Below are 107,687 nucleotides of genomic sequence, written 5' to 3'. Positions count from 1 at the left end.
ATACTGCTGTTACAAGGTCCATTGTGTTATTACTTTCGATCAGAAGCACACGAATGCGTCGACAAATCCCACTTGACCCTTCGGAGCTCGGAGTTTAGGACGAGCGCTTGAAGGCAGCATGGGAGATGGGCGTGTCTCCTGTCACAGGAGTAAGCTGATGACGCAAACCGCATACACGCCATGATACGTTCACGCACACACACGCAATCCAAATAAGGTAGGGGAAGTGAAATTTCGCTTTCCTTCCTCTCTGGCTGACACAGGGCTCCCCAGAACTTTCCAAGGAGAAGTCTATCCTCAAGTAGGCTATTTCCCCGCTTAAAGGGGAATTCCGCTTAATTCAACAACAGATAACGTGTTATTGCTGTTGTTTAGGGCCGTTAGTACAACTCTGTGAACATGAACAACTTTCTCTTAAAGCCACACACCTCAAATCAGACAACTGGACTCAAACCTGTGATGTTACAGAGATGTAATAATGTTCAAATTTTCTCAGTCGCACCAAACACAACGACTGATTTTGTGGACCTTCAACATGATTGTTTACTTTTTTATATAGGCTATGTCAAATAACCCCATTCATATTAAAGACCCCATAAAGTGTTTTTTTAATTGTGAAGTGTTATTTCCTAGCCATAAGATTCTCCAAGAAGATGATATATTTACATAATTCAAATTGTTCAAAACAAAAAAACCTTCATATTCATAGGGAGCCGAAGTCAACATCATCCCAGTAGCTAAACAAAGTGATTGTATGAGTGCTGATTTTTGGTTAAGGCATTAATATTTAACTGTGATAAAGTCACAGGTTTGTCTTTATTGGTTATTTTACAATGTATGTGGTTGTCCAGTACCATAAAAGTGACATAAATTCAGTTTCAGTTTTTGTTTTGTCAGTTTGATATTAAACTTGACAGACCAGGTACATTGGTACGCATCACTCTGATACTAGACTCAGGTCTGAGCATCAGATGAAAACCACATACTTACTTAAAACCTTACAGTCTTACTGCAGTGTACGTTTCCTCTGTTGCAAAGTGTCATTTGAAGCTGAGATAACAGCAACACTTCAACAACGTCGATTATGAGATGTAAACCACATCCTGGACTCATTTGAACCCTCTACATGTGTTCTTTCACCTCATGGTTTCCTCCATGACTCAAGAGACTGTAGGTGTGGTCAAATGTGTTGCGATATGAGAGAAGTAATTGGAGATAAACTTGTTTCTCTAAATGTAAAGGTGAGACATTAATAATCTGATGAGGATCCTGGTAGAATCAAAACCTTTTTTCTGTGAATTTCTGTCACAATAAATGGTTAACAGGAAGCTAGCAGTGCAGTTTTTGTTAACTTTTTGCAGATCTGCACCCGTCCAAGCACCTTGGGTTATGCAGGCGTAGCAGTGTTATGTCTTTTTAGGTAGAACATGATGTGAGAAGATGATAAAGTAAAAAAAAAAAAAAAAAAAGTTTGAGCACACGTTGAAGAAAGGCTTAGTCCATTGTGTTCTATGTTTTCACCTGGATTTTGAATCTTCATGTGGCCTGAGTGAAATAGAAAGCAATGTCAATAATAAATACCAGTTTCCCTCTTAGTGTGAAAATACTTAGATTTAGTATCTTTGGAATCTATGTGTGATAATCAGATGTTTTACCTTATCAAATAAGCGACACAATGGCATTTTCTGATTAAATTTTTAATTAAAATACGAATTTATCCACAGATTAAAAATGAAAGGCAGAAAAAGCAAAATGTAGCTACAATCAGGCACCAATGATACATGTTATTTCATATTTTTAACAATTGCGATAACGCAACAATAACATTATTTACTGATCATTATTTAATATTCATTTATTCAACTGAAGACAGGGGCGGGCCAAAAGTAGCCCGCCAAAGACATTCATGGATTCTCCATTTAGATAACTGAGTAAAGACCAAGGTTGCACCTATCCCCCCGCCCCACTTGATACTCCTCTCACTACCTCACAAGAACTGAAAATAAAAAAAAAGAAACAAAAAACAAAATGCAAATGTCCACAGGAAAAAACAACACTAATTCAGTCAGAAATCAAGAATAGAAGAAGTGGTATTTAATATTAGACAAGCTAGCTGTTTGGGTGGAAGTCGGGAGTGATTTACCACACAAAACTACTTTTTATATAACCATTAGCCCTGAAAAACAGACGACACAGCTGGTGCAAAGAAAATGAGATGAACGACGTGCTGGAGCGGCAGCATGGGCCACAGTGCAGAGTGGCCGACAGACACAGAGACACACAGATATGGTATGAAAACAAGTGTGACGAGAGTTAAGACATCCCACCGCGGCGATGGTGGACATGGCTTGGCGAGACATTCCGGCACTTGTGATTGGAGTTTTCTTGAAGTAAGGGTGTTCAGGGTGTGAGAGACTAAGGCAGGACGCTTCATTCACACCACGACTAGTAACGACCGATGCTTTTAACCCGCACCGCGTTTGAACACTGCACCCACAGCACCCACGAACAGCAGGAGACAGAATGGGAGGACGGGGGGGGGTCAGACAGTGAGGTACGATGGCCGAACCAGGTCAGGGAAGAGGTGAGTATCTTTGGGGCGTGTTGTTCTGTGTTGTTAAATACATCGAGGTGACTTGAGTAAAACAATGTCAATAAATTTCCCCCGTGTTAAAATTTATGGCAACTTCTCCACCAGCTTTTTAAGGTCTGGGTGATAAGAGAGTGGAGGCGAGAGAGACTCGTACCCTCTGGATCCCGAAAAAAGGGAAGAAACCCAGGAATCCAAGAGAGTGAGCGAGAGTAAGGTAAGAGAGAGAAAGAGAGAGAGAGAGAGAGAGAGAAAGAAAGAGAAAAACCCTGACACTGTACATGGGGACGGTGACATAAGACCCTGTTTAAGACTGCAGAGGACAGACATGACAGACTACAGCTCTACCAGCCTTCACATTCTACATTTTGAAGGAGAGATTGAGTCGTACGGATCACAATCATAGATTCACAATCATAACAATTACTGTCCTCGTGCTGTCAGTAGGATTCCATGATATTCATGCAGTATTAACATAGGAAAACAACAAAAAAAGAAAGACCTATAACAGACCAATATCATTTTTCTTCTAAACATAAATAAATTGAATTGCTAGAATAACTCGATGAGGATGGCATCTGGCAGTTGATGTACTTCTTTACATTGTACTGGGATGTAAACAGATTGATTTGTTAGCCTGATTGGCATGGCCCCAAACCCACGCTTCAGTTCCTTTTAAACCCACACCCAGGCCTCCACCCCTCCCTCCCCTCCCTCCCCTCCGCCCCTCAGTCTGTTCAGTAACTTCCTTGCCTCTATGGTGTGACGTGTGTTTAGCGGATGTAGACGTCCCTCCCCCAGTCGTCCTGGTTCTTGTTGCGGCCCATGTTGGCCCCTGTATCCGCGGGGTCCTGGCAGTACCGCTCCCTCAGCTTGGCACGTCCATGTGGCTGCGTCTGGCTCGGCATCGGCGGGTGGTTCAGGTTCTCCTGGTCCGGCTCGGCCCCCTCGTCTTCCCAGGACGCCTGGCGGCCGTGGTGCTGGGCCAGGTGGAGGCGGCTGCCCCCGCCCCCTCGGTAGGGCTCGGGCTCTTCGTACGGGTCGGTCTCAATGTCCATGCAGGAGTCGCCGGCCTCGGTGTAGGCCGAGTCCCGGCTGCCCTGCGTCTCGGAGTCGAAGGTGTCTTGCCGTGACAGGCCCCGCCCGCTGCCGCCCCGTAACTGGCCGCGAGAAGAGCGCAGGTACGTCTGCTGCTGCTGCTGAGGCTTCCCTCCCAGGTCCGTGGGATAGTCGTGGAGGCTGCCGCTCCCGCCGCACTCTGTCAGAGGCCCTTCCCGCTTCTGCTCCCCCAGGTACGGCCCCTGCAGCGAGCCGCAGCCATGCCACACAGCAACCATGCAGAGACACAAACAGTAGAGCAAAACCAGGCTGTGAGTGGTTAGTCACCAGGGTTAGGATGAGGCAGGACATACACACTAGGATTAGGTGCAACATTCACTTTGATATCAAACCACCACAATATCACAGACTGTGATGTTCCAGCTGAAAGGCCTTGCACTGAAAGCATTACCATTCATGAGTGACATCACTTTACATGCCACAATGCACACACATATTAACTCAAAAATTAAATGCACACAACATACATACACACACACACACACACACACACACACACACTCACACTCTCACTCCACTTCCATACAAATATATTAAGATTAGAAGTTCTGCTAATTCGATGCTCTAAAATCACTTCACCTAACTGCATTAGGAAGAAACACACCCAAGCAGTTATTCAGCAAGCAGACTAAACTCTATCCTATCTATTAAAGCCAACAGTGCCATCTACTGGCTCATTGACGGCATGGCAGAAAAAGTGCAGAAAGATCACTACTGTTACCAGTTATTAGTGTAATTAACTCAGCAGCTCTGATAAAATCCACACCACATGATGCTAAGCGTCTAGACTGACTCACAAAGCTGAATATATTTCCTTCTTTTTAATCAAGAAATGGCAATAGATGCAAATTTGAGGCATCTGTCCTTATGTAGATTATTTCTGTTGCCACCAAAATTAATATCTCAATGAAAAATGCTAAAAAGGAAATCAAAATGACATTTAAATATCTCACAATATGGCACTGATCATGATTGATCCTGGATATAACTGGTAGCCAATAGTAACTTGGAGTAGAGGCACAGATGGTTTAGCATTTTGCCGTTCAAATTCTTATAAAATGTGAATAGATTAAACTGGACAAACTGTTAGTAGCAGCCTCCACTAAACTAAGCCTTTCTGTTTGAAGAGGCGGACATGACTTGCTGCTTTCAGGGGCGGTACCATGGCAACACGGAGGAGGACAGCAAACTGGATTCTGCCTCCCAGAAAATAAAAAGTGCTGGAAAAAGGAGGCCATGGAGCACAAGGGGGCAGGGCGGGGGCAGAGGATGCCATTTTCACTGCTCCGGGGGCAGAGGTGCCTTATGGGTTATTCCATAAGTCCAAAGTGATTTGAGCTCTGCTATTCTCACAGTTCTCCCACTGCAGTGGAAGAAGTGCTGGCTTGAAGAAGTGGCTTGTCCATATAAACTCTGAATGGTTTTGTTTGTTTAGTATATGTTGCTTTAAGATACAGACTGTGCCATTTGTAGAGGGGTTGGTTTCTCAAACAGAGCTTTCTGCCCTTTATGTGTGGGTGTTTTATCAAACTGGCTTTTCATGTGTGGGAACTTAGATCTTATTTAGTTCATGCGCGTGTGCCAATGCCTGCATAGGTGTGTGCATGTGTGTGTTTGTGTGCGTGTGTGTGTTTGTGTGTGTGGGTGAATGTGCTCCTGGGATCCGTTTTGATAGACCCAGTATAAAGCCTCCCCCATATTCTAACCTCCCCACCTGCATGTGTGTTGTGTTTCTATATACAGCATGTCTGAATGAGGGAAACTTGATTTGAACGCTCTTCCTTCAAGGTAAGGGGGAGGGAGAGGGGCAGTGCGTATCTGGAGAGCGGGATTCTGGGTTTGGGTTGGGGTTTGGGTTTGGGTTGGGGTTGGGGTCCAGTTGCCGGACACGTCCCTCCCCCTCCGCTGGCCTTTAGAGAGCGTGCTCCTCCACTTTCCCCTCATTGGCGACAGGCCCGTCCAGGCCGGGCCACAGATCCAGATTTCGGCGCAGGGAGGTGAGCACCTGTACCTGCAGGTTGGAGACGGGCTCTGGGGAGGCGGCCAGGGCGGCGGTGGCCATGGTGCGGTTGAGCAGGGGGTTGGGCGGGTTGCTGCTCGGGGGGTGTGTGGCCTTCCAGTAGGCCTCCAGGTAGTCGGCGAGATGCTCACAGGCGTCCTCCAGCTGGTTCTCATCCAGGATGATGTCAAACAGCTCCTACACACACACACACAGGGCAGAATGAATGACTGTTTGTCCTTCAGCAGAAACTCTACGAACTCTGCAAGTGCTTTTATCGCAGACCCGAGGGTCACAAAGGGAAACTCACAGGAGGGCACTGAGCCAACTTGTCTGCTGCCACCATCTGCACATTCAGGTGTTTGGCCTGGGACTTCCCCCTGGACTTGATGAGCCTCTGGAGCACCTGGGGAGAGACAACAACACTGCATGTCTACTGAAACTTCCTTACAAATGTGCCGGTCCTGTTACACAGTTGCACGCTGTAGAAATGTGGTGAAATGAAGGAATCCAGAAATGTCCAGTCAGCTGTTGCCATACCTTAGGTGAGGCTATTTTGATGTAGACAATGATGGGGGCCAGGGAGGTCTTGGCCAGCTGGGAGGGGTGGTTGATGGTGTCTGCGTCCAGGGCAACCAGCTGCAGGGTGCGGGCCAGCTCAAAGATACGCTCAATCTCACTCTGCACCTCCGCTGAAGGCCCGGGACAGAGATAAAATACGTAAATACAGCAAGGCAGTGAGTGAAGCGATTATGTAATTTATTTTTTTGAGTGGAGGAGATTAGCATTTGTCAGTCATACTTCCTTCAGTTTGCCTACACAAGTGCACAGCTGGCATGTTAGTACTTGTGTCATGCATGTCGAATTTTATTAAAATAAAACGGTTCCAAGCGTATGAATCAGACCCCATCACAGTTGAAGTTCCATTTATGCAAAGCTAAATGGAGCAGCGTAGCATTCTCATTCTATTGCCACTTCCCAACATTTAGGATTTCCTGATATACTCGGGATGTCTGTTGCTCAAAGGAAGGAGGCACTTCAGAATGAGATGCCTGTGGCACTTGGAATAACTTAAGGACACAATTTCTCACCATGTAAACAAAAAAAAACAACAACAACTCCTCATCAAACGGATGAAGTGGAACATTAGTTTTTGTTAGAGCTACTGTACCAGGCATAGCAGTAATTATTCTATTAGGTGAACCACTCAAGTGGACTGCTTGGGCATTTTGTTTTCATTGTTCCTCAACAGCAGCCTATAAGAGCCTGTTATTTAGCATTTAGAGTACGATTCCCCCTTTTATCAGCCTGTTGACGTGTAAGGACAGAGATTAAAAAGCAAGAACCAGAATGCGCCTCGCCTGCCTGGTCAAACTTCAGCGCCTTCAAAATGTGTGCTGCCAACCCAGCAGCAGCGAGAGATAACAGGGGCAAGGCAATCTGCAGAGGGACCAGGGCTGCAGGCGTTTTGGCAGCCTCCAGAGGCCTGAAGGGAAGGGAATTAAACCTGGAGGCGAAACAGGGAAACACTCCGCAGAGTGATAAGAAACATGAACTTTAACTGACATAAAGAAATACCGAGGAAGGCTTCTATTAACCTCTCCAAAACTTCAACTTTTGCAAATTTGGATTTGCCAGAGGTGTATAAAAGCTGTACCAAAGGGAGTTTATGAGGCCAAGGCCCAGCTTCGAGCTCTTCGGTATGATCGCACACGTACAGTACAGGGAGGGGGATTCTGGGTCAAAGCATGTGGGGTGAGGGCAATGTGGAGAGTATCAGCTTCCCCTGTGTGCTCATCCCCGGTCACAGTTGTGCCCCCCAAGCACCCTATCGCATTTCTCTTCAACCACAGACGACAGACACAGAGCAGCTACCAGCCGCCCTGCTGCCCTCCCACGGTCGGCGTTCCTGTTCTGGTTTTTGTTTTTCTTTTTTTGTTAAAGGGCTACAGGCTGTCATACAAAAGTGTGAGGAACAGAGAAACTGACAGGCAAGCAGACAGGCAGACAAATGATGTATGAACAGATGATGAATGTAGCGAGAGAAAGGGGGGAAGGGAGGGTGGAGAGGGGCTTCATTGTTTTCCTGTAGGAAGGAGAGCATACGTACCCAGTACGTCTGAATCAAAAGAGAGTGGAGGAAGCGAGGGGGGGGGGGCGAGGAGGGATGGGCGGGTGAAGGGCAGAAAAGACAGGATGAAGAGAGAGAGAAGAGGCCAGATCAGACTCAGACAGTCAGGTAGAGCAGGTACATAAGGGAAAACACTTGACACCTTCAGTCCTGTGGATGAAGTACACAGCCTCCTACATGGTCTGTCCAACTCTATGGCCTTGAACAGGAACGTATGTCAGCTTGTAGGGAATCACAAAATTGTCATTTTGTGGCGCAGAAGCCGAGAAAATCCAAGTAGCCTTTGGATTCCTTTCATTCCAAAAGGAAACACTAAATACCACCGCTGTTACCATAAGGATCCAAAGCAATTCAAATAACAAAATATTGGTTTATCTGCTTTTCTATCATTTCCAAGGCTTCAGATCCTGAACCATCATGATGACACGTTTTACTCTTTCCAGTTCTTTGAGAGTTACTGTCCTTATACAAGAGAAACAAAACGCAGGTAACACAAACCACATTGACGTGAAACACAGATAGCGAAAGATAGTCAAATGGATGATAAGCAACAATTGATCTCTACCATTGTGTTGCACGGTGCCTCACTACACTGTACAGTTTCTTTACCATCCAACCAAATAACTAAACATAATGTCCTGATGGCAGAGTGGCCAGTTTGGCAGTGTGCTGTTGTCTGTTGTGGTTTATGGAGTATTAAAGTATCTGTATGTTGTCTTACCCAGGCTGGAGCGGGTGCTGGAGCGCTCGATGATGGTGTGTTTGCTGGGGTTGTTGAGGACTGAACGTTTGGCCAGGGAGATGTCCGCTGTCACCCGTGTGATGGATATCCTGAAACAGTGATGGCGCACCAGTCCGTACTGGGTTGGTATACATGTAGAAGTAGATACCTGTTGTAATAGTGTGTACGTTATACGGCTGTGGCCGGTAGCTCGCCTCATACTCACCTGCCCTCAAACTTGTGTTTCAGAAAGTCAAAGAGCGCCTTCTGCATCATGTCCGTCACCTAGAAGACAGAACATCGGACATTAGACAACTAACAGGCGAAATGAGCCATAAAACAAGTGATTTGACAAAGCCGTTTTGCTCATTTGACTTGCAAAACGCCTCACCTCGTAGCCTTTGAGTGAGGGCCCTACTAGAATGATGGGTCTCATGGAAGGAACCACGTCGTAGGGGGGGACATGCTCCATCTGCACCAGGGAGGACAGCACCAAGACTGGGGTGAGGCAAGTTGCTGTGCCGTGTCTGAGCACACACACGCACCCGCTACACACTCACACACACGCACGAAGCTCACACAGTCTCTGAAATATGATCTACAGTCACAGAAATACACTCATACATAAATCAACATTAACTCAACACAAAAGCCCTCTCTCCCTCGACCCCCCCTCCCCTCCTGTTCCTGTGAGCAATCAGAATGATATATGGTGAGTTTCAGACATTGGAGTCCATTTGTTTTATTGACTGCTTATGAATGTTCCCAAGCAGAGATCAATTTCTCACTGAAAGCGCTCGTTTCAATTTCTGAGTCTGCGGCCTGACATAATTAAACTGTCCATAATTAAACTAGATGCCAGAGCAGGAGACTTCTTGTGACTGTGCTGCTGGTCCAATATAACTTCACACTTAAAACCTGTTTCTTCTTGTTGTGCATTAGCACATGAGGGGAATTGTGAACTTGTTACTTGCAGGCCAGTAAGTGAATTGCTGAACAGTACAGGACTTTTAAAATGTTTATGCCTCAACCTTATATTCAAACAAAGACTTCTGTCATCCCCAATTTGCCCATTTATGTTAAAAATCAAAAATAAACAGCTCTTCTGATATGATCAATGCACTGATCGTCTCTGCCACAGCGGTGCGTAAGCCATTCACACTGAAAATGGAAAAATGTGCAACTGACATGGAGTCTTATGCAAAACGCCCACACACAATCAATCCACATTCTAGCACATAAACTTTAGACGTATATGAATAGCACATTGTGAATCATGAAAGGCATGATTCATCTATAAGGGCCCCATAAGCATCTGTCCTCTTTTGAAACAGTCTGTTTTGTAGTGAGAATAGGGTGAAAACAGTCACATGTCCTTTACTCTGACAACGGGGAAATGGGATGAGTTTTTTTTAGATCTGTATTCCAAGCACGCCCCCTCCTCTGTGTGCTGTGCAGCTCTTCAAGCAGGAGATAGGGCTGGAGAGCCCCGCTCCACTACATTACATTACATAAAGCCGGCCAAGGGAAGCTCATTTCGACTCATTTGTATTCACAGAATCTAAAAATACATATTTTAAAAGTTTCCAAATGGCCCTCGTCTCTGAAGGGGCAGCGCTGGAGCCGTGTACATAGCCATAGTGCTCACTCGTTTTGAATAACATTAGCACAGTGCACAGTTTAATGTGGTCAATAGCAGGGGCGATGGTGTACTCCAGAGATAACGCGTCTTTGCTCCGCAGCCTTATGCCTTGTTGTGTGATTCAAATTGTGCTGAAAAGCATAAAAAAGAGCTGATAGTAGGCTACTGTCGCTCAAATCAGCCGTCATAAATGGAAATGAAAGCATGTCAGTGTGCATTACTGTTGCACTGAGTGTAACAGGGTCTGGGACGGGTCCGCACCTGCACACTGACAGCTGTGTCATAAGCACTGGGGAGGTGACAGAGGCGTCATCCTTGATTTACAGTAGAAACTACAAATGATTCTGTGATTGTTTTGCGTCAAAACTAATGTTGTGGAGCACTTGGAAGCACGGATCTTTTACCCTTCCCTTTATAGTATGAGCACAAGTTACCACGAGAGAAGAAAAATGGAAGACAAAGCAACACAGGAGAGGAGGAGACAGAGTAAAAAGTTGAAAGGTTAGAGGTTAGTCTCGTTAGAGAACAAACCACACTCACCGACTTCTGTTTCTGTTTAGCTGGGCCACCTACAGTATCATTCCGCACACAAAAGCCCGACGAGAGAAAGAGCAAAACAGACAAAAAAGCACAAAACACAAGAGCACATTTTGTTATTGACAGGCTAGGATTAGGGGGGGGGAGGATTGGGAGAGGAGTTGTTTATTGATTAAAACAGAGACCATACTGTCTGAATCCACCGCAGCTTCATTTGGAAGATTCAGACTGATAAATACAGCAGCAGCCATTTCAGAGCGAATCAGTTAGCTCAACGCCTCTCCCAGTTGACAAGCACAGAAACAAACATCCAAACATATCTCAGCGTTACCATCGTGACCGGAGCCTGAGGGGCCAATCAGTGTTAGATTCAGGAACCAGCAGCGGGGACGGGTCAGTTGTGAGCGGTTAGTCGGAGACGGAGGGGTGGGGTGGGGGGGGAGAAGGGGTGAGTAGACGAAGGAAGTGGGGAGGGGGGGGGCGGAGGGGATGAGACCTGACCACATCTCAGAGGAGTAGAGGGAATAGATGGGGTTAGGGAGAGGGAGGCTGGCGAGGTTAAGCAGTGTCCTGGGCCCCTAGCGTTACCTTCTTAAAGAAGGGCAGTCGGTGGGCGTTGGCCTGAGGGGACGTTACGCTGCCTGACGTGCCCTTGGGGGAGCGAGGGTCACCCTGGGACTCAGGGGGCTCCTCAGCGTCCAGGTCGAGGGGGTCAACGTCAAAGGCCACTGTGGACATGTCCACGTGAGCTGAGGGGGGGGGAGGGGAGGGGCGGGGCGGTGCACGGAGAGAGGGACAAGAGGAGAGCAAAAAACACAGAGAAGGGAGAGAGAGAGGAAGAAAGAGGTGAAAGAGGATGAGAGGGAAAAAAAGAGGAAAGTAAAGGGGAAAGAGTAAATAGAGGAAGGCATGTGAGATGCATCCGGAAAAAGGCATGGGAGGAAATTGCAAGAGATGGCACAGAGAGAACAAGGCATACACTGAGATCTGAAAAAAGGTGATTTCAACTGGAAGTAACAGTGACGAGAGATTTGAAATAAAAGAATGCGTTTGATTATCATGAAGCAAGAAAACAGATGTAGGGGTTTATAACATGAACGGTGGAGGAGAGAGTGTGAATTCGGAGCGCCAGAGAGAGCGACATAGAAAGAGCGGCGACAAAACCAGAGGTGGGAGAGCCTGGCTGGGGCAGAGGAGAGGAGAGGAGAGGCGGGATGAAAGTGAGAAAGAGAAGAGGGGAAAGGTGTTGAGAGGGAGGGGTTGTGTAGCTGGGGAGGGAATCGAAGTGTGTGGCAAGGGTTGTTGTTGTTGGTGATGTGGGTAAAGTAGGCATGGGGGGGAGGGGGGCGGGGGGTAGCGGGTGTTCGCACTGTCTTGGTTTAAGTCAGATCAGCCACGCAGGATTTCGGTGGTTTAGACAGGCCAGTGTGGACTAGATACCGCAAGTATCTATTATATATGATCTGCTCCACATTCAGTTCAGTTCAGTGGCTACTATTTTAAGTAATGCCCTGTCAGGAAACCCTAAATATCAATCAGTCTTGATTATTTTCTTCTTTTTTTTCCCAGTTTGCACTTCCCTCCGTCCTGCTGTCTCTGCATATTGAGCTGCAGCACTGTGTCATCCCAGTGCTGCACACACAAGCCAGACATACTTATCAGGTTTAATGAGTGCAGTCCATTCTCACCTCTATTTCAGTCCTGTCCTGTTTGCTAATGACAGACTCCTAAGACCTCTCTCACTTCACAGCAACACCCACTGAGACGCGCCGTGATTCATCATCATGCCTGACTAACTAGCCAATTAAAATCTACATCTAAATATCAGGCACCCGGGCCTGTCTCATCTCTCTCTTTCTCTCTCTGTGTCGCTCACTCAAATATGCACACATACACACACACACACACGCACGCACGCAGTCACCAGCTGAAAAGGTGACCCCGTGACCTCACCTGTGCCAGGTGGGGTGGGCCTGCGGGTTCCCGTGGCAACGTCCAGACTGGAGCTTCCTCCAGATTTACTGTGAGGGGAAACACAGCCACATGTCACTGCTGAGTAGGAGAAAGACGATATGGCAGCTTCAAAATACCTTGTACACAGTATGTATTCTGCATGGTAGAATATGGGGACTCACTGCTGTTTTGTCTATTTATTTGCTGACATTTAACTTTGTCCCTGGTGATGAAGTGATGCTGATAGATTAAAAAATATATCAGCAGTATACTATACACTGGTCAAACCTGAATCACACTTGACCCACAGCAACACACCTGATGGAATGTTTTTCATTATCTTAAAGCCATTTTGAACAAATACAAATAGTGAAGTTGATGCCTAGAAATGAATTTCTTTCCAAAGCCTTTGTCTTTCCATCAAGGCAAAGGGCGGCTACTTTAAAGAATCTAAAATATAAGATAGTTTTGACTTAACGCTTTTCTGGTCACTGCATAATTCCATTTGTGTTATTTAATCATTTTGATGTATTCATTCTAAAATGTGGACAATAGTACAAATAAAGAAAAATGTGGTGTGTCCAAACGTTTGACTGGTAGTGTACATGAAATGAGGGTCCAGTACCATTTATGGACAGAAAGTCATGTTTCAGTTCCTGACAGACAATGTTCCCCACAGGCTGCATTCGCGGGCCGGCTGAACTAGGCTTGCCCAGTCTTGTTTTTGTAGTATACTGCTTGGTTGTAGTGTGCTGCTGATAGCTGCAAGGTCAGTCCCGTTACCTGGAGCTGAGTCGGTTCTGTCTCATCCTCTGCTCCTGCAGCAGACGGGTGTTCTCCAGTTTGACGGGGCTGGGGATGAAGCCCACCTCACAGCCCTCCTTCACCAGACGCCCAATCCACCAGTCATTATTGTACTTCTGCATACAGCAGCACAGGCACAGACAGCCAGGCATCAATAACCAATACACTGGCCTTTCCCTGCTCATACAGATCACTATCGCCCAGGCAACCAGTGCCTTTTTGTCTCATGGCCACATCAACCATACACAAATTAAATACTTTACACTATGGGATTTTATGTTATCACGGTGCCACAATATAATGCCTAACACTATTTGCAGACTGTGTTTATGGAAAAGAGCTCAATGGAAGTCCGAACCTCTTTGATGTGCAAGAAGTCTTTGGCTTCGAAGGATATGGCCATGCCCTGCACAGGGACGTCATCGTTGGGGCCGGAGTTGTAGCCCACATTTGTCCGCACAGCAAATGCCACAGGTTTGGTCTGGAGCAGTGATGGGCAAGACAGATGTTAGTATGCAGAGAACGGCTCTCCAAAAACTGACTGAGCTGCTGTCCTGACACTGGAGTCTTAGCTAAAAGGTGAAATGCTTTTTATGTTATGAAGAGAACCCAGAGTCCATATAATGCTGCTGCATAACACTGATGATATTTGATGAGTTTTAGCAATGTCAGAACACTAATGTGAAGATTATGCAACAATAATGACTCTTAAAGTGCTGCTGTGTATGAATATCAGGGACAGGGGTGCAGCAGTCGACCTCTGACCTTTGCTTTCTCGAGCGTGGCGAGGGCCTGTCTGTCGGCCTCCTTCCTCAGAGCCTCTGGATCCTCCTCCAGGGACACGTCTGAGTCCGACGGCCGGCTAGTGTAGGAGTCTGCAGAGCCCTGAGGTGCACAGAAACACTGAGTTTACACGCTGGTCAGGAGGAAGGAGCCCCAGCCTCCCCAAAACCTCAACCCTCCTCACCGGTGAGGGGTAAGAAAGACAGGAATAGTCCAAGTGAATTCACAGGTTTCATCTGATACACATTACACACACCGGCCCACTGTGGCACCGAGGTGAGGGGGAAAAAATGATTGGACTGCCAAGGTGTCTGTGTGTAATAACTCACTGAGAGTCTGTTGTCTAAACCCATTTTTTCCATCCCTCTCGTTTTTTGGTTTTTTTTTAGAAAAATTGTAGTGTGGCTCTGCCTTTACAATACAACAGTAACATCCTGTGGTAATAATGTCAAGAGTGGCCTGAGAAAAATAACCTCCATGAACACAAAAGGGGGATTGGCCGCCTCGCCCTGTGCAAGCTGACTCCTAAAAATGACACAGACAATCACACACCGATAGCAGGTCAATGTAATTTGAGTCGGAAGAGGATGCACAACAGCAGCCAGACGTTTCCACTAAGGTCGAGGTGTTTGATGTTTTTCGCATGCAGCGGCATAACAGGTTCAGTGTGTGGGTGCGTCAATGAGGGAAGGAGAGAAAGAAAGAGAGAGAGCGAGAGAGAGAGAGAGAGAGAGAGAAAAAAAATGGCTGGAGGACCGTTTATAATATTAGCGGGGATATAAATTTCTCATGAAGTGGCTACGGTTTCCAACGCTTCCACCACTCATGCTCGGTAACCTGACCCTCTTTGGCTGACCCTAGCCCAACCACCCATACCACACAATAAAAACCCTGGCCTCCAGCGAGCCTGCGGCGCCGGCCCACTGCGCTGTATGGCTGAACGCCGCAGTGAGGGAGGCGGCCTGAAGTTCTGAAGTGTTTGAGTGTTCAATTTATATAACAATCCCGCTTGTTCTCTTCTTGCTGGTTTTGAGGTGACAGGCTGCCTGGCGCTTTGTAGGAGGTGCTGACAAGAATGCGGACAGCTGAATGTGCCAGGCAGGAGAAGTGAGTCATTAGCTGTGGGTTTTTAAAATAGAGGTGAGAATGCGCAAAGATGACATACACCATATGTAATGACGATAAAAATTAAAAAAAAAAAAAACCCTGCTAGAAAGTAAGCAGCTTGTGAACACGTGCAGACAAACACAATACAGAGAACGCACACAAGCAAAAAATCTCCATGTAGTCGTTTCTGGCTTCTCACTCGTATTGTTTACATTGTAGGTTAATATCGCTTATTTTACAGAACCATGGGAAATCTAAGAAGCGATGAAAAGAAACTCCGAGAAAGTCTTTGGTTCCCCCATTCCTCAAACACAAACACCTAGCAGGGACCTGGGGTGAGAGAGTGTAGCTCATCTCTCATCTCTGCTCAAACAGAAAGAGACCAGACTGGACTTGAGGGGCTAAATATACCCAGACTCAAATACTGGTTGTGTGTGGAGGAGTGAGACATCTGTGCGGTGTGTTTGCGTGTGTTTGCGTGTATGTGTGTGTTTGCACGTGCATTTATGTGTGATTAATGATCCTCTACGCATTTGATTACTGACCATGTGTCTCTGTACGATCTAAAATGAAATGACAAACATAAATGTTGATTCTAGCTCAGCCACCTGTCGTATCAAGGCGCTCTGTGGCTTGGCAACAACAGACCAAACGCAGACACTCCCCGTTGCCACGGCAATGGTTAGACAGGGTCCTCGGGCATCTGCAAACCATCCCCACTTCCTGTTTCGTTTACAACTCAAACACTCACAGCGGTACGCCCGCATCTCACTAAAGTAGGAGCAATGATACTGTGAGTGGCATGCAGCGTTTAATGAGGATAATAACAGCCATCCCCCACTTACCAGCTCTGAGTCATCTTCTAAACCATACAGGTGCATCCCAACATGGAGCGCCGATTAAGAAAAGGTTAATAAACCTTGATGGGAAAGCCGCAGGAATCTTGTCTAAGAGAAAATCAGCTGAAATGATGTCTGAAATAACCTGGGACCAACTCCCTAGCTACAACAGGTCTGTGGTGCAGCAAAATGTAGAGCGAGTGAGAGGGGGAGGGATGGGCGATGACTCTGTGTGTGTCTGTGCGTGTGTGTGTGTGTGTGTGTGTTTGTGTGGACAAATGCTTGCGAGAGTGTCTCTGAGTCACTCACCCAGTCGGTTCACGTCAAGCAACACAACCACGGAAAAACAAAGAGGCAGCGAAAGAAGAGCCAGAGAAGGACAGAGACACACACACACACACAAAAATAAAACGTAAGTCAATACTTTATGAAAAAAATAGTACAGGTGGAAGAGGGTAGAGACAAAAGAGGAACTGATCAATAGTCCTTCCTAACTCTTCCTCCCCTGAAACACTTCAGCACAAGCGCATTGATAAAGAGTGAATGAGCAATCAGACAAATCCTTCCTCCACCTTTTCTTTTCTGAGACAGCGTGCCACTCTCCTTCATTCCCCCCTCTTCTTCTCCCTGTCAATAGGTTGTGTCTCTAATTTAGTTGCTTGCTTCACTTCACATACAGCTCCCGTTCAAAATAGCTACAGGCCACCTGATGGCAGAGCTGCTTTCCTATTGGCGGGGCAGGAGCAGAAACCCCCAGCAGTGTCATAGTAACCATCTCCGCAGCTTGTTACAGTGAACCAGAGAGAGAGAGAGAGTTACATCAGGAAGGCTCAAGGAGATAGACAGAAGATATACGAATCAATAGTAAATAAAACACTGTGTGCCCTGAAGGAAAATCGTCGCCAGGGAAATTTAATAACAGCTTTTCAACAGGTGATCAATGAACTATTTTCTCGCATTATGCTTATTGCCGCTCTGAGGCCACAGCCTGGTCAATAGGCAGGGAAAATAACATGACACTATGCTCAAAACTACATCAAAACAAGATATTATGGCTTGAGGGACTTTTCTTAGGAGGTAAATACCCATGCGTGCACTAACAAGACTACATAAACCGACCACTGAAGAGCTACAACTTTACATTTATTTGGCAAAATCCAAACTATTCTCGGCAGCCCAACAACAGAAAACAAAGAAATCGTAAAAACACAAGCAGAGGTGTGAGAGGTGAGACTCAATAATTATCACGAAAATGAGCAGACTGGGTTTCTCCTGCTCCCTCCATTTTCTACAAAGTGGCTGCCACCGTGATGAATTTACACCTCCTTAGCTTTGATATTGAATAGATTGGAAAAAAAGAGGGAAACAGAAAGAGAGAGAGAAAGAGAGGAAGCATGAAATAAGGATCGAGGGCGGGACGGCGAGAGACAAGTGCTTTGAATAATGAGGGTTGAAAAGAGTTGCCCTGCAGCAAGGAAATGCGTTAATGCTGTTTCTTCTGATGCAATGGCGCCCTTGCAAATGGTTTCACTGGAAAAGGAGGTTGGAAAAAAAAAAAAGGAGTAGTTGGACGCAGGAATGCAGATCCTCATTTGGAAAGAACATTTCCATCATCATGGGTAAGCGTACCACTGAAAGCTTATATTATGCGCATATCGAATGGGCCAACATTTGACTCGTTTCAATTCCGTTCCCCCTTTCTTATATTTTCATATGAAATACAAGAAGTCGTCGCCCCTTCGTCTTCCTGTCCTGACGATAGAGGGGAGGTTGAAGGATCTGATCCGCTACCTGCATGAACATCGCAGCAGGCAGTGTCAAACTTCACAATGTATGACTATGTGATTATTATCTGAGCGCTCACACTGCTAACTCCTGTCCTGATAATTATATACTGTAGGTAAAAATATCTAAACATGTCTCAGGCTCGGATGATGTCAATGCACCACTTTTGGGAAGTTAATCTAGACAACTAAATATCTATTATCAATTGCCTAATATCACACTGACTGTAATCAAGAGAAAAGCAGTGTACCTCCTCCCATTTGCTTTATCTCTGAGGCCCCAGTCATCAAACATCTCACAGCATCTCAGCATCTCAGACAGCTGAGAGCCAATCAGAATGCATTAGCACTCAGGTCTCAGTTCCACTGTGCATTCACATCACATCCAGCGCCGTAAGAGAGATTAGCTCAGCGAACGATCAAAAGGCAGGTAAGGAACAGGCAAAAGGGGAAGATAAGGAAAACTGTTTGCAGAAGAGATAAAAGGCAGATGTAAAGTGAGGAGCCGTAAAAGAAAGATTCCCTGCCTCATCGTCGTGGCCGGTGGCTGTAAATGGCCATATTGCTCGGCTCTGTCACAGCAGTGTCATGGCAACCAGCTGGACGGCCACAGTAACGCCGGGAAGCCGGTCTCAAAAGGCCCTGAAGTGCTGAGGGATAACTAGAAAGCATGAGTCATGGACAGAACTAACTGGAAATACCCAGATCCACAAACAAGCGGAGAAGGGACCCAAGTTTTAGCAATAGCAAGTCCTTGATTAATTATTTTCTGGGGAAAAATTTTACATACAATCCAGCAACACAAAAACATGGAAACTGCAAACAGAACGACCAAACAATCAACATCAGACACAAAACTGTGAAGCGGTGTAGTAATTGGAAACTCTTTGTTAACCAGTGTATTTATGCTGGATGCTCATATGAAATCCTTGAGTCCCACTGTGTCATTTAGAATAACAGGCCAAGTCTCGATCCGGCCCAGGCCCGTCTAGAACCAGGGGGCCCGCGGAGAAAGACAAGCCCCCTGAAATGGCCATGGTGCTGGGGCGGCCGGGCAGGCAGCTCACATAGCAGTAAGAGGCGACCAGTGGGACTGGAAGTCTAATTAAAAACACAGCGCCTTTCCAGCAGCTGTGGCCCAGCCCAAAATGGAATCGCTCAACGCAGTCAAAAGAGGGGGATCAAAGAAAGCCCAAGACGAGGAGATACGGCGCTGTCACAACACGGACGGCAAATTACGCTTTCCTGTCACATCTGAGTCAAAACTATCCACCCAACTTTCTATAGTCCATTCACCCACAGGCTCACAGATACACACACACACACACACACACACAGAAACTCCAACACACTCTTCTTCAAGTTCAGCCCTCTCTCTCTGGACAGACACGGCAAAACTGTAAAGCTGGTAGGTTTATCCAGATCCTTCTTACCATGACGGGCCTGTGAATCCTCTCGGTCATATCCATACCTCGTTTGCCACGCTCGCCACACCACGGCAAACCAGGGGGGCAAAGCCACAGTCCACACAGCCGGGGGTTATGTGTGTATGTATGACTGTATGTGCGTGAGAGAGAAAAGTGACGACTAGTGTGAGTATTTGTGCGTGTGCCTCTCTGTGTGCAAGTGTGACACAAGAATACGTGTGTATGTGTGTGTGTGTATGTGTATGTGATGTGTGTGTGTGTGACAAGAGAGAGAGCCAGAGAAGAGTACAAGTGTGTGAAAATAGGAGAGCGCTCTCCTAACCCCCAACCCCTTCACACACACACACACACACACAAACCCCCCACCCCTGAAGAACCTGAACCTTGTGTAGAGGAAGGGAGAGCGAGCGAGTGAGCGAGCGAGGGAGCTGGAGCTGGCCGGGGGTCGGGTTGCAGGACTTGTGCTACATTTGCAAACTGGGGAATTATATTTAGCCCTGGCCGGACAGAAACAGGGACGTGAACACAGCGAGACCCAGAAGGAGGCTCGGTATGCAGCCGTCAGCCATTCAATGCCCCGACTGACGTGGGAGAGGGGCTGGGGCAGTGCCCAGGGAAACCCCCCCTTTCCTTCATCCCTCCCACCCTCTGTCCTGCTCTCTCTCTCTCTCTCTCTCTGTCTGTCTGTCTCTCTCTCTCTCTCTCTAACCCCTTGTCCATCCGGAAAAGGGTATCAGACAAGGGGATAATATAGGAGGGGCAACAGAGAGAAGGCGCGGGCGTCAGTGGGTCAGTGCAACAGCAGTGACACAAGGACATGAAGCACAAAGATCTATAAGACCAAACACTTGGTGGCAATCAGCACTTAGGCCTCTGAAGTATCTCTGCTGAACAGTTACCTTTCAAAATCCATCGGGTGATTCATTCTGATACCAACTAGGTGTTAGATTTAGTCCAAGACAGTCAGCTACTAATAACTTAATCATGTTTTTATTTGAGTTCTTATATATCCCACCTCAGCAAAGCAATACCTCACGATATCTTGCTCATATCAGACAGGAGTTATTATATATAAATGTTTGTCGATCATGATGTCATTGGGACAAATAAAATTGAATCTTGAACTTGGTAAGTGTGAGCCACAGTGATTCACACTTATACCTATTCACTGTGACCTGCCAGCAGTGTTAAAATGGCACCAGGCTGAAGGTGGAGATCTGCAGGGAGAGAGGGGCGGCTGGAGGTCTGATCTGTCCACTAGAGGGCGACCTCTGACTCGGTGGCGGGAGCTTCTCCATGGCTACGGAGCTGGAGGCTCTTCCTCTCCTGTGTTGCTAGCTGATGATACACAGTCAGTTGGGGAGGGTGAAGAGAGCTGGTGACAAACCCACCAGTTGGCCTGAACAGCTCCTTGTGCAGCCAGCCACAGCAGCAACTGGTGTTTTACTGGGATTCAAATGCCAGGACTGACAGGAGGACTGATTATACCCCCTCACCACCCCGCTCTCCAAATGGAAACCCTTCACATATGGCAGCAGGATTTCTCTCTTTATTGCCAAATTGGCAAGAAATTATCATGGCTAAAGAGCCATGTGAAAGAAAATGGACTTGATGCCACTCAAAGAGAAGCAGCAAATTGGTGGATGGTTTTCTTCTAAGTTGGATGAGCGGGGCAGATTTCACGGTTTATTAAATGCAAGATGGATCTTGTCAGTGTAATAGCTGCCTAGGATTTCATTCATTTGGCATCAGAGTGATTATGGTCACTGACTGTCTGTTGGGGAACAGCGCATCCCTGCTCACTGTAGCAGTATGGCTACAGGGCATCAGTGATTGTTGGACTGATTGCAAAAACAGTTTTAATGGATCTGATGTTATGTGCTCCTCTTGCCCAACCCCCTCATGTGATGTTATATTATCATGGTGTGTGTGTGTGTGTCTGCTTGTGATCTATCCTGCTATGAAAACATGTAGTTATGGGCTGTTGATGACATAGCACACAACAGACTACTCATAAAATGGTTTCAATTTTCATTTCCAAAGAGATGGAACAGAAATTTGGAAATAAAAATCCCAGCTGCCATCAAATTGAGTTTTATTTAATGACAACCTCACCGCATGCTCCCGGAACAACAGAGGACATGTTGCCTATCTTACAAAACAGCAGTATGAGAGTCCTGCCTGTCTTTGCACACCTGAAGACGGACTGTGGTTCTGTTCAAGCCCTCACACAAATGAACACTGCACAAGCACGTAGGTTGCATCCATACACACACACACACACACACTCACACACACAGAGAGAAACACACACAGACACACGCACAAGCGCACAAACACAGACCCATCTCGTCTCTCCATCCCACTGTGCCTGCACACAGAGGGAGATTCAGTGGCCCGGTTGCCATGGAAACCAGGCTGAGTGTACCAACCAGCTCCACCGTTGGTTGATTGTGGTTCTTATGTATTTGTGTGTGCGTGTGTGTGTGTGTGTGAGAGCGTGTGCTTGCGTAGGTGTGTGTGAGACTATAAAGCCTATACAGGGCTGTTCTTTGAGTTGTACAAGGGGAGGCAAACATAAGCTACATGTACAATTACCTATGGAGTGCCAGCATATTTCTTTGATGTAAATAAAGCCTATGTTTGAGCATTAGGTAATTTAGCACTCAGGTTTTTCAGTCCTAATATGGGTGTGTTTGTAGTTACAGACTCATATATTAAATGGCAGAGTCACACAGTCCGTATGTGTGCGATGTAAAGCATTTAGACTGTTTAAAAACCCAACTTCTTCCAGCGGCAGCCCGGATGAGTGAAATGCGGTGCAGTAGCATGAGACATGGGAGCCTATTTATCTCAGGAAGTGTTAAATCATCCTTACTACGGGTAATGAGTTCCTCATACAGTGTGAGTGATTATGAATCCCTGTGCTACTGCTGCTGCCTAACCTGCAGGCCCGGTGCACGTGGTCCTTCACCATGCCAAGTGGAGCAGACACGGAGTTAATGAAGGATGAGGCGGTGGGGAGGGCAGTGTGTGTGCGGGCGAGGATGCAGCTAACCTTTCGAATCCACAGGAGAGCTCAGCTCCCTCTGTTCGCCGACAGCGAGGGGAGTGTTTTCTTTTTTAGAGCGACACCGGTACCGAGCAGGTAAATGTCATTCGGCGCGGGGCAAATCATTTCCTCTCACAAATGAAGAGGTCAGACGGAAAAGGTGGGGCCTCATTTAGCCGTGACACGGTGTGGCTTTGAAAAATGTCATGTCCAGACAAGGACTGCTGCTCGGGTCAGGAGCGTGCGGCGACTTAACCCGCCCCCATGAACTCCCCCCAGGAAGGAAATGTTCCTGTCTGGTAAAGAGAGACTTTTTTTGACCCATTCTCAGCAGGGAAATGAATCTCTCCTGCTGATAGGTCCCCATCAGCTCATCCTGACAAAGCTAGAAAGTCTGGGGGTCTAAGCCCAACACCAGGGGCAAGAAACCAGGAAGCTGATAATCACCATGTGAGCCCGGGGGGGAATCCCTGCTAGAGAGACGCTTCACCACTGTTTCTCCATCTAACTCAGCTCCAACTCTGCATGGAAACGTCCGCGATGTGACGTTGAAGCTATGTATAGGCGTAGGCATAGGGGGTTCACTGTTGTCACTGGTGATGCGTATCAAAGCCGCATCAGTGTGCGAGATACACTAAGTGGGCTGTGTGACACATGAAGGTGAAGAGAGAAAGACAAGGAGATGAAGAAGCTAGGTGGGTGTATTAAAAACACAGTGCATATTTGAAGACGGTATTGGTTTTCACAGTCACAGTGGATAAAACAGGCAAAGAACAGCGAGCGGTAATATATGAAAAATAACAAATAAACTAGGGGGAAAATTGACTGTGAAAATAAAAGTGCAAACATTGGGGCAACCGACACCCATTTAATTCTGCCCTCAGCTCAGTTTACCTTATGGGTGTCAGGGATTTTAAACCAAATTTGACAGTGGTTTTTTGTGCATGTATTATTAGGCCTTGTTAGAATAACAAACCTCATATCATTCATTTGAACATAGCTGTATTGGCTCTTGGAAGTGACCTTTCCCATGTGACCCTAATTTTGTGTATTCTTCCCTCAACCCTATATTTGTGTTGAGGATTTTACTCTGAATTCTAGTAATGATGCAGAAAAAAAGATCCAGCTGGGCTTTACTTCCAGGAACCAAACACTTCAGTATTAAGTGGATCATGTCATCACATGTTAGACTTGCTTTGGTGTTTGAATCCAGTGAAGATGAGTTCACTGATTTAAGGATGAAGAGCATATATATATATATATATACGCAAGGATTAACATATGATTTAGACCTACATACAGTAATATACACTCAAATATTATGAAGTAGCATTTTTCTGAAAAATGAGGAACTTTTTTGATTAGAACTATATAACTGCTAAAGTTTGGGCTGGTAAAAGTGAAGCATTATAACTGTACAGTGGGTCAGTGGTATGTGGATTGGCAAAATGTCTAATGTTCTGGGTGTAAATGTTCTGGGTTGTATTGTGTTGTATGTGACAGATACACTGCAATATGAAAAATGTTGTAAAACCCAGATTTAAGGGATGATTTGGTGCTGAATAGTGTCCATATAGTGAGTATCTATTATTCTTTTCCTAAACGAAACTAACTCTCCCCCTATCATTTACTCACTTTACTCAACATTTTGTTAGTTTCTAAGGCAGATAGGAGGATTTAGTTGCCTAGAAAATTCACTTTAAGGCCAGGTTCACCAAAAAATTGTGTTAGGTCTTATGCTTGTCAATAATCATTTGACAAACCATACAAGTAAACAATACATTTTTTTAAAGGTAAAGATAAATTCTTTAAAAATCTCAATCCAGGGGGAAACAATAAAAGCGATGGGGAAAAATTAAACAGAATCTGTGAGAAGATAAAACAGATCAGGAGCTACTGAATTCCCAGCATTTAAAGCTTTCGTTTAAACTCCCTTAAACTTTCATACGATTCTTCACAAAATAAAACAAGAAGAAAGTTGGGGGCCTTTAGTCTAGCACCCGGATTAGCTTTTCATCAGCAGCGGGTGCTCTGAGCGAAGGATTAAGGCTAAAATGTTACCTGTCGGACGAAGCTGTTGGAGGTGGTGTCAGAGGAGGTGCTTCCATCTGAGCGCTTAAATCGGCTCTTCCTCTTGGCATACTTTCCCTAAAAAAAGGAGGATTTGGGAGGGGAGGGGAGGGGAGGGGAGGTCAAGAGGATTTGGAAGAAAAGAGAAAAACATAAAAAAAGTTAGACGTATGATTGCTTTCACCTTAGAGATCCCCGAATACATCTTGATATGCTTCTTAGAAACCGTTGTTGTTAGTCTTTGGGAGCATGACAACCGTTAACATTTGGTTTACCATTTGTGAGAGCCTCTGAACATGATCAGACAGGCAGATAAGAGGGAACAGCCAGCGATGTAGCAGCCCGACTCCCAGATTGGAGAGGGAGTTAACCAGAGAAATCGTGTCCTGGTCTCATTCCAGTCTCGCCATGCACAGCCTTCATTACTGGTCATTATTCATGTCCTGATGTAAACTGGGACCCTGTAATCTGATTGGCAGACCCCTGGCAAATGGCCTATCCGGGTTGGGCAGAGGCCGCACATTGCATTACGGGCCCACCCTGTCCGCATCGCCATGGCTACACAATGCCGACTAATCGCATTTGTTGGCAATCAAGAGCCCCGGTGGCTTAGACTGCCTGTGTTCCTCCAGTGTGTAAAAAAAAAAAAACACAAGGAACTGCTTGGTCACGATAATGGTTACAAAACAAGGCACAGAAACATACAGTATGTAAATGTGACCAAACATATGTTAATGTGTTAATGTGACCTTGTTTTTAGAACTAATATTGCATTATATTAGTGCTGGTGGGATGTACAAGGCTACTTGACGTCCTGTGGAGGCTTCTCTCTTCTTATTATTTATTTATTCAATAGGAACAGTGCATATTAATTAACATTTAAAACCAAATATGCCAGGTTTAGCCCCACCAGGCTACTTTCCATCTGTTGTCCCTTAGCAGGTTGATGTCACAGTTAAAACACGTCACACACTCTTGAAAGTCTCGTCATATATGTCGACTGCTGTGTGGTTATTGTCGTGAATTTTTTACCATTGCTGCAAACAAAACAAAATTTCCCCTCGGGGAGAATAAAGAGTTGACTCGACTTGACACACCCAGCACACGTGTGACACTTCCCCGCATGTTACCTCACAGGGGGTATAGCTCAGTGGTAGAGCATTTGACTGCAGATCAAGAGGTCTCCGGTTCAAATCCGGATGCCCCCTGCTTTTCTGTCTACCGTGTTGTGCTGCACCAAACATGAGCATGCATGATCAGCTCTAACGCTTGAATCTTCATGCGTGTAATCTCTCCACTTGATCAAAAACACATCGGACAGCTTTCGCCCTCTGACCTGTTTTTTCTCTTTCGTACACGCTGTAAGAAACAAGAACATCCACCAATGTTCTCCCACACACCTGCTCCGAGCAAACCGACACCCCCGCCTCCCACACACACACACACTCACACACACATGTATGTACACCTGAGTCAACAGTGAACTTTATCAGTCAGCTGCACACTACTAGCCCACTTAAAACTTCAAACATGTCGACAGTGTCTGTGTATCTCATGGCTATGCTTTGATCAGCAGGAAAAATCCACTGCTAGTTAACTACCCAACAGCAGTGATCTCCCTCTACCTGTAGCTGTAAACAGTATTTCTTATCATGGTCATCGTCGTCTGAGACGGGACAGGACAAGGCCTTCAGATGTACGACCTCTCCAGCGTTTACGGAAACCCCCCCCACAATATCAGACACTCGTTCCCAAAGACTGTGTTCACGAATTCGTTTGAATTCATTTCGACGTCCTGCGGTTCAAAAGTAATGCCACTAGCCTTGTGTGTCATGCTTGATTTACTGCTGTTGATGGGGTGCATACAGGGCAGGAGGTCGCACAGCAAGCAAACTGTGATACACCCTACAAGTTAACAGTTGAATCACACTGTCACGGTCTTACAAACTCCTGCAAGTAGCTGAATTATCCTTCCTGTCTTAGATGTAAAAGTTGAACGAAAGGTGATGATAAATAAGAACATTTTTGTGGGTGGCAAATGGAAATGGGCAAACCTGGGAATTAGATGGGAATTTGCAAATGTGACAAGCCCAAGGTTTATTGTGGAGAGCATAGTGGGTTAAGGGAAAGTAACCCATAAGTATGGTGATAAAACATACTGATGGTCATCGCTGTTGGCAAAACTGTTCCATCTACGCTGCCTCAGACATGTTGCCCAAGCAGCATCGTGGCTGTTAATGATTACTGTGGCGTACTGTGATGTTTTGATCATTTTGTGTCTGTGAATTAAATAAAGATTCTGATGAAGATGAGCTAGTGAAGGGCGACGGAAGAATTACAGCATTGCATTTATTTTTCCATCAACAAACTTCGGCTCTGTGACAAGTTCACAATTGAGTTTGGGCGGGGGGGGGAAAGAGCGTGTGTGTGTATGTGTGACTGGGTGGGCGGGTGGATGTGTGTGTGTCTATGGGGTGGGGTGGGGGTCTCCTCAGCGGAGCCGTGATGGGGCGAGTTCCCGACAGCAAAGGGCAGGGAAATGCCAGAGGAAGTAGGGAGGGGAGGCTTCCTGTTGGTAAACAACCTCAGAGGTTAAGTGTATAATTAAAGAGGGTCTGGTGTGAGCGGGGTGGGGTGGGGTGGGGAGGGAGAGTGCGAGGGTGGGAAGTGAGGGTGCGGGGGGGAAGGGGAGGCGACAACATCACTGTAACGTAATGCAAACCACAGTCTACTCCAGCCAGAACCTTCCATGTAATATTCTACTCTCCCAGAGTTCAACACTGCTCCGCTGTCTCTGCCAGTCGACAAACACAATCTTTAATCTAAGCAAACGTCCCCTCCGTCCCTCTCTCCCTCCCCTTCCCCCCCTCCCCGCCCCGGCCCTGATTCGGATCAGTTCAGCATTCTCTGGCCACAATTCACTTATTCTGCTGTGTATTGGGATGGGGGTGGAGGGAGGCGGGGTGGTGGGGGGGGTTAGTAGATCCAGGACTCCAGGATATTAGAAATGCGGTTCCCTGCTTGTCTCCCCACAGCTGAGTTATAAATACATATGCCAGCGTGACCCGCTGCAGGTCTGCATGAACTTTATATCTAATTGATCAGAGGTGCCACACACAAACCCATTCCCTGCTGCCTGGCACAAGGAGGGGGTCCATCTGTTTCTCACCACCGCCACACAAACGGATAGAGATCTGATTGCTAAAAACAGACAGGAAGAGGTGAGATAGAGAGAGAAAAATAGACAGTGGGACATTCAAAGCAAAGTGGATACAAAGGCAGAGGGAATATGGTGGATTGAGGAGGGGAGGAAATAGATGAGAAGGGGATGGGAGGAGTGGGAGTAAAAAGGAGAGAGAGCAGGATGTATACTTGGCATGGGTTTAGGCTCTGGGTTGTTTTATGCTGCTGTCTGTGGTGGTGTGGTGATTTTTTTTCTCTGGAAAAAGACAATGATGGAGCTCAGTGTGGGCGTGTTTGTTCTGGACATTCTCATCATTTTGTATTCCTCCCATTTAAATTATTATGACTAATCTTGCCCACAAGTCCAGCCACATCATAGCACTTCCAAAAAGCTATTTGCATCTGTGAAAAAGTTACACTGTCCAAAGTTTTGGGCTAACATTTTGTGTAGGAAAGGAATAACATAACTATTCAATATAGGGTATTCAATACACCAAGTGGCATAGAAGTGTGTGTGGTTTTTGGAAATGTGTCTGGCTATATTTACTGTAACAAATTTCATGACAATTTTGGTGGATATAAGACTGGAAATATTAGATAAGCGTATTACTTTACAATTTCTGCTCATGCCAAGTATGAAAACTTAGAAACCATCCATTAAGCTATTTCACATTAGATTGGTTAGACTGTCCTCCAGCTGGGCAGATCAAAATTTAAAAAGATGAATATTCATCCGATTTGTTAATTACATATTAGTTACACCAAGGCGTGGTTTTCTCCTCGTTAAGCACCCGGTAGCAGACAGCATATAGACAACCCTTACATCACATCTCCACATAATGTGGTTACCTGCACGCTGGCGAATTATTAAAAGCAATCCAATTACGGGTTAGACGCAGGCCATGGATGAAATAACACATCCCAAACCACAGGAGGCAGAGACTACAACCTGTAAAACGCCAGACTTGAAGCGCGCTCTACCTACGAGACGAAATTATTCAATCAATTCCTGCTTCTTCCTCTCAGAATTAATTATCACATGGATGGGAATTCACGCTTAAATCAGTGCCGCGTACACTAGAGAAACAGCATTTTAGACTCCGCACGGTAAATCACTTTAATTGTGGAACAACCTGTTAAGCTTACGAAGTCAAACACGCTCGGTTATTGTCAAAATAGCCCGTTCCCGCAATTAGCGTCGGTCTGTACAGAGTGTTTCCGTTCTTCTGTCGATAATATTTGATTTTCCTCCATTTGTTTTACGCTGTCTTACCTGCGTGTGTGGATGATGGTCGAACATGTCCATTTGGATCTCCTGGGTTGAGGTCGAAGGCGTCCTGGACATACTACTTTTCTGTACCATTGATTTTACTTTTTTTTTTTAATTCTATGCTGTGTTTCGTGTGTTTATGATGGTATCGACATAGTCATTTTCAGCGAGAGTAACGGAGCTGTTTTTCCTCGGTTTATCTATCTAGGCTGGTCCTTAATATAATGGCAACAGCTGCCTCCCTCCAGCCTGGCGTTGCGCACTGGCGCACCAGGCTTTTTACACTAGCGTCAAGCCGACTGAATAACAAAGCGTTACTTCCTGTCAGTACCTTCAAAATAAAGCCCTTATTGTTATTTTTACGGAGGAATCTGTAGCCACTAAAATACATTTTTAATATATTTTTTCCTAAAATAACCTTAGTACAGCATATATTCCTACCTATTTAGGCCTATGCAAGAGGTGATATTTAGTCTATAGTACATAGGGTTGCCAAATACAGACAAGGACTCAATCACCATCGACTTTTGTCCATAGCAGTGTTACAGATATTGGCTGTAACATTGGATAATTATTCCTAAAGACTGTAAAATGGAAACTTCAGTACTTTATAATGTCAGCCAGAATAAGCCACCACCTAAATTCCTTGTAATTGCCATATGTGTATTTTTTGTATCTATTCAACAGTTTCACACTACGTTCAGCATAATGATGGCACTGAGTATTCTGATTGTTTTTGTTTTCCTGCACACCTCAGTACTTTCATTCATTCATTCATTGTCTTTACCCGCTTATTATTCAGGGTCAGGGTAGTTCTGCCTATTCCAGCATACATTGGGTGGAAGACAGGGAAACACCCCAGACAGCTTACCAGTCCATCACCGGGCCAACACAGATAGACACACTCGCACTCATACATACCTATGGATAATTTAGAGTCTCCAATCCACCTGACTGAAATGTACTTGGTAGGAAACTGGAGAAGCCCACACAAACTACACCCAGGAAGGATGTTACCACTGAGCTACTGTGTCACCCACCTATACACTTCATTGTTAGTAATTGTTTTATTCTACTACTGCCACTAGTACTACTGCTTCTACTACTACTAATTTTTAAATGTGACAAAATATATGCTTTTATTTTGAAGGCCAACTCGCATAACTACCGGTATCGTCCTGTCTTCCTCTGTCTGTCTTGACGCAGTTTCTTTCTCCCTTGGACAATACAGACCAGCGCGCTCGACAGACTCCAGCTGGGCGCCGAGGTCCACGCCCCGCTGAACAGACCCCACCCTCACTTATCGATTGATGAGAGAGCAACAGGGCCGGGGCCTCTTTTTGGCACAGTGATGGGGTTATTATGGACGGACAGTTAGGCGCATCCAGGGGTTCCCAAACTGGGGTCCATGGACCTCTAGGGGCCCTTGAGGGAGGTTGTGGGGGTGGGAATAGTTAAATGTAACTGTTATTTATTTGATTGGAGCAGCAGATTGGCCTAGTTGGTTAAATCTACAACCAGAGGACCTGGGTTCAAGTGCTCATGTCATCAAGCATCTGCCCTCCCGAAGTGCCCTTGAGCAAAACACTGAAGCCCTATCGGCTACGGGGATGCTGTTCTGTAGCTGATCGTTTGTTCTGACCTTCCCTACAGAGATCAATGAAGCATCACATCATCATCATTCAGAACAAGTTAGCACTGGGAAGAAATGGCCAGATGAAGAAATGATCAGAGGTTTCAGAGACAGGCGACAACAAACCGTCTCAAAATGGGGGTCCCTGGGACAAACCTGGATCATATGGGGCACTGCGATCTAAAGCATCTCTACATGGAGGTCTTTGATGTATGGGATAGTTTGGAAACCCATGAGCTCTGTCCCAGTCACAGTCGTATCTCAGGGTCATTTTACCACTCACTTTAAGTATTTGTCTATGATACTCATCTGGCCCTCAATCAAAATCCATAACAAAAGGAACAACTCTCAACTAGAAGTAAGAGAATCAAGCCTCTAATTTGTGTTTTCATTGAGATGTCTGGACTCAACTTAGTTTCATTTTATAGCTGTGACAACTGATCTGAATCACATGCATCCTAAATGATATACAGCACATAATCCTACATATAGGCTACATACCTCTACGACTCCAGCATCATGGCCGACATCTCCCACCACATTTCTTCTAAGCTCTCCCAACAATCAGAACCAAAACAACTAGGCACCAAAACAGTTTTTTTCTCCAAGCGGTGGTTCAGCCTCAGTGCAGCACAATGGACAGTAGCACTCTGCACTTACTGTCGTATAGCCACTTCTTATATACTCGACTGGCTGGATAGATAGATGTTTAGACCTATTTATACTCTGCTTATACCATTCCAACTCATGTGTACAGCTTTTCTTTCTTCTTTTGTGTTCAGTGTTCAAAACATTCAGTCCCCAGTGCAATATTCCCTCGATCTGTATATACTTCTGTTTATTCCTTTTTTCACTGACTTACACAGCTGCCTATCAGTGCAATCAATCAATTCCAACAGAGAAGCATGTGTATACTGTACAGAAAATAGATGCATTTACCACTTTAAAGTATAACTATTGTGTGTTTTTTACATAATACTTCTACTTTTTATAAACAACTTATACCTGTATACTTTCTTTTCTATACTACGTACTTCTAAAAGAGACTGATTCCCCAAAGTTATGTTTAATGTGACCCATCCACCAGGTCAAATTCCTTTTATTTGCAAACTTATTTGGAAAAAATAAGTTTGAAAAAGTTTGGGGCCAAAATGCAAGATTGTAGCATGAAAGCTCAATGAGCTAAATGTGAACATGATGTTGAATGATTTATTCCATTTTCATGGGCTTTATTACATTTTAGTGTGTTATCGTTGGAGTAAACAGTCACACTGTAAAATAAATAATGAAAGTGTGTTTTTTTTCCACTGTGTATCACTTCAGTATTTCTATATCCACTTTTTTAATTTTTGTTTATTATGAGGCTTTGTGATGCAATAAACAGCCATTCTAGAAGCTGGTCAAGATGTGTCTGAGGTTCACGATTCTCACATGAAGACAACTGTTGAAACCTGTTGGGGAAAAAGAAAACACCCAAAGAATAGAGTAAAGGATATCGTATTGATTGATATAGCAAAAAATGAACAAACAAGGAGAAGCTTCTATGACTTCCAACTCTCATCGACGCACGGAGAGGAGCATGAGCGCCACGACATGTTCAGTTATTAACAAACTCCGTCTGGAGGGAAAACTGTGTGACGTGGTGATCAGAGTCGATGGCGTTGAATTTAACGCCCACAAGATCGTCCTCTGTGGCTGCAGCTCATACTTCCGGTGAGTTGGTTATCTCAGCAGGGGTCTTTAAAGTTATACTTGTGAAAAAAACAGGAAAACAGAGGCGTACTTCCAAAATGAGAATAGTGAATCAACTTAATCTGAAAAACAACACTAAATAACCAAAGTCTTACCACATCATTTCTCACTGCATTACTTGTGTCTATGTCTGTAGATGTGAGGGGGCGTGTTTATGTGTTTTGCATGTGTGAGTATGTGTGTATATGTGAATGTGTGAGTGTGTTAGTGTGTGTGCGCACATGTACAACATGAGAGCGTTACATACTGTTTATTTTTCCATCCCCTGCCCTCCTCTCCCTCCTGACCCCGCAGAGTTTTCTTCACCAATGGCTGGACGACCTCAGAGCAGCGGCTCTACAACATCCCCGGCCTGTCGCCCAGTATGATGCGCCTCATCATCGAGTATGCCTACACCTGCTCTGTTCCGGTGACGGAGGAGAACGTGGTGGAGCTTTTGGCAGCTGCGGACCAGTTCTCGGTCATGGGCATCGTCCAAGCCTGCTGCGACTTCCTGGAGGAGCGGCTTTGCTTGGAGAACTGCGTCGGCATCTGGAGGCTGGTGGACATCTACAGCTGCCCTGATCTGCGGCGCAAGGCCTACCTGTTCATCCTGCACCACTTTGAGGAGATGCTTCATGTCTCTGAAGAGTACCTGGACCTCCCTCTGCAGCAGCTGGCTGACATCATCCAGAAGGACCAACTCAACGTGAAACAGGAGAGCACGGTGTTTGAGGTCGTCGTCCGCTGGATCGCCCACTTGCCTGAGAAACGCAGCGGTCACATCTCTGTGCTGTTGCCCATGGTAACTGAGAAACGGACAATAAGTCAACTGTGGCTACATTCAGTTTACATCTTTGGCATTTAGCTGCTCGTCCAGAGCGGCTTGCAATGAGTGCACCAGTAGAATAAACGTCAGTTCCTAGCTTCCCAATGTTAAGGTAGCCAATAGTAAGGAGTGCAAGTGTCAAAGCTTCGGCATCCGGATGACCGATGTAACAGATATTCCTGTGTACTTAGCATATTGCACAAGTACAGAATATAATCCCTGCCTCATCTCACAAGTCTATTTAGACTATATCTATCTAACTGCTGTCTTCTTGTCTCTGTCCAGGTCCGCCTGGCCTCTTTGACTGCTGACTACTTCCTGAACAGCGTGAAGAACAACGCTCTGGTGAAGGACAGCAGTAAATGCAGGCCCATCATCATCACCGCCCTGAGGGCCTTTTGCGATTTCAACATGAAGGGACCCTCCAAATATGATTACTGTAACCCCCTGACCCACCCACGCCTGCCCTATGCCTTGCTATTGGCCATCGGAGGCTTAAATGGCGGTCGTCTGACCAATGGCACTGAGGCGTACGACGCCCGCGCCGACCGCTGGGTCAAAGAGACCAATGATGCGGGGAGTGCTCGGGCTTACCACGGCGTTGCTGTCCTCAACGGCGTGGTCTACTGCATCGGTGGCTTTGACACTTTTGTCTGTTTCAACAGCGTGTGCATGTTCAACCCAGTCACCCGCACCTGGCAGCAGGTGGAGCCCATGAATTCACGCCGCTGCTACGTCAGCGTGGCTGTGCTGAACGGCTACATCTACGCCATTGGAGGCTTTGATGGACGCGTGCGACTGAGAACTGCCGAGCGCTATGACCCTGAGACCAACAAGTGGACCCAAATCACGTCCATGCTCCAGAAGAGGAGTGATGCCAGTGCCACAGCACTCCATGGCAAGGTGGGTGGAGCTGAGGAACAGGTAGAAATAACAGAAACAAAAGAGAAGCATAATGGAGACTGGAACATTGCCAGTTGACTCCCAAACTCTGAGTTGGGACAATGAATATGAAACTCTCTCTTCTCCTTTAATAACGATTATTGAGGTACACTTGAGCAAGGCACTGAGCCCAAATTGCTCCAGTTGAACTGCTCAGTGGTTGTACTGGGCAGTTAGCAGGTGTTAATGTGTTTAATAATGTAAGTGTGAAGCAGGGTGTCGCTGACAAAGAGTAAGGTGCTCAGTCCACCTTTCCTGGATTAATGGAAGTAAAAAAACATCCTGCTGCCATTGCAGTGTTCTGATCTTTTTCGCTGCACTGAAAGTTTACATGACAGTTTATACGGTGAGTGAATTTCATGACCTTTGGACCAATGAACTCTGTTAGATTCCCTTTTCTATAATCTATTTTCTTTAATCTATTTCAAAAACACATGGGCATCAGTGAGAAAATAATCCTCTCTATCTTCATTCCCAAAACACTTGTTTTTTGCAGATAGGTGTTTGTTCTCCAGCATCAGTGATGTCAACTAACTGACATTGTTGTATTAATTCTCCCTAGGTGTACATTTGCGGCGGTTATGATGGGTTTCTATACCTGCAGACAGCTGAATGCTACAACCCCGAGACCAACCAGTGGACCCGGATCGCCCGCATGAGCAGCAGGCGCAGCGGGGTGGGGGTCGTCGCCTATGGACAGCACATCTACGCAGTAAGGAGCACACAAATACTGCTGTCATTGACATAGAGCTCAGAGGACTTGAGAAACGGGACTGAAGTCTGACATTAGAGACCGAACGCTGGGAGAGGCTTGTTGGAGGCCTCTATTTTGTTTACTTATGACTAAAAATTACAGACCTGTTGGAAGACTTGAGACTTGCTCAGGGTGTCCAAAACCATCTCAAAATCCATCCCCACTGAAACATTGGACCCATACTCCTTTCCTCTCCTAGGTGGGCGGCATCAATGGCATCAACTGCCTGAGCAGCGCCGAGGCCTACGACCCGCTGACCAACACCTGGCGCCCCGTGGCCTCCATGTTCAGCGCCCGCAGGAACTTTGGCATCGCGGTGGCGAACGACCAGCTGTTTGTGGTCGGAGGCTTCAGCGGCCTCACCTCCACCTTTGCCGTGGAGCGCTATGACGAGAAGACCGACGAGTGGTACGACGCCCACCACATGGAGACCGCCCGCAGCGGCTTGAGCTGCTGCGTGGTGCACGGAGTGCCCGAGGTGGACGAGGACGTCCCGTCTGACATCTGAACAGACCCGCAGCCCGGTCCTGCCACATATGCCTGTCCATCTCGGCATGACTACCGACTGGCATGTTTAACATACAATACACTAAAAATGCTTTTGAATTAGGCTACATAAGAGCGGTCCTGTTATTATTCTAATGCTTTTTTAAAGAATTTTCAGTTTGCATGACACCTCCTGTAGTGGTATGAGCTCAACTCGGTATTTAAAGTGAAGCAGCCTAAGTTCGTAGCCCTGCAGGGTCCCGGTCTTATATTTTGCACGCATATAGAAACACTAAGTCTTTATAAAAGGTTAATTTACTGACAGAGCTAATTCAAACATAAATAGCTACAGAGCACACTTTCTATAAATATAAAATATATGGCATGCTGTATTAGCTGGAGTAACAAATCAATGAATTAAACAAAAGATAACATAATGGGCAGACATGGAATGACTCATTTGGAGAGCTTCAGCATGAAAGTCACACTATTACAGTGAAGCCTTAATTAATGGACGTTGGCGCGATTCTTTTAATGGCAGAATTATGAAGGATACAGCTGTGGATTCAGCAGTAAATAGAGAAAAAGTCTGGAAATAATTTGCAAGACAGCGAGGGCTGATAGAGTAAGATGACAGGACTAAAGGATATATACAGTATGGGAACAAGATGAGCTGCTATACTCCTACCAACCACATGCTTAGATCTACTCTGCACAAATACAGTGGGTTAACAGAAAGCATAGAAAGAGTGTCACTTGGAGGCAGGGGTGTAGCCAGGACTCTGGACCCCGTTCCACTTTCATCTCATCGCCACACCACCATTATTCCATCTATGACAAACATCCACAACTCAAACACACCTCTACACATTCATTTAGGCTACTGATCAATTAACACATCCCTAATTTAATGATAACGCTAATTGGCTGTCATAACCATAATTTCACTAGTAGTCCCCCTGGCCGAAATCTGTCTAGACAGGACGGTTTTGTTTTCGTCTGCACAGGAAAACCCTATAGGGCCAAATTGTATTCCTGCTTGTTCCAGTTTGTCTCAGATAACACAGCAGCTGCCGCATCACATTTTGAGAAAGATTTAAGGGTTTGCAGTTTTGTAGATTTGAACCCTGTTACCGAACCAGAGCAGTGTGAAATATATTTAGAAATATACGCTCGAGGGCAACAAAAGGCATTTTAGTCCAGAAACACTAGGGGCTGCTAACCCAAACTAACCTCTAAGTTACTTGGAGTGGAGATGGTGATTCCAGTCGGTATTGTAACCTGGTATTTTGGGTTAGTCGAGGTGAAGAAGTCAAGCAAGTTTGCCTGAAGATCTACCACCGTGAGCGTGGAGCGTTGCCATGGCGACGGGCTGCTGCAGAGTCCAGAGAGAGACACAGTAGGTGGCAGGCTGTTTATCATTTATTCCTTTGAAAGCACTAGTGACTGAAAATTTGCTACTAGTAGGCTGCTTCTTTTTTAGTCACGTGTCTGTTCTTAGTCGCTATTTTACTAGTTGCCAGTTCTGATTTAATAGGTAGCTAGTGACTAATTAGTTTTTTCCTAGTCACTTTTCTGTATTGACTAGCAGCAATTTAATAACCCAAATACGAGTGTTTATTTTATAGTCACTAGTAACTAATTAAATTTTTGTTTGTCACCTTCGTTTTGCATTTTAGGAAACACGTAATTGACAAAATAGTCTGCCATAAGACAGTCAACTCTCTGAGGCACAGAGTCTTAGTAGCAGGTTTGTCTTGGAGCTGAACTTGTAGAGGAGAGGCTTTGGTTTGTAGAGCAGACAACCCTGATCAGGGCTTGATGGCTTTGAAAAGTCCCTGAACAAAAGCAGCAGTGACAGTCGATCTGAACCACATGTATCCTGTCCACAGAAAACCAGAATTGCAGTTCTGAACATGATTGGTTTTGTATCATGGATTTGGACCCAAGCTCCTCTCTCTTGCCTCTGGGCATCAGGGACAGCAGTGTATGTTTAATAATAAAGGCAACCAGCAGTAGACTAACTACTTTTTATGTGTTTTAAAGGTCAAAGGTCAGGTCTGTTAAATGATATAGAGTCCATTTCTGTACCAGCAATACTTCTGGCATGACAGGAGATATTTCTCAGTCTACTCAGGCTCTTACTGCTCTTTGGTTATGTAGGGCAGAATAGGTAGGTTATACAAACAATAATGTTCTAGGACGCTGGGAAAATAACAACCATATTTGGCCAGGCTGCTGAAACTGACTGGTATTTCCTGATAAATTAAACCTGTTAAACTCAAAGAAATATTCACTTTCCCTTCAAAAAGATAAAGAGTCTTCAGCCCAAAAGGTTGCAGCTAGCTTACAGCCCTAACAAACATCGCTATAATGTTCCAGCTATATTCAATAGTAAGTTTGTAGTGACCCTTTTGTACTTTATGTTTTTTTTTTTTATCTTCTAAGGTATCGCTACAACATTCCTATAATATTCCTATGGGGGAAATAGTGTGTATGTGGTACTCAATGGTGACCTTATTGTACTTTGTGGTATTTTTAATCTGCTATTGTACTATAATATTCCAATAGGGTATTAGATAGTTATTGTTTTCTGTGATATTTGTATAGCAGCCATCTAAAACTGATTAGAGCTCTTTTTTTTAGTAAGGGAGGTTGAAGTTGAAGAGGCAAATTAAAGGGTTCTTGCTGGCTTCAAGTCAATTATACATGTAAAATGATGATGATGAGCTGAAACTCCATATAATTATGGCTTAAAAAAAAGTCTATGTTAATTATGTTGTGGATGGTTTAGCAGGTTGTGGATCTGTCTGGGTCTGGATCAAGTGGTGTTTCTGATCTCAACACTGCCTCCATGTGGCACAACAGTAGACTGCAGTTATCTCCATCCCACCCATAATGCATTGCAAAAACACTGGTCAGTACCATTATATTTTTCGAGAGGGGGATTATGATTTAAGGCTTTAAAGTTAATTTTAGTTAACTTTTATCAGTATCACTTCTTGGCCAGTCGTGTCATTCATTAATCATAAGTATTATAATGTGAAATACTCAAGTCACCCATTAATTCAATCCAACTCGGAGCTAATATCGTTTCATGCTCGGTGATGGACTCTCCTCTATAATGGTAGCTCCCAGTCCGTCTCTCAAGCCTTCCTTTTCCTATTGAAGTAGCAGCCATGAGGTAGGACCGCTGTCGATGGCACATTAAAAGTTATAATTTAACTGATAAAATAAACATCTCCTCACCTCAAATTACTCTATTAAGGCCTTTAAAGTCTCTACTATATTGATACTCAAAGCCCGTACCTCCACTCAAAAGCAAAATCCCTTATTTTTACGTGGCACTGTGTAACACGATGTAGCAAACGGAGAGGCCATGTTGTCAGCCGGGATAATGTTAGCTAGCTTTAGCTGTGTGGCTAACCGTTACATAGCTACTGATACAGCGTTAATAAACTATAAGTCAGCTTTAAAACCTGTCTGAATTGTGACTTGCAGTTAGATAATGCCTTGAAAGTAGAAGTGGTAACATACGGCAGGTTTATATCGACTGACATGGCTAACGGCTCTGTGCTCTCTGTCGCCCAGCATGCTCAGGCTCCAGAAGAGGCTTGCCTCCAGCGTCCTGCGCTGCGGCAAGAAGAAGGTATGGCTGGACCCCAACGAGACCAACGAGATCGCCAACGCCAACTCCCGTAAGTTGAGCAAGAGAGCGTCTTGTTAGTTTATTATGGGCACCAGAGCTTCATCGTTTTGCTGTGATGCGGTGAGGCTATCCTGGCTTTGGTACTAACTGCTCCAAAGTGTGGTCTCCTCGGCGCTGCCACATTCACAAACCAAACGTGCTTTGGCAAGTTACAAACAGTGATGTTAAAGGTCCAGTACAGCGAGAATTGCATTTTTCAATGTAGAAAGAACCCATATTATCATGACTGTCAGCATTGTGGAAATTGGTCTAACCACCTGTGAAAAACTTTCCCCCTGATTGTCAACAGAATCAAACAGATTTAGAATTCAAATCTGGTGTAAAAGATGTCACCTACACCCAGATTTTCATTAATTCTCTGATTGGTCGACAGTATGTATAGTGAAAGGTAAGGCATCCCATAGTCTGTCAGACAATAGCCAGCCAGCTACTTGTCAAACTAGCCAAAATCTCTGTGCCTCCATTGTTGCTGTGTGCCGAAGTTTCAACTCTGGGTATTTGTTCCCCAAAGATAGAAATATTGTCATGCAGTGGACACACACTCATAGGGAAGGTTAGGCTCTCGCTCAGTTGTACAAGCTTTATATCATCTATCCATTTAAAAAATGAAAAAAATAAAAGTGATGCTCATTGTTAGAAATCAGCATCAGATGTTTCTCGACTGAGTTGAAATCATTGCACTGGATCTTTAAGAAACAAATCCACACTACTTATTCTTATTTGTCTTATTCTCATTAAAGGTCATCATTAATGTTTCATCCAACCATCTAATTAGTGTTAGAGAAAACTGTGTATTCTACACTTGGAAAAAAGGATGTCGCACATCTGTGTGTCTTCATTGGGACAACACACATTTGTGTCACTTTCCAACACAACATAAGTTCATGACAATACATTTCAATGCAACATGTTATTAACATATCGTATGTTGAGAAGTAACACAAATGTATGCTGTCCCAAAGAAGACACAGATGTGTTAAAATGACACATCCTTTCTAAGAGTGTACCACAGATCCATATGCCCGCTCTGTCCTAGCTAACTGTTGTCTTGTCTTCAGGCCAGCAGATCCGCAAGCTGGTGAAGGATGGTCTTATCATTCGCAAGCCCGTCACGGTGCACTCCCGCGCCCGCTGCCGCAAGAACACGCTGGCACGCCGCAAGGGAAGGCACATGGGAGTCGGTACGTTGTTACTGGTCATATCTGTCTTCCAAGTGGAATACAATTGACTTGAAACTTTTTGTGTTAGTTCTAAGATTGATCACATTTCAAATAGAGTCTGTTTAACGATGACTGGCTATCAAGATGAAGAAACTTGACATGTCCACTCGCTCTCCCTAGGTAAGAGAAAGGGTACAGCCAACGCCCGTATGCCCGAGAAGTTGTCTTGGATGCGTCGCATGAGGATCCTGCGTCGTCTGCTGCGTCGCTACAGGGAGTCCAAGAAGATCGACAGGCACATGTGAGTTCATGACCTCCTCACTCACTGTTGCTCCTTTATTGTTGTATATATATTATTGTATTGATTCAGTCTCTTGGCGTACTTGGTTACGCACCCATACGCATACCGTATTCAAACCTAATACAATGAAACATACTGTACTGAAATAGTGAAGTGCAATCTAAGCAAATGTTAAGGAACAGTAGCTGTTGCATCATGCACAGCTAATGGGGATCCCAGTAATAAACAACATAAACAAATAAACATTGGATTCTATTTCCAAGGTGCAGGTCCTGAAAAAACGTCTAAACTTAAGGCCTTAAAGGTTCTCGAATACGGTTGGTTTTCTGGTGGTAATGAGCCCAGTCACACATTCTGATCGGTCTACAGATTTTATTTTCACATTGATTTTCAATTGTGGGACTGGTCTTATATTTTACTCTAACTGGAGTTAAAAAGGTATTTAAAAAACTTAAATTTAGCCTGATGAAGCTTGCAGACCTGTTGATTTCATACATGTGCAGACTTACACAATCTGGTGCCTTTGAACGGTCAGCGGTTTGTATCATTTTGGTAATTTCCTAATGCTTTGTTTCTCCCCTGTCGCCCCTTAGGTACCACAGCCTCTACCTGAGGGCCAAGGGTAACGTGTTCAAGAACAAGCGTATCCTCATGGAACACATTCACAAGCTGAAGGCAGACAAGGCTCGCAAGAAGCTCCTGGCGTAAGTCTCAACCTAAACCTCATCTTTTTATTTCAGGGGGTTCGCGGGACTGTTTCCATGACGTCCCCCAAATAGGCAGATAGAGCTGTTTTCACCCTGTCAGAAAGTGTTGAAGGTGGACGCCCTCATCTGGGGCAACAAAGCTTATATTTGATGATGCACATTTTGGGGAACTAGGCTGTTATACATAAGAGGTGGGAAAGTTACAAAGGAGAAGGTTAAAAAAAAAAAGTAGCCTGTGATGAGAATACCTTAAAAAAAACAATGCGTTCTCCTTTTGCTCTCCATTAAAGTGAGTAATGGTTTAATTCAAGCTCTTTCTGGTGGATCCACTAAGTCCAGGCCTTTGTACACTTTATCGAGAACTAGTCGAATTTTAAATTGCTGTTAATGTTGTGTGGTGCAGTTTTTAAAGTGGCCCACATGGAAAGTTGCAGTTGCTGAAGTACAACAGTGATATGAACGGTGGATATGACCGGCTCTCTCTCTCCCTCCACCTGTCCTACAGTGATCAGGCCGAGGCTCGTCGCTCCAAGACGAAGGAGGCCCGCAAGCGCAGAGAGGAGCGTCTCCAGGCCAAGAAGGAGGAGTTCATCAAGACCCTGGCCAAGGAGGAGGAGGCCAAGAAGTAATGAGGCTCCACCTGTCCTGCCTGACTGAACGATGACAATAAAAGTGTACATAAAGACACACAATGGTCTCCCGTGCTTTCTCTTCCCGCATGATACTTTGAAGCACTGTTTTACGGGGGAAATCAGTAGTGCAGTGTTGAATTAAAGACTGGTTAAACTAGTTTGTGATTATAAGGCAAACAACCACCAATATGAACAAAAATAGAATTTCAAAGAACATGAACTCTTTTTCACTGTAAAGAGCATACCTTTATATATTTCCCATAAGTTCTATGCTATCCAATTTGATGTATACTACGGTTTTGTCAGCCTAAAAAGGTCAAACTATTTTGCAAATAACCTGTGTAAGTTAACTTTAGATGGGTTTTCCTTCAACTGCATCCCAATGAATAATGTCCTTATTTCCAGACATGGAAGCGCTGATAGACAAATATATTTGTTAGGGTGGGAAAGAAGTTTGTCTATTGTTTATTCTAGTATGAATGCTACATGCATTCCATGTAATTTGTAATGTTACATTCAGATTTAATTGTGTTTTTGTATGCTGACCCACACAACCTCTTGCAATGTGCGTAGCCTCATTTTTGACCCAGAGCAGTCGTTCATCTGACCAGACAAAATAGTCCTTGGACCCCTGATTTCAGGCCAGTTATGGTTTATTTCCTGCCTTCTAAGGAATGATAATCCTATTTACTTTCTGTATACCCACTTTTGTGACCGTAGTCAAATCCAGAGTGCAGATGTTTTAGCTGATGAAAGATTAACATAAATCCAATGTTCGTTTTTTTTCTTCTTTTTTTGCTAGTTGAAATATCAACTATGTAAGTAATTTCACTGAGATAAGAGTTCACAAGGGATCAGACTTAATTGTTAGTATCACAGGTTTGTTGCCACCTAGTGGTTTAAGGCGTTTTGAACAATCCAAACATTTGATTTGGGTTATCAACCAAAGACATCCTGTGTAATAGTGTCAGTTCTGTGTCTTGAGGTTATTTCATACATTTCACAGCACTGGTCTTATCCAGCTGTCTGCGACCAAAGTTCTGCATGGTGACTGAACAAATCGGTCATTATGCACTGTGAGTGTTAGTTATTGATTGATTTCCAGGCCACATAAGGTGAGTTGTCCAATGAAAAGTGTGGAAAAATTACGTCTTTGTGGAAAAATATGTAGGTGAGGCTCTTGTAATAATAATAACAATAGTAATCTTTATTTGGATATCACATTTCAAAACCAAGGCGCGGGGCATTAGGGCCCTGCCTGAGGACCTCCGACTCTGAGGGGGATCAGAGTCTCGAGTTTCACTGTATTAAGGTCAGTGGTATTTTTGCTGTTGATTTCCCCAAGTAATCTTCAACAAGCCTGACGGCCCTGTCTGCCAGAGTTAATAAGTTCATAAGTTCTCTGTTCATCTGTCTACTGGGTTTGACACCTATAGACAGATGCAAAACAGTGTGTGAACTGGGCTTCAGTCTCAACCATGCCGCAGTTTTTCAGAGGAGAAATCTCTTGAGATGAAACAGGAAATTAGCTTTGTGAAATCCTGGAAGAATACATTTTAACTACAAACATTTTGGCAAAATGCAAAGATTTTGAAGCGCTATGATGTACTGATTCACAGGAAAAGCAGCCATAAAAATAGACGTATTATTTTCTGCTGTGCTGCACAAAAATATATAATACACATGATAAACTGAGATCTGTTGCATTCAGCTATTATGAACTGGGGTTGATTTGTTATACTTTGGGATGGTGTGTCTCTTGTGTCCATTGTTGCTATGGCAGGATGCATAAATTATGCATGTGCCCGACTAAGTGATTGTGTGTGTTTGTGTGTGTGTGTGTCTTGGTGTTGGCCTGCTTCACTGTTTTGTGCCCAGTGTGTGTGTTTGTGCGGCGCTCATCATACATGAGTAAAGTGTTTTGGTTGTGTTGAGTGCTCATGGGACAGACGGGGCAGTAATAGTTCAGTCAGGCACCAGGGCACCAGGCTCCATGCTAAGCGCCCCTGGAATGCACCGGGGTCAGCTGCTCCAGAGCCACATGACCCCGGTGCTGCCCCCCTCAGGCCCAAATCTTCCACTACACCTCGCTGTGAAGAGCTGTCTTGTCTGGCCCGCTATCAGATCTCTGTGGACCACAGGCTTCAGTCTAGCCAAGGGCTTCACTTCGCACATTATCAGATGGGAAAATGCAGAAAAAAGAAACAAAAACACTCAAAGCATTAATGGAAGCTGTCATCTTATGATCATCTACTCCCAGATCTTGAGTGTTATCTGTATGAACCCCCCCTAACCCGCCCCCAACCTACTTGTTGAGCTCTTTCAGTCTGTGTTTTCACTACTCCTTTACTGACACAGACAGACAGCCACACACATGCTGAGAGAGAGTGCGGGAGAGAGAGATGAAGCGCAAACAAATGATGTTTCCTAAACAATGAGCTGGACCGTGCTGACTTGGCTGACTCACGGCGTCTGACAGCGCGGTGGGTAAAAGGTCTGTCTCACTTGAGTTCAGCGTGGTCCGCCGGTGACGGGTCAGGTTAGTTCAGCTCAACACTCGGGCCGGTGTGGTGTGTGTCAGGTCACACAACCTGCAGTACACTCTGCTATCCAGTGTTGAAGGCACCGGATCTAGGTCACATAGCATTTGAAAACAATTCTTGGTGTGTGTTTTAACCAGTAGTCGATTTGTACACACATTTCAAGGGGGATGGTGGGGTCTTATGGAGGCAATTTGATAGGGGCGAGGACAGCGTGGAGGGCAGGGGACCAGCTGTTTACCCCTTTGTTTATATTGTAACAGCACAAAGGTAATTCTATATTCAAAAGACATGATATTAGGTATCAGATAGGCTACTCCTGCCAATGCCCTTAACCAAGGCACTGTTCTCAGAAGTGGAGTTGTTCCCCGGGCGCTGCACTGTGGCTGCCCACTGCTTTTAAGTAGCTAGGATGGGTCAAATACAGAGGACAAATTTCCCCACGGAGATCAATAAAGTGTAACTTAACATAACTTAATACTCATGGCACTTTTATCTTTTCCAAACTTTAAATGTATAGTTATCAAACCTCTACTCATGCTCACTTTGTCATCCTCTCCTGCTTGCTTTGCCTCTGCTGCATCATCTCTTAAAACATCCTCCTGAACCTGGCTATCATCTAGGGAGAAAATATAGACTAGTCAATAGCTTTTCAATGATGCCCAAATAGTCTACTTCGTACAAAGGTACCCCTCCTGTGTGTGTGTGTGTGTGTGTGTGTGTGTGTGTGTGTGTGTGCATGCGTGCGTGCGTGCGCATGTGTTTACATTTGTTTCAGCCTTAGCAGTTATTTGTTTCCTTTACCAGCATAGATTACCCCCCAAAGCAGTAATCAAATTATGAGCCACTGCACAAAATTCAGCACATACTAGACTAGTAAACGCCTTTGTGCTCTAGGTCCCGTGATCCTTCGTCACATTTTATTTGGGCTTACGTGAGAACGACACACAAAGGGCTTTCTCCCTTTGACGGTGATTACCTGCAACAAAATTCAAACAAGGTCAATCTTGACTTCCCGTTTATTTTGTTGCCACCAATCTATATGAGAGTGAGCCTATCAGCCTGGTTCAAACTGTGGATCGTTAACCCAGATAGCCCATTGTCCTGATGCGGTAAACACCACCCATCTCAACTATTTCTGATTCATCCAAACCTGATAGGCATCATGCTGTTAGGTCCGTGACCGCCTGGAACTCCCTACGCCCATATCCTGTTTGTAGACTTTGCATCTGCTTTTAATTTCTGTCCTGTTGGGGACATTGTGCAGTGTCCCCCCCCAGAACTGTACTCGTCCAGGATGAGGAAGAGGACAGGGAAAATCATGGCAGACCCCTCACACCCCGGACACTCTCTCTTCCAGCGCTTCCCTTCTCAGCGGAGAGCGAGACTCAGATCTCTTAAGACTCGTACTAACCGTCACCTGCACAGCTTCTTCCCCCAGGCCATCATCAGTGTTCATGAGAGTGAGTCTATCAGCCTGGTTCAACCTGTGGATCGTACATGTTAACCCAGATAACCCATTGTCCTGATGCAGTAAACACCACCCATCTCAACTATTTCTGTTTCATCCAAACCTGATAGGCAGCATGCTGTTAGACGATGCTGATTATCTACGGTAGATAATGCCATCAGCTTGGCTCTTCACCACACACTGCAGCACCTGGAATGCCCTACGCCCATATCCTGTTTGTAGACTTTAGCTCTGCTTTTAACACCACCATCCCTGACCTACTCCTGGATAAACTGAGGCAGCTCAATGTCCCCCCGCCCTTGTCTGTCACTGGATCCACGACCTCCTCACCAACAGGAGTCAGTATGTCAGGGTGGGGGACCACATCTCAGACCCCCTCTTCCTCAGCACTGGCGCTCCACAGGGCTGTGTGCTCTCTCCCTTGCTCTACTCACTTTACACCAATGACTGCACTTCCAACAGCAAATCCGTTAAACTTCTCAAGTTTGTGGGTGACACCACCCTGATTGGTCTCATCTCAGATGGTGACGAGTCCACATACAGGGAGGAAACAAGTCGACTGGTGTCATGATGTGGAGTCAACAACCTGGAGCTGAACACACAGAAAACTGTGGAGATGGTCATTGACTTCAGAAGGAAGCCCACTTCACTCCCTCCCTTGGAAATACATGGCACTACAGTCAGCAGAGCGGAGTCTTACAAATACCTGGGGACCATCATCCAACAGGACCTCAAGTGGGACAGGAACATCAGCACAATAACCAAGAAGGCCCAACAGCACATGTACTCAAGCGCTGCTGGTCCAGTTCTACACAGCCATAATAGAATCAGTGTTCACATCCTCCATTTCTGTCCTGTTGGGCTCTGCATCATCGCACTCTAAGCAAAAACTACAGCGCATTGTGCGGTGTGCAGAGAAAATCACTGGCTGCCCCCCCTCACAGAACTGTACTCGTCCAGGATGAGGAAGAGGACAGGGAAAATCATGGCAGACCCCTCACACCCCGGACACTCTCTCTTCCAGCGCTTCCCTTCTCAGCGGAGAGCGAGACTCAGATCACTTAAGACTCGGACTAACCGTCACCTGCACAGCTTCTTCCCCCAGGCCATCATCCTGACAAATCAGGACCCCTCCTTCATCCCCCCTCTGTCCAGTTGCACACTTGCACTGTAACTGTTCTATCACTGTTCATATAATGATAATGTAGCCTACTTAACATTGCACATTGCTCATTGCACATATCTGTACATAACCCATTGCACATATCTTTTTTTATTTGTATTGTATTGTATATACTTTTTACATTTTACATTATCTTGTACATTTTCTATTTTTTACATTTCTCTATTTTAATACATTTTTCTTATATTTCTTACATTTTTCTTATTATTATTATTATGTTGTTATGTTGACACCTGCACCAAGAGAAATTCCTTGTACATTGTACTTGGCGAATAAAAGTTTCTGATTCTGATTCTGACTAATTCAGGAGGGGGGGGGGGCACTAATGTTTATGAGAATGAGTCTATCAGCCTGGTTCAAACTGTGGATCGTACATGTTAACCCAGATAACCCATTGTCCTGATGCAGTAAACACCGCCCATCTCAACTATTTCTGTTTAATCCAAACCTGATAGGCAGCATGCTGTTAGACGATGCGGATTATCTACGGTAGATAATGCCATCAGCTTGGCTCTTCACCACACACTGCAGCACCTGGAATGCCCTATGCCCATATCCTGTTTGTAGACTTTAGCTCTGCTTTTAACACCACCATCCCTGACCTACTCCTGGATAAACTGAGGCAGCTCAATGTCCCCACGCCCTTGTCTGTCACTGGATCCACGACCTCCTCACCAACAGGAGTCAGTATGTCAGGGTGGGGGACCACATCTCAGACCCACTCTTCCTCCGCACTGGCGCTCCACAGGGCTGTGTGCTCTCTCCCTTGCTCTACTCACTTTACACCAATGACTGCACTTCCAACAGCGAATCCGTTAAACTTCTCAAGTTTGCGGATGACACCACCCTGATTGGTCTCATCTCAGATGGTGACGAGTCCACATACAGGGAGGAAACAAGTCGACTGGTGTCATGATGTGGAGTCAACAACCTGGAGCTGAACACACAGAAAACTGTGGAGATGGTCATTGACTTCAGAAGGAAGCCCACTTCACTCCCTCCCTTGGAAATACATGGCACTACAGTCAGCAGAGCGGAGTCTTACAAATACCTGGGGACCATCATCCAACAGGACCTCAAGTGGGACAGGAACATCAGCACAATAACCAAGAAGGCCCAACAGCGCATGTACTCAAGCGCTGCTGGTCCAGTTCTACACAGCCATAATAGAATCAATGTTCACATCCTCCATTTCTGTCCTGTTGGGCTCTGCATCATCGCACTCTAAGCAAAAACTACAGCGCATTGTGCGGTGTGCAGAGAAAATCACTGGCTGCCCGCAACCCTAACTTAAAGAGCAACTTCAGTATTTTTCAACCTGGACCCTATTTTCCCAGCTTTTTGTGTCTAAGCAACTAATGGGGACAATTTTTGAAATTGTATTGAGCGAGATCGCATCAGCCGGCAGCCGTGAAACGGGTTGCAATGTAATCCGACGGGGCAATTGTGAACCGTCAATGTATGTCCACTAAAAGTGCTTGTTTTTGCCACTGACAGGCTCAGATTGTTATTATAAGTGTCTGACAACATTATGGAAAGGACCCTACAGAGAAATTAAACGTTTTTCTTTACCTTTCGCTTGATCCGGTCTGTTTGTTATTGTGTACAATTCAATCTCCTATTATAATCTATATATAATGATATATTTATTTATTTTATATTTATTATTTTTATATTTATTATACTTATTTATTTAGACAATCTGTATGACTTCCACCTACTCGGCCCATTACTGTCCTCTCCGGTGCTGCTGGATAAAGCCGCGTCCTCCTCATCCTCCTTCCCCGCCTTGAGAGGCTCAATACTGGACCAATTTCAAAAATTGTTGTCCCCTTTAGTCACTTAGACACAAAAAGTTGGGAAAATAGGGTCCAGGTTGAAAAATACCGAAGTTACCCTTTAACTTTTATTTGCATTGTATACTTTTTACATTTTACATTAACTTGTACATTTTCTATTTTTAACATTTCTCTATTTTTTTTTTTTTTACATTTTACTTATATTTCTTACACTTTTCTTCTTATAGTTATGTTGTTATGTTGACACCTGCACCAAAAGAAATTCCTTGTACACTGTACTTCTGATACTGATTCTGACTAATTCAGGAGGGGGGGTTACATGTTAACCCTGATAACCCAATGCCAATGCCCCGGTTCAAGAAGAGGTCAAGCAGGTTCGTCAGGCTGAAGGAGGTGGAGAAGAGGAGAATTGATTTGTTGGGGTGTTTTTTTGGGCGACAATGAGTCCTTTTGTTTCCATCTGTCTGCCCCCTGTGTCCAGAGGCTGCCCAGCCCTGCCTTGTGATGATGTCACATGGGCTCTTAGAGGAAGTGGCCCCCCACCCACCACCCCCACCCCCTTGTGCCACACACCCCTCCACCCTGACCCCACCGTCCCTCCTCCTCCTCCTCCTCCTTTATTGCCTCCCGCCCCGAGGCTAAGCTCCGTCGCACGCTGCGTTCAGGCTCCCTGTCAAGAGCAGCTGGGCTGGGTCAGCCAGGAAACACACGCGCCGACACTCGCCAACACCTATGCAAACATGTTTAGCAACCCTCAGTCACACCTATGCAAATACGCAAACCAAAACACTCGTGCCCCTTTACACACACATCTCCCCTTGACCACTTATTGGGGGACAAACAGGCCCTTATTCACAAACACTGGCGAAATAAACATGCGCATGCGACCACACATGCGCACGCACAAAGTGTCAACTTTGCGCTGACTCTTCTTCCTCTGCTGAATAATGGATTAATCACACAGAGTTGAATTAATTAGATCATCATCAATCATTTACATGACAATTCTGGCATGATCCAGTAAAACACACTAGCGGTTTGCTTAGGGCACACAAGGCGTGGCGCTGCATAATGCTGAGAAATCTCATTGTGTTGCAAGATTATGAATGTGTACTTGAAAAATGACTTATTTGGCTCTAATGTGGTTAAATAGCTTATGGACTCCTTGGGACATGGCATCTTTTGTCTGTAACAAACGAACGACTTACTGTTGTGTGTGTGTGTGTGTGTGTGAGGGGGTTACAGGACGGCCTGTAATGAGGGGAAATGAGATGAGAGGTCTGGCTATTTGATTTAGCAGACCATCCGAGAGGCAAGATGTTTCTGCTCATATCTCTCTGCTGATACACTCCTAATGTTCTGGGTCACTGACTCCCTTTCCCGCCCACAGCCTTGCTATTATCATCGCTATGAAGTTTCCAAGCTGGCGGAAGTCTTCACTCCTGCATTTCTCTCCACATTCCTGCTAGTATCTCATGATACGTGCAGGTCATGCCTGTCTCTGTTTCCCCCTACAGGCCCAGCGCTCAGGGGGTGAGCTCTTTATCTGTCTTCTTACCAAGACTCACCCAGAAACCGTCTGTGGAGAAGAGCGATTTTTTTCTCTGCTCCCACTCCAGCTATTAAAGAGCTTTTATCACGTCTAGAGAAGAGCGTGTCCAAGTATAGAGAGAGGGAAAATGTGAGCAACTCTGACACTGTGCATGGGGAAATGAGAGAGAGAAAGAGAGAGACAGAGAGAAATAGAGACTGCATTTGACTACCCATACACATTCACCTATCACTGGATCAATCATCTTTCACATGGTAGGTATCACTTGTCCAAGTATGCAAAAACCAGATGGTACAGCAAGCAGCGGAGCACATCACAAACACATAGCACGCATTCCCCATGAGAGGCCCAGCTGCTCACTGAAGTCATTGGATCCGTGGGTAAAGGGACACTGCTCATCAGTCAGGAAACCATTACCTGACTGTGCGTTCAGCTAAAGGGTTTGAGGTAAAAAGCGGTGTCAGTATAGTTCTTCATTTCCTTAACGAGCTCTGTCCCCAGCAGTGCTATTAGCCTGCTGTTATTAGTCGCATGGCCGTCATTATTGTTCATTACCCCCTCTTTAGTCTGGTCACAGCTAAGCAGCCTCCTACAAACCAACAGGAAATTGCCAAAGTTCATTGCAAACCCTGAAATCTGCTGAAAAAAGAAGGAAAAAAAAAACTTTCCAAGGGCTCTATTGTTTTGGGGGGACGGGGTGTGTGTGGGGGGGTGCTGTGGCTTAAAGAGGAACAATTCAGCTTACTCAGCATGCCTCAGACAAGAGTTACTTGGCATGATCGCTTTAGTACACAGAGCTGCATTCATGCCAATGTGGAGTTTTCCACTGAAAACAGGACACATCATAACATGGCTCAAGTCCACCGGGGAGACAACTGTCTGTTGGATCGGGTGTGGCATCGATTAGCGAGAGTTCATTGTCAAATGCACGCCACGCATTCAGCGTATTTCCCAGAATTCTCCTTGAACAGTGCCATCCTGAAACTGTTTGTGAGCTGTACCTCCAAGCCTTTATTCTCCTTCCATCGCGCAGCTGGTAACGCAGAGCTACCAAATAAAAGCCAAACGACAGATGAGTTACGGCTCCTCTGGGCATCAACTCCCCACCTCTGTCTGCTCTCTCTGTCTCTTTGTCTGCCTCTCTCGCACTTTCTGTTTCTCTCATTTCCGCCGGCCGTTGCGTTAGTTTCCCTGGTGATCGGGCCGGCAGCGCTGCCATGTTATAAACAGGTTCCCATCTCAGCTGAGTGGAGACTTCCCTTGCTAAGCCCCAAACCCCCTCCCACCTCTCCAGCTGAGAGAAACCCACTTTTAGGGTCAGTTGATATGAGCTGATACTGCTGGCAAAGTTTAACTCGAGAGCCTCACTTGAAGGAACCCTGTGAAGCTATGTGTGTGTGTGTGTGTGTGTGTGTGTGTGTGTGTGTGTGTGTGTGTGTAGGAGTGTAGGCGAGAGGGTTGGGGAGGCATTAAGAGTCAGGGTAGATATCTGATTTGGTGGGTGGCCTCTACCCCTCGCCTACTCTCACTCTCATTGGCTTTGAACAAGTTCCCTGACACACACTCACACACACTCACACACACACACACACACACACACTAGTCAAGAGACAAACCATGGGCTAATTCAGTACTGGGCACTCATGTTACTGCCTCCTTTTTGTGCAGAGGGGAGAGGGGCTTAGGGGTGTGGGCGGAGGATGGCTGGGGGAGGGTGGGGTGAGCGGAGGGAAGGCTGGGGCTCCAGGGGAAGGGGGAGGAGAATAGAAGGAGCAACAGCTTTAGCTTTGGGACTACAGTGGAAAGTAGTAGGACTGTAGTACTGTCTGCATGAACAACTGAGAGAGAGAGAGAGAGAGAGAGAGAGAGAGAGAGAGAGAGAGAGAGAGACAGCAAGGAAGATGGGTGGACTAGAGTCACAACACAAGGATTAAAGAAGGATGTGAAGCAGCAAAAGACCGGTCCCGACTCGAACTGACCTGGATGGTCAAAAGACACAGAGAAAGAAAAGGGGAAAAATAGAAGTGCACAGAAGACAGGGGACTTGCTTGTTCAAGAGAAAGAAAGATAGGAGAGCCTGATAACTGAGGAGGCGTGTTCCTGTTCCCTCAAGGAGAGAGGGAGGGAGAGAGAGAGAGAGAGAGAGAGAGAGAGAGAGAGAGAGAGAGGAGAGAGAAACCAGACAGGCAGACAGACCGGGAGCAAAAAAAGGGAAAGGAAAGGCAAAAGATTAACACTCTGAGAGAGAGAGAGAGAGAGAGAGTGTGAGGTACAGCTGGGGAGAAAGAGCTGAGGAGGAGGGGAAATCTGAAAACGGAGGGAAACGGGGAGAGGGAGGAGGGCAACGGCAACTAAGATAACACATAGCTGCTGAGCCGAGCGAGGTGTAGAGCAGGAAAGGACAGAGAGCGGGCGAGGGGAGGTAAGCGCAGGAAGTCAGCAGGAGGGGAGGCATGAGGGCGCTGCTCCTGAAGCTGCTCTTCTCCTTGATGCTCACCCTCATCATCTTGGGGACCGTGCTGACCGCTCTCTTCTGGTACGTGTTCAACGAAAGGTAAGTTGGACTTTCAGGTAACGCAGGTTTCTACTACTGAGCACTACCTCAAACTAACTTGGTGAATTAATTACTAGAGTTAAGGGGCTATAATGGTGCTGTAGAAAGTGCAAAGTGCATAGCAGGGTGCAAGAGGTTGAGAGCTGACATGGGAGTGAAATAGGAGCTGTTTCAGAGGTTTTTTTTTCCCACTCTTTCTGTAGGCTTTGGCACTTTCTTCACCCTTTGGCACTTTCTTCACCCTTCTTCACCCTGCACCCTTCCTTTCACTGTCATCATCTTTGCCAAACTGTGGCTTTGCAAGGCATTTTGCTGTGGGTTTATATCTGTGAAACCACTGACAACACCATGGATTTTCTGGTTCAGAAAGAGGGTGTGGTTATGCTTTTTTTTGTTTGGGGGGGGGGGGGGGGGGCAGGTAAATGTGAATTCATTTCACGTTGAACACTGATGTCTCTGTGCTTTGATATAATGATTCATTTCATGATTCACTCCACTCCAGTGAGTGCTTTAAGAGTGCTTAGAGATGCAAGCAGAGACATGTGTTGTGTCAGAGGAAAAAATAAAAATTCAAACCACAAGGATTTGGAAAATGACACTTCTCTGAGACTAAATAACTGGCATTTTGTATATTATTCTGCTCTTTAATCTGTGTGAAATGCTCATGGTGTTAACATGGTATTGATTTGGCTTCAATATGACACAAAAGTCAAAAGTCAAAAGTTTGTATGTGAGGAAAAACAAGGAAAAGAATGTTTTTTACAAGCACAATATCTCATGCTGCATGGATGCAGTGTTTGTTTATTTTGGTATAGTGTGTGTATGACGGTGAAACATGAGAGGCTGTTTCCAGTCATCTGGAACAACCTGACTGAAAGGTCTCTGGTCCGGAGTTTAGACTCTGGTTGTACATACTCAATCAAACTGGCACATTTTCCACTATTCTGTCTTCTGCCCATGAGAGATGCCTCTATATATGCATAGCTCTGTATGTAATCATTGCTCTAAGGCCTAATCTATTCATATACAGTATAGTTGATTGTTGTCATCATTGCTACAAATGAAAACATGGCCTGGCAGGAGTCATATCATTGCTCAACACCTCTGAGGCATCAGTGACAATCTCTATGAACTATTGGATTAATTTACATCCTTTTATATGATGCGGGCGATTGAGGATGAGCATAGGGTTAAACAATAGTTGTAGAGCAGGTTTTCCTCCTCTATCTATCCTGGGCTCAGAGCCAGTTAGATTAACTCTTTTATCTTGTTCTCTGGCTTTTGCATTTTACTCATCTGACCAGCTCTGTTTTCTCCCTGTTCCTCTCCTTAGAAATGTGGAACCTCGAGCCGCTTTCCGCCAAGCCCAGAAGAAAACTGCCTTTAAGCCCTCTGAACCATGCAAAAGCTGCGGGTGAGACCAAACGCCATCACTGGTTCTCTGTTAAATTACCTCTTTTGTTGTCCCTTCATTACATGTTATCAAGTGCTACAGGTTTTGTGCACCTGACTGTGTGTTTGGGTGTGTGTGTCACAGGGACAGCATCATTGACAAATTAGTGGAGCATTACTCTCACAGCTGGAAGAAGCAGGAGGACAATTCCCAAAAGTTCAGGTAAAAAAAATCATGTGAAAGGTTTCTCAAAGGTTTGCTAAAAGTCAGTAAATACCAAGTCCCTCTGGGACTCGTTTCCCCTCTTATATAAATAGAAAGAGGAAGAACTGTAGACATGGAAGCAGAAGTAGATATGAAAATATGCATCAAAGTAGAGGAACCCATGACTTCAGTTGAGTGTTGACCTCATGCTCTTCATGGCAGATACCTTACAGTTGTGTCATGTGACTCAGTAGGGCTTTACCCCCTGCCCCAACACTATATTCGCAATCTATATTAATGATTTGGTTGAAATAATTAAAGATTTGAAATGTGGAGGGAGATTTGGCGAAGAGAAGGTTAGTGCCCTTTTGCATGCAGATGATATTGATGTTTTATTTGCCGAAACAGAAGAGGATTTACCAAAAATGTTGTCCAGTGCCTATGACTGGTGCAGGAAATGGAGACTCCCCATAAATGATAAGAAAACGGAAATAAAGCATTTTAGAAATCCAGTAGACGATATTAGTAATTTTCAATTCCATTTCGGTGGGAAGAAATTGAATTATACAACATGCTATAAATGTCTTGGATCCTATCTTGATGAGCATATGAATTTTATAAAGGGCACTGATGTTCTTTCTGAGTCAGCTAGTAGAGCTTTAGGAGGAGCGATTGGTAAAACTAAAGAGCTGAGAGATATTGGGTTTTCCACCTATACCAAACTGTATCAAGCATGTGTGTGTCCAGTGTTGGACTATGCTTCTGGGGTTTGGGGACATAAGAATCATCCTAAATGTGAAGGGGTCGATAACAGAGCAATGAGATACTTTCTTGGAGTAGACAAATTTGCACCAACCCAGGTGTGATCCGGTTATGGAACAGACTGTTAATTAAACATGGAGGAGAGCAGGTTAGCCAGGAGAATATTTGAGGGGAGGAAGAGGAATTCATAACTTATTCTTTAATGTAGGAAGTAGAAGGAAGTTTATGTTTCAAAAGTAAAAGTAGATATTAATTTAATTAAAGAACTGTTTTTTTGTCAACTGAAAGAGAAATGGGCTGTAGAGATATGGAATAAACCCAAACATAGAACATATTGTGTGATTAAAAGTGATTATGTCACTGAAAAATATGTAAAGTATAATTTAACCAAAAAGAAAAGATCATTGTGTGCTCAAATTAGATCGGGTATATTAACTCTTCATGTTGAAACTGGGCGCTTTGTTGGTACGGTCGAAGAAAATAGACTCTGTCATATGTGTGATTTAAATGTTACTGAGGATGAAATCCATTTAATGTTGTATTGTCCAGAGCAAGGCTCTGTTCAGTAAGATAAAAGGGGACATTGATTTTTTGGCTATGGAAGATCCTGAAAAATTTAGTTGGCTTTTTGAAAATGAAACATTTTTAGTGGCTGATTATATAGAGAAGACATGGGAAATGCGGAAAAAGGCATTGCATAAATGAAATGAGTAATTTATTTTGTATTGCCTTCTTCTGTGTATAATCATATGCTTTATCCACATAAAACAGTATTATGGAACCCAGGGCTCCCTCTCCATCTGAGCCTTGCCCTATATGGCAATTTCTTTTTTGTTTGCAAAACACTGTGTCATGTAATCTCATGTGGGATGGGTCATTAATTTTGCATGACAGGAAAATAAAATTTCATGCTACTCCTGTCTTTATTCAGCTCTCTATGGAATTAAATCCTGAAGCTTCATAATTTATAACTTGAGAGGAAAAACTATCTGTCAATTCTGATAGCCGTTATTTATTGAAATTGGCCACCTTTCTGTTCATAACACTAACACTAACCCTAACCCATTGTCTTTACACACCTAAACTGACCAATCAACCTACATCTCTCACCTATTATCTTAAGTCTTTCCTCTAAGTTTGTTCTTTAATCGAGAACTTGCTGTTCTCCAGAGATCTGCTGAGCAGCGATTGCCATGGCCTCACCAAGGCCATCGTCACACAGACCAACACTCCGCTGGGATCAAAGGTCATGTACGATGGTGAGAAGAGAAAGCCCCTCCAGGTGACGCCCGAGATCTTCAGCACCTTTATAAAGGTGAGTTGTTTTTCACTTGCCATTATTACTGCAGCTCTGGACGCTTTTTGGAGGAGAGGTACCTTTTCAGAGTATCTGGTTTGTACGTTTCACTCTTAACACAGTGATGACTTCACAGCTTCCAGTAGCTACTTTGCTCCTGCATGTTCCACCATGAGTCGCATGTTGGCTCTTTGATACACAATTATACACTTTTTCTTTATCAGTGTGAAGGTGCTGCCAAACTTCAACTAGGGACTTCTTGAACTGGAGTCACACACTCTACCACTAAGCTATACCTCCTCTCCACTTAGGGCCTAAGCAGTAACTTTTTCACTTAATTTGTGGCCAATGCTCTGCCACTACAATTACACATAAACACCCATCTTTTGGCTTATATAGTTCTATACAACTGAGAGGAATCACTAATAGATGTTTTTACAGGGGGCACGCAGATTTGAACTGGGGACCTCTTGATCTGCAGTCAAATGCTCTACCACTGAGCTATACCCCCTAGCTGATTAAGTTTAATGACTTTTAATATAGACTATGACGTACAAAAAGACAATCATATTGGTGCGAACAGTGTATGAAAGTTAGCCATCTTTTTATTTGGACGTGTCTTTAAACCTTACAGGGGGCACCCAGAGTTGAACTGGGGACCTCTTGATCTGCAGTCAAATGCTCTGCCACTGAGCTATACCCCCTATCTCACAGTTTTGTTTGCAACTCATCCCACTTTAACCTTAACATACACCCCAATGTGAAATGGAAAACAAGAGCTGTACTATAACAAATTGAATTTAGGGGGCACCCAGAGTTGAACTGGGGACCTCTTGATCTGCAGTCAAACGCTCTACCACTGACCTATACCCCCCTACATCCTGTTTAGGGGTGTTATCTTAGTTCTGTTTTGTCCTGAATGAATGGCTGCCACGATAACTCCACCACCGGTTACACAGTGCCACAATGGAGTGGCAATAAAAGACTTATGCGCTCACACGTTACACAAACACAATTTTACCAGCTATACCTCAATTCACAACAAAAGTTAGCATTTGTATTGGTGTGAAAAAAACACAGGGGGCACCCAGAGTTGAACTGGGGACCTCTTGATCTGCAGTCAAATGCTCTGCCACTGAGCTATACCCCCTAACACCAACATCTCAATGTACTGTAGATGTTATCTCTGTTCTGTTTTGTCCTTCATGGCTGTCATGGGGCGTAAACTTTGAGTCAAATACACTTCATTCCCTCACCATGGCTCCTGGTCCATCACACACAGTCTATCATGAACAGTCTTTGTTTGTTTTGTATGTGAGTGTGTGTAGCCTATGTGTGTGTTTATGAATACGATAATAAAATGTCTGTTGGTGTTGATTCCAGGAGCAACCCTTTGGAAATAAATCATGGGACACGTGTGCTGTTGTGGGGAACGGAGGGATCCTGGTCAACAGCAGCTGTGGAGAGAAGATAGATTCTGCCCAGTTTGTTATCAGGTGGGAAATCTGTCCATTACATGCAATCTAATAATGGAGTGTGAAATGCTGATGACAATTAAACAATAATAGGCTATTACACCCACCCCTGTTCAAACTCCATGTAGTGATTTTCCTTAGCCCCTTTCACCCTTGTTCAGGTGCAACCTACCTCCTTTGCAAAATGACTATAAGAAAGATGTGGGCAGCAAGACTGACCTTGTGACAGCAAACCCGAGCATCCTCGTAGAGAAGTGAGTGTGTGGATGTGGAGACTGGATAAATCTCATCGTCACCTTACCATCTACAGTTACCTTTAATGTCTCTTGTGTCTCCCCGCTTCACATCCTCTGTGTTTTCTTTCAGGTACAGGTCTCTGTCGGAGCGCCGCCGTCCCTTTGTGGAGAGCCTGCGTACCTACGGCGACTCCCTGCTGCTGCTGCCTGCCTTCTCCTACAGCCACAACACGGGCGTGTCCCTGCGGGCCCTGTACTCCGTCCAGGACTTTGAAAGCCCCACCCGGCCCGTCTTCTTCAACCCGGAGTACCTGCAGAGTCTGGCCCGCTTCTGGCGCTCCCGGGGCCTCAAGACAGTGCGGCTCAGCACCGGCTTCATGGTGGCTAGCCTGGCGCTGGAGCTCTGCGCCAACGTGCACATGTACGGCTTCTGGCCCTTCAACCAGCACCCAATCAGAAACCAGTTTCTCACCAACCACTACTATGATGACAGGCAGAGCAAAAAGACAGTCCACGCCATGCCTGCTGAGTTTGAGCACTTGTTGAGGCTGCACAGTCAGGGCGTGCTCAGGCTTCACCTGGGAGATTGTCTGCCAGCCAGCAGGTAGGCGCTGCACCCAGACAGCACAGTGCCTTCTCTCTAGCCTCAGCCTCAGGTCTTACTCAATCACTCACTAAGCCTTATGTGTTAGACTGAACGGATGAATCTGTGGCACAGGTGTGGATCACGGATGATGGTTGCTTGGAGGTGAAGTTAATGCTGAGCAGGCCCATCAGCAGCCAAGACATTTGCACTGAAGTCAAAATGCAAAAATCATAAGACTGTAAATTTTATATTCAATAATCTTATTATGTATCTATGACTGTATTTATTATCAGGATTGTTCCAGCTGGAATCTGGTGGTACGGTTATTTTGCTCAAACTGGAAAGCCATTTCTTAAGTAAAAACAGTGAGGGTTTTTTCTGAGGGTCTGCACTTTAGTGCCTTATGCAAATCATACTAATGACAGTTAAACAAGCTCAAACAGAATGTATTTTGAAGAGAATCAAATACCTCCTTGACTGGAAGACACTAAGCATGGATGATACGCATTAACATATTACACTAGAACCGGAACGTTGAATGTATTTCATCTTAACATTTGTCAAACAGTGTGTCACACATTTTTTGGCACTATGAATGTATTCACCACAAATCACCACTTCCACTTTGAAAAATATGTGAGATAATCCTGCGTTTATAAGTTGCCTAAGGTATGTATAAACACATGAATATTACATAAACCCATTGCTGGTTGTGAGGGATCATTTCCGCTCTCTCTTTCTCACTCCTTTTTATTTGACAGTGCTGGATGTAGCACAGAGATGAGCTGGGCCTCAGCCTCAGGTCTCAGTGTTCCTGCCGGGGTCGTGTCCTCCTCCACTCTGCACAACAGATCCTCCCAGGAGCCTCTGGCTCAGCTGGACACCAGAGTGCCTGGTCTGTCTGGGCTGTGGGCTGCACAGGACCCTAAGAAAGGCTCAGAGCCAAGGACTAAACAGAGAAGCCACAGAAAGAAACAGAAATAATGGCACTAGTAAACACTTCCAGGAGGTCCCTCCTCACAAAGGTTGCTATGGTGAGCAGTTCACAGAGAGTCACAGCCCCTGTGTAACAACATGCTACCTCACCGTCTCCACGGTGACCAGACAGGAGTCGGTGCTCTGACAGAGTGGCAACATCACCATACCGGTAAAACTGGAAGAAGTTGTGCAAAACCAACATGTAGGATATCCATCCATTTGTTACAGTTACAGTTTCTTTTTAAGTGGATGTAGATGCTAAACTAATGTAGATTTGACTGTAAGTCAGATGTAAAGTGATATGATGATTGTGAATTGCGCACTATGGGTCAAAACCTTTCTTGACAACATTGCCTTTTGGATGAGCTTAGCAATGTTTGCATCAGGATTTCCATGGATTTTCAGGATGAAGGTGGAGGTTGAGTGGATCTCATGCAACTGGCATTATTGCCTTTAACTGTCATACTTTAAATGTCTTACTGTGATTTTGTCATGCAGATAAATAATGTAGGTGTAGATGACCAGCTTGAGAACTTTTGGTGAGCCAACTTTGAAATCATGTGAATGTTTGTTAATTTGATTTCTGTGAACAAGAAGTGGTGAGGGGAATGAAAATGTCAGTGAATAAATATTTATCAGAAAGATTCACTCTCAGTGATTGACTGTTCATATTTTGTTGCTCAAACAAGAGTGGGATTCAGTGTCTAACTGGTTGATAGTAGGTGATGTTTTCTCAGCAATTTGCCTGATTTAGTGTCTTTGAGCTAAGTGCCCAACATCTGCCAGTATCTGCCACTAGAATGCAGTGTTTCGACTTATAAACAGCAGATTCTGGCTGGTTATGGGACACATTTTGTGTTTACTGTTCCTTTCATGGCTTTGTTTTAAATTGGAACACCATATGATCCATTGATTTATGATTTTGCATGATATCATTATTTTTACCCACCCCTCTTCTTTTATTGACCCTCCTCCCCCTCCTCCTTCTCAGCCTCATCCTCTTCCTCTTCCACCTCCCCTTCATCCTCCTCCACTTCTCCTCTCTCTCCTCTTTACCACTGAGAAACGTTAATGACATTTTCTCCTGCTTTGTAGGGTACATGCCAGCATGCTTAATCTTATCACTTAAGTTATCATATTTGTGAATGTATTCATCCGTTATAATATCCGCAGATGCCATATGGCTTCGTGTTTTTCCATATTCTATACAGCTGTGCTATCAGTGACCTATACGTTACTGCACCTTCCACTTCACTGAGTTTCTCCTGCGTGTCCTGCTGCGGGGCGTCCCACAATTACCGGGTGGACCAGACACGCAAACATCTGGATGCTGCTGTCACAGGCTCAGGGCAGAAACTGACCAGGACAGCCTTGGAAAGCACTGGGGCACTTTTTTTTTTGTCCTACTACTCCTCTTTCCCTGTCCCCAAAGTCATAATGGTAGCATGTAGACACCATCTCTAAAATGACATCTGTGCAGGGTCAGTGCAGCCAGCCAATTAGGCCATTAATGGGATGAAATGTTTGTTTCTTTTTGGAGAAAATAGCCCGCTGCCACAAGTTGCTATCCCAGAGAGCGCTCATGGGATTCCACTCATATCGGCAGTGACCTCGTTGTACATCCAGCTGCAGCACTCTACTCGCTCCCAGTGGCCATTCTCTCCAGGGAACTTTTTTATTTCAGAGAATCACAAAAGCACACTGAATCTTTCCTTTTCCATTTTTACTCTCTATTCTCCAGGCACTTCGGCTGTTAACTCACTAATGAAGACGGACACTAAGTGGAAAACTCACTGGCAAAGCGGGAAGTGAGGACACAGAGTCCTTTGCGTTTTTTTCATACTTTCAATTTCTTATAATCTTTGGATGATTTCTGAAAAATCCTGACTCTTCAATTCAGACTGAAGCAGTAATTAATTTTGTTGTACCAAAGACAATGCAATTTCTCACCATTGTGAGTGGGTAATTGGCAGCGAGGCATAGCCTACGAGCCCTGGGCCGTTAATGTATTGACGCAATTTCAAGCCTCACAGACTCAAATGTTCTCTCATCACAGTCTGAAGTTCAGCTGTCACCAAATGAACTGCCAAAGTGACAAACAAAATGACATGGTTGACGTGAGCTGGAGTGACACATCTCTCCAGTCTGCTGTGTTGTTCCTGCTACTGACACAACATCAGCTTGTGTGACTGTAATTCTCCTGATAGGACTGCGGAGACCCCTGCTCTCCACCAATCAAAATCAAACACAAGCGTCGTACTGACAAGACGAGGACATTAACACAACATTTCAAGAGTCAGAAGTCTTATTTTTCCGCTCACTTTTCTTGACATGGACCCCCACACAAAAGACATGAGGAAGACGTTTTTTTTTAATATGCATTTCTGATTTATTTTTGTAGGAAAATAGGTCTTTTAACATGCAACTCAAATGTATTCATCAAGCCTGAAAAAAGAAACATGTTTCCAAAAATGGAATAAACAGTTCTACTTGGCTGGGGGGATACCAGAATGGCACTCAAAGAAACATATATTACATACAAAAGGCATAGAAAAACACACAAAACACACAAATACATGTATGAGTTTGTACTGGTAATACCACTGGTTTTATTATCACATCCCAGATAGGTGACTGTGAGAAACGTGTAGGGCAAACGACAAAAGCCTTAACATTACCAGAGAGTCTCTCATACAGTCTTTTACATGGACAGACAGACGCTGAGGGCGGACAGTGTGGGATCCCTGATGAGCAGACCCACACTACAAGACTTCACCTGACACAGTCTGTTTTCACTCTCTGACTGATATCAACACACTGTATAGAGATGGTTCGTTAAAGAAAATACACTGTTATCCTAACAAATGCAGATAAGACAAATCTATTTCCATTAGGTTTCCTGCTGTAATGAAAGCTACCTGGGAAGATTTTTACTGAATAACCTATACGTCTATTCCCCAATCATCCCCTCAGCTGCCAACTCACTATATAAATGAATGACTCTCTACTCCAAATATGCATATATACACTTATGCAGAGAAGAAAAGAACTTCTAATCAAGTTAATTGATCCAATAAGTTAGTTCAGGCCATTTCTGTCCAACAAGCCATGCTCTCTCTCTCTCTCTCTCTCTCTCTCTAGTGAGAGGGGTGGGAAGGGGGTGGGGGTGGGGGGGTAGACAAATGCGTTGCTGTGCCACAGAGGGACTATGTTGACCTGGATAAGTGCCAAAGCCTCCCCTACCTTCCCCCAAAAACACATGAACCCAACCTAGAAAGCAGTTGGAGATGTAAGGTGCCGCAGTCCATACTGCCAGGCACTCAGATGTTTAACAGATGGGGTCCCCCTCCCCTCCCCTCCCCTCCACCCCCCCTTCCACCTCCCCAAAATGCCCCTTCAACCCGGAGGTGGTCCCTCTGAGCCACTGCTCAGTAGAAACAGCTGCCCTCTAGTGGCCCCAGCTGGCTGTAACAGCAGGCCCCCACCAGTCGTTGCCTGCTATCCATTTATACTGTAGTCCTTTTCATCTCTTAAAATGGCAATAGTAAACACTCAAGATAAGAAACATTGTTTATTATGGAAGAATTTAATGAGGGCTGTTTGGCTTAGAGGGAATGAGACTGACTTTAGGATGGTTTCGGTAAATCGGTAAAAAAAATTCCATCTCCACAACAGCCAAAAAATTCGGTAAATGTGGCTTTTCGGGATCAGAGCGGCAACAGTGGAGCCAATGTCAATCACTGCTTGGGGAGAGGCTGGCCGCAGTACTTTTGGTGATTTATGTCTGTCTGCTGTTGGCTGCCTTGTTGCACCGACACCTGTTGCCGGCTGGGTGGAAAAACCCTGAGAAAGACTCTTTCTGAGCGAGCACAGTGCTGCACTGTACACCATGTACATCTGAGGGAAACCATGCCACAATGTACAGCTTTATTGCTTCACATGGGCGATGGTTTGCTCAATTAGATCAACTAGTTGGTGGGATTGATGCTTAGAAAGAGGCAGATCTTTCAAATGGGATTTACTGAATCAAGAACAGAATGTACAGGCTTTTCTGATCCGCTTCCTCCCCGGTCTATCGTCATAAAATGAGTAATCAATCGGATTTGTCGCTTGTTTGGAAAGCTACTGGGAAGGGTTTGAATAATGTGGTACTTTGTCTCCTTTCCCCAAGTTATTCCATAAGCCAGTTATTCTCCACACACAGCTGTTCAGCAGATCTCAGAACAATGTTGGAAAAGGAATCACACTGTTTATTAAAACACAGCCCACATACATTAAATACTGATACCGTAACATACAGGGAAAAGTCTGGCTATATTTGTGTCATTAATTCAATGTAGCCTACATATTATAAAAATATACTATGTCATATTTCACATATATTTTTTTTTACAATTGGAAGGCAATTAAAAAACACAATATCCATAAATATCCATACAACTAATTAATTTTTAAAACAATTTGTTTTCATTTTCTTTATTTTACAAAAAACGTTATTGAAAAAAACAGTGTTTTCATATAAAACACTGGTTTGAACGTAAAAATGGACCCCATTTCAGAGTCTGCTATTTTAAATCCCATTCCAAAAAGCAAAAACACATAATACAAAAAACAAGTGACTGTTACAAAAAGGATTGGTCTCACATAGGCAATTTTTTTTTCACAATTGGAGTAGCATGGCCACAGTATTCCAAAGCTACAAACAACCAGGCTTCATAGTAGCCTAGCACAAAATCTTGGCACTGACACTTGTATCACACAAACAGTGTTTGGTCTCACTATACTATAGTAATGGCTTTAAGACTTTTCCATTACAACATTTGACACATTTTGATATTGCAGCCTTGTGCAACTAACACTGAACTTGTACCAATAGGAAGACTGTTAAAGACACAAGGCTTGTCAATAGAAAAGGAATACTATAGCTGGTTCGGGTGTTGCTGGATGCAGGTAGCATTGGCAACTGGTAACTACTACCAATAGAGGACGCCCCTTAAAGATACCACCAGGGGGCAGTCAAATACAAGGCAGATGGAGGACCAGTTCAGCACTGGGATGCCTTGTATAATAGCTATGAAGAGCCAGAGAGAAAAACTGAGAAGTAGTTCAGGTTTAAAAAGTGTGAAGGTATAAAGACTGGATTGCTTATGCACCTTGTTAATTCAAGGAGAGAATGAATGCTTCTTCCAGGAAATCTCAATAACTGAAAGATGTAGACTGGATAAGAAACCACCGGCTGTACTCACCAGTTCCTGAGTGGCAGCTGGTATAGCACTATATTATCAGAACACACACTAGACATTCACAAACTCACAATCAAACGCAAAGTCACAGCAACATAAAAACGTCATTGACCTTGGAGAGATAGCAGACACAGAACATGGTGACTGACAGGACACAGCTGATAGGAGCCTTCGGGAAGGTGACAGAAGTTGTCATTGCATTAGAAAGTCATTGCTTTAGGCGCTGCCATTGCATTATGTTGTTGTTGCATTTTATTGCCTTTGCATTAATATGACGTTCCATTATCAAGTCATTGCTTTAGCCTGTCAGGGCATACTGATGATAGCATTGTATTGCCTTTGCATTATGGTGATACTTCATTAGGATGCCATTGCATTTTGATGTCCAAGAATTATGATGCCAATGTATTATGAAGTCAGTATCTTTGCAGAGGACCAGCCAGAAAATTAGCTAAGCCCAATCTGGGATCAATCTGAATTGCAACAGAACTCATTATCATTCAGTAATTTTCCTCAGCTCAAAATCCCTAAGAATGGATGAACAGGAAGACAACAGAGGTCAAGAGTCTGCTTCAGGACTTGAGGAAGACAAGACATGTAAACGACAGACTGTTGCCTAATATAGTTTGCGTTGGTGTGATGTTTCAAGTTAGACAGTGATAGCCCAGACAAAACAAATTGTCAGCTGCAACATCACAAAGGTTCTTTACACACCTTAGTACACAAACACACATCTTCTCCAGCTTGCAGGATTCTTTAAGGCACCACGGTGTTTAAATATCCAAGAGAGATTGCAACAGCTCTTCATCCCATCCCTAATATTTACATGGTTTTAATATGCATCAGTTTCGGGGTGTAAAGGATTGTTAAATCCATACAGAGGGCTTGCCCTCTCCTGATTTGCTGCTGCTGCTGTTGCTGCTGCTGCCTCCTCCACTGCTGCCTCCTTTGCCATGCTTGAATCTATGTTTGCGCTCCTTTTGTGGCTGAGGCTGTGGCTGAGGCTGGGCCTGGATGATGTTACTTTGGGGCTTGTCATCCTGGTTGTCCCCGAGCTGCTCCTCCACCCGGTGCTGCTGACTGTAGGCCTGGATGGCCGCCTCCAGTTGCTCGTGAGCTTGTTGGATCATGTCTTTGTTCAGGGCCACGCGGGCCTCCCCTCCAGTGGGGAAATTATCCTCATTGCTACCAAACTGCTGCTGCTCCTCCTGGGCAATGTTTGCCCGGTTCTGCTTGCATGCCATCTTGGCATTGCTAAGGTCCGTGTAGGGGATCTGCTCTGGCTTCACCACAATGTTGTAGCCCGGTGGAGCCGACGGGGTGTTCCAGGAGAATGGGTAGCCGACGTAATCAGCACCCCCATCTCCAACCACCCCTCCCCCAGAACCCGTCTCGGGCCCCGGCGTCCCTACAGATCCCTCCACACCCCCATTGGTGCCCAGTAAGCCCAACTGGTACTCGTCCTCCTGAGGCGGGCAGCGCCTACGGCGCAGGATGTCACAGATGGAACCGATGCCCAAGTGGAGCATCTCCCAAACGTTGAGTGTGAGGCAGAGGACAGTGACACCATACATGATGCGCAGGAAGATGGTCTTCTCTGTAGGCCGCGACACAAAGCAGTCGACGCTGTGGGGGCAAGGCTTCCCCGAACACACAAACACAGGCGCCACGCGGAACCCATACAGCAAGTACTGGCCTGCAAGGAAGCCTGCCTCTAGTACTGTACGAGTTACTAGTTGCAAAACGTAGATACGCATTAGCCCCTCATCTTGGATACGCTTGCGTCCATCATGGCGGACCTTGGGTCTGGGTGTGGGTTGCAGTGGATCCCGTGGCCTTTTTGGAGGCTCAATCTCTGGCACCTCATAGATCATGGGGTCGTCCTCCTGGTCCTCCTCTGTCTCCTCGATGCCTCGGTGCTGCCGCGCTCCAAAGCAGATCTTCCTGGGCTTCCTGTGTGTGTAGCCCCCTCCTCCTGTTCTGACTGTAGGGGTGCTGCCTCCTCCTTTGGCTTCCTCCAATCGAGCAATCTTGTTGACAGCATAGCCCATGTACATGAGAGAAGGCATGGCCACCAAGATGATCTGGAAGACCCAGAAGCGGACATGAGATAGAGGGGCGAAGGCATCGTAGCAGACATTCTCGCAGCCCGGCTGTCCTGAGTTGCAGACGAACTTGCTCTGCTCATCATAGTAGATGGACTCTCCCCCGACGGCAGTGAGAACGATGCGGAAGACGATGAGCACGGTGAGCCACAGCTTCCCCACGAAGGTGGAGTGGTTGTGGATCTCCTCCAGCAGCCGCGTGAGGAAGCTCCAGCTCATGGTGTCGCTGGACAGTGGGGCAGACAGGGTCCCTCTCTCGCCTGTTCACAGACTCTGCAGAGGCAGAAAGCAAGATGGAGGAGGATGGACAGTGAAGAAGAAAGAGAGAGAAAGTACAAAGAGAGAGAAGGGGGAAGACGAGAGGGAAAGACAAGATATGAGTTCACAATAAATACTTCCTACTAAAATCTCTCAGAAATTTCGAAGCGTGATCAAAGCAACTAGCCTGCATTTTTAGAGAGAAAATACTGATCAGGAAGAGACTTTTACCCCAGAAGGTGGAAACAGTATATTTATAAGACCAAATAGTATTACTTCTGACGGTTCAGTGGCAAATCATTTGAAATCAAAAGTGGAGATATATTAATTGGCTAAATTAAACTAAGTGGTCTCTCTGAACTGAGGCAAGCAATATATTCCTCATTTGATCTGCCGGTTTTTACTCTACCTGACAGTGTGTGGCACAAATACACATACACACAACTCAGAGCGCAGCGCCACAGCTGCTTTCAAGTTTGAGCTTTTTAGGGCATTAGAAGACCAAACAGAGTGGAAAGAGGATATTAGTGTTAGAAAATACCATCAAGCGGCATTGAGAAGGGGGCGAAATAATCCAAATAGGGAATTTGCTATCACCAAATACACACACATTTTTATTTAACACCCTATCTCTTTTTCAAGAAATAAATCCTCTTAGTGAGCCTTCTTCTGTGTGAGGTGCAGTTTTCAGGATTGTATTAACTTGACTGGTTTGTTCTGGTTGGAAGGTGAATGGCATTGTGCTGCGCTGCGCTGTTGTGTGTGTATGTGCATGCGTGCATGTGTGTGTATGTGTGTGCGCATTTGAGCAGGCTTTAGGAGAGGGACATGTTGCCTATGTAGGTTAGCTCTGGGCTCCAGGCGGTCCAACTAAACCAGCAGAATCAGCAGGTGGCCGGGCACAAACCAATGGAGCAGGGAGTCAGACAGCAGACCCACATTAGCCCAGGCAGTGGAGCAGAACCCAAACACTGCTGTCCCTCAGGGCGGCTTTTAGGGGATGAATATGACACCTCCACAGAACTTTCCCCCTTACATAGCAGCAATGGCGCATGGCTTATTGTCAGCTGGACTGAGAGGAAAATCCAACCATGAATACTGGCTTAGGCTGGGGTTTATAGGGCTTCCAGGGACGGCGTCCTTACCAAGCAGGTTGAGAGCTTAGTCAGAGTGAGCTGGAGGAGGGAAACTTTGTCTGGGCGAGAGGAGCACGAGCCGAGGGCCCCCAGCCCCCTGCTTTGTGTCTCCAGTAGTGGGAGAGCAGGAAGAGAGGGCGGGAATGTTTGGAACTGGGCTTGCTATAAAACATGTGGAGTATTGATCACTCTGACCATATAAGGACATGCCTGGGACGGAGGAGGTAGATGTCAGGAATCCTATGTGTGTATGTGTGTGTGTGTGTCTCTGTACGCATACATACACTACTCTTGGATACAACAGTATGCGTCTTGCCGGCATATGAGAGCGCGAATGCCTAAACTGTGTACAGTACTGGAGTCAGACGAAGCGGTGAAGTCCTTGTGAGAACTGTGTGTGTCTGTGCCCGACATGTATGAGTAAGCAGCACATGGCGGGAGAACGAAGCGAGAGGCTGCCACAAGCACACGGAGTCATACTAGTGTCCTTCCATGGTCGAGCTCTGTCTGACTTTTCGCCACATTACATCATTACACTGTCTTTACGTAACTCTTACTGTGCTCCGCAATTGTCCTTTAGCTATTAATACCCATATTCACTCACAGACGTACATGCATGGACAGTCACTTGCCAAGGGTAAACTGCATTGATTTAATATAAAGGTAAGACTATTCACATTAAAGGCAAAATTGCTTTTTTTAAATCTAAATGTCAGTGTGATGTAACAGGAAGTCCTTGAGTCAAACCTGCCAGTGGGTTGAGTCCATATATTTGGGTGTGCATGACGTAGGGAGCCTTTGATAGCTCAGCTGGCGAGGACTGTAGTTTGAGAGTAGCAGCTATCCTTAGGGTGCTGGCTCAAAGGAGTTGCTTTTTTGCGAGCGGCAGGGTGTCCTAGGTCCCAGGTCCATTCTCCACAACAGCCAGTGTTGTGTCCTGTCAAAGTGTCCTTTAGCAAAACACTTAACCCCTGCCTGCTCCCTCTTTATACGATGCTCTGGATTAGATCATCAGCTAAATGCTTAAATTGTAATTGTAACTAAAGACTCAGCTAATAAGAGTCCTTGCACGTTAGCATGCTGTCTTACCATAGTTGGAAAATAGTGTGGATCTGAGTGTGTGAATGTGGGAGTGTGAGTAAAGATCAGTGAGTAATTTGTGTTAATGAGGGCAGCATTATGCAAACTGAGGTGTTTGAGGAGAGAAATGTAACAGTGATTAAAGACAGAGATATTGGGATACTTCCAGCCTGTCCAGTGCTTTGCAAATGGGGCTAGCCTTGGTCTGTATCTGTCGTAGCCTTCCTAGGGAGCGTACGTCACACTACCTCCTGACCAGGAGAGAAGCTCCAGCCCAGGCACATGGCTGCAGCTATCCCTCCTGCTACCTCAGCCACATATAACCTGGCATTTTGCTTTCTCATCCAATTTATGTCTGTGGGAGCTAGTGGGGCAGTTAGGGGTAAGAAGCTGACTCTGTGCATTAAGTTACCGGGGTGAGTCAGCCTCGCGAATAGCACCACACAGACACAGTGCGCAGAGTTACTCTGATATAAACAATGAGCATCAAATTGGTGGAAATCATGTCACACGTGAAAGCATCAAAAAGGCATCAGACTTTGGGCCCAAAGTCAGACCCAGAAAAGGAAACAAATGCTAAGCAACGCCCCTCTAGTTGGGTCCCACAGTGACTTTATATAATAGGACACAGCAGCTTTGAATTGGAGTCACTTTCAGGATCAATGCTTCTATAGCCATAAGCCCAAAAGGTCACGACTGTGTAATCGTGTGTCGTCACACTACCAGCCCCTCTGACACATCCGGCCCACAACGCAGCTCATAGTCCGACCAGAGCAGTGGAAGGCCCATGGACAAGGTCAAAGGTCAGCAGGGCCAGGTCCCAGGGGGCTAACTCCCCACATCACGACCACACGCACCCACGCAAACAGACAGTTATAATTACATTCAGCGTCACTGGAGGGATCCCCTCAGTCACTGGCTTTCATCCCTCTGGATCTCACATAGACACACACCCAGATAAACATACACAGACAGACTCACAGACAGATACACACACACACACACACACTCCAAAAACTTACAGTGCAAAGCCACACGAAAACAGTAACACCATGCATTGGGGTCAGCTGAGGTGTTCCTCATTCACTGTAATGAGTCATGGTGTGGACACAGCGCTGCAGCTGGAGGGCCGAGCGCTGGGGAGGGACACCGGGGAGATCAGCCCACCGTGGGACAGCCCCGGACCCTGGGAGAGGACAGCGCCGGGTGGGCCGAGTGTTAGAATTGTGTAATAATGAGATGTGTTGCAACTGCATGCATCATCTAGGGCAGTGGTTCTCAACCTGGGGGGTCGGGACACCCCAGGGGGTCGCGAGTTAAGTTGGGGGGGTTGTGAGATGATTTATGGGATAGAAAAACACATATTTCTGCTATACAAGTTTATAATATAACATTTTTTCTGGTTTTTCTTAAATTTTTGCTATTTTCTTGTGAAATACAGAATAGTTTTCAGTCTCTAGGTTTCCTCTGGTAGTCAAATCAAATAAAATCAAATGACACAACCTGATTTGTTGTTCACCATTCTGCATATGCACACCTGTGATGGGGGGTCATGAGTAGGCATTGCTTCATTGTAAGGGGTCAAAAGCCAAAAAGGCTGAGAACCACTGATCTAGGGGAGCTCCACAGAGCAACAGGTCAAGGTGCATCCCAGCTACTCATGATGGAGTGATTTTCATGCCAGTTCGTGGTCTCTCTGTATGTCAAACGTCAACACCACTCTCTCTGATCCTTTGTGTAGCATAAATGATAAAACTATGCATCATCTCTTTCTCTCTCATTTCCTCTTTTCCCATGGCAACCGGCTTTTGTCTCCCTGTTATCTGTCCCTCAAGCAATGTAGTGCAGTCTTTATGTCTCTCTCTCTCTCTCTCTCTCTCTCTCTCTGTTGCATTTTCCTCTCTCTCTCTCTCAAGGTTGAAATGACACTCATCCCCAAAGGGACCAAAATACTTTAAAACTGTTTTGTCTACATATTCCTGCTAGGCTCGGATATACACATTAACACGCACACACACACACACACACACACACACACACACACACAAACACACATTCATTCTCAGAGACACAGGCCAACGGCAGTTTAGATAATGAACGTACTGTAAATGGTAGAAAAAAGCTCTAATGAGTGTGCGTGAGGGTAACAGATTTATTACACTCTGGTTGAACTTTAACCAAGTGAAGCGTTTTAAACGAGTATATTTATAGACAAACAGATTACGGTTTAGTGATCCTTTAACTATAACTGTGCATAATTTAAATGAGTAATGAATAGATTTTTAATGAATAATCTGAAGGTATTGGGTGGTCACTATTCAGTAAGAATCAACAGAGGCATCAGATAGCGTTCACTGACTGTGATCATGTTATTCTTGTATTTGTCTCCGCTTCTTTCTCTCACACACACACTCATTCAAATATGCACACACACACACACACACACACACACAAACACACACATATGCAGATGGGGGTGCTGCTGTCCATCCATCAACTCATAGCAGAGGCGTATTTCTCGCCTGCAGTGTATAAATGTCAATACATGCGTGGGGTTAACATTCCCTCAGTCTCCTTCATCATCAGCCTCATTATCAATTAGATCTCTCTCTAAAATGATGAGAAAGGATCTTGAGGCAGATCCAAAAAAAGGAGCTGTCTGTGTTTTGTTTAGCCAAGATCGATTTGGCCTCTAGTTGATCCTGCTGGTCTGTCTGCTGCTGGACTGCTGCCTGTTGAGCACTCCTAATTTTGACTTTCCACTTAACTTATGTGTGATTATGATTACATCTTTGCTTATGTACATTGCTGAATGTTGTCTACAGCGTTTATGATTGTCATGATGCATGCTGTCCTCTCGCCATCATTGTCATGATTACCCAAACCTTCCCCTTACCCAACTGTAATTAGAGCCCAGAGAGGCAGCGCTCCACTCCGAGGCAAACAGATGCAAGTGTGTACACAAAAATGTGAAATCAAAGCTTTCCCAGACTTCCTCGCCAGCTTGCCACCGAATCTCATTCCAAAACTCAAGCCAGATCTCCCTCAGGTACATTTTTGGTTCCAAACAACTAACTTCTTTTGGGACTTTGGGTTGTTGACACCACAAACCCATGTATTGATGATTACACACCACAGTCAGAAGCTCGTGTTCCTTAATGGAATACACCCAGTTTTTCTGAGACTTAATCGTTAATTGATGAGAACTCAGACACCAAAATCATCCATGTGTCCCCAGTAGATGCTCCATGCTAACACTTTAGCATACTCTATGTTGAGTGATAGTAGGTGACTAGCATTATCTAAAGAAGACTAACCTTTTAGTAATAAAAATGTTGTCAGTGTTTTTTTATTATATGGCCTTTCATAAGTTTTAAAAATGAATTATCATTAACTCAGTATAGCTGCTGTACCTCATTCAAAACTGTACGCTATTTTTGTATCATATTTTGTGTAAATTTTACCAAATCTCCTACACAAAACTGCCAGACTTAGCTGCATATCATTTAGGATTACTTACCATTAAGCTTTAGACCTGCTACAAGTTCTCATTTCTCACTTTTGAGAGAAAGCTAAGCTGCCTACCATCACTCAACATAGTGTATCGTCACTGTGGAGAACCTCTTATCTCCAAAACGTCAACTTTTGCGGAGGTAAGAAAAGCAGCCTTGTTTTAGTTTGACGGCCATGCATTTTTGAGTTTATCCAATGGGGTTTGAAAGGGTTTTTAAAGCCCAAAGATGGTAGAATTCCGTAGAAATCCAGAAATCCGTAGGAAACCATGTAATCCTTCAACTGAACTGAATGCATGAAAATCACCAGAATTACAGTTAACCAAAAAGTTTTCACATGACAGCAGCGTTATGATAAAGAGTTCGTGTGGAGCAGTGGAGGAAACTATCCACCAGGAATTGTTGTTGACATGGCGATATAAAGATATCGTTCAGCATGATGTTGAGAGGCCACGAAAAAACTTCACTCTGCCAAGATAAACATGTAATTTGTGCCAAATGTATCAAAATTTACAGATGCCAGTCACATAATCATGCACACAAAATCATGCACATATTTCTTCTGGTGGTAAGATGGCAAATCTTATTCAAAGAATAATGTAATTGCACATATTTGGCATTTCTTTGGGTTCAAGCCAAGTTGGCCGGGTCAAGATTTATGGTGTGAACGCCTCGGCTGAACTGTACAGGACAGTTTTCACTGGACTTGTGTGCCGAAGGGGCATTTTGTAGCCTAAGTAATTTATTGAGGGAGAGACAGACAGCAAGGCAAAATATGAGTGTGTGAGAGTGAAACTGTGAGAAAGAAGGGGGGAGGGAGAGAGAGAGAGAGAGAGAGGGGTGTTTATTAGGCTGCTTGCTTCAGAAACATGGCTTTGTCTGTTCGAGGAAGCTCCATTCTTACATTTTATATTAACAACAATCAAGAAACAAGAATTCTAAATCGTCAAGGGAATTTCCTCCGGGGATGGATCCAGTCCCAATCCAGCAGAGTTTGTGAAGCTGCCCTCCCCATCAACAACAGGCGAAGCGCAGTAATGTGAGCTGAGGCATGTCTCACATAAACTGTGTAATAGCTCAATAAAAACAACACCTTTATTTCCTAACATGCAGAGTGTAGCTACTAATTAACTGAGTTGAGATGAAAAATAAGGCATAAAGGAAGGAACTCGAATTTAGCGCATAATAGAGGCCTATTGTGTAAAGGGGCACATGTAGTTTTACTTAAAATGAACTTTCAATGTTTGTAACTTAATTAGTGTAACCTCCGTGAGGTTTTGGGCTTTTTACGTCACCTGCACATGTACATTTCTTTCCCTTTCTTTCTTTGGTAATTGACTTAATGTATTTTTTTTGCTTGTTTGTTTGTTTTTTAATATGTGCAAATAAACTAAACTAAACTAAACTAAACTAAATGGAATCGTATATGAGCTTCTTTTCAACTAATATAGCAAAAAATAATATCTTTCGCCATCGTTATCGCCATCAAAGGAATATCATTACAGTAATAGATCATTTTAATATCGCCCAAGTCAACCGGAGATGAGTTGAATATCGAGCCAATCTCCCAAAAACTTGGAGTACTCCTTTAACCACACAAAACTGACAATAACACAAAGCATCAGAGAGCTGAGAGAGGAATGACTGTGACCTGTCAGTACTGGAGCGTGGTCCGTTACAGGCAATGTCCAGAGGAATGTCCTTGTTTTGGGGTCAATGCTAACCTGCCCTCTCCCTCTGTTACGCCAGTGGCATCCCCAGGCTTCATTGATGCCCATCTAAGTTAAGCCACTATACCTTGCATGCAATACCACACAGGCTGCACAGATCAGACTAATCTGCTTGCTTCATGGCAGGCCAAACATCTGTCCATGATGCCCCCCTGAATCGTCATATTTGGGTTAAATCGTGGAGGTTTTTTACCCCATATAAAACTGCATTTACGGAGAAGGGGCAGGAAAAGGCCACCCACATCTGTCTGTGATTTCATGATGTAGTAGAGATACCCACTATAACAGCACTGTGGGGGACCAAATGCAGAGAGAGCGGCCCGACCGCCAGCAAATGCTCTCTTCAATTCGGTTCGGGAGGGAAAGAATGGCTTGAAAAGCACAGGGGGTTTTCTCATAGTGTGGTTCCCCTATCCCTGCTCCGAGGGGGCTGGATAAGCTCCTTTGTTGAGCACTCAGAGATATTCAAATCACCAAAAACCCAGCATAGCTAAAAATGGAATTCTTATCAAGGCTTTTTGGTTGCCTGTTATATTTTCTGAGCAGCAACTTTGTTGAAAAATGAGTCCCTGGAGTGATTAAAAAACAATCTTCAAGTGTGTATGCCAAGAGTGACTTTGCGCTAAGTTGAGTTCACCCGCAGAAGGTTATCAGAGCTGTTAATCGCATCCATTTCATACACTAATCTCTGCCAGATTGTATGGTGATGGCGTTTCGACATACACACCCCCCTCACACACACACACACTCGCACACATGCACACAAACACAGAGACTTACTTGGAGAGTGATCAATGCACGCAGCCCCTCAAACACAAATAAACTGTAAATTCCACAGAGTTGAGGAGACAGTGGACCCCGATTTGGGCCTCTGCCTCATAAAAAAGTCTAGCGGAAGACATAAAGCAATTTAAGACACCGAAAATAATACAATCTCCCTATTTGTGGCGAGGGATAAAAATAGACGCGGAGTGCTGGACAATAGATGAACATTTCATTGAGCAGCCAAGTCTCCCTCCGGTCCGGTCAGATATGGACCTCGGCCCGTGAGAGAATCTCAAAGATGAGGAAGTCTTTGGTGAGATGGATGACATTAAGCGGGAGGGAGGAGAGAGCTCATAAGGACCATATTCCTCCCTGTATTCGTGGGAAACTAAAAATTCTCTCATTAACAGTGTCCGAAGGGAAGAAACGCAACCGTAAAACAGTTCCATATGTTACAGGAAGAATCTCCCGGGCAGCAGCACCCTGTCCGTGTGGCAAACCAAGACATCTGTGCTTTTCCTTCAACTTCACACAGGGAAAAATGCATGCATGTAAATTTACTTTTTTAGCTTTACCCATCTAAGTTCTGCAGAAGTCGATGATAGAGCGCGCGAAGACATTGCACCCAGGTAGCAGTGTCACCAGAGCTTGCAAGTCTAAATATCTGTCACTGGGATTCAGGTTTGGCTTACTGGCAGACCTGAGCGCTTGCAGATAAAGGATTATTGTCTTTGTCATACCTTGAAGTCAGGTTCAAATAAATAAATACAAGAAATAAGCACCACATTCAGGCGAATAGACAGACGCGCACAGTAAAGTGTAAAGATGAAGCGGCATACTCACACTACTCCTTCTCTCCCAGACGCCAGGTACTGAGTCCTTTGTCTCTGAACCTGAGCCCCCTCATCTCTGTCTCTCTGTCTCACTTAGCCTCCTTTACATACTCCTTAACCTCGTCTGACATCAAATAGCCCTGACCTAAAACCAACAGCAGCATCTCAAACAAACAAAAACACAAAACAAAACACATGGCTCCAGCTCCGTTCTCCTACGAAGAGCCTCAGTGTGTATGCTTAACCAAGTGTGAGCTCTTCCTGAAAGGGAGAGGGATGAGGGAGGGAGAGCATCTTGCCTCTCTCCCTGTGGTACTCACAATGGTCCTCACTTACCCCTCATCCCCTCCAAACTGGGTCACGGTTGGGGGTTGGGATGGGTGTGTGTTTGTGTGTGTCGAGAGGAGGAAGAGGGGGGGGGGGGCTTAATACCCCCCGGAGGGGCAGAGGGAGGGGAGGGAGTCTGGGCAGACAGACAGTGATAGGGTAGGAGGGGAAGGATCCATGGCTTTTGGAGGTAAATGATATACAACTCATTGACTTTCTGAGACCTCTGGCCACTGGAGAGGAGCAAGACAGCACAGTGTTTTCAGGAATATAAATGTTAAGCTGAAGGTTAGCGCTGGGCTGCGGGAGCCAGACCACTAATTAGGAATCTGGCCTTTGAGTTTCCTTTACACTGCTATAGTGCATCTCAGATGGAGAATTTAAAGGTGCTACGTGTAGCATTTTTACATCAATAAATTATTAGCACATTAATTTTGAGACATTAGTATGATTACCGTAAATAAGCAGAAACGTTGGTGAGAAGATTGTCAGCCTCTACCGGCCTCAAATTTTATTTCTGTGTTCCTCTGCGGGAAATCTGATGGATTATTTTACAGCACAAAACAGGAAGAGGGCGCTGTTTCTCCAGAGGAGAAGCAGAGCCAAAGATTTCTGAATTTCTCGCAATGGCAGATGGAAAAATCACTTTCACAACATCCTCTTCAATAAAGCCGAAGAGAAAACGTTTGACCAAAGAAACAAAATCCTCGTTGAGACAGGAAGCAACAGGGTTTATGGGAAATGTGGTCTTAATTTTGCGAAACACTAGTACCAACATTACCACTGGCACGAGATAGAGGCTACCAATCACCTCAACCATGGTCTCATTTGTTTACAGTAATTATATCAAGGTAATTTAGGCAAATTAATTTGACAATCATATTTTGATGTCCAAATTGCTACACGTTGCACCTTTAACACTAGAAAGGCCGGTGGATTTTGAGGTCTAAGAAAAGGCCAACAAGCTGTCAACTGAAAGAGATAAATATAATTATAACTACTATTTCTTTGCATGGTTTTCTAACAACAAATCTAACAACGCTGGTTTGCACAGAAAGTAGGTCTCAGAAAAGTCATGGCAGGACATTTTGAATGCTGAGATTTCCGCTCTAAAATAAAAAAAAAACAGCAGTCAGTTGATGTTGGCCTGGCCTTTCTAGTGTTAAAGGCTTTATGTCAACTCTATGAGTATATGTTTCTCCTCACAAAAATATGGACATTAAGTCATAATCCTCCCCATCACTTCCACCCTCTTCATCCCCTCCTCTCTCAATCACTCTCTTCCCCTCCTCATACCCTCTAATAGAGTTATAACCATGCAAAGCTATGAAGAATAAAAGATATCCGTTTGATATTGTCCAAATCCACTCACTAGCGGTTGTGGCTGAAATTAGGACTAAACGCTATCTCAGCCTCTTTTCTTATCTCTCTTATGAGCGGACTGATTGCTATCATCAAATTTCACAGGATCTTGCACTGAGAAATAAGCGGATATAAATCCTCTTTAAATTCATATCACGTCACTCAAAGTCCACAACCTCTATTAAATATGTACAAATGTGCCACTATTGCACTTTTGACATTTTTACATAAATGTGAAGTGGAATTCTTGTCTGTGAAGCCAAAGGCAACTTTCCACATGTGGACAATAACTAAGTTTCTATTCTATTCCATTCTATTCTATTCTATTCTATTCTATTCTATTCTTGTTGTCTGAGTGTGCCCCCTTGGTAGTAACCTTGGTTTATTTGTGTATTTCTATACTTGGAATAGCTTGGACTAATTTTCTTTTGATATGATCTAGTAGTACACACACTCACACACACACAGGTTGTTAAATATCAGTAATAGAGTAGGAGTTTGGAGCATTGGCCTGGAAATTATATCTTTGACTATGTTTATTCAGACATGGACATTCAAGAGAGGGCTATTAAAGGTGCATAAACAGCCTATCTTGAATACGACCTTAAACAGGATACAGGAAATACTAAATATCTGGAATACTCTGCACATGTAAACATGGCCGATGTAGCTTTGCATTGAGGGATCATGGGAGCCATTCACAACAATACAGACCAAAGATAATACTTTCCCAGCTGGGGGTATAGCTCAGTGGCAGAGCATTTGACTGCAGATCAAGAGGTCCCCAGTTCAACTCTGGGTGCCCCCTGTGTTTACACAGTGATAATGTGTTTTGTTCCTGTCAATACAAAACCAAAAGTGCGAGTGGTCACAGCAGACTCAGTCAGAAAAGTAGTACAGTTTATGTTATAGTACATGCTTTACTTCATGCTAATATTAAGTGGTACAAGTCACTATAACTGTCACTGTCAGTGTCTCAGGCACAGGGGGTATAGCTCAGTGGTAGAGCATTTGACTGCAGATCAAGAGGTCCCCAGTTCATCTCTGGGTGCCCCCTGTGCTTACATATGTGCTTATAACATTATCTATGGAACTGTATGCTGAGGCCAAAATTAGAGTAGAAACAAACATGTAACACATCAGCAGTTAGTTTGGTCCCACATTTGCTTTAGAACAGCGTGAATTCCTTGAGGTATGGACTGAAAAAGGTGCGAGAAATATTACCACTGGGATCTTTGTTTATGCTGAGTCTATAGCGTCATGCCACTGGAGTAAATGAAGTCCATTTGACAAAGGGTAGACTGTGGCCATGGAGGGATGCACCTGGTAAGCAACAATGTTAAGCAAAGCTGTGGCATTCAAACGATGCTCAGTTGGCACCAAGGGAACTAATGTGCCAAGAAAACATTACCCACACCATTACACCAGCAGCAGCAGCAGCCCGAAACACTGACACCAGACAGGATGGATCCAGGGATTCATGCTGTTTACGCCCAATTCTGACCCTTCCGTCAACATGCTGCAACAGAAACTGGGATTTTTCAAACCAGGGAAGGTTTTTCCACTCTTCGATTGTCAACCGCTTGGTGTTCTGCGTCTGTAGCCCACCTGCTTCAAGGTTTGATGAGCTGTGCGTTCTGAGATGCCCTTCTGCACCTCACTTGTTGTACTGAGCTGTTATTTGCACACTTGTGACCTGCCCCTTCGCTTCGAACGAGCCTTTGTTTTCTCCTCTGACCTCTCTCATCAACAAGGTGTTTTTGCCCACAGGAGGGGGCTTCTGGGATGGAACCACGTTCATTGTCCCTTAAATCATACATGTTGCCCATTCTAATGTTTAGTCAAACACTAACTGAACCTCTCGACCCTGTCTGCATGCTTTCTATACTGAGTCACAGCCTGGATGAGTGAGCTGTTTGTGTAAACGGCGAGGTGTATTTATTAAAGCGGGCGTACATAAAATACAGTGACGTAAAAATGCAATGTTAAATAGACAGCAAAGAGGGTGGAGCCTTGTGATATCTACAGTATTTAGCTCTGGGTGACAATTCAGGACAAAACAAAACAGAGATAACACCTCCAGTTGCTCTACTTGTGTGTAGCTCAGTGGCAAAGCATTTGACAGCAGGTCAGATGGTTCCCACTTCATCTCTGGCTGGCCCCTCTGTTTACATAGTGATAATAATGATGTTATGTTTTGCTCTAGTGTGCACAAAAGCCAAACTGCGAGCGCTCAAAGCAGACTCGGTGAGAAAGGGAGTACATGTCAGTTACCATGTGTTGTTGTGCCAAAAAGGGTGAACTCACTGTACACTCTAGTGCCAATAGTCACTATAGTGCTACGTTAATAAGGGGGTATAGCTCAGTGGTAGAGCGTTTGACTGCAGATCAACAGATCCCCAGTTCAACTCTGGGTGCCCCCTGTGTGTTCTTTATTTTAACCAGTAGAATAGAAAGGTTGTCATTTAACTGCAGAGAGAAGTCCATCATTTGAATGTCTGCTCCCTTACTTTCACACAAATGTAATATAGATTATTCTCTGATATGCATTATGTTGTCTTTTCTCATCTCATTGTTTTGTCTGTAATTGTAAGTTTGTGCATTTGTATTTTTTGACTGACTAACATCCTTTGAATTTGATTTGATTCACTCACCAACGCAAAACAAGTGAATACATGTTTTTGGAGACTGAATGTCTGAGTTCGTAAGGTTGTAAGGTTCCTACATCTCCACTGAGTGCAGTAATCTTTAGCCACACTTCATTTGATGCTTAGCTTCAAAAAGCCTCTAACAATAATCAGCCTTTCAAGACAATTAGCATGGAGGAAATGAGTTAACCTGAGGAGAAGAACAGCATCTACTGTATGTCAGCTCTGTGAAATCTACTAAAAACTGCATGTCAGGACATATGTGCACAGAGACACACACACACACACACACACACACACGTCGAATACGCTCTGTCCGTGCCTCAAGACACAACAAGCTGTCACGGCAAACTCGGCCAGCGAGGGAGTACAAATCAGTTACTGTGTTCCAGCAGCGTCTTGTTGTGTGCTATTGTTTATGCTGAACTGAAGTGGTAGGAGTCACTACACTCATCTATATTAGGAATAGTCACTACTGCTCAGTGCCAGAGCATTTGACTGCAAATCAACAAACAGTCAATACACATCAATATAGATGTCTTCTTCTGTGAATTCTATTGAGTGCTGAAGCCAAAACTAGAGAGGTGTATGTCCGTTTCCTGAATGGGTGTATAGCTCAGTGGCCGAGCATTTGACTGCCGATCAAGAGGTCCCCCGTTCAACTCTGGGTGTCCCCTTTGCTTTCACACCAATACAGATGTTAACCTCTGTTGTGAATAGAGGTGTAGCTGGTAAAATTGACTTTGTGACATGTGAGTGCATAAGTCTGCACGATTCCTCTATTGCCACTACATTGTGGCCTCCTGAGAATTGTGGCACTGTGTAACTGGTGGTGTAGTTAGCGTGGCAGCCAAACAGAACAAAGATAACACCTCTTAATGTGGTATAGGGGGTATAGCTCAGTGGTAGAGCATTTGACTGCAGATCAAGAGGTCCCCAGTTCAACTCTGGGTGCCCCCTGTGTTTATACATTTACACTTTAGATGTTATTTCATGTTCTGTTACGTATGGTAGTGTACGTTGAGGTACAAATGTAGAGTTTAAAGTGCTGATGTGTTCTGTGTTTGTTTCTACTCTAAATTTACCTCAATAGAAAACATGTTATAATGAAGCATCCACAGGGGGCACCCAGAGTTGAACTGGGGACCTCTTGATCTGCAGTCAAATGCTCTGCCACTGAGCTATACCCCCTGCACAGTAACAGTTGTGGAGGGAGTGTCTTTGTTCTGTTTTGGCTGCCATGATCCTTCAGCCCTGAGTTGACAATGACGATGACTGGCTGTCCCTAAAACACAATGAGCATTTGGAGGCAGGACAGATGTTGTCTCTACCAGTGAATGTAGGCCAAACTTTACCAAACATTACCTGGCAAGCCCGGGTGAAACCTTGACTGCACTGCTGGTGGGTCACAAGCAACACGTAAGTCCACTACAAACTCTATTTATGTTTCTATTTAGCTACATTTTGACAGCACAAATAACTTCCATGTTTGCTGTTATCCTGATATCTTCAATTTACAAATTTGATCATTAATACAGGTGGGAAATTACTGGCTTACTATGTGCAATATTCTGGTAATGAATAGTGGTGATGTTCAGTTAATATGCTGGATCTCTCCGCAGTGGGAGAGGGTCAAAGTAGATCTTGCTCAAAAAGGTTTCCTGCCCCAGCTGTGAGCCCTGTAACGATTTCCCTCTGTTTACATGTGTAGGCCCTTCAGTTTTAGTTTATGCATGTCTCCCAGGGTTCGGTGCAGTTCACTTTAAATTCAATCAATTCAAGAAGTGGATTTCCTTCTGAGTTTCTTAGATCCATTCTTTTAAAAAATAGACACTGATGTATCATTAGTAGTTGGCAATCTCAGCACTATCCTGCTGTCTACAATATGCTAAGCTGACACTATTGAGTCAGCATGGACCAAAGTCTCTGTGGAACATTAGGTGAGGTGATGAGACAAGGTGGGTGCACCCTTGTGATATCTGTGTCACTCTGGGCTGAGGTATGATGGCAGCCAATAAACAGAACTAAGGTTACATCTCCCCAGAGATTTTGTAGTAGGGGGTATAGCTCAGTGGCAGAGCATTTGACTGCAGATCAAGAGGTCCCCAATTCAACTCTGGGTGCCCCCTTAATCTTTAAAGATAATATCTAAATCATTTTATCTCATATGGTTAAGCCAATATAGGAGTGGACACAGTTTCCTCTATCAGCAAGTGTATTTCTGTGGCAGAGCTTCTGACAAATAATTAATACTACGTAATAGATATAGAGAAATCTTAAATCTCGTCTCTCTTCTTTTATGGTTAATTTGTATATTTTCATTTCACTGACCAAAGGCACAACAAAACAGATTGGAAAATATTGTACTTTCATACAGATCTAATATAGATATAATTTTCTAATATGCATTATATTGTAATTTCCCATCTTACTCTTTCCCCTTTGTATTCCTAGATTGACTAACCTCTTTTGACTTAGATTTGATGAACCAATGGACAAAACAAAAAAATAGTTTTTCAAGTTTGTAATGTGTGAGTTCATATAGTTGTAAGGTCGGTGTCTCCATCTCATGTAAAACAGTCTTTAGACAAACATTTCATTCTTGGCTGTTTAAAAGCCCTCAAGAACGTTCAGCGATGGTAGATTCTTGTCAGTAATTAGCATATAAGAAATTAGTTAATTTGAGGTGATCGGAAGCTATGGCATCTACATTATCATACAGAAACATACATGCTAAGACGCACGCAGGCGTGCGAGTACACACACATACAGGTTGTTAAATATCTGCGACAGAGGGGGAGGGTGGCGCCTCGTCCCAGGAATGATGTGTATGTCCTGTAGCTCTGGGTTGAGGCCCTGCTGTAATGATTCAGGACAGAACTAAGATGACAGGTTCACAGCAGGCTCACAGCAGGGGGGTATAGCTCGGGGGTATAGCTCAGTGGCAGAGCGTTTGACTGCAGATCAACAGGTCCCCAGTTCAACTCTGGGTGCCCCCTGTGTTTACATAGCTAAAATAATTACTTTTTTGTGTTGTAGCACAGCTGATATCTGTTGCCATGACAACTGTTAACAACTGCTGCTGGAGAAACACATTGTAAATAGGATAAAGATACTTTGTAATCAGTTTATAACACATTATTATATTTATATCCATTCAAGCTGTAAAAGAGAGTGAATTAGTTTAATGTCTTATACTTTCCTTTTTTTATATATTCTAATCATTCTACTTATGTTCTTTGAGTTCAATTCCTGTGTTATATAGCCTACTGTTACTCATTTGTAATTAGTTGGCAGTTGATAACATCTTGTGAGCCACTAAGGTCCAACCACTGACAATAATTTTGTGAATAAACTTTGCAGAATAAACCCCTTTTCAGCCCCACAACAGCAGGGGCTCTATGGCTCGCAATGCCGGTCACTCGATCGCTCTGTTCCCCACATTTAGTCTTGTTTTTAATATGTCACTATGACCCTTAATTCATAAGTGCAACATTATTCTCTGTTGTAAACTGTAGTGCATACTGAAGCCAAAAGTAGAGTTGCTCCCGTGCGCTCTGTTGTCAGGGGGTCATGACTCAGTGACGGAGCATTTAACTGCAGCTAAACAGGTCCAGACCCAGTCCGACTCCGGGTGCCCGCTCTGTTTACAAAGACCTAATGTGTTTAATAATGTGTTCGTCTGTGCTTTATGGTGTATGCTGAAGCCAAAGCGGGACAGCTCACTCTGTGCTGACAGTTTATTAAAATAAGCGCTGCTTGGATGATGGTATGCGTGCCGAACTTACCAGTGGACCCTAACAAACCAAATGTGCTACAAGATATGTTTGTTGTTGGTTAATAAGCAAGGCAACATGAAACCGGAGTATTTTCAGCATGAAATTACATGTGACCTTCAATCCCATAAACAGAGAGAAAGATACAAGAATGTCAGGCCCTCCTTAATGCACAAATACAGTTCCCATGTCATGGTGTACTGTGTTATAGTGTAAATGGGAGTGGTTAGCATGCAAGATAATGCTCTCCCAGCTGGGGGTATAGCTCAGTGGCAGAGCATTTGACTGCAGATCAAGAGGTCCCCAGTTCAACTCTGGGTGCCCCCTGTGTTTACACAGTGATAATATGGCTTTTGTTCCGGTCTATACAAAATCCAAAGTGCGAGTCACAGCAGACTCAGTCAGCAAAGGAGTACAGTTCATTCACTATGCTATAATACGTGCTGTTTTATGCTAAAATTAGGCGAGACAAGTCACTATCACTGTCTCTGCTTATCATGTACAGAAGGGGGTATAGCTCAGTGGCAGAGCATTTGACTGCAGATCAAGAGGTCCCCAGTTCAACTCTGGGTGCCCCCTGCAAATTGGAGTTAATGTCAATAATATTTTCTATTGGGCCTATTGTCTATTGTGTCATTCCATCGCATTGTTTTCACTCGGTCATGGTTAGTTTGTGCGTTTTTATTCCTTGTCTAACCTGTCTTTTTTAGTTACATTTGATTCACTGAAATGCCAACCAGATGAATATTTTCCCTGAGCCTGTGAGGTGTGAGCTCACGTCGTTGAAAGACTCTTGTATCTCCTCGTCCTGTACTGCCGTCTTTAGCCACACTTCGTTTCACGCTTTGCTGTAAAACGTCTTCAACGATATTCAGCCTTTTTAGATTCTCATCTGTAATTAGCATGGAGGAAACGACTTAACCTGGGGTGAACAGCGGCTACGGCACCGCTGAGAGCATGTGTACGTTATCATACATCAGCATACATGCCACACACACGCGCACACACACACACACACACACACACACACAGAAGTACACGTCCAAACACTATACCATCTCCTCAGGCTTCGGCTCACCTGCTCAAAGATTCATTATACGTAACGAGGAGAGAAGGGGAAGGAAGAGGAGGAGGAGGGAGGAAGGAGCTGAGGGGGGGGGGGGTCGACAGAGGAGGGGTCTGGTCTGAAGGTCTGTGTGTGTGTGTGTTATCCATCACTGTCTGCACTGGCAATGTAAACGCACTCACACTGATGCACATACACACGTTTCAGAACGATACAGTAGCTAGTGCATGCTGCTCCCTCTCTGACACCATTTCATCAATATTTTGTATGGCAGACAGGCTCATGAAGGCAGCATGGGTCATAGATATCCTTGGGAAATGTTTTAGAAAATGAGTGTGTGTGTGTGTGTGTGTGTGTGTGTGTGTGTGTGTGTATGTGTGTGATGTATTGGCTTGGCAACAGTATACTGTATATGATGAGGGAGAGATAAAAGCTCTTCTTGTCCCAGTAACCACAAGCAAAAGGCCATGGGTAAAACAATGTGCTACTGAGGGAAAAAGCTGCTTTGTGGTTATCTGTATGTGTGTGTGTGTGTGTGTGTGTGTGTGTGTGTGTGTGTGTGAGTCAGGTTGAGAGTGACTCAGGATTAGATGTTTCTTGTTATGTCTTCAGGCACGGATAGAGTGTATTCGACGTGTGGATGTGTGTGTGTGTGTGTGTGTGTGTGTGTGTGTGTGTGCGTGCATGTGTGTATGTGCGTGCCTGTCTGTGCACCCACATTCACATGCTCATGTGCAGAGCACCTTTGCCTTTGGTGACAGGTTTAGAGGGTAGACGAAATGTGTGTGTATATGTGTCTGTGCATGTGTGTGTGCACCTTTGAATGTGTGTGTGTGTATGTGAGTGTGTGTGCATGAGCGTACTACTGTACATGTGTGTTATTCTTATTCATATTATTCACATTCTCCAGGGAAGTGGCCAGTCTTTCATTACAGTGTGTGTTCACTTGTCTGACAGCTTGGGTCCTGAGGCGACCGCTGCTGCTAAATATCACACACCTGGATGCACAGCGTGTGCCGCTCGCTCTCATTTCGTGTCTTCTAAGACCCTATTACCATTCTAATAATATCGAACAAATCATACAGCGGTTTCACGTTGACGAGCCGACATCAGAGGGGCCGTGCTGGCACATACAGGATTAGGGATGACTTCATTTACCGCAGAATACCTTTAATACCGCCGGAGCTCCAAAAGCCGGGCAGAGGGAAGAACGGTTTCTTTAAATAACGCTCCAAATATATGGAAATACCACGGCTGGTTCGGAAATTACTGTCAACTGTCTGTCTGTGCTGTGGAATGCCTTGGGACTTTGATACAGTGTGTCCTCGCTAACACTTTGCCTTTGGGGATGTGTGTATGGTCGTGTGTGTGTGTGTGCGTGTGTATGTGAGTGTGAAGGGGGCGGGGCACGTTGGTAGGGGATGGGGGGTGGGGTCTTGTGTCATTACAGTTTTATGGCCTCATATCACACAAAATTTAATAATAATAGAACAATTGGTAGTGGTTAATATATTATGATATTACTAATCCATACATATGATCCATATATTTAAAAAAAATTGCTTCCTGATGGCAATATCATTGTTATTCATTACAATACATCTTTAATAAAGGTTGCGTGAGATATTAAACGTTCAGAAGAATGTACTGAAATTGAAATTCTGCAAATGAAAATGGATGCACACACATTTTGAAATATTCTGTAAAGTATAATTTGCAGTTTAATTGATTTTAGTAGTGTGCAATAACATGGAAATTCCAGCATTTCATGCACAGTTGATGCAATTCATCATTACATTGCTGCATTTTTTGCACAATATTCACATTTGGTAAATGTGTTGGTTTGACATTTGTATAAATGAGGTTTAGCTAGCTGTATAGGCCTTCTGTATTCAGTGTCCTCTCCTATGTTTCAGTAAAGGACTTTGCTAACCCACTTATGCAGCTGGATTTGCATTGGGTGAATTGAAGCGAAAGATTTAAATGGCATCAGTCTTGCTATTAAGGCAAAGCAAAACATCAGACAAACAGGGAGGAGCAGTGCTGTGTGTATGTGTGTGCATGTGTGTGTGTGTGCGTCTGTGTGTGTGTGGTGTGTGGTTGTGTGTGCGTGCGCAGAGGAGCAGGGGGAGTGATGTCCCTTGCCTCTGCTCAGCGTGTGCAGCAGCTGCAGCTTTCAGCCCCAGTCTGTACTGTAGGGGCCATTCTGTTGTCTGAAAGACTGATAGATACAAAGAGCAGAATGGTGATGAGAGATGACTCAGAGGATAGCGTTGACGGTGCGTTTCAAACACACTCATTCCTGCACGCTGCAATTCAACATTTGTATGCACTGAAAACAAAACCCACGGTTCCGGGTCAAGGATTTGAAGCGTGCTCTAAAATAAGGGTCACACCGTGAGGAGCTGTTTTTGGGAGAGGCGATCGCCGGCGTAATGCGGTCATCAAAGCGTGTGTCGATTTCACAGCGGCCTGAGGGGGGGAGTGGACTGAATCTTGACAGAATTTGGAGAGAACAGTCCACCGCCTCCCTCCTTCCCTATCTGTGGTCCTGCTCTTCTCCGCCCTTTTACAATGCTGCTCTCTGCCACACACAGAAGCGCCACAGATGCCGACTTATTGGTGCACACGTATGTTAAGAAAGAAAAACCCTGCAAGCGAAGCAATCAATTCTCATGCATGTAAACTCTAGACAGCCAGAAACATGTAATGTACACAAGCACGCACACACACACACACACATGCACACACAAAAGCAGCCCAGCACGCATGGCGCCCACAGTCTCATACGACAGAATCAGAGAGAGAGAGAGCATGAATGGAGCGCCCTGTTTCAGCCCATGGCACCATGCACTAAGCAGAGACAATGCCCTCATGCAACATCCCATTCATACTGTGGCACTGAGGGGAGAAAACGGAGCTCAGAGGGCTCCCTCAGAGCACAGAGGCATTATAATATCTGCTACAGGGAAATCGACTCGCTCGTATCCCCCTCTCCCTCACCATCCCCCACCTTCCTCTCTGGGCCCTCGCTCCCCGCCCCCACGAATCCCAGCGCCCCCTCAGCCTTCCTCTAACCTCCCTCCTGCTTTCTGCCACTGCTGCTCCTGCCTCTCCAGTCCCATCCCCCTCTCCAAAACCTCCTCATCATCATCAACCACCAAGGACCCTAAGGACATACGCTCAGTCCTTACACATGACATACACAGCAGCCCACTGGATGTGAATAAAGGTTCATTCCATGTAAAGTTGTGGGCCTTACACTGTATATAGGCTATATAGTTTTAGTCTGGGCCTATATATAGTCTTTGTGCCAATCACTGTCTATACAAACCAACCGTCGCTGTCTGTACGCAGGCTGAGGTTGCATTCACTCAGGGAAAGAAAATCTGTTTTTTTTTAAGCTTTTGTGACACTTTTTGTGGAAAATCCTTGTGGGTTCTTCCTATTTAGACAGCCTGCAAAAGATATACACAAATGTAATACAAATGTCACGTTCTACCATGAAATATGAAGTCAAATGAGAAGTTGATGCAAACAAGTAATGGAACGGGGGTATAGCTCAGTGGCAGAGCATTTGACTGCAGATCAAGAGGTCCCCAGTTCAACTCTGGGTGCCCCCTGCTCCAGTACAACTGTGACAATGGTCTTTTGTTCTGTGTTTGGTTTTGTTGTGCACGCTAAAGCCAAATTTCAAAGAGCCAGTGCATGTACGACTCTGTAGGGGGTATAGCTCAGTGGTAGAGCATTTGACTGCAGATCAAGAGGTCCCCAGTTCAAATCTGGGTGCCCCCGGGACTATTACACGTTTTACACAGGCCTGGAAATGATGTTTATGTACGTAGCTCTGTTCAGAGTGTCCATGGCAGCCCTTCAGAAGCAAACAGAACAAAGATAACACCTCTAGTTGTCAGGTTGATGGGGGTACAGCTCAGTGGCAGAGCATCTGACTGCAGATCTAAAGGTCCCCACTTCAACTCTGGGTGCCTCCTGCCCTTTTGTGGACATGATGCATTATGTCTATTGTGGATTACAGTGTGTTTTAAAGCCAAAGTGAGAGCGGTCAGAATGCATCCTGTTCATTGGGGAGTGTCCCCTGTATGTAGACAATTATGAAGTATATACATTATGGTTGATTTGGTGTTGCGTTGTATGTTTGCTGCAGAAAATCTAGCTTGTAGGCCTTTATGGCACAGAGCAGACCATGGCTGTCTAAAGAGGGAAAAAATCAGATTCTGTGTTATTTCTCCCTGCATAGACAGCTTATATCTGTGCCGCAAAGAGTTAAAAAATCTGATCTTTTGTGCTTGTGTAGATGCAGCCCAACACACACATACTGTACCATCTTGCTCTAGCTGAATCCAATATGGGATTTCATGTGCTTTCAAAGAGACGCAGCAGTGGTGTGAAACGAACTGCTAACAAGCAGTGGATGGGAGAAATAACCCCCACAGAGGGAAAACAGACAAGATTTATGGACTCCGAGTCAGGGTCGATTACAAACACACACACACACACTTACACACACACACACAAACCCACACACATACTCATACACCACACATAACTTCTTCACTTATTGATGAGACTGATTTCTCGCGCCCTGGAGTGCTTTACTGCCAACCCATGTGTATAGAAGCTGATTACAATGGTGATTTATGACTGACTAAGAACAACAGCTGTCTGAGCGAAGCAAGATTGACCAGAGAGGAGAGAAACTGGGGACGCATTGGAAAAGGCAAATGGGTTGAGTGAGGTAGAGAGAGACAGAGAGAGAGAGAGAGAGAGAGAGATGGAGGGGACATAAGAGCATTAGGATGCTACTGTACAGAAGCCTGGCTTCATTGTGGAGCTCATTGTGTCGGGCCAAAGCAGACCTGAGACCTGCCAGCAGCGTTCATCCCCCTCCGCTTTGTCAGAGCCTGACTGTGTCAACACTCAGCCTGCCATCACACACGACATGCCGCTGAGAAACAGACTGACCGAGAAACAACTTAGTCGAAGTATTAATAGATCCCAAATCACATGCAAGTCCTGAGGATGTAATAGAATGTAACAACACTAATGAGTGACTGATTAACAGCTGCCTCATTAAGGCCATCCCGTTCTTGGCACCTGACGTTTCACTTCAAACAAGTTAATAGCTTAACTTCTAACCCTTTAGCTAGCGTGAAATTGGCACTTAGAGCATCAGGAGTCGCGGACATCTATTTAGGGTGCGACAATGAGTCAATCGGTTAGAAACACGCATGACTTCCCGCAGAAATTCATTAGCATTGTATAATGAATTGTGGCTCTCCCCTCCGGCGGTGCGCTGCTTAAACCAGACATCTTAGAGGAGCGACGTTGACTTCAGGATCCGAGGCTCCGTGCTGCTGCTGCGTCCGCACACACATGCTGCCAGGGAGGAGAGCACGCAGAGGCCAAATGCCACTGCCAGCCACAGTTGAATTTGTTTACTGCAGATAAGTAGAGACATCCTTGCCATCACAGTGACTGAACGCTGAGAAGATGATTTTGGCTGAGCTCATGCAGAGGGGGGTGGGGGGGGGGGGCGCTGCTGCCCGCCTGTACACTCACATGCGCAGGGCTCATGTTGCCGTGAACGTGTGCGCATGAACACACATGAATGCACGCACACACACACATATAAAGATTGTTCACATGCATAGAGTAACCCGACCCAGTTATTGACCATGTTCTGGTTAAGGTCTTATTTGGGTTAAGCTGTTTACATGAACCTCTGATACCTACGATTGAGTCTCTCTGTTGCCATGAATAAACCAGTTAACAGAATATCCCTGTCCACCTGCACTGACCTGCCTACAGATAGAGCAGTCTGCTGCCAGCTCCCCCCTCCCTATTGGACTGGGCAGTAGTAGGTTACTTCTAATACATGGGAAAGAAATGATCCTATTAGCAATCCGCAATGTTTTTTGTTGACATGTACCAATACGCTTGTGGGAGTCTGAGATGGGAAAAACCGAAAGTGAAAGAAGTAAGATTTTTTCATGCCACAGTAACCCATTTAATATTAGAGTAAGCCAGGCATCTTAACTATGTTTCTCAATATCAGAGTATGAGCTTACCTGTCTAAACCAGTTAAAACGTTTACATGCATCGAGCCAAAACAAGGATGCAGTAACCGGGTTACGAACAGAACATGCATGTAAAGGTTTGTAAAGCATGAAAACCTGGGGAGGATAGCCCTCTGTGGGCCTGTATCATATGACATCACATCTTTGTGCTCTCTCCTCTCAAAATTTACATTGCAACATTTTTCCTTTTTTGATTTGATATACTTTGTTCATCCCCCCCCAAGGGTGAAATTCTCTTTTGAAGGGTTCAGCATCTCAAGATATCCTGAATCCCTCCATTTTCCATTTCGTGACTCTTGCTTCGAGAGATTCAAACGTCCTGGTGTTCCGCCAGGCGCTGACCCTGTCCCTGTTTCTACTGACAAATCCAGCGGACGTTATTCATATTTATATCTGGCCATGACTGGTGCATGAATGGCAGGAGGACAAGGATCACCCAAGCTATTATATTTTAATACCCAGGCAGTAAGTCCTTCTCAGTACATAGCATTCATCACCCATCATCCACTCCCATCTGACCATGGACACTGTCATTGCACTGTCACTGCTCGCCTTAAGGAGACTGGGAGGCTGATCAAAGACCCCGGCTGCAGGAAGGGCCAAGGTTTATCAGACGACAAGACTTAGACACAGAGTTGACACAGAGTTCAGGCTAAATCCATTATAACGCCACACAGAAAGGGCCACCAGACAGCGGCAGTCAGGTCACTATTAACAGATAAATAGTTGAGAGCGAAGAGGCAACTGATAACTAGGAGAGATAAATAGCTACCGGCATCCTGTGTGGGCGGCAGCAGTAACACTAACCCTTACCCTCCATTTATAAAAACCATATTTCTCAGTTCTGAGTGGCTCATCACGTTGGAAGCTGTTGTAAACTGTCCGAGGAACACACGCTGCATTGCATTTACCACTTTTACGGTTATTTATGGGTTGCTTAGCAAGCACATTGTTTAGCTATTATTCAAGATGATTTCCATAAACTCCATGGGAGTTTTTTCTTTCCCATTTCTCAGTTCTGCACAAGTCTCATTAGGGATTTAAGTTCATCCCTTTGGACAAATCTAGTGGGCATCTGGGCTCTTTCAAGCAAGCCATTTTAGTTTCTTGAGACATTCAGTGTGAAACTAACGGACAAGATAATTAAACTGAAGATGGTATTGTCAGTGGTTGCTACATATCCCACATCCACATCTATTCTTTTTATTTCCTGTGGACAGCATTATCTCTATAGGAAGAGAGTCCTAGTTGAGACGAATGAGTCTATGGGCATACCATGGAAAAACATCAAAGTGTAAAATCTTAAAGTACTTTATGAATATCAATTAGCTAGCTGAACCACTGAGTGAAAACCATTTTGTTGCTATTCAAATGATTGCACTGTTTGTAGAGCAGACAATTTCACACCTGATTTATCAACTGCTACCGTAGATTTCCAGTATTAATCCCTCATTTCATGTAGCCCCACTAATTCCCAGAATTTGTCTTCTAATTGCTCTCCTTGTTTGCTGCTCTTTGCTGGTTTCTTTCAGCAACATGTCCGGGCTCCTTCTGTTTCGTTGTTTGTGTAAGTGTCTCCCCTGCGAGTTGCCATGGAGTGTCACGGAGTTGACTGGTGTTTTGTTCGGTGTTTAGGGATCATAACACGCCGGAGAAAAGGAAAAGATGAAATGGAGACACAAAGCAATGGGCAAAGCAAGGCAATGCACAGCTGCCAACGTTAAGATTGAATTCACAATAGGAGCCAAATTCAGCAGATGGTGAGTAAATGTGAATGGCACTGAGCAATCAGATTTCCCACAAAACACTAGAAGGATGCAGAGGAGAGGAAGAACGCAGTAGGAGGGATAGAGGAGAAGAGAAAGAGCTATACTGAATGGCTGCAGAGTAAAAAGAGCTCTTTCAGAATCGAGCAATTTGTTCTTGGCTATGGCAACACTTGTTTCAATGCAACTTTAATCATCCAATCACGCTTTGCCGCATTAACTGACAGGTCTGGAAGCACAAAAATTGGATTTTGCTCACATTGATATTGGATCTAAAAGAAGAGATATGGAAGCGGTTCGACTCGCAATGTGATCAACGTAGTCTGGAGGCAATCCAGCCAGAATGAATATAAAAACAATGTAAAGAGAAGGAGAGGGACAGAGGGAAAAATAATGCTGAGACAGATTTAAATAAGTACAGCCACAGCAAGAGCTATTTTCAGGCCAAGTGTGAACGTACAGCGAAGTGATCACATAAAATCTGATCTTTAGGAAAAATCACATTAAAATGTAACCACAGCCCCTGTCACATACAAAAAAAAAAAAAATTAAATAAATAAAGCTGGGTCTGTTTAAGTATTGCCTCGAGACATGAACCACAGTTTCTCTAAGCTGAGAGTATGAACTCGATAAATCCATTGTTGCCAGAAGAAAACGCCTCGGGCCGCCTCGCTGCCAAGGCGCCTAACGTATACACCAACCTAATGATCATCGTGTTTACTCTCGCTCCTGCGTCACGTTCAAGACCACACAGTGCTGCGCTTACATTTGCCCACACCAAGGGACAGAGAGGGCAAAGTCTCTCATTTTCTCTTGGGCGATGTACGGCTTCTTTTAGAGCCAAAAGGAAGTGCTGAGGGATAACAGCATTAAACAGTAAGATGGAAAAATCATTATGTAGTTTAGAGTCCCTTTGTTTTGTCTTCTACATACAGATGTGTCTTAAGTGTTGACCTGAAGCTGCCTTGCACATAAAGGCAAGGTGTATACGAATATGTGCTGAAATGAATACGCACAAATCGTCACGCTTAGTGCATGGGACAGGTCCGCTGACCCCGGGGGGGAGAGTGTGTGTCGCTGCCTTGAGGGACGGACGGAGAGGTGAGCAGAGGCAGCGGATGAGGCTGAGGGGTTACGACTGCTGCTGCTGCGCTCCCATGCCAAGCTGGAGACAGGAGCGGTGATGAGATCCAGACATGATCACACTGTGCCAGCCAAGGAGCGCTGCTCTCCCCTACGGCCCGCGCATACAATCACTAAGTCATTATCATTCTCGGAACAAACACGTTCCTCATCAAAGTTAATCTTTATGTAAACGATCTGTCTTTAGGCTTGTTTGGGAGAGAGGCTCAGTTTCCCCCTCCTGACTCCCGTGCAGCAGAGGACCAAATCATTAATAAACATTGTAAGAAAAAACCCAGAGCTATTTAAAGTTCGGCCTTAAGCACTTCTGTCAAGTGAATCTTTTTTTCCTTTCCTTTTTTTTTGTTGTAGACATGAAGTCTCAAAGTGTTAGCTGCCAGGCTATCATCGAGGCTAGACTAGTAGCACGAGAGCATCTGTGCGCGCCTTTGGGCTTTTTCCTACCCATCACACCATGGTGGGCTGTGGCTCAGATAATCCTGAGGCCTTGTGGCCGTGGAAGCCCACTCATGTATGAATGTTACTTTGTTTAAACATGACTCTGGGAGAAGAGACAGAGAGGAAAGGACAGGACAGGACAGGACTGTCCTGGGAGACACATCACATGCTGGTGATGTAACAGAAATGAAAAAAAGAAAAAAAAAAGAAAATGCATGCTGCTTTGATGTTTTGTCGCCTCAAAAATATATGGAGCTTATAGCAAGCTGACAAGTTGTATCAAGTTGTATGTGCTGGTGTGACGTCATCTGATTTGGTCCTAAGGACACCGGGTTGAAACCACTGGAGAGGAAGACATTATGTGCAGAAATGCTCTATATGAAATTAAGTGTAATGCTGGTAATGTCATAGACTAGTCAACATTATTTTTACATTTTATGTTTTAGTGAAAAGATTCAGAACTTTCCTCAATCCACTGCTAATAAATGTGTATTAAACTTCTATGTTTAACAATTTAGCTAACTGAATTAGGAGCAAAATAAAACAAGGCAACAGTAAACATGTTGTCCCCCATGAATGATGAAGTCCATTTTTGGGCCAATCAGTAACAAATACGTCACCTTGTTTTGAGCTGCAATTATAGTTCCTCCTTTGGCCAATCAGTGTAATTTTGAACGCTGGAATGCAGCGGTGAGATGCAAATTTTGTCAAAATCAGATCAAAAAAAATAATCTGTGATGTCAGACATATTGTGCGTGACCCATGGATGAGCGAAAGTTTTTGGCAAAACCCAACAAGTAAACAAACATTGCAGCGCCCCCCTTAGGCCAATCAATTAAAATCCCAGAATAGAGCAATGAGACACATAATTTCCTTAAATTTCGTGAAAATCCAATCAGTGGCGTCCAAGATATTGTGTGCGAAAGATGGACAGACAACAGGTGAGCTCAAAAATATACTCAATATGTATTTGTGAACATTTGCAGAACAATCTCTAGATTCCTTAGTCCATTTAGAGTAAGTCTATGACTATGTTTGCCTGTAAGCTCAAGTTAGGTCTAATATCAGTTATGACGTTTCCATAGGAGACTGTATAAACACTGAGCATGACCCCAAAGCATCTTAGCGTCTGGAGGAACATTTTGTATATGCAATAGAGGCTAAAAATAACTCTGCGCCAGCTTGTCTGTGAAACCCCTTATAGATGCTCAATTGACCAAAATGATGTTCTTTGACACTGAATGGGCCACCACTCCTCTGGTTTAGACTAGAACAGACATAAACAGTTTCTGTCCGTAATATTTGCTTCAAAACACAGATATAATATTACATGCAATTCAAGAAACAGACTAAGCTGCTGGGCTTTTACATATTAACAGGATTCAGGGTTTAAATTTGCAAAGGTGCCAGTAAAAAAATGAACACGGTCTTCTGATTAATAGCTTGACCAAATATAAACACCATGCCCTCCAGCTTCTGTTATATTTACTTAATCAGTATATACTGTATATAGTATATAGGAGTGATGCCATAGAAGAACAATTTTTGGTTCCACAAAGAACCTTTCAAGAACCTTTTATATTAATTCATAGTTATTGGATGGTGGGTGATGGCATTAATGTGGAAAATAAGCAAACCCCACCATGGTATATATTGTGCAATTGCAAATGAGGCTATACAAGGGCAGATAAACAAAAACACAATGCAGATGTCTAAGCAAAGGAGTGCAGAAACGATTCTTTAAAGAACCTCGGTCAGAAAGGTTCTTCTATGGCATCTCCCCGTCACTCCAAAGAACCATTTTCAGTACCTTTATCCATGAGCTAAATAATTAGCTCTGTGACCCAGTGATAGAGATCATCACCTTTTGGAGTGTGGCAAAGTGTGTGTGTGTGTGTGTGTGTGTGTGCATGTGTGTGTGGTTGTGGTGGTGGTGGGGGGGGGGGAGTATTTTCATACTGGCCTGTAATAGCTGACACAGCACTGACGAAATGGGAGTAATATGTGCATTTGGTTATTGTTATGATGAATCATTACTACGCGGGCAACAGGAATGCTACACCCCGTCTCGTTTCCAGACTTTCATATCCAACCTCACGCAATGAAGTCCAAATCCACCCAAACTCCTCTCTCCACTGTGGTCCAGCTTCCCTCATGTTTCAGCCTCTCTGTGTGTGTGTGAGTGTGTGTGTCCTCGTCTCAGTGTGGTGCAGTGTGGCGGCGAGGCGGTGACAGGGTGTCTGCCGCGGCCTCTGAACCTGGCTGTTCCGTTCAGCTCTCCCGGTGACGGAGAGCGAGGGGGACGTCGCCCGGCCGCCGCCGCCCCGGCTCGGCCAATCGGGCGTGAGCGCTCTCGGACGGATCGGCGCATGTCTTCCGCCATGTGCAGCGCTGTGGCACAGATCCCCTTATGGAGTCTAACACGCTCTCTACAGTATCAGCGGCGCTCTGGTGATCGCTCTGTGTGTGTGTGAGTGTGCGTTCTGATAATGTGTGTGTTTACTGAGATCTCTGCATCCTCTTTGACTGCACCTATATTGATAATGTTTCACAGGACTTCATGTGTCTAACACTGTGGGTTTGTGTGTGTGTGTGTGTGTGTGTGTCTCTCTGTGTGTGTATGCTTGTGAAAACCCTTAACAGTTAGGATTAAGGTTAGACTGATATGAATTTTTGAAAGCATGTTTAAATTTGACCATTTTCATGTCAAAAACATCCAAAAAAAATAAGACAGGTATTCAGTGTTTCCCCCAGAACTTGATTCTTGTCAAGGTGGAAAAGCCTCTAAAACAACATTTAGACCATCATGTGACACTGAAACTCGTGAAACATCTAAACAACTAAAACGCCCCCCGCCTATTCAGACTATGGCGTACATTAGGCCTTTAAATGAAAAACTAATAAACAAAATGTGCAAAGGAAATCAAATTTCATTGCAGGTTGTAAAGACCTGTTTTTATGTAGCTGTGGTCAGGAACCTCCATCCATACTGGAAGTTTACAACATGGCTGACTGATATCTGATAGTTAATAAAGGCCCAATATCGACCCGCTACATTGGCAAACTGATATATCGGTCTAACCCTAGCTGGGATAATGCTTAACTTACTTTGACAGCCTGAGACACACCACAGCGACCATAAATTAAAGAGAAACAACAGATATGAGTACAACTGGGTGTACAGTCAGCCCAAATGTTATCTCTCCAATGCCAGACAAAACCCCTTGTGTGAGAGAAACAGAGTGAGAGAGAGACACAGAGAGAGAGAGAGAGAGAGAGGTGCATGTTAGTCTCTGTCATTAGAGATTGATGGTGAATGAAAGGCCTCCCTCTGCCCACAGTCCTCCTTCTTCTCACTGTCGTTCCGTGGCTCCGCCCACCCGGTGACCCGAGGGAAGCGGCATAAGACCCGTCACTCTGAATCACAGCCTGTGCCATAACATCCACGCTCGTATGTAAATGTGTCAGCACCGATTCGTGAGTCCAAGATATCACTTTGAATATGTATGTTCAGCAGTGAATGGAGTGTAAACATGTACATGGGGCCAGTGAATCTGTGCGTGTGTGTGCGTGTGTGTGTGTGTGTGTGTGTGTGTCTGTACAGTACATACGTCTGAGCTGATCCTAGTGACATTCCCAGTGGGAAGGAGCCTCACGACTGTTTTCATTTTGCTAGACTGCCCTTATCTCTTCATGACTATAGACTAGGTGAATTTGACATCTGATTTCATACACACTCAGTGGGATTCTCTCTGTCTGTCTGTTCCTCTCTTTCTCTTACTCTCTGTGTCTCTCTCTCACACACACACACACACACACACACACACACAGATACGGCAGGGATGTTCTTTTTCACAGTATCAGATTCATCCAGATAAACTTATTTCATGGTAAATGTAAAAAAAAGATGTATTGTTGTGTGAACGAATACAGTATTGCAGAGATAAAATAAGACTATTTTGTGTTAGACATGGTTTGAGTTAAACTGAGTGAGTATGGCATGTTTCCAGCAGAGTCTCCAGTCCAGTATTATAAAATTAAACTACAGCCCTTACAATGTGCGTGCGTGTGCTGCACCACTACACTTCATTTGCTGCAACAGTATTTTTGGATGACATGAATCACGGTGGTAAGGATTCCCTTTGTTAGAAGACATCAGCCATTTGTCTTTGCTCTTCTGAAGTAACAGGCTCGGCGTCACAGCTACACGTGGACCGCCGACTGGAAACGTCCCGGCTTCGCGAGGGGTCAGGGCCGACTGCGGGGCTCGTTTTCCTCAGCAGTCATCCTGAGTCACGGAGAGCGGGACACAATCCTCCTCTGCTCATCACTACGTTGTCTAACGTTTGGAGTCCCCCCCCCACCACCACCACCACCACCGCACAAAGATCAGGCATTTTGGACACAAGCGTGCTCAGATGAACTCTACATGTGCAGTCTTAAATCTGTATAATGGATTCATCAGTAGCATATGAACTGATTGCATTAGGGAAATACGTGAAGGTCAAAATCTCTGTCATTAGCAGCGCCATACTAAACAAACGGTGGAGCACATAACTTCAAGATTCAATTAAAATCTAATTATAATCCAGCTGTAATCTTAATTATACTCCAAAAACACCGACACGTCTCAGTAACCTCACCCAATTGCTTTCATACTTTCAACATTACAGGGGACAAATTTCACGATATCCATCCAATCTACAAGTTGCGGCTATTCTCCGAGAAAATGAACATGCGCTCATTCCAGAAACAGTTCAACCAGATCCGCCAAATCCATAAATTACATCCAAATTTACTGTATAACCGAAAGTCACACTTTAATTAAGGCCGGAGAAGACATACACTCTGGAAAAAAAGAGTGTATCCCAACAAAGAAAACACATGAACCACGCCCTCTATCTACCATTTACCATATAATGACCTCTAACAATTATAATCACCCGGTAATTACATTGAGAGCAGAAGCACCTTCCCTCTACTGTCACTTAATGTGGTTTATATGAATTGGCAACCAGAAAAACACAGAGCAGAGAACACAGCGTCAGGCAGAGGGAATCCAGACTAGTTGGCAGGCATAAAGTCACAGTTTTCCCTCTGTGTGCTGCACTCCAAGGATTAAGGCTGATGTGTGCTTGCGTCTGCTAAACAAGATACAGACATAATACCTTGCTATTTCATATCCCACAAAGCCAGTTAGGAAATGGTATGCAGCGGCGGTGACTCCCCGGCTGGGAAGGAACTCCCATCGTCTCCTTTCTCAATCCATCCACCACACCTTTTTTTTTTTTAAGACTCTACTATCATATATTGACGGTTATGCCACAAAACACCCACTCCTCAAATACAAAAGGGTGCATTTTTTGATGTGTTTGGCTGAAAGCTCAAAATTTTGTGCTTATTTAGTTGCTTACTGGCTGAACATCAAACATTCTAAGAGGGAAAATTGGGGAAAAACAGCAAGTGAATTACGCTCATTATTCAAAATAGTTGCCTATAAAGCATGTAATTGACTTAAACAAATCCCCCAAGACATCCCAGGCAACAATTATGATAATTGTAAATGCCTGATTGCATAGCAAGTGATTATCATAAAACATCCAAATAAGAGCACAAAGGTAGGAAATTTGATACACGTAATATTCATGTGATGTTTAGACATTGTTTCAGAGCAGCTAACTGTTCTTGGGCTATTATTATCTGGTTCAGAGTGGCTGAGTCTGTTGATGTTGTTCTGGCTGGTCAGGTAACAACGACTAGGGGTGGGGAACAAAACTTACAATACAAATTACAGTATTACAATATAAGCTACTTTCCCCCGTTTTGTACAGATAAGCACTAGCTTTTTATTTCCATTTGCATGTTATGATATTATGTAAAACTACACCTTGACGTTCTATGAAATCGTCTTGAAGAATGCATGGAAGTCTAAAAAAACAATTCAATTTAATCTACAAATTCATAATTCATTCATTAGTTCATTTTCTAACTTATTACAACATATAAGATTACATTTTACTACCCTCATGGGTATTATTTTAGAGTTTTACTGCAGTAAAATGAAAGAGAAACATTTGAATATAATGGCAGTATTGATTTGCCATACTTAGTGTATCATGAATCAAAAAGAATTGAGTATTACTGTATGATAGCCTAAGTATTATGAGAATATTGTATCATATTGTCTATTGTATATATTGTCTTTCCCCATCCACAATCAATAGGCTACTGAATATTTCCTGTGTAACAGGCCTAGACTGATGGAAATGTAGGAACCAGGAACCAGGTGCCTTTATGGCATACATTTATTTTTAATTAATATCTAGATATGTTTAAGATTTTGAATCTGTGCTATATGCCATCGCCATTTCTTGGGCGCTTCTTTATCACCTAGAATTTCAGAGGATCCTCAGTTAAGTAAGTGTTCTACATTTCATGCTTTTATTATGCAACTTGGATATATTAAAACACTTAATTGCTACATAGATGAATACCTGCTTTGTCAGTGTTGACACTCTCTTCTTATTAATGAGACATTTGTGGGCTTCTATTCTTGGATGGTCTCCCCTTTTTTTTTGATTTCTTGGGATCACCAAAGCAGCACAGCACAGCACATTTGTATGATATAATTTGTTTGTAATATGTTTTAAAATGACTTACCTGCTACGCAAGAGGCTATTTGCTTTTATGTAACATTTCTCAGACTTTTCTGGGCCGTCTTATGATCATTTCATAAGCGTCCATACACAATTCATCACTTTTACCTGCTGTGACATGATTTTTCTCACCAGCGGTGTAACAGCACAGAGAATGCTGTGTGTTTTAAAATTAAAATAAAAAAAGGATTGGAGCACATTGGTCATGATCATAACTAAAGTGATGGGGCATTTCCCTGCTGCCACGCAGAATCTGCTCCTCATCCCTCTCTCAGTGCTGGAGTGCACAGAGGTTGACTTCCCCTCCTCCCATATTGGTGTAAGTCCATCTATAATCCACATGGGAGTGAAATACCGGTAATGGTGTTGGAGAGGGTGAGTGGGGGAGAGGGGGTGGGGGGGCAGAGGGGTAACAAGGTAGGAGGGGGGGTGACAGAGATGGACTGCCTCCCAGAAATACCTTCACATATAGAAAATGTTCATCAAATCTACAGTATGCAAGGCTGTGGAGTGCCAAAACCACATCCACTGGATGAAAATATAGATGAGGGAATTACTGTATGAGGGGAAAATGGAGGTAGATGTGTCTCCATTGGCAGCGTACCAAAGAATAAATTCCGAATAAATGCATATAACGTCCATATGTTCTGCAGAAAGCAAGCATCATTCACTGGCGCTAAGCTCTTCCAGTTGGCAATTTCTCAAATCCATCACAGACTTTACATGTATAGCGAGGCTGAAGCCCGGGGTGAGACTCATTACTGTAGCACATATTTGAGTCAAAGCCGGTGTGGCACTGACAAATGTCCCACACAGAAACCGACATATTTCAAAGGCAAGCAGCACAATGGAACGGTTTCTCATTATCATTTATAATGCTGGGGCCAAGCTGTTCCCCAGGTTAACCAGTCAGAGTGGTGGGAGTGTGTCAGACTCATGATACACTGACTTCACCTAGAGACACAGTGTGATAATCACTGAATTAGGGAATATGTGTGTATGATGGGGGTTGTAGAAAGAGAGGCTGTTTAAACTCTAATGTTGGGTAAAGGCACCAGCACTATGAGGATGAGGATCCTGAAGCTGCTTTTTGTATCACAACACAATGTATATACAGTGTAAGGTACATAATTGAAATTATTTGAATCTGTTCTTATTTGAGTCATTATTTACACCTGGAATATATGGTAAAGGTTAGACATATGCTATGTTTGTCTTCTTTTTGTACTGTAAATGATTTAATCGGCGATAAACTTGATTTATTATAATCAGCCTATACTGCTGCAATCAGCTCTAGTTAACCCTAACCCTATTGTCATTAAAATTCACATAATTCAGCTTTAGGTTGTTATGCTATGAGCCTAAAGTCTAGCCTGTGTAACATACAGTATATTATTCAATAAAAAAAACTAACCAAGCCACTAAAAACTACTGGGTATCAAAACTAAAAATTGCATATAGGCAATATACTTTGACATTATAGCACTTGTGAAATGTATTCACCAAGCTCATATGAGTTTAGCAATTAAATCACAAAAAGAAAGTCTGCACTGTACCATGTGGTTTCACACATTTTTACAGCTCCTGTAGGATTTAACAAAGCCCAATGGAGAATCCCTGCACCGCCCATCCAAACCACGCTGCTGCTGAAATTATTTGAAAAGAAAAGATTATGAGCCACTGTGTCTCAGTCTGAAAACACTGTTAAAATAAAATACCTCTTAAAAACCTAAAACAGGCCTAATATTCAGTGACACGCTTTACAACTGATGGCCAGACATATGGACTGCAAATTAGCAGCTTATGCCAATTAGACGCGCCGGTCGCAGATGCTTCCCAAAATCACGTTTGTATGGAGAAGTTGCTCTCTTGTTGCTCACAGCTTGTCTTGGGCCAACGTGTAAAACATGCATAAACGGGAGAAAAAAAAATGCATATTAAAGAAAAGAAATGAACGAGGATGCAACCGTCGTGTGCGTTATGGTGTTGTGCCAAATGGTGCGTATATGACTCCCAGGGCGTCCATATAGGCGTAGAAATTAGCCACATGAAGAGCAGATATAGATGATAACCTTACAGTAATAGGAATTAATAGACAAATCCTTACCGCTATGCGAGTCTGTGAAGATGCTTTAAGATATAAGGTGTTCCTTGTGAGAGAAAAAAAGGTCGCTTTGGACTTATTGAGGTCCAAACTTGAATCCCGCCGTTGATTATCTGCTCCACTTCTCGGAGGAACCAGCAGAGTATTACTGATGTGTGTTGTTGTTTTTATCTCATAGCATCACTACGAGGGTTATTAAGCATTCTTTGTCCATGTCAGCTATAGGCTATTCTGTCTTCAGTCGAGGACGTCGATTAAACTATGTTGTCTGCTGCGTAAAACCGGTGCCAAAATCCCTACAGGCCCATTCCATTACAGCGATGCGAGACAATGGTCCGCTCATTTTGGCACGGGCTGTCATTAAAGCTACTTCGCTGCCAGGAACAGTTGCATCGGCTGATCACAACCAAATCTCGAGAGCTATTTCGCCCACATCTCTGTGACTCGCTCGAGCCTATAATGATAAATATGTCAGTCGCTCACATGTGCCAGTTGTCTCCGGTATTGTCCTTTGGGTCGCTCATCTTCGGGAGAGTGGATAGTTGAGTTGCCGATCTGTTGATCACCGGTCCGCCTACATCCAGCGGCGTCTCGCGCTCGTATTTATCACGACAAGTCTTTCCACCATGTGCCACAAAGTCTGACACTGGGTCAGTGAGGATCCCGCTGAGTGACAGCGGGGTTTTCTGACTGAAAGCTTGGCGACGCGTCTTTGCAGGGGGGAAGCTGTGGAATAGGATGTTGCGCGTACGCGTCTTTGACAGTGCGCGCACCCGGCAGGTTACACATCTTGGATGCGCTTCACAATTCGGACCTAAAACCTTTAAGCATAGGCTGATTAGAAGGGGGGAAATTATGCAGAATAATGAAAATGAAAATTTAACAAAAAAAAAATAAAAATAAAAATGAAAGCCTTGTTAACCCTATCTGTTTTATCTATACATCAACTCAAAGCCCACTCCCTAACTAGAAATCACTGTAATATATTCTCAGTATATTCCTATAGAGATCTGTAGTGTGTCTGTGGCACTCAGTCGTTAGTTTATAGTGACCTTATCACACTTATGGGATTTATATCTCCTATGATATCACTATAATATTATGATATTCCTATGGGGACTTATAGCTTTGCTCTGGTATTTGTATAATATCCTTTTAAAATATAACTGGTTATTTTTGTAAGGGGTGACGCTGAGTCTCTTGGGCTGGCTGCTTGGTTACAGGGCCTCCTTTTCTCTGTCCCACATTACAAGGCAAAAAAAAAGTTGCAAGTCGTGGTTGTTTTTTGGCAGGCAGGCCTGCTGTCAGAGGGCATTTGAATACAGAGTGATAACAGAGTGACTCTTCCCTGATCACTCTCCGTTTCTGATTGACAGGATTGGTCTGGTCTGGCCTGGTCTGGCCTGGTCTGGTCTGGTCTGGTCTGGTTTGTACTGGACTGGTCTGGTCTGACCTGTGAGGGCCCCCAAAGATGAAGCAAGCTAAAATTACTTTGGGATTTCAGTCGTTATTACTGAGCACACATGGCAAAGTTGGATCCTATGCAACTTTGATGAGTTCAATCTGTTGGATGGAAAGTGAACTGACACAGTTTGATGACCCATAACACAGAACGACAGATTTCACCATCAGGCCGCAAACCATATTCCAAGGAGATGATCGGGTTCCTCAGGATGCCTTCGACAGATGAGGTCTGCTATTCCATACTGTCAAATGAGCCTCCCATCCGGAAACCGGTGGAAAAGATTAGATTAATTCCAAGGTGCTTTACCGTTTGCTACCAGCTCAGCCGGCCCACTGTGCGAGGGCCTGGGTCTGGTCTCAATATGCTTTTGTGCAAGGCCCCGAGCAAGGGAACACATATGGCTCATTTGGCAAATTGAAATAGCTAGTTGCTTTGAGTTTGAAGCTTGATTGTTCTGAAGGGGTTTGCTCACATATTCCTCCACCCCCCCTCTGATTTTGCAGCCCTCTCAGGCAGCTGTGCATGCGTGTGTGTGTCGCACAGCCTCAATCAGTCTGTGGGCTATACTCTGGGATGGATTGACCTCTCGATCCTCTGATCTCTGTGATTAGACGATGATTCAGTATTGTGGGTCCTTCAGGTGCCCTAGGGTGCAGGAGTCACACAGTCATGTGGTGGTGGGTTTTTTTCTTGTTTGCTCACTGCGCCGACCTTGCCGGACCTCAGCTTGTCACTGACCTGCCGGGCAGCGATGGCGCCCTCCTGTGTTTCTGTGGGATAGACTCCATCTGACTGTTCAAGAGGGATGGAGGGATGTCACAACACATACAAAGCTCCTTAGTAAACGGATAAAGCGAGGACACATTCTCATCTAACCTCAAGTCATGTACAACTTGCAGAAACTTTTTTTGGAGACATGACATTGTTTGTAGGCTGATTCAACCTTCGTAATCTTCATTCAGCCCGCAGATCTATTAATGATTTGTGTAATTGGCCACTTCTTAGCTGTGAGCAGTCATTGGTAATATGAATCAATATGCTGAAGCTGCCTCATCAGGCTCGCCGTGCCTATAGCTACTCACTTTGGGGTGGATGTTGGAGAGGAAGGGTCTGCTTGTGATGTTAGCAGAAAGGGACAAGTGTGATCGAGTCACAGACACATGACAGAGCCAGAGAGGTGAGTAGGTGCAGAGAGAGAGAGAGAGAGAGAGAGAGAGAGAGAGAGAGAGAGAGAGGACAAGACGAAGGAAGGAGACAGCAGAGGAGAGCTACATTACACGAAAAGGAGGATGAAGAGGAGGATGAGAGCAGATGGAGCTGGGAAGGACGGAGGAGAGGCCTGACTTGCAGGAGGCTGCCCCTAGCAGGCCTTAACCAAAGCAGAGTCTCGCTCCTGTCTATATTTAGCACAGGGTCCACAGATTGCAGTGAGCGCTCCGGGGCCTCGCGTTCAGACCGGCAAGAACTGCTGCCATCCGTCTCAGCGCCCGGGGTCACGCGCGATCCCCGCTCACGCCAACATGAGGGGGAGGAGGAGGGGTGACGGGACGGGCGGCGGCGTCTGCGTACACGTTGACTTAACACATGGGCAGAGTTGATCACATTCTGTCAGAGCAGATGTCTTCAAAGCAGAGGTGAGAGGATACAAGAGCAGGCGTTGCGAACCGAACCCCTGAAAGCGTCCCCCCTCCCCCCTCCCCCGTGTCGGTACCTCCATGAGGAACGTTTCATTCAACACTCTGAAACCCTGAGCATGTTTACAGTAATTGCTCAACCTATTCATTTCTCTCTCCCCCAAGCATTTTGCAAAGGGCACAGTATCCCTCGGTATCCCGCAGTGTCCCTCGTCACCGTCTACCCATGTCTGCTGAAATAAAAAAATCCCCCGTCTCCCTGGAAAGGATTGACATTCAGTCCAAATGTCAAGGCAGCCCAAGCAATTGCTGACCCCGTCCTGTCCCGTTTCTTACCTTCCCCATCCCCAACAACCCCCCCCCCCCCCCTTCGTCTACGACTGTTAGTGCCATTGGCAGTAGTGAGTGACGAGGGACTGAGCTGTTCAGATGTCAGAGTCTTCTCTAGGTGTGACAGACTCACACATCAAGTCATCACAACACAAAGGCATCATTAATTTAGCTGTGTCAGTGTGTTAGTGTAGTAAAACCCTACTTTTTACATTTAAGGAACACTATTGTGTATTAAGTGAATTCAAAGCAGTGAGTCACAATACTGTCACCATGATGTCATCACA

General features: G+C 44.6%; 5 protein-coding genes and 16 non-coding genes across 25 annotated transcripts; 14 read left to right on the top strand and 7 right to left on the bottom strand.

The window, feature by feature from the left end:
- Positions 1 to 1,681: 1,681 nt before the first annotated feature.
- cacnb1 (calcium channel, voltage-dependent, beta 1 subunit) lies at positions 1,682 to 29,228 on the bottom strand. Of its 3 annotated transcripts, none has more exons than XM_071909273.2 (14): positions 29,015 to 29,228; positions 24,550 to 24,636; positions 14,262 to 14,381; positions 13,855 to 13,977; positions 13,476 to 13,612; positions 12,693 to 12,760; positions 11,328 to 11,488; positions 8,952 to 9,032; positions 8,787 to 8,845; positions 8,561 to 8,670; positions 6,249 to 6,400; positions 6,019 to 6,114; positions 5,721 to 5,906; positions 1,682 to 3,891 (listed from the first exon to the last, which is right to left on the bottom strand). In XM_071909273.2, the coding sequence occupies exons 1-14, from the start codon at positions 29,102 to 29,104 to the stop codon at positions 3,364 to 3,366; spliced, it is 1,998 nt and encodes a 665-aa protein (XP_071765374.2). In that variant the 5' UTR covers positions 29,105 to 29,228; the 3' UTR covers positions 1,682 to 3,363. The 3 variants fall into 3 exon arrangements, with proteins under 3 accessions (XP_071765374.2, XP_071765372.1, XP_078140593.1); XM_071909271.2 differs by lacking the exon at positions 11,328 to 11,488 and adding an exon at positions 10,743 to 10,771; XM_078284467.1 differs by lacking the exons at positions 11,328 to 11,488; positions 29,015 to 29,228 and adding exons at positions 10,743 to 10,771; positions 24,743 to 24,786.
- trnac-gca (transfer RNA cysteine (anticodon GCA)) lies at positions 25,695 to 25,766 on the top strand. The gene has a single exon. It is a non-coding gene; the product is annotated as a tRNA-Cys (tRNA).
- A 2,935-nt stretch (positions 29,229 to 32,163) lies between the features above and the next one.
- Positions 32,164 to 35,408, top strand: LOC139919516 (kelch-like protein 10). Its single transcript, XM_071909312.2, has 5 exons — positions 32,164 to 32,357; positions 32,691 to 33,180; positions 33,490 to 34,107; positions 34,709 to 34,858; positions 35,100 to 35,408. The coding sequence occupies exons 1-5, from the start codon at positions 32,164 to 32,166 to the stop codon at positions 35,406 to 35,408; spliced, it is 1,761 nt and encodes a 586-aa protein (XP_071765413.1).
- A 3,127-nt stretch (positions 35,409 to 38,535) lies between these two features.
- On the top strand, positions 38,536 to 41,955 carry rpl19 (ribosomal protein L19). The gene is made up of 6 exons (XM_071909301.2): positions 38,536 to 38,570; positions 38,978 to 39,084; positions 40,154 to 40,276; positions 40,436 to 40,556; positions 41,150 to 41,260; positions 41,769 to 41,955. The coding sequence occupies exons 1-6, from the start codon at positions 38,566 to 38,568 to the stop codon at positions 41,890 to 41,892; spliced, it is 591 nt and encodes a 196-aa protein (XP_071765402.1). The 5' UTR covers positions 38,536 to 38,565; the 3' UTR covers positions 41,893 to 41,955.
- A 10,254-nt stretch (positions 41,956 to 52,209) lies between these two features.
- st8sia6 (ST8 alpha-N-acetyl-neuraminide alpha-2,8-sialyltransferase 6) lies at positions 52,210 to 60,579 on the top strand. Of its 2 annotated transcripts, XM_078284733.1 has the most exons (9): positions 52,210 to 52,490; positions 52,601 to 52,994; positions 54,328 to 54,408; positions 54,532 to 54,609; positions 56,524 to 56,668; positions 58,034 to 58,146; positions 58,287 to 58,379; positions 58,492 to 58,965; positions 59,709 to 60,579. In XM_078284733.1, the coding sequence occupies exons 2-9, from the start codon at positions 52,894 to 52,896 to the stop codon at positions 59,929 to 59,931; spliced, it is 1,308 nt and encodes a 435-aa protein (XP_078140859.1). In that variant the 5' UTR covers positions 52,210 to 52,490; positions 52,601 to 52,893; the 3' UTR covers positions 59,932 to 60,579. The 2 variants fall into 2 exon arrangements, with proteins under 2 accessions (XP_078140859.1, XP_071765397.1); XM_071909296.2 differs by having other exon boundaries at positions 52,210 to 52,994.
- On the bottom strand, positions 57,090 to 57,161 carry trnac-gca (transfer RNA cysteine (anticodon GCA)). Its single transcript has one exon. It is a non-coding gene; the product is annotated as a tRNA-Cys (tRNA).
- On the bottom strand, positions 57,283 to 57,354 carry trnac-gca (transfer RNA cysteine (anticodon GCA)). Its single transcript has one exon. It is a non-coding gene; the product is annotated as a tRNA-Cys (tRNA).
- trnac-gca (transfer RNA cysteine (anticodon GCA)) lies at positions 57,453 to 57,524 on the bottom strand. Its single transcript has one exon. It is a non-coding gene; the product is annotated as a tRNA-Cys (tRNA).
- On the bottom strand, positions 57,729 to 57,800 carry trnac-gca (transfer RNA cysteine (anticodon GCA)). Its single transcript has one exon. It is a non-coding gene; the product is annotated as a tRNA-Cys (tRNA).
- Positions 60,580 to 66,034: 5,455 nt separating the features above from the next.
- gjc1 (gap junction protein gamma 1) lies at positions 66,035 to 67,492 on the bottom strand. Of its 2 annotated transcripts, XM_071909292.2 has the most exons (4): positions 67,154 to 67,492; positions 66,646 to 67,117; positions 66,236 to 66,543; positions 66,035 to 66,154 (listed from the first exon to the last, which is right to left on the bottom strand). In XM_071909292.2, exons 1-4 carry the CDS (start codon positions 67,490 to 67,492, stop codon positions 66,035 to 66,037), a joined length of 1,239 nt encoding a protein of 412 aa, XP_071765393.1. The 2 variants fall into 2 exon arrangements, with proteins under 2 accessions (XP_071765393.1, XP_071765392.2); XM_071909291.2 differs by having other exon boundaries at positions 66,035 to 67,492.
- Positions 67,493 to 79,012: 11,520 nt separating this feature from the next.
- trnac-gca (transfer RNA cysteine (anticodon GCA)) lies at positions 79,013 to 79,084 on the top strand. Its single transcript has one exon. It is a non-coding gene; the product is annotated as a tRNA-Cys (tRNA).
- Positions 79,085 to 79,261: 177 nt separating this feature from the next.
- Positions 79,262 to 79,333, top strand: trnac-gca (transfer RNA cysteine (anticodon GCA)). Its single transcript has one exon. It is a non-coding gene; the product is annotated as a tRNA-Cys (tRNA).
- Positions 79,334 to 80,627: 1,294 nt separating this feature from the next.
- Positions 80,628 to 80,699, top strand: trnac-gca (transfer RNA cysteine (anticodon GCA)). The gene has a single exon. It is a non-coding gene; the product is annotated as a tRNA-Cys (tRNA).
- A 1,113-nt stretch (positions 80,700 to 81,812) lies between these two features.
- trnac-gca (transfer RNA cysteine (anticodon GCA)) lies at positions 81,813 to 81,884 on the top strand. Its single transcript has one exon. It is a non-coding gene; the product is annotated as a tRNA-Cys (tRNA).
- A 159-nt stretch (positions 81,885 to 82,043) lies between these two features.
- Positions 82,044 to 82,115, bottom strand: trnac-gca (transfer RNA cysteine (anticodon GCA)). Its single transcript has one exon. It is a non-coding gene; the product is annotated as a tRNA-Cys (tRNA).
- Positions 82,116 to 82,981: 866 nt separating this feature from the next.
- On the top strand, positions 82,982 to 83,053 carry trnac-gca (transfer RNA cysteine (anticodon GCA)). Its single transcript has one exon. It is a non-coding gene; the product is annotated as a tRNA-Cys (tRNA).
- A 798-nt stretch (positions 83,054 to 83,851) lies between these two features.
- trnac-gca (transfer RNA cysteine (anticodon GCA)) lies at positions 83,852 to 83,923 on the top strand. The gene has a single exon. It is a non-coding gene; the product is annotated as a tRNA-Cys (tRNA).
- Positions 83,924 to 84,955: 1,032 nt separating this feature from the next.
- trnac-gca (transfer RNA cysteine (anticodon GCA)) lies at positions 84,956 to 85,027 on the top strand. The gene has a single exon. It is a non-coding gene; the product is annotated as a tRNA-Cys (tRNA).
- A 180-nt stretch (positions 85,028 to 85,207) lies between these two features.
- trnac-gca (transfer RNA cysteine (anticodon GCA)) lies at positions 85,208 to 85,279 on the top strand. Its single transcript has one exon. It is a non-coding gene; the product is annotated as a tRNA-Cys (tRNA).
- A 4,038-nt stretch (positions 85,280 to 89,317) lies between these two features.
- trnac-gca (transfer RNA cysteine (anticodon GCA)) lies at positions 89,318 to 89,389 on the top strand. The gene has a single exon. It is a non-coding gene; the product is annotated as a tRNA-Cys (tRNA).
- Positions 89,390 to 89,489: 100 nt separating this feature from the next.
- Positions 89,490 to 89,561, top strand: trnac-gca (transfer RNA cysteine (anticodon GCA)). The gene has a single exon. It is a non-coding gene; the product is annotated as a tRNA-Cys (tRNA).
- The last annotated feature ends 18,126 nt before the right edge of the window (positions 89,562 to 107,687 follow it).

Source organism: Centroberyx gerrardi, chromosome 7 (genome assembly GCF_048128805.1).
Source record: "Centroberyx gerrardi isolate f3 chromosome 7, fCenGer3.hap1.cur.20231027, whole genome shotgun sequence".
In the NCBI taxonomy this organism is placed as follows: domain Eukaryota; kingdom Metazoa; phylum Chordata; class Actinopteri; order Beryciformes; family Berycidae; genus Centroberyx; species Centroberyx gerrardi.
The sequence above is the reverse complement of the archived record's forward strand: the minus strand, read 5'-3'. Positions and strand labels throughout refer to the sequence as shown.

Excerpts from the sequence above, each read along its gene's own strand:
- cacnb1 (XM_071909273.2), bottom strand. The coding sequence starts at position 29,104 with ATGGTACAGAAAAGTAGTATGTCCAGGACGCCTTCGACCTCAACCCAG. Across the intron at positions 14,382-24,549 it reads CCAACAGCTTCGTCCGACAG|GGCTCTGCAGACTCCTACAC; the intron begins GTAACATTTTAG and ends TGTGCACCTCAG. Across the intron at positions 9,033-11,327 it reads GACTGCCCTTCTTTAAGAAG|ATGGAGCATGTCCCCCCCTA; the intron begins GTAACGCTAGGG and ends TCCCTGGTGCAG.
- LOC139919516 (XM_071909312.2), top strand. The coding sequence starts at position 32,164 with ATGAACAAACAAGGAGAAGCTTCTATGACTTCCAACTCTCATCGACGC. Across the intron at positions 32,358-32,690 it reads GGCTGCAGCTCATACTTCCG|AGTTTTCTTCACCAATGGCT; the intron begins GTGAGTTGGTTA and ends CTGACCCCGCAG. Across the intron at positions 34,859-35,099 it reads ATGGACAGCACATCTACGCA|GTGGGCGGCATCAATGGCAT; the intron begins GTAAGGAGCACA and ends TTCCTCTCCTAG.
- rpl19 (XM_071909301.2), top strand. Across the intron at positions 39,085-40,153 it reads GATCGCCAACGCCAACTCCC|GCCAGCAGATCCGCAAGCTG; the intron begins GTAAGTTGAGCA and ends TCTTGTCTTCAG. Across the intron at positions 40,277-40,435 it reads GGGAAGGCACATGGGAGTCG|GTAAGAGAAAGGGTACAGCC; the intron begins GTACGTTGTTAC and ends CGCTCTCCCTAG.
- st8sia6 (XM_078284733.1), top strand. The coding sequence starts at position 52,894 with ATGAGGGCGCTGCTCCTGAAGCTGCTCTTCTCCTTGATGCTCACCCTC. Across the intron at positions 58,147-58,286 it reads TCTGCCCAGTTTGTTATCAG|GTGCAACCTACCTCCTTTGC; the intron begins GTGGGAAATCTG and ends ACCCTTGTTCAG. Across the intron at positions 58,380-58,491 it reads CCGAGCATCCTCGTAGAGAA|GTACAGGTCTCTGTCGGAGC; the intron begins GTGAGTGTGTGG and ends GTTTTCTTTCAG.
- gjc1 (XM_071909291.2), bottom strand. The coding sequence starts at position 67,492 with ATGAGCTGGAGCTTCCTCACGCGGCTGCTGGAGGAGATCCACAACCAC.